Genomic DNA, 143,115 nt, shown 5'->3' with positions numbered 1-143,115 from the left:
CAAAGGGGAGGAGATGGAAGAGGAGAAAGAAGAGTAAGTGAGGAAGAAGTTCAAAAGATCCAACATGAATGGGCACAGACCCAAACCCTGAAAATGGGATGCTAGAATATATAAACCCCTTCCTACCTTTGGTCTTTTGTTCACATATAGAGGAGACACACAGGGGCTTGAATAAAGCATGTGTATACAGTATCTGTGTCCGGTACGTGGGCATTGTGTGTGTGTACACCTGCTGGTTGTAAAAACTATATTTTTCTCGAGTCAGTGTGTGAGTTTGATGGGACACATACTATACCATAGACCGTAAGGTATCAACTTAAAAAAAAAAAATCAAAGCACATTTTTATTTTGAAATACAAAACCTTATCTCAATTCCAGACTTCTTGCCAACAACATCTAGCAAGTCAGTATAAATTGGCAAAATACATGCAACAACCTATTTACTGGGACTTGCAATTCCAAAACAAGTTCCCATATAAAGCTAAGAAGACAATTAACAAACTGAAGTGAATGGGAAACCCAGATTACTATTTTCTCATTGTCCACTTATTGTCATGCCTTCCGGCTCTGTACACCAATTCATTCCTTTTTTCTATGCCAAATCTTTTGGCTCCGCAGCCCCCTGTTGTCCAACCATCTCACTGCTGGGTGACTATCTCCACTTCCTCCCAGACAAACCCATTATTAATAGAATTAATGTTGGATAAGAACAATATGTAAAGCTAAATTATCCATTAAGGACTTAATCTGTTGACAGATCACTTCACTATCAGACAACTTCCAACTGTATAGTATATATAACACATGTGCTTGTAGATGTTCTAAATCTAGTTATCTGTTCTGAAGTCCCAGTGCCCTCTTTTGTTTAGTACACTTTTTTAACGTTATGTTGATGTTCTGCTTTGTAAAGCATCATGTCTTGTTTACTTGCAAATACAAATAGCAATTTGGTCTTAGTATCAGGATATCAACATGGACCTAAACCTAAGAAATTACCTGAAGCTCTGCAGCATAACAGTTTTTGAACATGTAACTTTAAGACATGATAGCCAAGAGAAGAAGGTGTAAAGCATCTGGTTATTCAACATCTGCACATGTCTGGAGCCCTGTTTCCTAAAAGCCTTCTCAAGACTGAGGTGATCCCAACATATAGACTTAAAATGGAGCTACAATCAACATAGTCTCAGGTCTTTTTGGAACCACTGCACAAACCATTGACCAAGTTATATCTAAAACCCAAATGCTTATGGTCTTCATGACACCATTGGTCATAACTCTCCAGTTAAATTATTGGGGGCATATCTACCACATAGCTCCTCCCGCTTGAAGATCAGTTGACTGGGAGGGGTGGATTGTCCTCCCAGTCCACAGAGCATCTGGCTGAGGAACGACAGATGCTGACAGCTGGATTGACATCCAGCATATGTCCCTTTCTTTATTTCTGTTCCAATCGGACAATAGAGTGGAAGGGACGGGGGTGCTTTGTGTTGAGAAGGTAGACCTAATAGCTTGTGACTTTAGAAAAGAGCCCCCATTCTCCAGGAGAGCTTGGAGAGCAATTAGCCCGTCTCTGATCCTAGCCTGGGGAGTTATTATGAGCGGACTGAGCCCACAAAAAACACACTAAGATGTTTATTTTTTTCATTACCACATCATTACAATGATGATCTAAGATATTTTCCCAAATTTTGTTAAAAGGATGCATTTTATTTTTATGCATGCGTAGTCTTTTATATTTGGATTAATCACACAGATAACAAAGTTGCTTTGTTGTCTCCGTGCGCCGTTTTGCAGCGTGATGACGCCACGCGTAGATAATAGGAAGTAAGTTGAATTTACATCAAGTAAACGCTACACGGATAAACTGCTCACGTACATCGCAATTTTAAAGTCAGTATATACTATGTGAAGGAATACCATGGGGTGAAAGGATTTACAGACATAACTTAGTATAAGACGAGTTGGTTTGTAAGGACAGTTAACGCAGTCTCGTAATAAATGAGTTTGGCTAGAAGTCAGCTAAGCTAACTATTAGCATTCAGATCTATTCCCACTAACGTTAAACACTGACAACAGCTGAATAACCTGGCAAGCAGTCTCATCGTGTTTATCGTCCTGTAGCGATGTGAAACTTTTTTAATACTTCAAATATAAGATGTTACGAACAGGGCATGATTAAGCATCTTTCTAATATAACCTTAAAGTCATAACCGTTTCCAATGAATTCCCTGTGACTCCGTTTCTTTGTTTCTTCTCTGTAGAAATGGGTGTAAAAGGTCTTCAGTACTTTATGGACCGCTGCTGTCCAGAAGCCTGTGTGACTGTGAACCTGAGAGACATGGCCAGACAACATGTTGCCAAAAACCAGCAAGGTTGCACAACCACATATAACACTACCAGTTGAGTGCATGTCACTGTGCAACTAGTGTATGAAACAATACATTTTAATAGGAGCAGATAACAGTGTAGAGAGTCCTTTGACAGAGATGTTGTAATGTAATAATCAAAAGCACTTCAATATAACTCACAATATAATTGTTTATGGCACAATACCAGTGAAAGCATTTAAATGTTTGTCCAGTATTTCTAATTTTAAACCGATTTGTAGTTACATACACAACAATACCAACACTGCCGTTCACCTCAACATATTGCTAATAGTTTGAAAGATAACAGTAGTGCTAACAGGAATACAGAAAAAATGAAATCAGTGACAGCCAAGGCTAGCAGTCTGACTGGAAGCACTAAGGAGAACATGTTTTGTTTTGATGATCTAATAGATGTAGGCTTTGTAAACCAAAAGATTAATGAAGCAGGAAACTACACATGTCTTGACTACTACTGGGGAGGTGTCTTTTCATAGAGTGGGTTAACATGCAGGCCTGTTCTCTATTATGTTTCTGTTTTCACTCTGATTTAGACCCCACACTCGTTGTGGATGGTATGGCCTGCCTGCGCCACTGGTACTCATGTAAGGACTGGGTGTGTGGGGGGCAGTGGAGGGAATACATGGATGTGCTAAAGAGCTGGGTGGAGGCCTTCAACTCAGCAGGCATCAGACTTGTCTTCTTCTTTGATGGGGTTGTGGAAGAGCAGAAGAGACAGGAGTGGGTAAGTAAGGATACTCTGGGAACTTGTGGTGTTCAAATGTTTGAACTTGAATATGTTGAAAGTCAATCCACTACTGTGTTTAGAGTTCAGTGACACATTTTTTCCTGTAACACTAAAGTGTAAATGCTATTAATGTCACAGTCTTTAGAACATATAAACATGATTTACTGAACGTCTCCCGTATTGAGCTAAGTACTTGCAGAGCCTGGAGTTTACTCAACCGGTCATCTCTTCTGTCCACAGGTGAAGAGGAGACACAGAGTGAATGGGGAGGTTTCTAAAATGTTCCATTACCTGAAGGCACATGGAGAGCAGCCTGGTAAAGAGCTATTTTGTCTGCCTTCAGGTCTGGCATCATTCACACCCTTTGCTCTCAGGTCAGCATACAAATCAGATTATGATGCAGTAGCCCTCTTGTGCAAAATGTATACAAAATGTAATGTATGTCTCTGTCAGGTCATTGGGCCAGGAAGTGTTTTGCTCAGTGCGGGAGGCTGACTACGAGATTGCCAGCTATGCTCGTCAGCATGGCAGTATGGGAATTCTAGGACAGGATTCAGACTTTATCATATATGACAGGTTTGTTAAAATGATCATGTTGTTAATACTTTTGTACTTTGTTGGATTTTTTGCAGATATGTAGACTTGCACTACAGTACCTTCTGGTCAGTTAAAACCTTCTGATGAAATGGCTAACCACATCAGTACAAATCGATGTAGCTGTCTGGATTACATTTCACTGGAATTATACCTTGTACGATCTCATGTGATGAATAAACTGGATGTATTGATTGATTGATAGATTAATATATTCTATGGGAAATGTGGATAACATGCCTGATCTGAACATGTACTTTTATCTCTTAAAGTGCCCTCTACTTGTCTGTGGCAAAGCTGCGGATGGACAGCCTCACTACTGTCATGTACCACCGACAAAGGCTCTGCCAAACAATTGGATTGACTGTTACCCAGCTACCACTGCTGGCCTGTCTGCTTGGTAACGATGTGGTGTCACAGGAGCAGATGCAGCACATCAGGAACAACGCCATGGCAGCATACAGGTTTCTGGGGTTTTGCTTTTGGGTTTGCTCTCTTTTTGTATATGTTAAAATGTATACATTTTGAAATTTAATTTGTATTCTTATCCTCTTTGAGATAATTGTTAAATTTGTCATTGACTATATGTAATTATGGGAACACGAATATGGCATGCACTTATTCACACTTTTTTTTAATAAAAAGCACTCATCTTGTTAAAGTGAAGAAAAGGTCATTACATGACAACAATTTTATTGTGTCCCAGGATAAACAGTCCTGTACGTCACTCTGGTGCTCCTCAGGGGCAGATGGTGCTAGCTGTATCCCATTTTGTGAGCTCCTTGAGGGACAGAGAGGAGCAAGAGACTGGGCTTATCCCTCAGTCTCTGAATCTGTCAGCTCCTCAAAGAGAGCTACTAAAGAGGGGGGTTCACTCTTACTTACTCCCTGGACAAGAAGCTCTTCAGCAAGATGACATGTCTGCACTTCCCTCTGCCTCTGCCTTTGAGAAACATTTTAGTCCCCAAATATTAAAGGTATGTTCTGTACCTCATTCTGTTGTTTATGTTTTGAGAGTAACAAATTCCCTTTGGGCGTATTATGTTTTATTTTGTGGTATTCCCCAGGCGTGTAGAGAAAAGCATGTAGCAGCAGAAGGTTTCATGGTTTACAGTGTTGTGTTTGAGGGAGTCAATGAATGTAGCAACACTCTAGAGGACAAGGAGAACGCAGAGTTACTGCCTCAGGCCCTCGTCTACAAGCCCTGCAGACAACGCATCTATGGGCTCTTGCTTCTGCACGGGCATGATGGTAGGACAGTATACTTACTGGAGGTCATAAACACACACACACACACACACACACACACACACACACACACACACACACACACACCCACACCCACACCCACACACAGTCAGATCAGAAACAAAATATCTGATCATAAAGTCAGAAACAGACAAATGTAGGTCTGAAGGTAGACACCCACAAATTTGCAGAGAAGAGCCCATATTATGTCAATCATGTAGACTGTGCATATACACATGGACATACATTTACTGTACGCACACCTCAATCTATACTGAAGTTTAAAAATAAAGACAAGAATGTTTATACAAAAAACAAAAGTGCAAAGTCAATCCAAGTCTAACCTTAACTTTGCTTGTTTTCAGTCGGCAGTATTGACCTTCCAAGAATCAGGGAGTGGTTTGTCTACTCTGGAAACCCCCTTAAGGAACCTGACATGGTCAACCCTGTCCCACTTGGCTTCCCAGGTACTGTACCTTTTAGTTTATTCATATACTGGTCTCTGTATTCTTTGGCTCAGGTTACGACAAAAATCTGATTTAAATCTACAAACCCTGTTTCCAATGAAGTTGGGACGTTGTGTAAAATGTAAATAAATAAAGACGGAATCCTTTTCAACCTATTCAATTGAATACACTAAAAATACAAGATATTTAATGTTCAAACTGGTAAACTTTAATGTTTATTTCTCAAATATTTACTGATTTTGAATTTGATGCCTGCAACATGTTTCAGCAACCAGGATCAAGGGCTACAAAAAACTGGGAAAGTTGATCAATGCTCTAAAAACACCTGTTTAGAACTTTCCATCGGTGAAAAGGTTAATTGGGTAAAAGAAGCATTGCCAAAAGGCTCAGATTTTTACAAGCAAGGATGTGGCAAGGTTCACCCTTTTGTGAACAACTGCATGTGGAATTAGTCCAACAGTTTAAGAACAGTGTTTCTCAACATACAATTGCATGGAATTTAGGGATATCATCTACAGTCCAAGATCCACAGAAGCTGGAGAACTCTCTGCGTGTAAGCGGCTAGGCCAAAAACCAAACTTGAATGCCCTTGACCGTCGATCCCTCAGGTGGCACTGCATTAAAACTAACATCATTATGTAAAGGACGTTACCATGTGGGCTCAGGAACACTTCGGAAAACCATTGTTAGTTAAGACATACTAGACTGGCCTGCCTGCAGTCCCCATTTAAAATTTGGATTATAAAGCGCAAAATATGACAACAGAGACCCCGGACTGTTAAGCAACTGAAGTTGTACATTAACCAAGAGTGGAAATGAATTTAACCTATTGAGTGTTGTTAAAAGGAAAAGTGACGCAGTGGTAAACATGCCCCTACCCCACATATTTTTGCAACGGGTTGTACACATTATATTAAAAATGAGTTAATATTTGCAAAACAAAAAGTTTATGTTTGAACATTAAGTATATTGTCTTTGTAGTGCATTCAGTTGAATATAGGTTAAAAACCATTTGCAAATCTTTGTATTCTGTTTTCATTTCCGTTTTACACAACGTCCAAGTTTCATTGGAATTGAGGTTTGTAGTTACACCAGCGGATGCTAATTAAGAAGATGAGTAGATTTTTGGTTTGTATGTCATAGTTCTGTGTTGATTTTGTCTCACTTGAATGATAAACTGTGCCAGTCTATTGTACTTTAAGTTTACAAAGCTCCAAATCCTCTCACATTTCTTGTGACAAATGTCTTTGAGCATAGCCACACAGTATTTTTCTCTGTCTCAATGTGTAGGTGATCAGCCCAGTCTGGACTTCTTATGGTTCAGCACCAGTCCTGAAGTTTCTGCTCTTCGCCTGAAATCCTTCCTTTTAATTTTGGACTGCCAGGAGTACTCGGAGTTGTATGGGGCTATTGAAGACTCCCTTCTGGCTGCTCTCTGCTTGGTCACTTACATAGTCCTCCAGGTAGTGCTAACTCTTTCTTGTTTCTTTGAGTTAGTTAGTTTATTTAAGTTAGTTAGTCATTGGCTAGTAAGTTCAATGAGTTGAACAGAAAAAGGTGGAAACATTTTGTCTAGCTACATATAAACCTTTGAGAAAAGTACAAGCAGTTCAATGATTTAATTTTTGGGACTTATTTACACTCATATCTCATGAATCTTGTAAATGTATCAGCCTGTATTTATGTCAGCCAGTACAAGCATGACGAATTGAAAGTCCTTAATTTTATTTTTATCAAAAATACATGTTGATTGCCTCTGATCTTATACCAGTATGTATTCCAATACACCTTTCTCTTGAGTCGTGTTGGGTATGGGTACTTCACTGTGATTGATGTGACTGCTTAGCTTTTATTGAATAAGTTAAGCTGTTATATTTAGCAGATGAGCACAATGGCATCAGTGATAATAATGTAAGTGTATGGGTCGTAAAGATACACCTGGTGATTAATGTAAATAGAAAATGAAAGACCAAATGCATTTGGGGACATTTAAACACACAAATCAGCTTTTGATTTGGGTCTATAACATCAACAGCAATTATTCCGCTCTTTTGTCAACTTGGGATTTGTAGTTAAACATCACTTGTTGACAGTCTTTTTGTGTTGTTTTAAATGGCTTAATGGTTGCCACTATCACCCACTGGGTGCCCACTTTAGCCACAGACACTGGTTTCTGTAACCCCAGCTTTTGCGTCAACAACTGCTCTTACAACCACCCAGGGGCTTTGAATATCTTAGGAGCCATTTCTTATGGTTGTAAATCAAACAATAAACATAAGTGCAGTTTGTAATCCGGTTATAATGCCTTGTTTTTAATTTCAATTCCTCCAACACTGTGATCACTTTTCAAAGAGTGTGAAAAAACAGAGATTTGTCATTTCGGTTTGCATTGACGTCATCTGAGTAAGCTTAACACAAAAGAGGTCACATGATCACATTACCTGGATAAAGGTACATGCGTCATTTTGCAGAAGCTAAAACAAAAATTATAGAAATCTAGAATCATACGTTTTTCAACTTCATAACAAACAGATCTTCAAAAAATTATATCTCAAATGTTATCTTGAGTTTTATAGAAACTGCTTATAGTGGTCTGCTCACCCAACTTCTTTCTAACTTCTCACCTCCAGATTTTTTTTATTTTCAAACTTGTAGTCTTAAGCCCTAATCAAAATTGACATCAAGTGACATCACTTGAGGCAGTTATTTGGACTTCTTGCAGCTCCCTCTGGAGCCACAAAAGGGTTTAGATTTTACACATCCCCAATACCGGTAAAGTTAGACATGAGTTCCCCTTTAATGGCAAAAAAACATCTCTATTGGTATTTAATTTAAAAGCTGTAAAATGTCCTCTCCAACTGGACCCTAATGTCAAAATAGAAATGACTTTCACCCAGCAAGTTCATAACATCATTACAATTGAGCTGAGTTAAGTTACCAATAAAAAAAACAACACAGATCACTTTGCCATGAAGGAACTGTCTTGTTTTCTCAGTTTAATTTGAACTCCAAAGGACAACTGAAAAGCATGAAGTGTTGCCAGGGTCAAACATACGATCAGTGTAGTTTCAACAAACCAGCTAAATGAGGATGTTAACCCTACACCTTTGTAGGTTAGACCTATTTTCTACCAAATAATCTTACCTAACATAACTCAGACAGAAAGATGAACAGGCAGCCTTCCAGACAGATGCAGATTTTGGGAAAAGAGACAGACAGTTGGAGCAAATCCTTTAAATGAATGAAGGACCAATGGACAGACAGAAGAGCAGCTTGTTCGACGGCCCGTTAGAGTAGTCTGGCTGACAGACAACAGTAGCTGTTGTTGTCTGATCACTGCTGCATTCACATTCCCTCGTCACTCTTCCATTTAAATAGCTCCGGGGTTTGTTTGTTTTGTACACACAACTGGGCAGCCTTGCTCTGCATTCAGCATTGTTTCTTTCTCTGTTGAATTGTGGCACAGAGAGCAGACAAAACATACTGACCCATACAGAAGACACACTGGGATGTGATTGAATTGGCTAACCATATATTGTCTTCTGTGTGTGTGTGTTTGTGTGTTTTTTGTGTTTGTTTGTGTGTATGTTTTCAGGTACAAACATTGTCACAAGAGGACTTGGATGCTTACCTGAGTCAGGCTGTGTGTATGAGACTAAAATCCCCTCAGGAGCTTCAACAGATCAAGGTCAGCTACAAACACAAACGATCACATATTTTGTCTTCTGATTTTTACTCCCTTTGACCCATTGCACCCTAAAGTTGTTGAGTTTCATGCGGCAAGAAGACAATAGCCTCCGCAGTTGACAGTAAGAAGGCCTCTTGTTGCAAACACAGCTCAGAAAATGTTTCCAGTTATAGAAAGAGGAGAAAACACAAACTGCTGATTGTGTCTCCAGAAAGACAAACAAATAAACAAAACAAAGCACCCAAACAATTATGGTTGTGTTGCAGATAGTATTTTTGTATCATAGATTTTTACAAATCAGTTCACCGAGTTCAAAGTAAAAAAAAAAACACAAGTTTCAAGATTCCTTTTTTAAAATTGTAATATAAATGCAATAAATAATTTTTTTACAGACACAATCTGAACGCTGATGCTTTTTTGTGACATGCTGAAGACTTTTTTTTCCTTGTTATAGCTGATAATCAACTGTTAGGAAGTTCAGCTCTTCTTTATCCAGGAGACCAGACCAAATAACAGCTTCATTGTTTTTATCTTTTTAGGTTGCAGTATTTTAAATGATTACTGGTGCTATATTAAAGTACAAACAAATTAAAACTGCCTGTTGTAGATGTAGATGTAGGCTTAACATGTTACATCATCCTAATATTTTTCACAATTTTTACTAAATGCTTGATTTAATTGAAAACAGTAATTCATAGATTAATCAATAATGGTGATACTCAATTATTCAGTTCAGCCTCAGTCTTGACAGAAGTGTCACGGAAATCAGCGAGAAAGTATCATTACTTGTCTTCAGTGAGCTCGGTGGACATGACTTGTGAGCTCTAACAGATACGAGAATCCGAGAGTCGGCTATGCTTTCCCATTCTCTGGGAAAACGGCTGTCGCTCTTTGCTGCCTTGTTGTAGCCCCATTTATTTTTACTGCTTAATTACCATACTTATGTCAAGTAATTTGTATTTTTGCTGCTCGTCTGTTTTCTACACAATAATTAGGGCTGGGCGTTGATTTGAATATGCTGTCTGGGAGAAGTTCAGAGCCTCGTGATAGGGGTTAACTGAGTCACTAGTGTATGGAATAACTACACACACACTAGCTAAACATATGAATATACTTGCATAAACTCCCAGAGGTGGGTTAACACACAATCAATTTTTTCTATCTGTGTGTGTGTGTGTGTGTGTGTATGTGTGCGTGCGCGCAGAGTAACATGCTTCATTTAGCACATCACTGCACATGATCAAAACCAGCTTCTATATTTGTTTCCACGAATAAAACAAATAAATTAGAATAGCGCGCGTGTTCTACTGAGTGAAAATAAGTCACACCATTTGTATGTGTGTTCAGCGAAAGGGATTGTGGTTAGGTTTTGAGATGCGTTAGTTTCATTGCAACATTCCTCCCCATGGGATTTTGTGTGTGTGTATGCGTATGCGTGCGTGCGTGCGTGCATGTGCACGTGCGTGTGTGTGTGTGTGTGTGACAGAGAGAGTGTTGCTGCTGGCGACAGTCGCCTGTCTGTCCTGGCTGACGCTCACCACATGGAGCTATTTACACCAAGCACACTCCACCCCACTGGACACACACAAACACACACACACACCCGTTTCTGTCTTTGTTCTTATTTAATTCTACTTGATACTCTCGACCACTTTCTCTTTTTCTGTCTCTCTTCACGTTGCTCTTTATCTCTTTTTTTCTTCCTTTCTTTTTTGTGTTGGTGTGCTCCTTCAAGCTTTTGTGTCTCTGTGTTCAGTGATTCATTGTTTTCAGAAGGTGAAGCTGTGTTTGACTGGAAGCAGGTGGCAGGTGTGTGTGTGTGTGTGTGTGTGTGTGTGTGTGTGTGTGTGTGTGTGTGTGTGTGTGTGTGTGTGTGTGTGTGTGTGTGTGTGTGTGTGTGTGTGTGTGTGTGTGTGTGTGTGTGTGTGTGTGTGTGTGTGTGTGTGTGTGTGTGTGTGTGTGTGTGTGTGTGTGTGTGTGTGTGTGTGTGCGTGCGCGTGTGTGTGTGTCACAATCACTGTTATCAGTGTATCTGCTAGAGGACAGGTGAGAGCAGAAAGCACACACAGAGAACATCTGCCTCCTGTTATTGACTGCTGTTGTCACAGTTAACTCGTTCTCCGTTTCTGCAGCATTCTCTTCTTATTTTATTGTCCTCCAGTTTTGTCTTTCTTCTCGCTCTCTGGTGCTACCTTTTATGGTGTTTTTCAGCAAACAACATAACCTTCGTCCTGTTTTTTCTTTAATGGCTCAACTCAAACCAGCATAACAGTATCCATTGTTAAAAGAATATTTACACAAGCACTTATTTTGTAGAAACATAAAACATGTGAAGAAAATTTTTCTCTTATAATACATTTAGCCAGTTACTGCTTTTGAGACAACATTTAAAGAGTTCTTTATCCAAATGTGGGTTGAAAAGGATATTTTTCTGGCTTGCTGACTCACTATTTATATAATTATTTGTGGATTGGAACACTTTACTTGATACAACATAGGAACTTGTGGAACATTACATTAAGAAAAATATTGATCTAAAATGTTTTTACCATTTTCATATTTTCTCCTGTCTTTAGTCACAATATGAAGTGTAACTTTTCTTTTTTTTAAGTTTAAAGACTCATTCAAATGCCACATATACTGCATCATTTTACACACATATTAGTGGGGAACTTTGTTGCGGTGATCAAATCCAGGCAAAGAAGTTTTACTGTCAAATATAGAAACCCCTCTAGCCAATCAATTTCACCCAGCTATCTAGATAGCAAGGGATCTGAGTCTTTATTAATTGTTTGATTTATGTGTCATGATCAGATAAGGTTATGCAAATTGGGGTTGGGAAAAAACCAATTATTTTAGCAGCTGTGAGTTTGATCTTCAGATTCTGTTTTACAGATAGTGACACTAAGCATATTGAATAAACACATCGCTCTTTACAGCAAGACTGTTTAAATGATACTTTGCTACGCTATATGATGATATTTGAAGTGTTTTGATTGAAACTACAGTTGTTATGGAGGCCTCAACCTCCACTTTTTACCTTTTCCAATTAAAATCAGTTCAACGAGCTTTGTTGATGTGATTTTCATGACAAATATGTCAAGATATGTTCTTACACTTTAAGTTTTATTTGAAGTTAAGTATGACCTACTGGCAGCTCAAAAGAGAGTCACTGTCGCTGCAGTCATCGTTGTCTCATCTTTAAAGTAGATATTCCAAAGTATCGAGCCTCATGATGATGATATACTGTCGACCAACTGTAAAACCAAATTTGTTTTCCTCCTCCATTCTCAGCTGCCTTTCCTCTCCAGTCGTGCAGTGCAGCTGGGATCCCTCTACGTCCGAGGACTAAACCACCTGCTGGGTGCTAACTGTGCCAGTGGCTGCCCGCTGCCCAGTGCTGCCTTGATGCCTTGGCACAGCTTCGATGGACGACTGTTCCACTCAAAGTACCTGCTGGCACATAGCGGCACAGAGAAGACTGTGTTGCTGGACAGCGATGTAAGTGGAGACGGAAAAAGAGAAAGGTGTTTGTGTGTGTGTGTGTGTGTGTGTGTGTGTGTGTGTGTGTGTGTGTGTGTGTGTGTGTGTGTGTGTGTGTGTGTGTGTGTGTGTGTGTGTGTGTGTGTGTGTGTGTGTGTGTGTGTGTGTGTGGTGGGGGGGGGGATTTTGAGAAAAGGAAAAATATATAAAGTTGTATTCTGTTGCAAGTGCTTGTTTCTTTGTATGATTCTATTTTTACCATGTATGAACACTAAAAGCATGACTTTGAGACGTGTAATCTTATTGTCTGCCTTTCACTTCAGGCGTCCTGTTTGTCTCTGTTTCTCTGCCTGAGAGAGAAACTTACAGAAACCTGCAGGAAGCGAGGCAGAGTTCTGCAGTCCAGACCCTATGTGCCAGAACATAGGCATAAAACCACACCAGGTAAGCCATAAGGCTGATTCACATGTCTTTATCTATGGTCCTTATAGAGACCTGACTTTCACAGATTTTCAGTTCATGTGAACCCTTTCTTTTCACTTGCGACCGGTGTTGTTTGTGACGGATTGTCATCATCTTAGGGCAGGGCCATCAACAGCGCTGTTTGTCTAAGTTTTGTCTGTAAAGATGTAGCTGTACATATATGTTTATACAGTATAGAGCAGTAGCTCGGTCAACAGGGAGTTGAGTTGGGTTGAACCAGAGGGTCGGTGGTTCAAGTCCCCAAATGAACCAGTATGGTGGTGGACTGGTAGCTGGGGTGGAGCCAGTTCACCTCCTGCAAGACACCGAATCCCCAACTGCTGGGGGCGCCTTTCCCTAGGCAGCCCCCTCACTCTGACATCTCCATTCAGTGCATGTATACACATTGAGCATGTGTGTGTAATTTAGGCCTTTGTGTAATAACAATAGAGTGCAAATTATAATTCCCCCTGTGTATATATATATATAGTATACAATATTATTATTATTATTATTATACATTACATATTTATAAATGACACAGTAACCCACATACTTAATCAAAAACAAAAGAATAGTAACGATTAAAGTATGGCAAATCTGTCTTTAAATTTGCCAAATTTTGTACTGTTTCAAATTGATCTTTCATTAGGATCATTTCTATTTGAAATGATGAAGGAACTTGCAAATGACAAGGTAGTACAAAATGTAAACCGTACTTTGGTGTTTGTCATTTTTTACTCTGTACTTCAGCTCTTGGTTGAGATGCTGTGTATGTTCATAAGTTATCAAAGCCATAAGTGATGTTTTCTGCGTCCTTACTCTTACTCAACACTCACTCTGTCTGTGAATGTTGGTTCTGTGTTGTTTTGTTTAACATAATTATGTTGCTATTTTGGCAAGGACTCTTTGGAAAAAGGGTTTTTGATATTGTGCTCGTGACCATCCTGGTTAAATACAGGTCAGAGACGGAAAAACATTTTGACCTGAATTAAGAAATGTTTCTAGGGCACCCTGGTGGCCCCTGGTTAAGATGAGTTCCGTAAAACCAAAATGTCCTTGGTGTATTATCTGGCTATGGACCTGTGTGTCCCATGTCACATTGCTCTTTGTCTTCCCGTGTTTCTTTTGTATACTGTAAAACCTCCAATAAATTGGCAAAAATGCCCCCCAAAAAATATAATAGTAATGTTATGATATCTGTATTATTTTAAGTGGCCGTAGTAGTTCCGTATTTATGTTTTGGAGCTAGTCTTTTTTTCTAATCACTGTCCAAAGTAAGCACAACTTGTTGTTTTACAAAGTATGTAAAAACTGATGAAAATACTGGAGCCAAACAGAGAAGCAGCATTTTAATCTGACAGTTCATCTGTGGTTGTAGTTCTCTGGTGCCCCTCACCAAACCACATTACCCAGAGGGCCACGCTGTAACGAGCTCCATGTGTGCTGCGGCCTTAATGCATATACCTCCGTGTGTGTGTGCTCACGCACACGCACACATGCACGTTTGGATTCGAGACTTGCTTTGTCAGTGCACTACTAATAGTAGGTTTCTGTTTATAGGCTCAGAGAGCTCTATTTTAAGACACACAACAAGACTAACTGATTACAGACCTCTCTATTCTGTCTCTCCTCTCTCTGTGCTCCCCTTCCCCTCAGTCATTCCCCTCTAAGTCCTCTTCCTTTATTTGTCTTTACTTTTTTCTTCACCCTCTCTCTGTTTCTCTTCTTTGTTTCTTATTGTTCTCTTTCTGATGCTGTGTGCAGAGCCTTGACACTCTCTAAACGCCTTTCCAGCTCATTATACACAGATTTTTTAGACATATGTACCCTCTTACACCAGTACTATTTTGTTTTCTGTTAATGTGACCGGTGTGTGTTATGCCCCTCGCTGCAGTGTTAGGCTAAGTTGAGCTCCATGTTGGTACAAGACTTGTCCAGCTCAGTGGTCAATCTCAGAAGACAACTCAGCTGTAGCTCATAAAACGTGAACCCGTAGTTCTTTTTGCGACCGTTTCTCTGCCTGCCATGTTGGCGCAGAGTCTTCAAATTGCGCCGAACTGTCTGCGTTTTGCCCAAGTCAACCCTTGTGGGTCTCACAAGGATGTTTCTGGTTTTATAGATGGAAGGTTATACACTCTTTATACCTCAGTGTTTCATTTCTGCCAGACGCAGACACCAATCATTACTACAGAACTGTGGGGATACCGTGTGTGTGTGTGTGTGTGTGTGTGAGAGAGTGAGAGTAAGAATGTGTGTGCGTGAGAGTAGTGGTGGCGCTATGTGGTATCGTTGAGGGCTTGGTTTGGTTTTTGTTTGGAATCACGCCTGATGTTTAGTCTCCTCAGCAAATATCTCCTCTGCCCTCCTGCCTGTACAATCACACTCCAACAGTGAGCTGCTCTCCCGCGTCTCCTACGTTTATTTCTAAAACGACAAAAAGTCAATTAAAATAACTTCTGTTCAGATTGGATCCCATTTGTAGAGAGCATTTTACTTTGACTGAGAGAAGTGATGTACCTCTTTCCTCTAATCTATCCTGTGATAGTGTTAATTTAATGAAACTTCCTTTAAATCTCCTCTGACATAGGAAGAACATATAATCTCTTATTTTATTTGTCTCCCTATTTTGGTTTAATTTCAATTCCCAGTCTGAGAAACTAAAACCTTTCCAGAAGACATTCCAACCTCAGAAACAGACCTTAAAAAAAGTTTAGGTGCTTGTGGCCTGCCCTACACAAAGACTTCTGCATGGCATGCTTTCAAGTGCTTTTTTCTGTACTTTCACACTCCGTGAGTGGATCAACGGTAGGATGGCGGCCGGATTTGGCCTAGCAGGCTACAGCTCCATTTTGGAAAGGTCTAAAGTTGGACTTGGTATTTTTTTTCAAGCACTTTGTAATTGTCTTGAAATCTGCCACATCTGTCAAAGTTTCTCATGTGAAAAGTGTGTCACAAGCTTTCCTGAAAGAAAGAATAGTTTTAAATGGTAGCTAAACAGGATGTATAAAGAAATTTAACTTGTTGTGTCTGTTAATCGATTTTTTTAGCAGTAGTAGAGCAACAGACCATAAATACAAAACATATGTTTCATCTTATTTGGAGTTTTTTATTTGTTCGCTGACAGTTGACATTTACGAAAAGGAGATCTGTAGGCATTCAGTTTCATGAAACTTATTTTTCTCTGAATAATTCGGCTTTCAACACTGGCGGCGTTTGTCAGACTTGATGAGTGTTCATGTCCTTGATATGGCATTTGTGATTTTTGGGCTGTTCTGTGGGTAGATTTGAAATAATTGCGGACAGACTTTAAAGGGGTGTGTGTGTGTGTATGTGTGGGTGTTGATGCTTTTTGCACAAAAGTGGGGCATTTAACTTCAACAAAGTCAGACTTAACGTATTGGTTCCATTACTCTATGCCCACAACTTTACACAACTTTTTTATTTCCCTCTCCCCGCTCTCATCGGCATCAGTTATGGCTGCTCAGCACCTTGTCTATAACGAGGACATTTCATTTTTGTGATTGTTCAGGTGCCGCCGGAAGTTCCTCTGTAACAGCTGGATGTGTAAATAGGAAACAGTTTGCCATATCAACTTCAAATGAAATGGCATGTCAATGTTGTGTGCACATCTGCTGCCTTTAAGTTAAAAAAATGGTCGCTACAGGTTTAAGCACCAAACGATTCGGTTTAAGTATGTCTCTGTAACAGAACATTTTTTCAAGACTGAATAAGTTAAAGTTAAAAGTTTAACACCCAATAACTCAAGTAGCTGCTTCATCTGGGTGTTGTTTAATCAGATTTGACTGCCAGTGGCCAGTTTTGATCATGGCACAGAAATACCCAATACCAGACCTTTCTGTTAGAGCTTGTTGCACTTCAAACCAGTGAGACGATCACGGACAGAACACAACATACAGAAATGTCTTAGGTGAAATTACTGAAATTGTTATTATAGTTGATGTAGGTCTCATCGCTCATTGTAACAAAATACGTTTTCCTTTCCTTTATCAGTATTACATTTCTTACTTTTAGGTGGTGTTCAAAACTGGAGGGAAAGAGGAGAGATGACAGAAGACCATCGACATGGAGCAGGATGGAGGGAGAGAGGGGAGGCAAGGGGATACCCTAGAGAATCTGATAACACAGAGAGACTGTGGGAGAGAGGAGGAGGGATAAGAGGAGGACATTTCCGTCCTCATCCTCATCCAAACTGCCATGATGGAGGACCCCAGGACATGAGCCGTCCTCCAAATTGTTCCAGAGGTTCATCATACCGCAACAGAGGCAGATACCAGCTGTCTCCGAGGTAACACCAGTGTGGAACAAGATGTTCCTCTTCTCAAATGTTTCTTCGGTTCTTAGCTCTATATTGTCACATTTCATCCTGTCCTTTCAGATGGTCGCATCCTTCTGCACCAGGAACATAACTCTACCCCGGACAGAGAGGAGTGAAGAGAAGAGGAGGATTAAAGGAGTGGATTTAAGAAGATGGGAAAGACATGATAAAAAGAGCAAAGGAATCAAATTTCTCTGAACAAACTGATTAGTGAATTAACCGTCAGAAATGTTTGTCTAAAAGATGCAGTAAATTGAAAAATGGGGATTAAGACGAGGCAGAATGAAGAGATTAGGAGCACATCCTTTAAATTGCCAGTTTAACCCGAATTTGTCTTTTTGTGTCTCCCAAAATAATCCTATTGACATAATGGGTAGTAAAGACTTGAAAAGTCAATCGTTTTAAAGCCTCTCCTTCATCTCAGGGCAACTTACCTGTCTCACTGTTACAGAAAATGAACAGTACGCATGATCACTCACCAAACAAACACAGAAATGAGCAACTTCAAACATACACTGAGAAGTGGATTAATAGTTTATCCTCAAGCCTGTTATCACCTCTTATCTTTTGACAATAAAAGGACAAAGATCTTAAAAGCTGTGTGTGTCCAACTGCTTAATCCTTTAAAGGTTTTAACTACAAAAACAGTGATGCTGGTATCAAATATCGGCTGAAATAGGACATCAGTACAGCAGATTTATACATTTCTGTAAAGTGATACTAAGAACCGTTTGTGACATGACAAACAAAACATGAGGTAACTTGAGTTTGTACTTTTTTCATTCACAGAAGAATCTGAGTTGTCTGTAAGAGGTACCAACCTGTATGCTAAACTATTGTTTAACAGTTTAACATACATACAAACGTGTCTACCACTGTATAGCCTTTACAGTGATTTCCTGTAGCACCGTGATAAGTCGTAAAAAATCCATCAAAGGAAAAGGATGCAGAGAAGGTTCCACAGCCACAAAGGGCTCTCATTCCTGTGTGTGTGTGTGGGGGTGTGTGTAGAAGCAGAGCAGTAAAAAATTTGTGAGTATGATTTTCTCAACAAATAAGAGGAAATCAGATTGTTGATACAGTGATGGTGAGACTGTGTTATGCGTGACAGAGCTGAGAGTTACATCGGTTTCCCTCCTGTACTTTAATGATACACTTATTACACATGGCCAGATACAGGCTGCTACAAGCAATATGTCTTACATGGACTGAAGATACATGCTTATCATTATCACTCCGGTTTGATCCTAAAACAAATGAATGCCAACAATGATGGAGGACCGAAGACTTTTAAAAACCACATAGTACAAAGACAGTGTTTGTGATAGTAATCTTTTGTATTGTGTTACTGTGTTGTTATGTTTTTAGGGATATTTAATAGTTTTTTACAATTGTATGTAGAGACATGCAGTGAGGGCTAAAGCTATTGAAGGTTTGCACAGCTTGCCTAGATGTACCGTTGTGTGAGGCTTTGTTTCCCTGATTTTGTTAACAGAGATGGAGATTGCAAAGTTAACATGACCTATAGACTTACAATGAACCAAATTTGTAATTTAATGTGACGGCATTCAATTCACATTGAGTTGCTGAGGAAGAGTCACAGTAATGCTGCATATAGGCAGATAGTCAGAGCGTTGTGACATTTTCACACATGATGTGACATTTAAAACTGCCAGTGTATTTACAGGGTCAGTGCACGTGTGAAAGAGGCTGTTGATTCTTTCCTGAGGGTGACTTTTGAAAAGTTTAATCTTCATGCTGAAGTTTTGAAGGGTTTGAGGGACGAAGAAATTGAACAGCTCAGTGATTAATAGAGCTTTCAAAGTGGATGTGACCAAAGCGTCCATTCCATGTCTTTTCTCTCAGTCCAGACACAGCAGTAGAAAACACAGAGCGTGTGTGTGTGGTTTTAGGTTAGTAACTGTGGTGGGTAGAGTGGGTGTGGGTGTGTGCATGCATGAGGAGGGACAACAAGGGTGGGGCACGCAACATACATACTCAAGTCCAGTTGCCCCTTCTACATAATTAAAATAACGGCAGGAGTAATGCTCTCTATGTCTAAGGGGAATCAAAGGATGGAAGCTTAAAAAGAGAGGAAGAGGGGAGAAAACGAAGTGAATATGGAAATGAAGAAGTGTATATTAGAGAGGAGAAGTAAACATTGAGAAGAGGAAAACGAACAAGAGGAAACACACCAGAGGAGTGAGTGATGGAGAGGTGAAAGACTAAGAATAGAGACTGCACAAAACTACTACAGAAAACATGATGAGAGTGGAGAAAAGAGAGCAGATGAATTTGAGAACACAAGCAATCTGAGTCACTAGTCTTGCCTCAACCACAGGAAACCCTGTTGACTGCCTGACAGATCAGCTTCCTGTGTGTGTGTGTGTGTGTGTGTGTGTGTGTGTGTGTGTGTGTGTGTGTGTGTGTGTGTGGAGGAGGAGGTCTGGGTGTGGTCCCTCCAGCAGCAGGGAGACAAACAGTCAAACCCCCTTTCAAGGCCTCCTCCCTGGGATAGACTCAGGCCTCTTTCCTCTCCGGTGGCAGTCCCTCAACAGACTGTCTACTCTATTTTGTCTAACACGCTCTCTAACTTATCTAAACTTTCTGAGGCTTTCTTCCTGCCAAAGTCATCAAACTGTGCACCCAATTGTGTAACCCAGCTGGACCAAGGGGATTTGATTGAAACCCTTTGTGGTGTCCAGTGGTGGCTGCAATGGGTGGCAACTAAATGGATCCCATGTGGCCACAAAACCACATAAACAAACTTCACCTGAAGCAAAGATGCCCTTGTGGCGGAGTTACTCTTTCATAGTTCTACAAATTTACCTCTGGAAAGGTGTTAAATTACATTACATGTTTTTATCCAAATCAACTTACAAATGATATATATGTCAGAGGTTGCACGCCTCTGGAGCAACTAGGGGTTAAGTGTCTTGCCCAGGGACACTGGTTGATTGCAGTAGGAATTGAACCCTACTGTCTCCAGCACCAAAGGCATGTGTCATATTCACTGCACCATCACCACCCTGCATGGTTATATTGTAGTATTTATCAGAAGTGCAGTTGTGGAAGAAGGATTCAGATCCTGTACTCAAGTTAAAGTACTAATACAACACTGTAAAAGTACTCTATCACAATAAAAGTCCTGCATTGAAAATGTTCTGTGTAAAGTTAAATTACTTAAGTAAAGTATGTAAGTATCATCAGGAAAATGTAATTAAAGTATTAAAAGTAAAAAAAAAACTGGAAAAGTGTTTAATCAGCTAATCATTCAGTTGTACTTGTAGGCCTATTATTGTTGGGTAGATTCATTTACAATAAAACAACGTATTTTATAAACTACATGTGTTTTACAAAAACCTTAATTTGTAAATTTACTAGTAATTAAATCTGTCAGAAAAATGTAGTGGTGTAAAAAGTGCAATATTTCCCTCTGAAATGTAGCGGAGTAGAAGTAGAAATTTGCATGAAAAGAATCAAGTAAAGTATAAGTACCTCAAATTTTTACTTGAGTAAATGTACTTTGCTGTAGTTCCCCCAGCATTCCCCCACTGTAGAGGTGTTTATGATATTTTTCCGCTTCTATCTGATATTGTATAATGGCGTGCTTTGATTAAAGTCAAAGTCTTACCAACTTGCTTGATCCCCTGACTTCACTCATGAGGTTTACATATGTGGTTTTAAGTAAATGTCTCAACAACTATTGGATTTATTGCCATGAAATTTGGTTCAGGCATTTATGTTCCCCTCAGGAGGAATTGTAATAACTTAAGTTTTTCGTCTAAAGGCCAATTCATGGTTTCCAAATCTGTGTGGTTGTGGACTGTTTGCACTACAAGCGCACCGACTGGGCATGTGCTAGAAAAGTAAACTGGACGCTCGTTCTGCACACTGTACTGCCTTCCCCATCCTATGTCCTATCCCGGTCACACACACTGTTTTTAGACATTAATTTACAACCAAATAGGTGAAAAAAGTGACATTCAGTTGCAGACAGTTGCAACGGTTGTCGCTAAGTATGGTAAGGTGAATGATGCTCCCTTGTTTGTTCTAATTCTGAGAAGCATCCACTAACAGCAGTTTGGAAGAAAACGTGAGAGGAGACATCAATTTACCGCAACCACACCACTTGTTAACACACAGCAACCTGCCATCAAACCAGCTTGTTATACAGGGTAATTGTTGTTATTATTATATGGTGAGTAACATATGTTCTTGTAAGTTAACAAGTACCTTCAGATTAAAGTGTTGTTATGTAAAAACCTCCCAATTGGTGTTGTCTCGTTCTTAGATACAGGGTGAGCTGTGGGATTGTGTGTGTGTGTGTGTGTTTGTGTGTGCGTGCGTGCGTGCGTGCCTGTGTGCGCGTCAAAGAATCTTGGCGACAGAAATGGCTCTGTTATTTGTATCCTATTTTATTTTTTTGTCCATTTTACTGAGGCTCGCACCAAAGTGACACAGGCATCCAAAAATACACCGAGCCCTAGTGACCAAATATAACCCTTCTGTATTTACAACAGAGTCTATAAATATAAACTGCTTTCTGCTGAGGCCAAAACAGAAAGGGAACAACTCCCTGACTCTCTCTCTGTGTGTGTGTGTGTGTGTGTGTGTGTGTGTGTGTGTACGTGTGCGTGTGCATGAGAGAGAGAGAAGTAAAACTAGCACACTGTCTAATGTGGTGGAGTTGGACATAGAGAGAGGAATGGAAAATGAGAGAAAACTGAGCATACAACTGTGAATAGAGAGCAGATAACAAACTTCAATAACTTGTATCAACCTAAAATGTCTTGTTTCTCTTGTTTGATCTCTATTCTCTCCTCTCATATTAAACTAACAACCAAGTCTGAAGCTGAACGAAGGCTTACCTTTCAACACTTTGTTCATGAAAGGGTTTACAATCACTGCTGGCAATTTTTTTGTTTGCCGCTGTGGTGTCTGAGCAGTGCAATCATAAATTGTTAAGCAACTCCTCCCTGGGGTACACTTGGCCCTCTTTCCTCTCCAGTGACCAAAAACTCTTTCAACGTCCATATGGCATGTGAGTGTTTTATTGAACAAATTGTTTAACATTTTTGGAAAACACAATATTTTTCTCTTTTGAGAGGACTGACACCATACCACTCTTACATCCGTTCATTAAAGAAATACTTTGCCAATGTTCAACCGACATTGTATCGTATAATGTGCGATGTATAATGTGTTGGTAGTATGTGTAAATGAACCAAAAACATCACTTGGAGGTTTGCTGCTGGCATTAGGACCTGTTGCTTGAACTATAGACTGTACTTCCGCATACATAAAAAAAAACATATTCATTTTTTTATGCAAAGAGTCCGGTTTTGTGAAAAGACCCTCTCTCCTGCAATAAAAAACTTTTTTAGTAATGGAGCTGGAGTCAAGAGGCTTCAAGCTTAGCTCATCATAAAGTCTGGAAAAAGAGGAAAACACCTACACTCTGTCCAAAGTTAAACCCAATCTGCCTACCAGCACACTCATTTACACGTCATACCCTGTGTGTGATCCATACAAAAAGATGAGAGGGAGTTTTGTGCTTCAACTATACAAACAACAGCTGGCTGCAGTGACTTCATTGTTGTCACAGTGACGTTGCCGGGCAACCAGGAGAGACATCCACAGTAGTGCCAGGTTGATGATAAACTGCTGTTTGTCAAGAAACACTATGGCTGAGTGTATATCCCAACTTCTTGAACGTTACCTTTAAAATAGACATGAAATAAAAATACACTGTACTATGCTCACTGCAATAAACTGTTAGGGAAAAGTGCTCATTGCAGCTCAATATTTACATAAAATTAGTTTCCTTGTTAACGGGAATGGTGGAGCGTGTAAACAGGAAGCTGTTTCTCATAATTTAGTAAGCTGGTGTTGTGAGATTGATCAACCTGGTTGGATTTATGTAAAAAGAGTGATTTGGCCTCTAGAGACACAGCTGAGCACTAAACGAATTTGTTCCTTGGATGGACCATCTGTAATGAAATAAAAAACCTGCAGGGTAACCCTTTTTGTATGGGTCCGTGTTTTCCCAATCATTTCCTTGGAAGTTTCCTAGGAATGACTACACAAATTGACACAAACAATAATGAAAAACAGGAATTACCTTAAAACAAAATCTCAGTCTATATCGAGTAAATAATTCACTGTTTATTATTGCATTGTATTGCAAAAATCCTACCTGACCTTTATGCTTTAAGGTTTTTACTCAACAGCAAAAGACCAAGGTCTTCACCACCATGTCAACGTCAGCTCACAGAGCCAGTGTGTTCGGTTCCAGTGGTGAGTCGGAGATCTCTGTCCCACCTTCTTTCTTACTCTCCAATCAGCTCCCTCCCTTCTGTCTCTCATCCTTATTTATCTCTTTCCACTTCCACCCATCCCTCCCTTGCTCTTTTGCCTTTCCTGTATCTCCATCTCTCCCCTCCACAGCCCCCTCCTCCTCTTCTCTCTCTCTGTCTATCCTTGAATGAATGCTCTCTGACTAGTGGAACATATGCTGCTGGTTGTTCAATACCCTCCCTCTGAGCGGGGACGCATCCATGCTTGTGTATGTGTGTGTGTGTGTGTGTGTGTGTGTGTGTGTGTGTGTGTGTGTGTGTGTGTGTGTGTCTGTGTGTGCGTGTGTGTGTGTGTGCGTGTGTGTTCATTGAAACATATGCCTCCTGTTGCACATCGGCCATCTGTTCCTTGAATGGACTGATGGAGTGCTGCTGTAACCATGGCAATGGGCCATTCAGTCAAATAGCCTGTCGAACAACCCATGGCTATGTGTGTGTGTGTGTGTGAGTGTGTGTGTGTGTGGGTGTTTGTATGTGTTTATGTTTAGGAATTGACTGGCAGAGTGGAGGAATTCCCACATGTTGATGAAATGAGGTTGACCCTCCAAGACGACCTGCTCCTACATTATCCCATTTCTCCTTTGCTCTCCACATTCACAGTTTTTTATACTGTAGCTGCCTGAGGATATTGTTACCATGAGACCTACTAACCCAGCCAGACCATTTACACACTAGGAAGAAAATGTATTATACCTTAATCGACATAGATGGCTATGTAAGCAGCTTCCAAGGTTTCTAAAGGAGAGAGGTAAGGAGAAAAAAATACAACTGGGGGTAGCCTACTGGAATTGTTTTTTAGTTTTTGTCTGCGCAGTTGGTCTTTTCATGTGAAGAATGACTCCGGTGGCCCTTACAGAAAGGTTTTTGTTTAGTTTTAGACTGTTTTGTTTTTTTGCTTATGTTGGTATCAAAGAAGCTTGAGAAACATAATATCGTCGTTTTAGATACTAGAAAAGATTAAGAACAATATAAAGGATGTTGGAATTTAAGAACAGCAGCAGGGCAACATTGAAAATGAATACTGAGTTTCAACTGTCTAAAACCACTGGTCTATTAATCTGCACCCGTATGTCAGAGCATTCAGCAGCAACCCCACCCTCACACACACACACACACACACACACACACACACACACAGCTCCACCCAGTGAAGTGGTCTGCTGGCCATATGTCAGCCCATCTACTCAAAAAGACCTCTCCTGGGATCCCTCACTTCTGTGTGTGTGTGTGTGTGTGTGTGTGTGTGTGTGTGTGTGTGTGTGTGTGCGTGTGCGTGCGTGTGTGCGTGCGTGCGTGCACTCTCTAATGTGTAGCTCTCCTGTGACAAGGATTGAGTCTACCCCATAGGTTTACTTAAAATATTTGTAATTCATGTAACTAAGGTTAACACAAAACAAACAGTGTAGTGCAGGGAATAGTTCCGCAGTGAAAGCAGTGCATTGATGTGAGGGTGATGTGCTGTGGACATGTTAAAGGTGCAGGTGATGCAAGGTGGATGTTGGAACAGAGAGGCAGGAGGATATACATGGGCCAGTTCAAATAGCCCAGAAGCCCAGGTGAAAGACCACCATCCTATGTCCCTCTTTCTTCTCTTTGGTGGGGAAAGGTTGGCGGGTCTTGTGTGAGGTTTGTTGGATGTTTGTTGAATGCATTTGGATGAGATAATGTATGCTTATGTTTTATGTATGTTTACTGTGTGTTTATTGTTTTTATGTGAGCCACAGAAAGGAAAAACGGGAGGGAGGGAAACATAACAACACGTGCAGAGAAAAAACAGACACAAACAGGCACACACACACATACACACACATACACACACAGACAGACACAAGACAAGGGAAGAATCACACACACAAACTATTGAAAAGACTATAGCGTTGACCTTAAGGACTCAGCAATGTTGTGCCAAGCCTTCAAAGTCTTCCCCGGGGCTCCACCCACACGAGCAGTCGAGAGTTCCATATATGTGACATCCAAAAGAGACAGGATCCATGAACGAACAGATGAGTCATGAGGTGGCTTCCAACGGGTTGCAATCATCCTCTGAGCAGCTGTAAGTCCAGCAAACAGCACGTTTTTGAGCTTTAGAAAGCTGAAAGGCTGACAGGTAATTCATGATCAAAACATTGACGGTAATGGTTACAGTAACATTAATCAAGGTGAACATTTTGAATGCAATATAGTTCCTGAACTGACCAACAGGAGAGCGCCAGAACACATGAAGAAATGTACCTTGAGCTTTAAATGGACAGAAAGTGCATAAAGGGCTGTTAATTATTTTCGCATGGTGCATTTTCATGGGGGTGAGCTATGTCCTATGTGATGTCCTAAATTGTAGTGAATCTGCTGATGGTCTGGATTACGAGATACTTCTGGAATGCTAGACCAGACATCATGCCAGTCAAGATTGACACTGGCCTGGGCACTGTCCTGCCCAGATCCTCTCAATAGAAAGGTCAGCGCGGCAAGATATCACTAACAACTGATGAAGCCTGGAGACCATACCACAGTTTTTAGGCTGCACAGTAAATAACTTCCAAATAGGATGGATCGGCAACGGCCTCTGCCAGGGGACACCGTATGCCTTGAGTGCCGACCTTAACTATTGAATTGACAAAAAAACACCTTATTTACATTATTTGCCATTATATGTTTAAGGTTACAACCCAACAAGACAAAATGACATGTTCTGGAACATGTGCAAATTTGAAATAAAAAAGCCACCACAGCCTTAACTAACTAATCCCACTCATCTAATTAGTCTCAGCCATAGTCATCAGACAGATACTGGAGGTGGATACTTGAATGCAGTGATTCCACCAGAACCGAAAGGCAACCAGAAACTGGCCACCCTCTAGAAACCAGGGAAACACTCCCAAAATATTGTCCTCACCCACATTCTCCACCACAACACATCGGTTGGTCTCCTGTTGAGATCCACCTCAAAGGGAATGCTTGCTCCAACAAACTGAATCACATACCTTTAATCCTAAACATGGGGTTTGTAAACCACTAGGGGACTAACGCTGTTCCCTTTTATCATCCACAAAAACAAAGTTCACAAAAGTAACCAACTAAGACATCCTAAATAACAGTATAGTTTTGAAGACTTTTTTCTGGTGAAGCCTGACTATTTTCTGCTGAGTTTCAGAAAAACAGTAGACATGTCTTAATTTGAACCTGCTGCCCCAATGTCGGGCTCCTGATGCGTTTCCTGCAGGACAAAATTGACACTGATTTCTGAGGCAGTAAACTCAGAAACAGTAAAGACAGTAAATTTGAAACACAATTTGGGTTGTCATAATGGCATCTCTCTGTGTGTGTGTTTGTATGTGTGTGTGTGTGTGTGTGTGTGCGGTTATAGATAAATTAATGGAAACCCAGCAACTCTGGATACTAAAACCACACGATAGAAGAATGGATGGTACATACAGTACATCAGCTCAGTTGATAAAGATGATCAGCGTAATTCACGTTTAATATGTCAAGATCATGGTGGAATAATATGAAGCTCAGGTTCTGTACATCTTGATAGTTACAGGTTTTTTTTGTTTGTTTTTTAATGTCGGGAGACATTTTACAGACATACTTGAATAAAGGCGTAAAAACTGGGTGTCTAAAGACAGTAGAAGACATTTCAAGTTTACACTGACTGTTAACTTGAAATGTCTTCTACTGTCTTTACACACACAGTCAATGTGTAATACAGCATTGAGATACACACACAGGCATCCCTCTCTAATACAACAGTACGGGATTGACAGCAGCATCCTGGTTGTTTGGCAGCTGAGACTCATTCCATGTTGTGGTGTTTTGTGTTTGAGCCCAAATCATGATCTTGGTTTAATGTCAACCACCTAAATTCTTTCCCATTTTGTTGGTCTCTCACCACTGTCTGTTACATTTTCCATAAGCAATACTTTTGTTATAAGTATTATTTCTGATTTGTTTTATTTGACAATAGCCATGCCATGTATTGCTCATCTCAAGACAAGAGACCATTGTTTTCTGATTTATGACACTAAATACTTGGATAAAAGACTGAATTTACGGTGTCACACATCAGTAAAAAAAGGTGTTTAAAATCTAAGACATATTTATTTCTATCTTGGTTGACAGGTACAAAAAAACATGGAAGCAGACATGATAGACACGTGTATTTCTGTGTATGGGGTTAAATGTTTTACAAAAACAATTGAATCATAGAAAATATTCAGTGTTACTGACCACAGTATTGTCAACTAGTTATGGTTAGCCCAGACATCTCTCTGCATTCTGTAAATAAGCATGCAAACTACAGTGTGTAGCACATCTGGTTTTGAGCAGTTTAGCTACCACTTTCTGACTGTTGTTTATTTCTTTCTTTGTCTCTTCATGTGAGAAATCAGACTTACCACTTTCTTTCTTTTCTCCTCATCTCCTTTCCACTTTTAGTAAGCATACAGTATCTGTGTGGGGTTTTGTGGAATTTAGTGCAATTGTATTTTCCTGACAACTATGCAGAGATCCAGCCTTCCTTCCTAAGTCTTTACTTCTGCTTAGAACACACAGATTTAGTTAATTAAAGATGTATTTCTCCACTGAGTCAAGACAGGAATTTTGTCTGTGTACTGTATCTATCTGTCTGTTGGTATATTGTTGGTTTCACATCCATAACCCCCCCCCCCCCTAAGACACACACACACACACACACACACACACACACACACACACACATTTAGGTCAGCAGTCCTACCTGTGTTTACATTGTTTTTGTGAAATTCTTTAAACAGTGAGCCGATGTGCATGCAGTGTTTGTGCAGTGTGTGTGTGTGTGTGTGTGTGTGTGTGTGTGTGTGCATGTGTGTGCTTGTTTGTGTGTGTTGACAGTGACTGCTTCCATCTGCAGCTATTTTGTTTCACCCTAATGATCTAAAGAAAATCTATTGTTTTGTCTCTTACTGAGAGACAGTCATCTTCACAGATGTCTGTGGGGTTTTGCTATTGTGTAATCCACAAAATACAGCATGTAAGAATGTAAGAATATACCCAACCGTGATTTTTGACAATGGTTGATAAATAACTCAAATCTGTAACTTAGCATTTAACATTAAGTTCCTAATTTCCAAGTTTTTTCTATTGTTAGACAACTAGAGTCACATGTGCAAAACTCCAACTACCGTGTGCAAAGCAGCAGTAACACAGTTTTCAAAACTGTACACGCGTATGCAATGGCTTAACCACAACATACAAAACATTGTAGCTATACAGCACTTTGTTCAAATACCAACACACTGCTGTCAAAACTGTTAACCACACATTCAAAACAGAATAGATTTCAGTCTGGTAACTATCAAACACTGCTGCTTGCAATTTTAATGCAAAAATTCAACACAAAAATGAATGAGCCATCTCAGGGTAGCTTTACAGAATGTGTCACTGCCCAATGTGAGTCCAGTGAAGATGTGAGTTGCGCATGCGTCACTTTGCGACAAGTAGCCTACAAGATGCTAACAAGAGACTTCTGTAATGTCAAAGCAGTAAAAATGGACCTACTTAACAAAGTTTGTTCACTTCTGGCTACAAGTTAGCAATCAAACACATCAGAGGTTGTCAGTTGAATTGTGTTTGAGTTAACGTTAGCAATCAATAAATCATAGATGTAGTAGATAGAATTCCTTTTCCACACAAAATCAGCCCACATACGTCCTCTTTTACCGTATTTACTAGTGTAACATAGCAGAATCAGCTTTCCAAACAAGGAATGGGACTTTGGTTATTGTAATCCTTGCTGTCAAAGTACACTCACTTACTGTAACACATAAAGAATCATGTAAAAAAAAAAAAAAAAGATGGTCGTACGATTGAAAGAACCTCAACCCCTGAGTGTGTTTCCTAGATAGGAATCAGCTGTGATTGATCTATTTGCATAACTTCAATTAGCGGTTTCTCTCATTTACAGTAACAATGGCATACATATAAAATGCAGGGGATATATTTGTGTTTCAATTTACATTATGAACAGCTGATCACTATGTATTTAGCCTAAGATAGGTTTAGAACATTATGTTGTCTGTTCTGACAGCATTTGCAAATAAAAACCCCATTGTCTTGGTTGAGCTTGTTTCTAAAAGAAGTTCAGGCATTTTAAATTTTGTGTTAAAGCAACAAGAAATGTGTTAACTCTACAGCCACACAGACATTTGGTGGGCTAACTGTGTAAAGAATTCAAGACAGTTGTTAAAAGTATTGAAAACATTGAAAATATGTTGAAGCAAACTACTAATTTCCATTCCTTCTTGTTTACCTTACTTAAAAATTTGTATATCATGAAATATATATCTTTATAAAAATCTCTATTGAAACTATTGAGTAGTGTGAAGTCGCTCAAATTGATGAGAAAGTTAGTAATTTCTGTATTGGTGTTTGATGCTAGTGTTTTTACTCTCAGTGTGTTCTGAGTGGCAGTGTGTGTTATCTCAGTGAGGAGTGTTATTAGTGTTTGGTTCACTGAGCCTGTTTTGAGACATGTGTTAAGAGTTGTGTTGCTTGGAATGAGTTTTGCAGGTGATGTAAACTGTTTAATTCAGGTGACTGTTGGTAGCGCAGACTGTGGAGTTTTGCACATGTAGCTCTAGTTGTGCCCACTGTTGTTTAGCAATCGAATAAAACTGCGTCATTTTAATTACAATTAACTTATACCAGTATTATCAGCAAATGTGCTCAAGTAACAAACTGGAGAGCATATTTAGTGAAGAACAGGCTCTTTTGGCAGCAGCAGGCATCTGTTTTCAGCACAAAAGCTCTTACAACTCACTGAACGCTAACTGGTCCGCAACAAACAGCAGAACAACACAGTTAGCGACTAGCTGGTGAACACAGTGGAACATTTAGCAGCTAAAGAGACATATATTTCCCTCAGGAGTTGTTAAAGGCCACAATCTGAGTTAAAACAGAGTGAATATTGAACACATACTTGCAAGGTGGATGCAAATACGACTCCAAAGGAAGGATAATGTTGGTACGGATTAGCTGGATGTTTAATTAAAACTGATATTTTTCAAAAATTCACGAGACCCCCATCCACATTTGAATTGTGAGGGGTGAAAACTGGCTGTAATTCCGTTAGATTTTTTGGAGCTCTACAAGATCAGAGGAACAACACAAGGACACATGGATTTAGTTTTGCTGTGGATTCTCCCTTTAACTAGATCATCAGTTGCATGCTCGTGCTGTCCTAACCCCCCCCTCACCATGCCTGTTCCACTTCTCAATGCCATTCCTGTGTTAATGCATGAATCATGACACTTTAACTCTGCGCTTCTCTTTCTTCTTTTCCCTCTTTCTCATTCATATCATTCTTTCTCACTCTCTTCCTCTCTTCAACGGTTTAACCCTCCACAGATGACTTTGTGTTGGGACTTCCTCTGAAGTGCTGATGGATCACAAGCATGACGGCCAGGTTAACAAGCAGGCAGGTTTGGGAGGTGGGTAGGGGGTCATGGTCAAAGGTCAGGATGACAGGGAAATCCTCAATGCAGGGCCGCTCATCCTTCTGTAGGGTGATTATTTCAGAAATGTGCTTTGATCTGCAGCTTCTCAACAGAATGTCCTCTTCAACAGGTGACAAAGAACTGTTGTTCCATAATTCTGTTAACTTGTCATTGTTTTATCCATGGTGCTCTTTGCTACTTGGCTGTTCTCTCTGCTGTGATACTTTCTTAGGCATACAGTACAATATTTGCAACTATGATATGTGGTAGCATATGGCTGGTTTCCATCCTGTTTCTGACATTGTGAGCAACTTTCCTTTCTTATGTCTTATATATATTTCAAAGTAAGTTTAAAATGTGTCTGTTAATTATTTCAGAGAGAATCCATCATCTGTTAACAGTGCTGTCTTATGGCAGCGATTCAAGCCAGCAGTGTTGTGAAGTGAACACAGCGCTCAATGAAACAAGCCACAAAATATGGCAAGCATAATCCTAATTAGTCATCACAGTTGCCTCCGAAATCTACTTTGAAAATACATCGTTGAGACAAAATGGAAAAGCAGCAGTTTAACTGAGCTTTTAAAGTCTGTCACACCACAGTGGCGTCTTCCTCTGGGTAAATCACAAGGCACGGCTGTAAAGGCCTGGCTGGAAACACTTTGATCACAGTAAAAAAAATGAGGGAAACGAGAGAGGATGTCCACATTTTTTAGGTGAACCCAAGTTCTTACCAGGTCATCTTTTTCCAACTGGACACATGGGCAGCTTTAGAAGACAATGTTAATGCTGGTTTAAAAATAATAAATATTAAATTTGCACCTGGTTATAAAAATCGCCCTGAGTGATCCAATCACAAGTAGATAGCTCTAGTACGTTGGGCCATGTCTGGCATTAGAATGTGTCTCTACATGCCTCTTTAGCATGGATTGGGTCTCACTTGCCAGTTGTAAATGCAGTTCCATTATGTATAAAGTTCTGTTGTCACTCTCACATAAATTATATATAGAAACATGCAATGAAAAAGTGGTACATATAGTCTTTGTCTGCGCTGAAGGACGTACCTTTTTCTGCAGGACAGGGTTTTGTGTTTTTTGCTGCTAGTACAACACTCTATATGTTAGCTTTAAATTATTGCACCCATCCCAGGGAAAGAGACTTCCAACCACGGTGAGAGCAGATGCCACTTGTAAGTTACTCAAAATAAAAGGTAGACATGGTGATATACTAAAACTTCCATACAGTTATGGAAGAAATCACAAATTCAGCAAAACAACCCCACCTTCCAGGTGATGGTTAAGATTCAACTTGACGTCAACATGTGGACAAAGACAATAGAAGACAACATCAAATCCAAAATAAATGTTTTAATGTGGAAACATATCTCTAAGGTCTGATAACTACTCTCAACGTACCAAATCGTCTCCACAAACTCTCTCTCTCTAAGCCACACGCACGCACTCAAACACACACACACACACACACACACACACACACACACACCCACACACACACACACACATACTGTTTCTGTGTGGTTGGGGGTAACAGCACAGTAAAAAAGATGATAGCTCCTCAGCAGGTACATGTCACCTCATTGTGCTCTTTGATAAGAACAGACACTTCCCTTTAACACGGGACTGACAAACACACACACACTCGACCACGTTCTCTTCGTCCTGTCACACAGTTATCTTTTATGGCTCTGTCCAAATAAAGCTGGCAATTTGGAAAATGCATCATTTTAGTCTTCAGTCCACATTTAGCTGCTGTTTTTCAAACACAGAAGTAGAGCATTTCAAAAAGCTCTTTCTATTTACTCAACCTCTTTATGAAAACATTCATTTTGAATGTCACTATGGCCAACTCCCGTGTTTCTTGTCATTTACTTTATGTCAGAAATAGAAAGAAGAGGTGACAAACTTAGCAGTATAATACATACAATAGAAATGAAATAATAATAATAATAATATTAATAATACAATAAAGTGCAATAAAGGTTTCATCAATGAATGGAAACTAGTTGCTGCAGATCAGAAAATGTATGATGTAATCTGGAAAATGATAAGCATTAATACGTTATTTGGCTAAAACTCGCAAAGCTGCCAGTATGTTCCTTTAATCTGCAACATGGATTTCTAGTATGAGTGTCTGTGTGTATTAGGAGGTTAGTTACAGGATCATCTCCTATCGTCAATGAGGTGTGAACCTCAGACTTCTCACGTCCCCCAACCCCCCTTTACACCAGCCCAGGTGTCAAAGCCCCCACTGAGGTGGCACTTATCACTGGTCTGGGAAAGAGCTGCTTTGTGACAACACACACACGCAAAGACGCTCAGATACCACAGGATGACTTGGGATGGAAAATGTCTTTTCCATCACTAGATATTGAGGTCTGTGGATTATCAGTCTAGATAAGAATGATAAAATGACTGAGTTTCATTGACGTCGTAGAACCTCAGAAACCATGAGATGGCCAATTCTCTTTTAGATCTTACAACCCGCTTAATTAAACTTCCCATTCAAATATTTTGGCTCCACTACTACACACTACATTATCTGGCTCACTAGCTGGCTCAGTTGGTCTCAGATACTACCATCGACACACAGATTTATCTATGACTACCTGCCTGGTGTTTGTTTTTAGGCTCTGTATCTTGCACTGTTCTCCCTCCTCCTTTCCTCTGACGATAAATATGTCACTCTGCTGTGTGTGTGTGTGTGTGTGTGTGTGTGTGTGTAGCAGAGAAAGAGAGTGAGTTTGGGGAGACAATTTGGGACGTTGAGTCACCCACAGGTCAGATAACACAGCAGACAGACACACATAATTATTTAGAGCCCCAAACCATTCATTTATGTCATCTTTATGGCACGCCTAATAAATATAGGTCTAGTTCTGTTATTATAATCTCAATAGCAACTTTATTTTGAGTTGTACAGGTTCAATGTGCAACTAAATTTTTTCGCAAGAAATAGAGGACATACACATCATAAACATCTGTGGAGGACACTAGCCAAATGGTTGCAGTAATGACCTCATGACCAGAGGGTCAACGGTTCAAATTCCTGTACCGCCTGGTAGCAAAAGTGGCCGAAACACAACAACTGTCATCAAAACACTGTAGAACAAGTTACCCAACACTCAGTCACTGCAATGAGATCAATGGCAGACTGGTTTATACTGTAATTTGCAGATGCTAAAAACATGCTACGAAACTCTCTTTGTCTCTCCAGAGCACAGTCTGCTGAAAGGTGTCTTCTGTATCAAATTTTACAAAGTGATTATCACATTACAATTGTGAAAAACATCACAAACAGCTTACATATTGGAGATTTCTATAATGAGATTATAATTCTATAAAACCAAATTGGCTTGTTAACATGTAATCCCCGAATGTATATGTGTAACCATGTTAACTCGGTGTGCTGCCCATTAGTGTGCCCGACTGTTTTGTTTAGTCCCTGTGACTCCTTCTAGTTTGCACACATGTTAGCAAAATATGCATGATAGCTTGTTGCTGTGTGGAGACAACTTTTTCAAGTATTTTTAACTGGCAGGACAGCAGTATATATTTTTTGCTCTATGGTGTTTTAAGCCCCCATGCCCCCTTCCAGGCAGCTCTACGACAGCTGCCTTCAAGGCACCTAACCCTAACCACAATCATAACCATAACCATTGCCCAATCGACTTCAAGGCAGAGCTGCGATCATTGACTTCAAGGCACCTAACCCTAACCTTAACCCTAACCCTAACTAGTGCCTAATCCTTGTAAGAGATGTTGGGGGCAAAAACACAGATAAACATATTTTTCCCAAACTGGTATTTTATCCCAATACAAATTGTTTGTATTCACCTAACAAACGAAAACCATGCAGCTTTCAATTGCGGTTATTGGCTTTTCTGATGAGCTCGTAGAAGTGGAAAACTTTTGCTGCTGCAACGCATGAAGACAGATAAAGGCTCCGCTGCTCTCTTGTGGTTACTGTCTGCTGACAGGCAGTCTGTAACAATCACTGCAGGCGTAACATACTCTGGACTGCTGACAATGTTAAAGAATTAGTGGGATTAGTTGCCTGATATGCCAAAAGTCTCAGTCAAAATGGAAAAGCACTTTAGTGCAAATTGGTTTTTTATTTATTCATTTAGATTTTCCTTTGTCTGAAAGCCAGATTGGTGCGGCCTCTGTAGTTTCATTGTTTAACTCCTTTTGGAGAATGTTCCAAATTTTGTATTCTCCCCTGTGTCTTTCCACATTTTCCAATGAAGGTTTTGTGACCTTTTATTGCCGGGTTCTTAAACCTCCTCTGCACAATCATCATTCTATTTTATTTCTTATAAATCTTGCGAACCCAGCAGTTAAAGAGCTGTCATTTTGTAGAACATGGCAACACACTGTTGTTGACTGTTTGTCTTGAGTTGTGTCTCAGTCAGCAACAAGAAGGTTCTATGTTTATCTGAACAAATGGAATAAAACTGTTAACCATCACTTGTGCTGTCTATATAATTTGTGTTTTCTCCTTAAATTAAGGTGATTTGACTTTCTGGATCCCAATAATAACAGGTTGCCCCCTCATATGGACCCTGTGTAAGTAGTCTAGTCAGTTGTACTGTAATTGTCATTGTGACTGGGTGTGCCATCACTTGTAACATCCCTGTGATAATAGCTGATGTCCTCATAATTGGTGTTATCCATTGCGCTGTCCCTGTAATCTGTACTGTCTCACATGAGGACTTCCAGGTGACACTTAAACTGCCTCCAACAGAGAGGATGTTTGATCTGTCACAACTCTCCCTTGTGGCCTTCAGATGTAAATGAAATTTGATGTTGTGATGTTAGTATTCATCACACCTGCCTGGAGTCTTCATGTGATTACCATGTAAAACTATTTAAATTAGCCTTCATTTAAATTGTGGCCTTTGATAATTAAGCGTTATCCCAAACCAAAAGATCCAGACCTTAGTGTAAGGGACAGCATAAATATCTAAATACAAATAAGACTACACAAATAAACAACACAAATATAAATATACAGAAAATAAGCAATGACATCAAAACCATTTCATATATATTTTTCATGAGAGAGCGAGAGCCATTCTGGCTGATCCTAGTCATCCTTTGTGGGATCAATTTAGGCTGCTGCCATCCGGGCGCAGGTATAGTCTGCCACGATGCAGAACTAACAGACTTAAAAGGTCATTCATCCCGGCGGTTATTACCATGGTTAACAATACTCTGTAAATTTAATTTAATTTATGTACTGTGGTTGTGTTTATTGTTGTGGGTTGATAAAATATTGTTACTGCTGGCTGTAATTCAAATTGCCCCTTGGGGATAATAAAGTTACCTTGAACCTTGAACCATGGACAACAGCTTAAACATAGAGTAAACCAAGAAATTGCACACCAAATGATTTTATATGATGTTATGGCAAACAATTGGATTTTTCAAAAATATTTTCTTTATATAAACATGCACTTTAAAAGCCATCTACCACCTAAAAGGAATTAGGTTAATTATGAAGTTTATACCATAACCAGCACTTCTGACGTTTCCTTACCACTGGTATGTTTCAGTAGCAAAGATACAAATATTTTTAAACCTAAAAGCCCCACATAGCGAGGAAAATAAAATACTATAATCTCAAAACATTATGGACAATGACAACCCAACACACTTAGCCACATGATTTCTAGTCCCTTTAAAGTTTCTTCAAAGAAGAAGCCCTTTCAAATTATTTTTATATCTATGACAGTATTATGTGTCCTAAAAGCTACCCCAGATCTGGGTTTATAGAACTGTTCACTGAGTCAACACAGTAAAAATAAATCACTAAGTAGAGTAGAAAAGAAAAGAAAAGAACAAATACGCCATCTAGTGCAGGCAGGCAGGAAACACAGTGCACTCCGGATAAAAGCCAGTGCTAGACAATCCAGTGCCTGACAAATCAGGTTCCCGCACCACTGGAAGACATGGATTGACAGCTAACAAGCCATCACCTTCCGTTAGCATTCCATTAACCGCCACTCATTTTGACGTCACTTTGACAGTAAATAACTTTACATTTGAAGTGTTTAAAGACTCTTTTGGTCCATTATTTATTTCTAAAGAAACACGACAATGTATTAGAGGCTCCGTTACCTTATGCCTCACGTTATGGCCCCGTAGCAGACGTTTAAAAAAAAAAATAGGCTAACGACTCTGTCATTACCACGTGACTTGCTGTTTTATAGTAGTGGAATTACTGTAGAGTAGACCTACAAGATAAACTCGCAGGCAGTTTTGAATTACATTAGCTGCTTAGGTTTAATTACTAATGTTAACTAGCACTTTAGTAATAATTAGCGTGGGCCTATGTTATCTCCTAACAAATACCTACGCTGAGCATCTCACAGCGCAGAGACACAGCAATTCTTGTTTTTCTCCTTTATGAGGCCAAAAAAAATGGCTGGTAAAAAGTGACTGTGGCAGGTGGTGAAAAAAGTTCAGGCCTCATACGTAGGTGCAGGGCCTGAATTGATGCTGCGTTGAGAAGAGCCAGTTGAGGTGGCTCGGGGATTTGGTAAGGATCGAAAACAAGTCCCCCACATCTAAGGCATGTGTAATATCCACTGCACCATCACCACCACTTATTCTGCCATGAAATGAAATGCCGACCGGTTAGCATAGGACAAGTAGCTTAAATATGCAATAATTTATATCAAGAGTTCAGTTGCTTAAAAGTAGTAGCCTACTTTCAAGCTGTTTTCTGTGTGTGATTTGTATGCTTGGATTTTCAGTTGTATAGATAGACTACTTTATTGTCATTACACATGTACAGGTAGGCTACAAGGCAACAAAATACCGTTTGGAGAAATGCCTCCGGTAGGCATTTGAGGCTATATAAAGCCAACTGTGGCACTGTATCACCATGTTTGGTCCTTTAGGATAAATTGCAGGACCCCGATTTTCTTTTCTTTTTTGGGGGGGGGGGGGAGATTTGTGTGCAATCTGCAGTTGCTTTAATCATATGGAAGTTCTGTCTATTTCAATTTAATGTAAGACAATGTGATCAACGTAAAATATATATATTTTAATTTCTTGTATTCAATGATAGCCTGTCAAAAATGCGTAAATGGAAAAACTTTTATTTTGAATTAATGAATCTTTGCACTTCCTTCTGCCAGCTTGAACCTGGCGAGGGGAACGAACCTTAATCGTTGTCTGCCGACGAAAGGACTTCGCGATGAAGTAAATAAACAAAAAATAAAATGAATACTGTTGAGAAGAAGCTAGCGGACTTGATACGTGAACACCCGAATTTATATGACCAATCCCGGCGGGACTACAAAGACAATCTGAAGGGGCATTTGTCGTGGAGGGATATTGCAGACGACATGGGAAAGTCGGAGGAGGAGGTGAAATTGAAATGGAAAAATCTACGCGACAAGTTCTGTAAGGCGAAGAAGCGAATGGCCAAGAGGAGCTTCCCTCTGCTGACAAGCGACGAGAACCTGGTGGAGAGGCCCGTCCCGGTGCTGTACCACCAGCTAGCCTGGCTCAGCGCTTATGTCAAACCTAGAGTAGAAAGTGGCAAGGGAGAGACCGACGAGGTTCGTGTCTGTCATCCATTTAATAAAAAAAACTAAATTCAAGCATTTGTTTTGGTTTGTTAGTTTTTTACTTTGGCCCTCGAAAACGTAATCACCACCACTGCTAACAATAGGCTTTAATCATATTTACACTGTAATCTAATCTGTATATAATATGGATGTATACCTACACATCCCAAATGAAATAGGTTTTTGTACAAACTAATCGCAAGACAACATCCAGAGAGACCGACCGCACTGTTAGCTAGCGATATGACGCCTGCCTCTCAGAATATCTGGGCTAACCTTTCAAAATAAAAGCACATCGTGGAAAACCGTTAATCTTGAAGAATATTCTGATTTAAAAATTAAATAAATTCTTAAACAACTTCTCTTGATGGAGTACAACACTGTGTAAATTTAGTCATGATACAGGGCATGAACACAGTGTAAAAATATTTTACTGTAATAACTGTTTTTAGTTATTTATTTCCCCCCTTGATTATAATTTGGAGTATTGTCTGCAATTTGTATTCTTTTCTTTACATTGGCTATTTTTAAAATATTTGTAAATCTGTAAATTGATGACAGGCATTTCAGCTGTCTCTTATTTTAATGTTAGGGTTTCTTTCTTCTTTCTTCTTCTTTTACAAGCCCCTAGGGATTTTATTCCGTCCCACCTGTTCTTTTTTTAATTTGCTTTTTATTGTTATTGTATATTTCTTATTTTTATATTAACAAATAAAAGACATACAGAGATCAACAACCAATTTAGGTGGGATACAGCAAAAAAGTAAAATTTAACTGCAGTGTCATTGACTAATTTTGTGTATCAATGCAGAAGACAAAAATAGTAAGTAACCAATATTATTTTTGACTTAACAAAATAAAAAGGGGATGGATATCCGATTTTGAGGCTAAAAGAGATTCTGATTATTTTTTTTATTTTGTCCGATATTCTTTCTTTTAAATTAATCAGACAGGCCCTCCTGGATTGTATGAAATACAAAGTAATACAAAATCATATTTTTGTATTGAAATAGTTTGTTTTAACTGTAGACTTACAACAAAGTAGAAACCCAGTCAAACCCGGAAGTCTGTGTAGTTCCCAGTAGGAGGTATAGGTTGTATAAGGAACCTTTTTATCTGTATGGCTGTGATTGCCAAATACATTTGAAGCTTGTTATCAAAGATGTTGTCTGTGTTAACAAGTAATGCTGCTATTTGTTGTTGACATGCCACACAGGTAGCTGTAAGTGGCGAGGACGTGGAGAAAGAGCAAAATAAAGACGAGAAGGAGCAACAATGTACCATGCCTGTTGTTAGTACTAGCTTTTCTCTTGTGGAGTCCTGTCCAAACAATCATCAGGAGATGGGAGTGTCTCTTAAACGTAAAAGGCAAACCACTACAGAAACTGAGATAAGCTCTGCAGATGCCCTGACCAACCTCAGAGATGAAGATGAACTTTTCCTGCTCAGCCTTCTGCCTTCATTAAAGAGGCTTACCATTAAAAAAAGAATGGAGGTACGGATGAAATTCCAGCAAGTGCTTTATGCTGCAGAGTTTGAGGACTAAATGACTCCTAAAAGGCAATACAAATTGTATGACCAGTGATTTTGGAATAATTATGATTCTTCATTCAACCTATAAATATATTTTTTTAAATTATAACTTTAATATTTATTTTTGGATCACCACTGCTATTATAAATATCAATATTTAGATGTCTATAATTCAGTGTTGTGAGATTTGTCTATGTAACAGTATAACCCGACCGATATTAAGGCTGAAACCGATACAAATATTTGGTTATTTAAAAATTCAATATTCAGATATATCGGCCAATATATAAAAAAAAAAAAATTATCCAGTCATTATAAATGCCGATATTGTTAGTTGGGAAATGTCTAATATCGGCCCGCCGATAAATCGGTCAGCCCATTTTGTCCACACCCATTCATGTCATTTGGCCTTGCGCTAGGAAATGGTGTGCATGTGTTAACTTGGTAACTCAGAGTGATAAAAAATCTGAAAATTAGTTTCAACCCATTGCTGATAAACTTTTCTTTTGAAAATATCCGCAGACAGAACACACAAATGCTACAATTACACAATATTATTACCACTTACACAGATAAAACCTGTTAAACAGTACCAGCTCACTTCACTAATATATATATATATATATATATATATATATATATATATATATATATAACAAAATAAATTCCAGACATTTTGAAATAACTGCATATATAAATAGCTTTTTTATTTAACCTTGTAGCTACAAATGATGATAAAAGTTAGGAAAGAGTTGTCAGCGCTGCCTAATTCTCTTCAAATGATTTTTGTAGAGAAGACATATCTCTCTGACTGTACACAAATCGATATCCTTTCTCTTTCTGAAATAAGTCATTTCTACTGTATATTTTTTTACAAATAAATATTTTCTTGCTTTGGAAAAAAATGTTTTTAGCTTCTTGTTATTTTTCCGTGTTTATAGATATCAAAAAAGCACTCTGTTATTAAATATAAAGGTAGTGGCTGCTAAAATGTGTTGGTGTTTTACAATAGAGACAGTCTATAATCCAGATGCACACAAATGGTCACCCTATGTCCAACATTTTTAAAACAAATCATAACCTGCTAGTTTTTCAGTTTAGAAACAGACTTTTTTTTTAATTAGTACTGCAAACTTCAAATTAAGTATGATGGTACAGATTTTATTGTATTTATTTAATTTTTTATCATCTACCAAATTGTACAATACTCTCTTTTGTTTTTCATTTTGTTTATCAGTCTTTGTGTTGCTTTAGAGGAAAGCATTAGCAGAATAAGCATGATCTTATTTCCCTGAGAGTATATTCTAGCTACAGTGATTTTTTTATATTTCATTCTCTTAGCTCTTAGTCATTCACACACACACACACACACCAATTTATGGTCCGTCTCAACAAGGACCTCCCTTTCTGTTCAGGGATTGGTTGGTAACAGCAGTCTTGACCCTCCTCTATTGCAGAAAGCACTGTTCACCAAAATGTGTATGTTTTCATTCATATTTTCATGTGTCCCATTCATATGAGCAGTGTATTATGCTAATGTGTAGGTGGGGTGTATTTAGGAGTATAAATCAGTGCCCCTCTCTCTCTCTTCCTCACTGTATATATCCCTCTACAAGCCTGCTCTGGAATACCTCTTCCCTCTTTGCCTGTGTTACTTCCACACTCCACCCCCTCTCCCTGGCTTCCTGCTCTATTGTCATTGGGTGCTGTGTGGGGTGATGGTTGTGGTTTCTGTTGGTGATGTCTCCAGAGCTTGTTCCAGCTTACTGATTCAAACCTATAGAAGCTCATTTTTATTTAACAGCCTTGCTGCACCTCATGGTTTGATTACATTAGATAGATAGATAGATAGATAGATAGATAGATAGATAGATAGATAGTGTGTTTTGAGAGAATAAATAAAAAGAACATATTAAGAAGACAACCCTTCATCTGTTTATCACCATCTGAAGTGTCCATCATGGGACATCTAGGAGCCACTCACTGCTGCCTGTAGCTGCCACTACTGGCTTGGGATTGACACCCTGAAGCGTGGACTGTACATGCTAGTAAGTCGAGGAATCAAGTCCATCTTGAACAGACATTGCCTAACACTACATTACTGGACCAGAGCATAGACTTATCCTTTTTGGGACGAGACTACTGAGTGTTGACAAACTGCAGAAATAAGGATCACCTTTCTGCTTTCGACTGACTGAGGTGAGATGCAATAATCGCATTATAATATATGTACATGTCCATAAGGGATGATGGCGTGTAACATAAATATATTGTTGGTATAATTACAATGTCTCTTCTGCAATTGTAGGACAGTACACTCACTGTTTATTGTTTTCTTCAAAATGATATTAATAAATCACAGTATTAGAATCTATGAGCCTAGCACCACTCCAGCACTGCTGCAGATGAAAGGCTTGCTACTATGATGAAACAGCATCTCATCCTCCTATTGGTGGAAATGGGTACCACTATAGGCTATTGATTTGTTGGTCCGGCTGTCTGTCATGTGGAAGGGTATGTTCCTACAGTGATGAACATGGTCATATGGTACAAAAATACCACCCTGGAAGTAGTGTTTGTTAAGGTGTGGTTCGGGGATGATGGGAGAGGAGAGAGTGAAGACAGAGTCAAGGCGGAAAGTGAACGCAGGGTGGCAGGAGAGAGATGTAAAAATGAGAAACTGAAAAAGAGACTTGTGTAATTAAGATGTGCAAAATTAACCGCCATGCAGGCTGCATGCATGCAGATTATGAATGCAAGATTTTTGAATTAAATTGAATAAAATTTACTTAAAAAAAATGTAAGCCCAAATGCTAATAGCATAACACAGTTGTCGTCCCTATTGTTGATTTCTTACGTTTGACACTGTTAAAAGTACTCACAAAAAGGCAGAAAATCTATGAACAGCCTCACAAAAGCACATGCACACAAAAAAATTAAGAAGCTTACACATTTTATATGTGGTGAAACAGGGAGCAAACAGGGAGTAAGAAAACACCAGGGGATATAACGATACAGAGATATTGCATGTGAGGCAGAAAACAGGTGTAGTAGAATGAAACCAAAAAACAAATGGATATCAACCTCAAGGCAGCAGCGGCCTGAACTATAAATTCTCTGCAAATGCAGCCATTTAGAGAATTAACACAGGCAGTATAGAGTCAGCTGAGGGTGCAAAAGGCAAGTCATATGATCCCTGGTCAGCCCTCAGCTATTAGAGGAGAGAGAGAGTATGGCAAGCAGAGGAAGAAAGGCAGAACAAGAGGAAACAACAAAAAAGGGAAAGACACCAGTGGTCCTTGTAATGCAGTCTATTGTAGCCTCCATGCTACGACAGTTTCTCTTGCTGAGTGTTGTAATGGAGTTAACATTTGTCAGTTGGTGAGGTCGGAGACTTTTACCTCCCACTCTTACATCATGGTAAGGGGGAGGCCTTCATCATAAGCTACCACTAGAAGAAAAGGTAAAACCTCCTCCTTCTATATTCTGTTTTGTAATGTCAATTTTGGTTGTGACTATACCATTTTGGCATTAAATCAAGATTTACGAAGAGTTTAGCAGAATGTCTGAAGTAAGAACCTTTTGGGATATATTATTTATGACAGTGAAAGGTCTCATCCTGTGGTGTCTGTGTTTACAGTGTTTGTTTGAATCAGTGAGGATATATGGGAGGCAAAGATGCAACAAATCATTGAGTCTAATTGCACAAGAACATTTCGGGGCAATATAGTTGCCTGACAATCAGACTGAATAGCCATTTTGTTTTATCTTGTTCTTTAATTATGTTCTTGGAACCAGGCTTAAAATGCAAATTTGTAGCAATTCTTGTCCATCTCAAAAGGGTGTGCATTGTGCTCGGCCAGCGGCTACATACCACCAGTGCCCAGCCAGGGATGGGAACACAGTTGGGTTTTGCAATGTAAAGTTTGGAGTAATCCTTGTTTTGTGTAGGCTACACCAGACAGGAGCAATTATAACAAAAAACATTTTTTTATTCCCTGGATTTTTTTATGCACTCTTCTCTAATCTTCCTGCTTCTAAGATCTTATTCTGTCTCCACTGTTTTTCTCTAGGCTTTCTCTAGGCTCAGCAGAAGCCTAGCACATCCTGAGCCTGTGACCTAACTGTAAAACACCATATTTGAGGGTCATCTGGTTCCAGGAAATCAGAAAAATCCAAATAGACTTGAAGGTACTGCTGCAGCTTAACAGGAAACAGACCAGAGGGAGCCACTTCAGGACTCAGGGATCTGCTTGATTTACTATCCTCTTTGCTACAAGACAGTGGCCGAGGAGAGTACCATTCAACATGTACTCCCCTCAGAGTCTCCACCGCTGGGGCATCACTCATAGTGAGAGTATGGAGCGGTTAGCCTACAGCCAGGGTAGGTTATTTGTGTTATTTGAATTAATAACCCTATCTATTATATGCTGATAACTCCTGTCAACTCCTACTGCAATCTGATCTCATACAATGTACTGTAATGACTTGAACAACAGTTCAGTGTTCATGTCACTGCACTGAAACAAAGCATCTGTCCTGTCTGCAGTTTACTCTTGTCTATTGTAATACATTAAAGCAAAAAAAAAAAATCAAATTTAAATTGTTTTCACTCTGACCCTAACACTTAACTTAAGGTGTCCATAGGCCAAATATCAGTAAAAGTGAATTAAGAGCGAATATGATTAAATTAAGCATCATTCTAGCTCTGCCAGGGCACTGAAGTCCTACAGGTGATCATGATCAGCTGACTTTTACATTTTAATAAGTCCCTAACAAACCAAAACAGTAAGGCAGCTTTTATAGGCTGATTTGGTATAATCTTTAGTATAATCCACGACAAGATTTAAGGTTGTGAATTTTTCATGTGTTGCTAAGTTCTTGATACTAATAACATTTTCAAGCACTAACAATTTAAGGAAAACAAACTTAAACATTTCCTGGTTCCTGCTTTGACAAATGTGAATAATTGCTAGTTGTTTTGGTCCTCTATGATAGTAAACTGAATATCCTTGGGTTTTAGACTGCTGGCCAGACAAATCAACACTTTTAAAGATGTCAACTTGGCCTATGTGAAACATTTTTTAAATTTTATGACATTTTATAGAAGAAAATAATAAGCTGAATAATCAAGGAAATAATCAACAGATTGATTTTGATAACTGATGAGGGAAATAATAATTAGTTGCAGCCATGCATTTCATATAGCATGCTTGTTTTACTTAAAACCTTGAACAGGTTTTTAAACGCCAACTCAGCCTGACTTTCTTCATGTACTTCTTCCTTATCTTCACTGGTGCCTGTGTGGGTGTTATTGTTTCCACTGTTGTGCTTCTAAATTCTACTAAATTCTGTTTTGCATAGCTATTAAAGGAATTTCCTCTCTGGGTTCAACATACTACATTAAGATTAGGGCAGCAGCCAGGACGTTGGAAATACTAAGATCATCATGAGTCCAATTTCCCCCAGCAGAACCCCGCCCACATAAGAAATCATGGATAAGCCACCAATTAAACTGTGTAAATTTCTTTGAGAATTTAAAGAAATCACAAAATGCTAGTCATTAATGTAAATTTTTAATTATAGTATCTGTATTTGGTTTGTTTAAAACTAAAGATAAAGACATTTTGCCCAACATTTTGGGATTTTATGTAAAATGCAACATATGTAGCAGGTTTTTGCTACCAAGTTGAATGTTTTTACCCAAATTACCAAACACACAGTGGTGGAGGAAATATTCAGATCCTTTTCTTAGATGAAAGTTAATGAATATTAATAGGGAAATGTACTTAAAGTCTCAAGAGTAAAAGTAGCCTTTTTGTATTAAAAGTGGCAATGTGTAACTTTCAGTTTGTGTTGATTCTAGCGCCCACTTTGTACAACAGCAGTAGTGTTTTTACCACACCTGCTGTTGTAAAGGTCTTTTCTTTACAGTGCTTTGTTGCCCATTGCAGATTACTGAGTTAGCATTTCGGGGAGGTAGCCTATAGTTGCAATGAATACTTTGCTCAACCAGAAAATCATCCATTTACAATAAGAATGCGTTAGATGCATCGTTGCATTTCAAGTGTTGCAAATGGTAACTTAGCCTACTTTGCATGTATCGTAAGCTAAACCGGGTAACACTGTGTCTCGAGCCACAGCATTAAGAGTTTGTTTAAACATAGTAATAACTTATGTAGTGCATTTCATGAAACCCGAGGATGCTTTACACAAGTACAGAGATAGAAAATAGTAGACCAACACAAACAATAACTAAAAACTATAGCCGCAAGCGGCGATCTGCGGGTTCAAACCGTTTTTCTCAGTAGCAACTTCAAAGTAATTTCACACACGTGCTCCAACATTTTTATATAACATATACTGCAAGTTTTGTAATGAGTATACAAACTTTGTTTAAAAAGCTTACAACTGATTTGTCAAAAACATCTATTTTCAATTCAGTATTGTATTCAGTAATTCCAAGCTCAAACCTTGATGTGTGTCATTCCACGTCCAGTTATTGAGTTATTGAGTCATTATGTAAACATTTCCTGGAAGTTTTGTGTTGATTGGACAAACATTTAGTCACTAAAAGCATGATTTGCGATATATCACCTGCGGTTTGATTGCATTTATAGCGCCCCCTGGTGTTCAATTTGAATGAAACTTTCAGTGCGTAGTTCAGGTGCTTATGAGGACATACGCTGAGAGATTTGTGATGATAGGACAACGAATATGTGATTTATAGTGAAATGTGTGCAATGTCACTCACTTATCTTGCACTTGTAGCGTCGCCTAGTGGCATATGTATATTAAACTGTCTGGGTATATCTGGGGCACTTATCTGAACATACCCTGTGAGTTCTGTGAGAATTGGCTTATGTACATAGCCACGCCCCTTTTTAAGTTCATTGGTCAACACCTTGACAATTAATTAAGATGTGAATATGTTTTATACAACTTTTAATGAGCTTGATCCATTGATGATTCACTGAAAATTTGGGGGCAATCGGAATCTGTGTAGGAGGAGATCTCCAAAAGTTTTCTAGGCAGACCTTAATGGTCCTTGAGGGGACCATTTATCAAGACCATTAAGGTCTGCCTAGAAAACTTTCCAGTGGAGGCTAAGAGCAGACCGCTACGGTGAAACAGATCGTGCAGTGCCGTAAATCCTCGTTCATCATGATTATCATCTGCGCGTGCGCAAACATATTGCACATGCGGTAGGAGTTCATTAAAGTAAAACATTGATAAATGGCCTAAACCGCACTAATTTCAAACTTTCAATTAAAAATGGCGGACTTCCTGTTGGGTTTAGGGTGTGGCGCCACGATACTTTTATGTACGTCCTGTATGTATACCAAGTTTTGCGAGTCTACGTTAAATGTACTACAGGGGCTCAATTTTCTTAATTTTGTAGGGGGCGCTAGCAAGCCATTTTTGTGCGTCTATTCCCAAAACCCTTAAAATACGTAATTTTTCACCGGACTTGATGCGACCGCCAAATTTGGTGTGTTTTTGAATATGTTAAGCCCCTCAAAAAGGCAATTTGTATGCCGGAAGAATAATAATTCTTTCAGTTCCAATAGGGCCTTCGCCGCTGTCAGCGCTCGGGCCCTAATAATAGAAGACAAACATAGAAGTGCTCTACCGTTTCGCGGTTTGAACCCTAATAAATAAAAACTGGTGCTATATGGAAGGGGGGCGCAATTCATTTGCGGAACAACCACATCCCGCATTGTAAAGGTTATTCTATGAACGAAACAGACATTGAACATGCTGATTCTGGGACGTTTTTGAATCATTTACAATCCTGTAGTTGTCTCTATCTGTTGAAAGTCTCACTGAGACTGACTTGGTTTTGCCCGTTGTTTTTCAATTTCCCTTTTAGCTTTTAGATGTTCTTCATTTAATTTCCTTTTTTTCTGTGATGGTCCTAACCCAGAATCAGCCATACTTACAAAAGATAACTTCCAAAAATAAAAATCCAATACAATTAGGCTTATATGAAGAAATATGCTAACTTTTACCTGGCTTGATACAATAACACAGGCTTTTCCGGTGTAACGCCGAAATCCGTGACCCTTCAGAATGTGTGCTCTGTAGCGCGGTCTACCTGCCTTAAATCATTTTAGGACCTCGTGGGAAAAATCGACCAGGGCACAGACAATAATAAAAACGATATAAAAATAGTATTCTTTTCCCTGTTAGTCTTGTTTTCTGTAACTATAATTGTCAAAATAACTGACCGACCTTAGTGGGAGCTACAACTATTCAACGTTGGACTTTCTTTTTATTCACATTTCAAGCTAACACAGTCGACCACCAACCATGCTGCAACCGGAGCCATGCAGTTCTCACTTCCAGCAGCAGGGGGCGCCACGTCTACAACGCAGCAGCTACTGAAATCATTACGTAGCCTTTTGTGTGTCTTGTGAGCCTGTTGACACCGCCCCTCCGGAGGGTGCAGCGGGACTATCAGAAGCCAACTGTCGGTTAGGTGTGCTGGCTGTAAACAAAAATCTCCAACACCACGATGTACGGAATAGACTTGTATCCCAAGCAGCAGCTGTCCGCGCTGTCGCCGTCGTTGCCAACGTTCACCATGTAGACCGACGCCTACAGTTTACAGTCCGGAGGTAACGTTACGACGGTTCAGTGTTAATTCTAGCCAGACCTGTCATTGATTTGGCCACTGGTATCACATGTATTTATATGCTACGGTTGTCATAATGGTCGCCGAGTGAATTGTACATCAGAGCTAGTTTTTTGAACGGTTGGCAAACCGTATCAAATTGGCGGTTTTAGGAACGACCAGCACCAGCTATAATAATTTCAGAGGTACGTGAACATGACATCGCCCGCAGAGCACGACCTGAATCTGTCTGAAGCCGACAGCAGCAAGGAGAAAGTTCAGGTGTTTGGGATTTTAAGGCTGCAGGAGGAGAAATCTGGTGTTGGGGATAAAGCTAACAATAGCAGCACAATGAAAGGAGGAGCCGGTGGTAGTGGTGGTGGTGGAGACGGGCGATGGCAGGCTCCTATCTTCGCGCTGGCCAGGAAAGCATCCGAGACCATTTCAGGAAGCATTCACGTCCTGCCCAAAGTGTCGGAGCACAGGACGTCTCTGCCCGGGGACTGGACAGTGCAAGGTAGAGTATTTTCAGCATTAGGGGATGTGAGGCTTATGAAGGGAGTGTCTGGTTATAATAACAGTCTGAAGACCCGGTAACTGAGTTTTAGGGACACATTAGGAGATGTGACCTAATCTAACTGTGCTTATCAGTCTCTTTACACAAAACAGCCCTCATGTCAGCTGCTAATGGAGCACAGTTAATTGTTCCACCTGGTGTGCAGATGTATGACAAACCTAGCTGGTACATTTCCTCCTTTCACATTCATATCTTACATTACCTCATCATCACACACTGTGTGTGGCCAATTAATGTTTCTTAGATCAGTGCTGCTTTCAAGCTTTGATGGTACATCCTCATTCTTTAGTTAGCAGTGGTACTGTAGCTCTGCACAACTGAACTGCTCAAAGCATCACATGCTGCTCTGGTGCAAATGGAAACAATGTTCTGTCTTTTTTTTTTTTCTCGGGGGTTTTGTTGCCAATTTTTAGAGCATGCACTGTTTGTTGATTATCTGACTATATATTTCTGATACCTTGACAGTACTACAAGGTCTTTAACTTAGTAGAAAATGATTATTTTCTTCAACCAATTTATTTGCCTGTAAAATATCGATCACAATTTTCCAGTAATGGATATAAATATCTTTTTTGGTCTGACTCACAGTCCAAAACCCAAGCAATATATATATAAAACACAGAAATGCCGCAAATAATCATGTTTAGGAAGCTGGAACCATTTTTGCTTGACAAGTGAATTATACTATTAAATCAGTTCATTATAATTACTGCCTTATTATCTGTGGAGCGCATTTGTCGAGCACAATTTCTTCCTTTTTTCTCTGTCAGTGTGCTCATCAGCGAGTGTTTATGCCAGTAGTAGTAAGTCCCCACACACTCACAACTATATTTAGTTTCTAACACATTTCAGGTGTCCATACAGATGCGTATTTGAATTATGTATAAAAATAATTTGAAGCAACTAAACAGTCTTTTAAGGCATTTGGTGCAACAGGACTTCCTGATTGTTTCTTTTCTTTTAACCCGAACACTGGAAATTAATGTTGGGGAATGACCTTTTTAAGGACAATTTTAAATCTCCATAACTGCATTAAAACTTAAATCATCACTAAAACATCCAGACATGTTAGTGTTGTCGTTTCTTAATATCATTGATAGATTTTAGTAGAAGTCACATGGTGAGACAGGCAGGGTTATTGTTTTTTCCCCTCAGTATCCTCAGGGCTCACAGCTTAAGGGCACAAGTTTTGCTACTCCCAAGAAATCAGCTGTTGATTTGTCAGCGTCTCTGCCTCTGGGCCAACCTACTGGGGCCATTAAAGCTCTTTTACATTGCTAAGCAACATCTGTGCACTTTTTCACCTGACATTATTCTGTCCTGCTCTGGTGTTTGGCTACACATTAACCCAGAGGTCCATGTGTAGGGCATTTAAAAGCATTGCTCCATGGGAGGTTATAGTCTCAGATTTTGGAGCACTAACCTGATACTGAAATGCAAATGAAAATTCTGTTTAAATCAAAATTGTTTTACACTCTACAAATGTACCCAAATTAAACTCTATGTAGTATTCTGCTGGAGCTGCTCCCCACCGCGACCTGACATTGGATAAGCGGACAGAGATGGATGGATGGATGGATGGATGGATGGATGGATGGTTGGAGTATTCTTTTGATGAACAAATTATTACACATCACTAATTAAAATAATGTTATCAAGTCAACATCAGTTTCAGTCAACTTTAATTAGACATTGTGTGACCATCCTTTAAATCCTGATGGGAGTGTTTTAAGCATGTTTTAAGTTAAGTGTAACGCTAGTTTTTCTTAGCGTTAACTAAAAACTTGTTGTTATTACATGCAAGTACTTTAGGGGCATGGATAGAAAGAGCGTGGAGACAGCTTTGATTGTGTAACTTGGTCCACTCTTTAATGACACTCTCCAAGCGTAGGACAACTCAAGACTCATAACAAAACGTGCTTCATCATCTCATCATATCCCACCGCCAACCTAACTGTTACTGAACTACAGGCAGGGTACAACATGTTAGATAACTCCCTTGTTAACTCAAGTAACAGAATAAACTATGAAGCTACAATTAATGACAAAATGTGACTTGTTTTAGTAACCCTAAAAAAGGTCTGATGACTAAATAGTCACAAAATAAATCTCATCTTACATTCTTCCCTTTCTTCAGATGAAATGTCCCCATTTCAATAAATCTCATCTTCTATTAAGTTATGTGTGTGGCTTTTGTCCGGCAGCTGTGCGAGACCCCATGGCCATGGAGCGAGCCAACCTGCTGAACATGGCCAAGCTGAGTATTAAAGGGCTGATCGAGTCGGCTCTGAGCTTCGGACGAACTCTGGACTCTGACTACCCACCCCTTCAGCAGTTCTTCGTTGTCATGGAGCACTGCCTTAAACATGGCCTCAGAAGTAAGAAGAACCTCCCAACTTGCAATGCTGCTGCACAATAGTGTTTATGTTTGGCTCCCTCATAAAATATGTCTTTCTTAGATTTTCATAGCGTTTCATATAGAGCCCGACCGATAAAGAATTTTTAAGGCAGATACCGATACAAATATTTGGTTATTTAAAAAATCCGATATTCCGATATATCGGCCGATATATATATATATATATATATATATATTTTAAAAAAAGAATCCATAAACGCGTAACAAAACATAAACAGATTTCCTTAACATTAGTTATTTATGAGTTCTCACTAAAATAACATAACAAAAGAACAGAGGAACATTAAATATATTAAAGTTCTGATAAATAAAATGTATAAAAATACAAATTTAAGTCCTTTTGAACAGAAACAGAATAACAAAAAAATAATAATCAGAGTGTTGTCGACAGGGACGTTGCAGAGTGCTCTCTGGTGGACAAACTATGCAACACCAACACTCATAACATGGTTGACATTCCGTTTTTATTTTATTTTTAAAATTTTCATTTACCAGAATCATTTATTTGATCATTATAATGTCATTGTCATTATAAATGATTCTGATGAACGATATCAGCCATTATAAATGCCTATACTGATAGTTCAGGAAGTGCCTAATATCGGCCGATAATATCGGCCAGCCAATATATCGGTTGGGTTCTACTTTTATAGTCTCTTTCTATCTTGTGCACAGTGAAGAAGTCTTTTCTGGGCTTTAACAAGTCTCTGTGGGGTCCTCTGGAGCTGGTGGAGAAACTCTGTCCTGAAGCAGCCGAGATCTCCGCCTCTGTACGAGACCTGCCTGGACTTAAGTAAGGAGTACATTTCTGTATGCACACCTGTGCCTAACAACTTTACCTAACATCATGATAGAGGAACATGAGCCACAACACAACAACAAACATTGCGTATACCAGGAACAAGAGCATGTGATATGTGCCTAAGATGGGAAATACCTGAGTATGATTTACTTTTACTTCACCTTTCCTCTCCTTGCTGCCTCATTTTTCCCTATTTTACTATGTCTTTATTATTCTTTTGTCTATTTTTAACTGCTAGAGCCAGTATAGACACATTTTCCAAATTAAGTCAGACTTCTTGTTAAAATGACCAATTGAAGTAGTAATTGTACTGTCAGTTTTTGGCAATAGATCAGCAATGGTGTAGTAGTATATTTTCTGCCAGTGCCTTGCTTATTGTGCAATCAGCATTTTTGGTTTTCTCATTCATGCACATGATTTCCATGTCATGCTTTACTTTGCTATTCACTTTATCAGTCAATACATACCAGAGCTTCTAGCCTAAAATCAAGTCATATTCAGGTCTCGTCGGATCCAGCAAAATGGGGAACAGCTGTTGTTTTTGTGTTTCCTTTGGTGGTGCTGAGTCAGACTAATGGAGATGTGGCAGAAGAGCGTTTTTTGCAACACCATCTAAGACAATGCAAACCTTTTTTCTCTAGAATAATGTTACGCATTAAAAACACAATTTTACTCAGTGTGATGACATAGATGCAAAACATGGTTGTCTAGTCAGATTGAAGTCTTTAAAAGAGAAAAAAGTTAATAAGATGAGCCCATGTTAAATATAAACTGCAATAAACACAACACATAGAAGAACCTAATTAGATCCAAACAACAAAACAAGACAAAGCCAAAGATCAATGTAACAATGTCCAGCACCACGAGCCTTAGATCTTCAAAACTATATTCTAAGTGGTGTGTGTATGTGGTGTGTGTTTTTCCAGGACTCCATTAGGCAGGGCCAGAGCTTGGTTGCGTCTGGCTCTCATGCAAAAACGGCTGGCCGACTACCTAAGACTCCTCATCACCAGAAAAGACCTGCTCAGGTACACACACATGTACATACTGTATAGCAGTAAGTACATTTAATTTTAAATAACTAATATAACTACACACATTACATTCTAACTATTCTTGATTTAAAACACATTTAACAAAATATGTTTCAGATAATAACAAAATATGTTTGGCTACAATTTTTAATTAATTTATAATACTTATCAAATTATATTAAATTATTAACATATATTTAGCAATTAATGACATTTCTGTGCACAAATCCAGCAGTTCATATTGCTTTATTCCCTGAAAATAATTGGAATAAAAATTGACAGCTTGCCTTGTACTTACACCAAAGATATTTCACCTCCACAGTATTAACACTACATAGATAAAATGTTAAAATAAAGCTCCTCCCTTTTTGCTTTTTAGCAGATTTCCCTTAAGTGTTTGAGAATCTATTGTATCTTCCTCCACAGTGATTTCTATGAGAATTCAGCCCTGATGCTGGAGGAGGAGGGAGCCGTGATAGTGGGCCTGCTGGTGGGCCTGAATGTCATCGATGCTAACCTGTGTGTCAAAGGGGAGGACCTGGACTCTCAGGTAACCACTTCTCTGCGATAGTAGCCCCTTTCACACAGCCTGTTCAAGGCAGGATTTGTTGCACTGGTATCCCGCCCTGCTGTGTTGTATAAAACGTACGAACACACAATGGGGGGACAGAGATGTTCCGCTGTTAAGTTGGCAGCTGAGGTAGAGCTGAGTCAACGTCTGTGTAATAGGGACAGCCGGCATCGTCGGACTACACACACACACTCACACGCACGCACAAACTAGATGCTGTCTGTATTGTGTTACAGGATATTCCTCTTTTGCATCCCGAATTGCACACAATTGGGTGGCGTTATGCTGCCGTTCTTTGGGTCAGTGTTAAAATAGCAAAGACAGCACAATGGTGGATCTTGTTTACAGCATAATTGTGGAACATCTATGTTAAAGAGCTTAATATTTCTTAGTATGGGTCTAAAAAAAATTGATGACCAGCCTCAGCCGGTGTACAACTGGTATGCGGTCTACTCTTCTTTCTGTTCTCTTTAAAATTTGATCTAATTTTCTGCTTGCAGCATAATAAGTAGAAAATAAATGCTTGTCTTATGTCAACAAAAATAACGTAACTCCACTACCTGCGTATACAAGTTCATTGACGTGAACCAGTTCATCTTCAGTGACTCTTGTTTTGGAAAGCAGAAATGCAGACAAGAAATGTTTTGTCATGTTATCTTGTTATCAGGCAGATGGAAAGCAGACGCTGTGGTGTCACGTTTCCACTCCGCGAGTTGTGACTTTGTCCTGAGTGCAAACACCTTTTCTCACTAATGGATACACCCTGTTCAGATTGTGTTCGCCACACCTGACTGAACTTTGCTAATATACTTGTAACATGAAGTGATCTGGAATGGTTAGTTGTTGTTTTAGATCCTGTGTGTTTTCTGATCCCAAAGTGACCGAGTACCACACACAGATTGTACGTTCAATGGCAAGTGTAAATGAGGTCTGATTCCATTCCTGAAGCCAAGATGTTACAATTCATTCAAGATTGAAACGTATTTGGTTCCTACTTCCAAAGGCTGCAACTAACAATTTTGTTTTTATTACTGATTAATCAATAATTAGCCAATTACGTTTTTCAATCACTAGACAAATATTGAAACAATCACCAAGTGCAACTTCCTAGAGCCCAATACCCAAAGACATCAGTTTACAATTACATAATTGTTTCCATTAACTTCACTTAAATTAACTTAAATACATCTTTTAAAACAATTTTTAAACTATTTCTATCAAAATAGTTGCTTATTATTTATTTTTCTGTCGATTGACTAAGAATTTAGACTACTAGGTGTATGTTCCAGCTCTGCTAGCGCTAATAGTAAATGCATTGGATATTAACTCAATACTGTCACTTTTACACTAAGCATTTGTTTTTCCTGAGTGAGTTCTCATTAACCACACCATTGTAAACATCCTTAATTCTTGTGGATGTTCTGATGGCTTGCAAATACTTAAGGCATGACTCATCTCATCAAATCTCTGTCTATGCAATCATTTCTTTTCAGAATGTGCTTCCTTTTGAGTGACGCTAGTTTGTTTATTGTCTTATTTGAGGTTGGGGTGATCGACTTCTCCATGTACTTGAAGAATGACATTGATGATTACAGGAGTGAAGAAAGGTACAATCTTTTATTGTCTCTCTACTGTATTTAATATAAAGGGTCTCTTAGCCCCCCCCCCCCCCCCCCCCCCCCCCCCCCCCCCCCAAAAAAAGAAATGTGATGCAGAGCTCTTTTTCCTATCTGTTTCTGGACAGGAATAGTCAGATAGCATCCATCTTGGATCAGAAGAACTACGTTGAGGAACTGAACCGACAACTCAAGTAAGACAAATACAAGAAAAAAAGAATTGTGTTTTATTGTTAACAGTGTCTGCAGCGTAGCCCACCAAATTCTTGGAGATCATGATTTTACAAACTTCAAGGACATTCAAGGAAATTATGTGCACTGATTTGGACATGCAGTCATTCTACTTGATTTTTTCATATTTTGTTTTACATCTGTTGATTGTCTGATGTTTGACCATTGTTATAATACATGAATCAAAGGCAGAAGACAGATTACACGTTAAAATAGATCCAGCATTCAGTTAGTTTCAGTTGGAAGCAGTCTGGTTGTTTCAGAAGTGCAACTCTGTCCATCTGTTCCTACAGACAGACTCATTAAAGCACAAACTGTCAGTCACGCTTCCTCTTTTGTTTTTTCTTTTTTTCCTACAAACCCAGTATCTCATCTAAATTAAGATGGATTCATCTGCTGTCTTAAATGGAATTATAGGCTTTGTAACTCTTTTTTTCAAATTTTGCAGCTGTGAAAGAGCTAATTATAGGGCTAGTAAAGGTCAAAGTCAAGTCTGTCAGTCTGTGATGAGACACTTCAGTCCTCAAAACCTGTGAATGCCATTAAATCTAATAAACATGCTGACAACTCTCACAGGTCACAGTTGTTCTCTATTGCGCTGTATCTAATCAAAATAAGGAAAACCTCTGTTTAAGTTACACATTTTTACCCCATCAGTTCTTTTTTTTTTTTTAAGAATATTTTTGGGGCATTTTAGGCCTTTATTTTCCATAGGATAGAAGAAGACATGAAAGGAAAGAGAGAGGGGGGAATGACACACAGCAAAGGGCCACAGGTCAGAGTCAAACCTGTGGCCTCTCCGTTGAGGAGTAGACCTCTATATATGAGCCTACTCTACAAACTGAGCTAACCCAGCCACACCCCCTCAGTTCTGAATTGTAACACAACTACTACAATCCCATTCTGATTGTCTGAGAAAATGTTGGCACAATGAAATCAGTGATAATTAAAAATGATCAACGTTGATTATACTTTTTGTTTTGCGTGTCTGTTTCTATGTCTAGCTCCACAGTTCATGGTCTTCAGGGCAGAGTGGACTCTCTAGAAAAGTCCAACTCTAAACTCATAGAGGAGGTGAGACCCACACTCAAAATATCTGTGTATTAGATTTAAGCTAAAGGTAAATGTCAACACTTTAGCCTGCAGGTCTCTACATAATGACTGGATCTATCGGCTTTGTCCGTTACATGTAAAGTAATCTTAGAATCTCATATGATAATTTAGCCTAATAGGTTCTGATGAAATCATACTGTCAGTGTAAGCAATATTGTCAAACTGATCTTAACTAACTGCATTATTCTGTCTTACATGTCCACTTTTGTGTGTGTGCAGTTAGCCATAGCCAAGAACAACATCATCAAACTGCAGGAAGAAAATCAGCAGCTGAGGAGTGAAAACAGCGTTATTCTGATGAAGACACAACAACATTTAGAGGTACAGTCACACATGACCAAACCCAAAAATCATCGCTGTAATTAAACACAAGGATACTTGATTTTATTTTTGCTGCAGCCAAAATTGAAATAAAAACAGTAGTTCTAGCCCTAAACAACAACAACAATTATTACCAATTCTGACTGCAAATTGTTGCATGGTATGACTGACATGTTCATCCCATTGATGTTATTTATTTAGGTAACCCAAGGTGATGCGTCAGTGGAGAGAGATACATACAAACAGTCACGTCAGGGTTTGGATGAGATGTACAGCGAGGCCCAAAGGCAACTGAAGGAAGAGTGTCAGCTAAGACAGGTCAGACTCTGGCTGCTTGTGTGTGTGTCTGTAAAATATACAGCAAACAGCATAGTAACAGATTGTATATTATGTATGTGGTTAATGTTCAGGATGTGGAAACTGAGCTGTTAGTCCAGGTGTCGATGAAACAGGAAATGGAGATGGCAATGAAACTTCTGGAAAAAGATATTCATGAAAAACAGGTAAGCATACATTTTCCTTGTCTGTGTATCACTTCACTCTGTCTTCCCTTTTTCCCACTGATTGATTTATAAACAAGCCAAAAATCGAAAAATGTACACAGTAGGAAAAGACCTTAAAATAAAAGACATTTAATTGTATTCAATATTACTCAGAATGACTTACAATGAATACACTAATGCAAATTTAAAAAAAAAATCACAATACATGAAGATTAAACAATGTACAAAGAGACATGGGTTAACGTATGATTTGCATAATGGAATTTGTCAATGTTGAGATTTAATCAATGCAGACACTGGAAATTGATTAAAAAAAGTTCAACTAGTAATATCTGAGATATATATATATTCAGACTCAAATAGTGAAACAATGATCCGAGAATGACTTGGTTTCTCTCCAGATGGAATTTTATCACAATGAGAGAGAGCACATGATAACAAGCCTTTGGAGACACAAACAAAAAATCTAGCAACAGCCTGTAATTGCTCACATGGAGCAGTAACACCTTGCCAGCTTGTGTGCCCGTTTCTCTCTGGCAGCCCTGCCAGCGTCGGGCCTTTCACCATCAACATGTGAACTCCTCTCTATAAACACCACTAGTGGACATTTGTAACCAAGCTGCAACATATAGTAGGTGCCATGGCGGCAGCATCATCACCACAACTCTGTAAGGAGGCTGCGGGGATCATTAAAAACAACAGGTGATTCTGCTGTCAGACTGGAGAGTATGGTCAGCACCATCATTGTCGCAACAAGACCATGGGGCCCTTTGACATGGAAATATTTGTCATGCATCATGACACAAAGTTTTCCCTAAATATATTTACACATGAATATGATAGGGGGGGAATCACTAGAGGCTTCCCGATGCAATATCCTCACATTGTTATGTCACAATATGATACTATTGCAATTTTAAACATATTGCAATATATTGCAATGTATTACCTTTTTTCCAACTTCAAATTTTTCCCAATTTCAACTTATGTCCCAATAAGGAAACTTTGTCAACATCTGTTTTATCTAAAAAGATACATTTATCTGTTTGTTTGTCTCACTTCTGTTTTATTGCTGCAAAATAGAAATATCAAGCAGACAAACTGACCAACGCATACTTGGCCTCTGTGTATCAATATGGTATTGCCACAGAAAATATTGCGATACAATGCTTTATCAATCCCCCCCCCCCACCCCTAGAATATGACTAAGCTCCATAAATGTTCATCCATATTTTTTTTACTATGTATGTTTGTATGTATGTAGTCCTGAGTTTAATTTTGTACAGACCACCAATGAATAAATCATTTGAGAGGATGAATAGATACACACATACAAAAATGACTGAATAAAAGGATGAATAAAAATGTAAATGATAGAAGAGCACGCTAAATTATAGTAAAACTGCTGTAGGAAACTAGAAACAGTCATATAACGGCGTAACCTGGACACTCAATACAGGATCCTAACACAACTGAAGTCTTTTTTTTTTTTTTTTTCCATCAACAGGATACACTGATCGGACTAAGACATCAACTGGATGAAGTCAAAGTTATCAATGTAGAGATGTACCAGAAGATGCAGGTACAAACACACACTTCCTCACCTGGTTGTGCTTGTTCTTTAATCATACACAGCACACATACGGAAATTTTTACTATTGCTTATGATTCCATCTCATTTGTTAGTCGTCTGATGAGGAGATGAAGAAGAAGAACGATGTTATAACTCGTCTGGAGGAGAAGACCAATCAGATCACTGCCACCATGAAGCAGCTGGAGCAAAGGTAAGATACGCTGCAAGTAAAGGAAGAGCACGCCCTAATCAAAACAGGAAAATCACGTTGCCCCATGTGTAACCTCAATCCCTCTTTCAGTCTTCTCTGCTGTTCTGTTTAAACCTTTGAACTGCAGTCTTTCTTTGCTTTACCAAAACATCCATAATCCCACTTTAGAAAAGTAAGTTTGACGTCACTGAGACCCTTTTAACAGCTTTGACGCTTAACATTGAACTAAAATAAAATAAAGAATCACAAATAAACAACATGTTCCCAGTCCACAGCTGCCAAACTTATTTTTTTTCTAGACGTTTTTATTGATTACTAAAACGCTCATAGCATAGTTATAAATAGTTCTGTATGGTATCGTTTGATGCTACGTAGAAGAGAACTGGGGGAAAACGTGGGGAAATTGAGTCTGCTTCCTCATCACTGTTTCAGGGTTTCTTGCAGGCAATTGGTTAGGAGGTTGTAATCCTTGTCTCCTCCAAACTGTTTGTTTGTTTGTCTTCTGTGTGTCCTGCAAACACAAAATGTTCCTCAGTACAAAACCTTATAAAAGGAAGTGATATGATCAGGGTTTTACCTGACATTACGACATGTGATGGGATTGATAAGTCTTTGTCATTGGTTGAGCTGAGTCCCACTTTTGTGATGTAATTGGTTACTAGATGGCAGTCTAAACAACCATCAAATACATGGTCTTTGTTATGTGAAGTAGCTCCATTTTCTCTTTTCCCCGAAGATGAATAAGGTTGTTTTTTATAGGTGTATTAATAATAATAATAATAATAATACTTTTATGTTAGTGAAGGTGGTGTTAATATATACAGTATATTACACTAAAAAGTGCTTGCATGTTAAATTTAGTCAGCATAAACACACTGTCATAAGTTGAATCAAAATAGCACATCGCTGTCGTCCAAACATTTTGGCAAACAAGAAAAATGTCATGTTTTAAGTTTTATTTTGCGTTATCCAAGTTTTATTCTTTGTTTAAAAGTTACTTAAATTTGAGATACAAAGCTTTTACTTGCCCTAGAGATTCAATTTGATAAATCTTACTAAAGATGTTTCAATAATATGTATTAATACTAAATAAAAATGATAATTAATAATGTATTGAATCCTATTGTTTAGCCCATCGCCTGCTAATTTAACTGATTACAAGACAAGAAACATCAAGATTTGCCAAACTAGTTCCTTAAGGAAACCCTGCAGTCCTCTTGGTCTCTAATGCACCACATTGTACAATGCTCCTTAATTGCATCAGCCATCATGTGACCTGCTAGTTCATTGGGGCCTTATGATCCCTCCTCCCCTCATTAGTCTACTGGTCAACACGGTCCATCCAATGTTTTTTTGCTGCTCTAAAGGTGTATGGGCAGTATGCCGGCAAGACACAGTGTTATTGTTATTGTCAGTGGGAGTTCTGTGTTGTTGTAGGTGGAAATGTTAAAACAAAAGTTTAAAATGTCCTGACAGAGCCACCTTTTACAATTATTTACAGGCTAATTAGAGATAAACCTCCCCCTTAGAATTTAACATGGTGTCTACCTAAGAGACAGCAGGCCTACGTCCCTCATGTTGATTTGATGATTGTATAATTCTGTGCACACTGCACCTAAAACACTACACTTTTTGTCTGATCTAGTTCTATTCATCTATATGTCCACATTACCTTTCCGTGTTTCTCCTTCCCACCTTTTTTCATTACTCATACGCTTACTGTGGAGGAAAATAAATCAAGACTGAAGAAATCTGATGACAGTGGCAGTCTGAAATCAGATGTCTGTGTTTTAATGCCTTTTATTTACTCTTGCTGCTGTGCTTGTGATGTTAAAAGTCACTTAAAGTGTTTATTGTAACCGGGGCCACATAGAATACTGATGTATGACATCCTTTCTTCCTTCCTTTCTTACTTTCTTCCCTCCTTCTTTCCTCCCTTCTGTTTGTCTCTTTTAACCATCCATCCAATCATTCGTCCATGCGTTTTCCTCCCTTGAACCCACGTTTCACTTTTTTTCTTGATTTTATCCCTGGGCCTCTGTGCAGTGATAAGGATCTGCTAAGTCAGACCCGAACGCTTGCTATGTCATTTGTTAAGTGTGCCAGCACAGACACAGAGCACCAGTACAAGCTAGTCAAGGACATCTCCTTCTGAGGACAAACATGCACATGCAACGCACATGCAGACACACAATTGCTTATGACTGAATAAAAAAACAGATTTAACTTGTGTTTTTTTGCGCACAATATTCAGATGGTTTAAAGGCCTGAGAGCAGCCTGAGAATCAAGTGAAACTGGAACTCATGGTTTGGTCCTTTTAGTTACTGAAACCTCATTGTCACCGGCTGGAATTCATAGAGGCCAATGCAATTTTGTGTAGTTTAGTTAAATCTTCCTCTGACAACGTTGCTGGGTTTATGCTGAACTGGTTTCCTCTGAATGTCCCGGTCAGAGAACTGTCGGAATATTACATCAGTTATACTTTGAATTAATCATACACTACTTTATCTATTCACTCACATGCTCAGGCGTGTACACACTCACACATACAAATGCTACACATTCTCCCTGTCTCCAGTAGTCAGTTTAAATGCAGTAACACTGACAGTAAGACAGTTGGCTCTGAGATGTAATCATAGGGTGGTTGTTGTGTTTGTTGTTGTTGTTGTTGTTCACGTTGAGTTAGAATGAGTATAGTGGACATTCCCGCTCGTATCACAACTACTTTTTTTCTGATTAATGTAATTAATTTTGCCGTTAATAACTAAAATTGCACTAAGAATGTAAGATGGTGTTCTCCCTTCATATGTTTATGGGGAAATACCAAATTGGACAGCATTTGCCAAAAGTAAGACAAATATATTAAAATGAGGTGTCCTGATTAGCAAATTTGTATGCCGTCGAACCAGAAGCTGTCACTTTATACAGTATGACACTTTTCATATGTTCGCATATTCTGCTTCCTGTTGAGATGCAGAATAAAGTGATGTGACAAAATACATGCTCTCTGGATATCATTCGGTCTTTAAAGACACTTCCACCACTCTCCCAAAAAATGTAGAATGCCGTTCCCTCTATAAAGGAAAATAATGCTTTTCTGAACTCCCCTCTAATAAGTTCCGTTGGTTCTGCAGAGGTTGTTGACTAACTTGTGTTTCTGTGCTTGGCTGTCTTTTTTACCTTATTGCAGCTGAAACAGTTTAGCGCTAAAGCATGAGCAGAAACATGACAACTACCATACAACATAGACAGCTGTGTCTACAGCTGCCTGCATTTTAATCACAGTTAGTCAGTAGTGTTCACTACAGATGTTTAGTTGGACAGGAGTTTGCATGTGCAGCCTCATGCTTTTAATTTATTGCCAGTTTGCTCTGCATGAGTCGCACCTCCTGACCTGCTTCTGACTGGCTAGGATGACCCTCGCTGTTTCTGAATTCATTCCTTTCTTTATAATACACATGCAGTAGTTCACTCCATAGTTAGCAGTACATTAGAATTTCGGACACTAATGAACCATTGTCATTTTGCATCATCACTGACAGGTGACATTATAAAATGTAACAAATTGCATTGTGGGATTGTTAGTAGAATGTAGTCTGTATGCCATGGATGCTACTTTTTTCCTTCCATTGTTGGATTTTTTGAGGCCGCTATATAAAGGATAGTGTATTTCACACAATTTAAAAATAGCAGAGGGTAAATGAAGTGCACTCTGCCGTGAAAAGGATGATTTCCAACGCAGCCTTTCTTCTTCCTGCATAGATTTACCTAAACTGTTAAATTGTAAGGTTGAATCAAGTTTTGCAGATGTATACTGCTCAGTGGGACCAGCAGCTTCAGCTCAATTCTTGTACTTTGTTTCTGCAGAGCAGACTGAATTGAGCAGAGTGTAAAGTATTGTAGATACACAGTTGTAAACCTCTGGAGCTTCTCTCAAGGAAACATGAATATGTTGTTGTGTCTCGTATTGGCATATTTATTAACTTTTGTGATAGATCAGGAAGTAATCATTCTACCTATTCTAACTCCGTGTTCATAGTACTGTAACTCCTCTCAATTTGTAGATGAATAAACACTCAGTACAGCTGATTAAAACTCAAAACTACTGTCTTTTATCACCATGACCAATAAAGTTGGAAGTTTTGAAAGTGTTGGTTGTGGTTTGAGTTTTTGGCCACCTTCAGAGTGCTGTTAACGTGTAGACACAGGAGCATGTGCTTTTAATGCGTTATCCAACTCTAAATCTATGCTCTAAATCAACAGTTGCTGGGAGTCAGCTCATTGTGGAATCGTTCTCCTCATTGTCCAAGTGTCGGAGACATACAATTTATTAAAATCGTGAAATCGAAATCCCAAACCTGAAAACACGCACTAAAAGGTTCCTCCCTATGAAACATCGGGTGAAAAATAATAAAATTGGTATATTTTTTAGATTCCAAATGCTGTGAATATATAAGGTATCACTGAAAAAGAACACTGTCTGAGAGCATTAAGATAATGCATTTAGTTTAGTTCATTTAGTTGCTTCAAGGCCTTCTTTCATTGTTTCATCAAGCATTGTTATTTGGAGCCCTTTGTATTGTTTTCTGTACCCCTCATTACGACTCTGCATCCCTGGTTGCAGTCTTTCTGAGTTACCTCTCTGGTGCTGTAACAGAGAAAATTACGTCATCCTTCACCCCGACCTTCTTATTTTATCATCAACCATCCCTCCTTCATGGTTTCACCCAGAAACCTCAGACCCTAATCTCCCTCCTTACGCTCATCCTCCCTTCCGTCTTCCTCGTTTATTTACTCCCTCTTCCTCCATACCCCCCCCCCCACCCCCCACCCCCAGTTTTTTCTCTCCATGGTCCTGAGTGTGTCCCTGGTTATAATGGTGCAGATTACAGGAGGCAGAGAGACACCGCACCTCAGCCGAAGAGGGAACCAGACGCTTCAAGTTGGACTTTGCCAACAAGGCCGACAGCCTACAGCGGCAGATCGAACACAGAGAAAAGCAACTGTAAGCAAAACGCCTTTTTTATGTAACACTTTATATACCAGAACAAGCATACTTGAAATGTTTGAAATTATCAATGCTTAAAAACGTATGTCTCTAAGATAACGCAACGGGGAAATGACTATGTCTTTTCATCAAGAGTTTTTATGGCAGTTAGACTCATGCACACACGGTCATGAACACTTAATCTACAGAATCTCTGGTGCTCAGAGAGAAACAACATAGTCAACACAACATAAATAGTGTGGCATGGTAAGCCAGCTGTTGGTGATAAAGCTTTTCTTCCTTTAACTGGAACTGATCCCACTTAAAACAAACATTATACAAACCATACCAGTGTGCCCTAATATAATGTGTTAGTCATTATATCCCTATCCCTGTCTCGTTATCTTTATTCTTGTTATTGGTGTTATATATACCGGTTTGTGGTGCCCCTGTAGCCAGCAGCTGGAGATGGACCTGAAGATAGAGAGGGAGTGGAGGCAGACGTTACAAAATGATCTAGACAGAGAGAGAGATACGGTGGCTCATCTCAGCACAGAGGCACTGCAGATCAATGGACTAAAGAAGGTAAAAAGGAGAGAAAGAAATGTACCATTTATGTGATATTGTATTGTATTTTCTATTACACATGCATAACTTTGTTGGATTCAGCATTTGCAGAATATGATCTAATTTGTTCTGATGTACACCATGTCGTCCGTTGTTTTTGTGTGTTTTGTTTCCCCAGGAGTTCCATCGTCTCCAGGATGAAAACATTCAGCTGAAGACAATCTGTGAAGACCAAGAACAAGCTCTTGAGGAACTAGGCTCCAAACTGAGCGAGTATGTATGCTTTAGGCAAGGCAGCTTTATTTATATAGCACATTTCAGCAACAGGGCAATTCAAAGTGCTTTACACAAAAACAGTTTAAAAACAGTTAAAAAATAAAAACAGATAAAACACAGAAGAAAGAGTTATATTATAAAATAGTTAAAAATAAAATAATATTTTATGTCGGCCCCATAATCAAGCTGTCTTTACAGATAGTTAAATGTTCTAAGCCCAAGTGTAATGTCCTCAGTAAGATTTGAAAATCTTACGTCCTGTTGTGTCTTTTAGAGGAAAGAATATCCTTTAAAAAAATGTGTATTCTAATAGGAGTTCAGTTGTTGTTCATCATTAAAATTTCAGGTTTAAAAAAAAATGTAATCTTAAATTCTTGTCATCATAGAGGACCTTACCAGAGCTTTTCAGGTTTTAGCTAATTTACAGCAAATCCCACGTAATTTACATTCTTGTTAAGAAGTCAAGTTTACAGTTCTTTAGAAAGCCAAACAAGCTTTCTCGAATGAAGAAAAAATCCTGCTAATATTGTTTACTGTTTTTTAAATAATATATTTCTTTTTCTGTATTTCTTGTCATCAGATCCAAACTCAAGATTGAAGACATCAAAGAAGCCAACAAAGCTCTTCAGGTGAAGTAAATTAGCAGGACAAAATGTATTAAATCTAAACCCTCTCCATCACTAAGATGGTCAGTTAGAAAAGATATTAGTAAAAGAGCAGCGAGAAATCAGAGAAAAACTGGAAACAAATCTAGTCCTGCTGATTTGGAATTATAAGCTGTGTGGTAACATACATAAAGTAAAGTTAGGATAAAAGAGAGATTTACTGTGTTGTGTTGTTGCAGGGGGGTCAGGTTTGGTTAAAGGACAAAGAAGCCAGCCACTGCAAGCTGTGTGAGAAAGAGTTTTCCATCTCAAGACGAAAGGTCAGTGTACAAATGACCATAAATAGGAAATTGTGTGTGCTCCCACATCCAATCCAGACACAGCAAGGCCACTGGGAATCACCTGAGAGCCCCTGATATCTTTATATACAATCTACTCTGATATGTTGGTGAGGAAGCTGGTAATCCACATCCCTTTTGCATAAATAAATATCTATCAAGTTATATGGCAATTTGATCTAGAAAATGCAAATCCTGCAGAAAATGCTTATAAATGCTGAAAAGCTAACTGGATTGCTGGCATAATTGCCTAAGAAGAAGGTAAAGTAGTGATAATAGTTTGTATGAATTAGTATATTATGTACCATACTATAGTATTGTATAGTATATAATTAGTATGAATTTCATTGAAATGTTGAATAATAATGTTTTAAACAAAAGTGGAATATTAGGTATATAGTAGTAATATAGAGTTTTTTTGAAGAAAAGTCATATAGGTATGTCAAAAAAGTAATAAAAAATGTTATTGTATAGGTTTGTGGGACAAATTCATGAAAAAGACATAGTATATCAAAAACATCATACTATTGTATGTCCAAAAAGGCATACTGTAGTAAATAAAAATAAAGTAATAAAAAAGTTATAGTATAGTATGTCCAAAAGTTATGCTAGGCCTATAGCTCACTCAGTTAGTGTCCGTCCACTATCTCTATCTAATAAAGGGGGAAAAAAAAAAAAATTATATTAAAAAAAAATAATAGGTTATACTATACTAAGTCAAAAAAAATAATAATAAAAAAAGTCATAGTATAGTATGTCAAAAAGTTATACTAGGGGCGGCCTATAGCTCACTCAGTTAGTGTCTGTCCACTATCTCTATCTAATAAAGGGAAATAAAACCCCCAAATCATCTTTAAAAAAATTTAAATAATCAGTTATACTATAGTAAATCAAAAAAACTAATAAAAAAAGTTATAGTATAGTATGTCGAAATAAGTGATAAAAAGATCATAGTATAGTATGTCAAAAAAGCCATTCAAAAAGACCTGTAGTGTAATATGTGATAAAAATATAAAATTAGAATATGTATGTTAAAGAATTGTGTAGTATGTAGTGATGCTGTTTGGAGCGGCGTTAACCACTGAGCCACTGGGATACCGAATAGAATGTTGAAAACCGTCATAGCATAGTATGATGAAAAAAACCATCAAAGTCTAAATTGAAATAAAAAAAAAATCATAGTCAATGCCAAATATGTGATAAAAAGTTACACTATTGTAGGTACAAAAAAGTGAAAGTCAAAAAAAAAAAAGTAATAAAAATGTCAAAGTATAGTATGTCAAAAATCATCATAGTATAGTATGTCGAAAACAGTGATTAAAAAAAGTCATAGATAACTATGTTAAAAATAACAGTAACAATACTGTGAATGTTGCCATTCACTATTCCATCCATCAGATTTAGAAAAGGTTTTATTGCCACAATAAGTACACTTATGTGGAATGTTCCTTGGCAAAATGTGCATACACAAACACACAACAAACATATTAAACAAACAAATACAGAAAAAATCTCCATCATCATGTCACATGTAGGAGTTCCTATTTTTTCCTGCAGAAACAGCATTTCATATGAAAAAAACAAATAGCTTATAGTTAGTCTCAGCATTGACAGCATGACTGAAGAGACAACTTGTAGAAACTCAACAAAACATTTGGTCCTCTTAAAAGCTCATTTGCACCCATAAGCCCAACACAACAATGAATAGTTATTGTGGTTGTCTTTGTGTGTGTCTTCAGCACCACTGTAGGAACTGTGGGGAGATTTTCTGTAACAGCTGCTCTGACAATGAGCTCCCTCTGCCCGCCTCACCAAAACCAGTCCGAGTCTGTGACACCTGCCACGCCCTCCTCCTCCAGCGATGCTCCTTCAATCCAACGTGAACGGGCCACTGCTGTCTTGACTGCTTCAAACAATCAGAGATCCGAATCAGCAGCCTCCGGTCCTCTGTAAGAACCATCCCCCAACTTCTCTTGACACACAGGTGGCTGTTAGAAATGGACTGTGTGCAAAAACATTTAGAACATTTCATTTGCCTTCGTTTACAGGTTGAAATGGTCCCTCATAGATAAAATGAGGGGAATCTGCATCATTGTAACCCGTCTTTGTTTGACATCACTACTTTCTTTGCAGATGAGTTGTAGTATACATTAAAACCTCATGTGATCAGGAGGTAATTGCCCCCTTTAACATAGGTTGACATCAAAATCAAAGGAGTGAGAATCTTTGGTCCGCTTTAATATCAAACAATCACGATCTATCCTAAATATAGATCAGTTATACAGATTAAATAATTCACAGTACATTTAGATATTGTATTTTGACAGTCATGTAGGAGGACAGAGCTCTGCTATGAAAGGAGGAACCACTTTACCACAAACTGAAAGTGAAACTGCACTGACTGTGATGAGCACTGCTGCAGCTAAATGCAGATCCTTACCTTCAGTCTTATGTAGTAATGCATCATTATGATGTATGTATCAAGCATCAAACTGTATACATTAGGTGTATAGCCAAACAGATGATTATATAATTTATTCACACAGTATTGTGGCCCTGTAAGTCAGAGTGCAAAGCACCCTCTTTTGAGGTGGAGTGACATTAACACAAACATAAAGGCAACATTTACACAGGCACAAAAGACTAGGTCAGCGTGACGGTGTAACTTTACTTGATACCAAACTGTAATATAAACTGGATACATTTCTGTTTAGTGTGCTGTGAGAAGATCAGAAATGTTTTAGTTGCAGTTCTTACAAAGGAGCAACATGGGAATATATTTTGACCTTTCTACAAACTAGACTTGTTCCTCACGGGGCTGTGGCTTCCAAAGGAACTGAAAGCTGTTTTTTTTTTTTTTTACAATGTTGGCCCTGTTTGTGCCTTTGCAAATGCAGTGAATATTACTTATTTATGCTTCTCATGTTGCCAAATGAGCCCTATATTTCTAGAGAGGGTTTCTGTAGAGAAAATCTAAAATATTTCAAAGTAGCAACACTAGCCGAGCAAGCAGTCTAGATGAAAGACACATTCACTGTTTGTTTGAGACACTAATGCTGCGGATGCTGCTTTAAGGACCAAGAAGAGCAACAGATCTCTGGCGACAGATTGAAATCAGACCAGCTGGATCTTTAGTTGACGAACCACTGACAGCTAGCTTACAACCTGACCACTTCACGAACAGACTCAAGTGTTACACACTATTGACTCCATCGCCACAAATTATGTTTCAACACCTGCCAATCCTATATTACGTGTAATATAGATGAATTTCAGAGTATTTATATTTGATTTGTTTCTTGCACATTCATTTGTATTTTACCAAAGTCCAGGGAACTAGTTAAAGCCTTTCCCTGTTCACTTGAAGTGAGTTGTAATCTGTGCAGGTGGAAACGTTGTAGGAGGACCACACTTATGAGTACTGCTGCTCCATTCCTCAGAGGGAATGTTTGAAACTCTAAACCCTTTTTGTATTTGTGGTAAACTAATGCCGAGGACTGTAAAGTAGTCTTTAGACAAGGGTTCCACTGCACATTGTGGTTTTGTACCTAAACACGTTTACAACCTGTGATTTTTTTTAAGAACTGGTATTAGTATTCATTCCCATGAAGAGATAAAACAGGCCTGGGTTCATTTCATTAAGTGTTTTTAATGGTTTCACAAAAAAAATCTAGAATTTATCATATCATTAAGCAATATGGCACATATTTCTGAATTGCACCAAGGCCCAAACCCTTTGTGTACAGTGTCACTCTTATTAATCTCCCAGCTTTTAATGGGACTTGTACAGTGCTGATACCACTGTATGTACATACTGTAAACTGTATGCACAGATTCATAATCCGTGCTCCGTTTAATAAACGTGAGAAAAGTACAAAAGATATTCAGATTTAAACTTCTGGGGTCAATTACTCTGTAGCGAAATTATATTAAATCACAAATGATTTTGATCTTCCCTACCGTCTATAAACTACAACAGCAACACAAAAATAGCTATTCATTTAATGATTAAATAATATAGTGTCTCCAAACTTCCCTCGGTTTTTAAGGTGATTAAAGAAAACTTATTTATTTTATTAATTGAGGTAACCGGTTTGTATTCTGTGTACAGTTTAGTTTTTTTCTCAGCTGACCTTGAGCTTTCTAAATCCTGCCAGTTTAATATTAACTCTATTGCCAACAGTGTGTTGCCTTGACTGTGTCGCAGTTTCTGATTAAATCACGATACAATTGTTTGTACATGTTTACTGTCATTTTAATGTACATTATTGACATTTATTCTATGAACATTTACTCCTGTTGCACGGTTGGGTCTTTTTCCTGCGTTCCACTGAAATAATAATAATAATAATATATTTTATTTATAACGCACCTTTCATTCCAAGGAATCTCAAAGTGCTACACAGGAGAGTAATAATAAAAACAATCAGCACAAAAATGCCTTTCTGAATAAAAAAGTCTTCAGTTCAGCTTTGAAAATATCAAGGTTCCCTACTGCTCTCAGGTCACTCGGGAGCTGGTTCCAGAGCCGTGGTGCAGCTGAACAAAAAGCTCGGTCACCCATAGTACAAAGCCTTGTGGTGGGGACCTGAAGGAGCAATTGTCCTGTTGATCTGAGGGTGCGGGGGGAGGGTTTCAAGGTGATGAGTTCTTGTAGATATGGTGGTGCATGTCCAGTGATACATTTTTGTGTGAGCATGAGGATTTTGTAGTCGATCCGGAATGAAACAGGGAGCCAGTGCAATGAGTATAGAATGGGAGTTATGTGATCATGTTTTAAATCCACTAACTTGTTTCTCCATTACACACCTCATAAGCAGAGGATTCATTGATTAGATTTTTTAATTCAGATGTATTCACAACCTTAACTCAAACCTCTTCAAAAGTGATGCTAGAGTCAGGGAGAAAGAAATAATTAAATATAAAATTTATTAGGCAAAATGTACAACAGCTGCATAAGCCATCTTACAGCTCAAATATAGAGACTTTATTTCACTCCCACTCTTTGAGAGTGGAATATATGTTCAACTTAGTTTTAAATTCTGTAATGAACTGTGAAAACATTCATAAAAAACAATGGCTCACATTTGTCAAACTTTTAAAACCAGAAAAGCAGATCTGAAATCCAGTTTGAATTTATATATTTCAGCTGGGTGAAATTTTCTGCTGAAAATAAGTTTAAACCAGAATAAACAAAGAATTTGTAAACTTTTTTTTTTTTTTTAAATCAGAGTTTCTTACTTAGAGATTCTTGGAATGTTTTGACGTTGCTTCTCACTGCTCCACCTCCTAAAGAACATCATTCACCCCGGCCGTCATCCATTCCAAAGCAAAGTTTACATCAACTGATTAGATTCAAAGGGACCGTGCCCGGCCCCAGAATGATCCTTTTCTACTTATTAAACCCCTCAGCTGTTCATCTGTGTTCTCACTAACATCTCCTGCCAACAGTGAGATGTGAAACAAGACAAATTATAGTGCATCCCATTTATTGCTTTTCAAAACTTGCAAAAAATAAATAATTTGATGAAAATCTATTACTATAACCAATTGTTTTAAAAATGTAAGAAACAAGACATCCTCTATGTCCCATTAACCAAAATTTAACAACTACAACAGCTCTAAAATAATATTAACAATTTAAGTTCTTCATATCCTTTTAGGATTGGTATAACAATAGTGCCTTGTTGAGGTCATATCTGACCGGTTCTAGTATCTGAAACAAAGTTTTAGTACAAGCACCTTAAAAAGAACGGCTGTTACAAACCAAATGACTGATTTCAGATCAGCTCTTCTGCTCGGAAAAAGTAATTGAATGAATGTGGCCTAAAGAGACGCGAGACAAACGCCAGGATGGATTGGAAGCGTGGGATGACATCATCAGTATGAACCTCGCAGCCCGCTGCTCCGTGAGCCTCCGCCCCCTCCGGAGTTACCATAGTAACCGCCACCGCCACGACCTGAGATGGTTTTGAAAAGATAGATCAGTGTAAAAAAAATTAAGTTATTTCCTATGACTGTAATGACTCCAGCTATTTCCATCCACTTGTCAGTCGAATTATCAGAAGTTCGCTTAAAACAGTCATGCGAATAAAGCCACTGAAAGTTTGTTTTCATCCAACGACTGCAAAGCGAATCAAATCCTGTGCGTAATGTCAGCAAAGACGGGTAAGTGGACGAACAAGGAGACAAAAGACTTTTCAGATTTAATTAACAAGCGGCAAATAAGCACTATTACAACTTGTGCAATGTTAATCTTTTGTAGGTAGACGGTCCGAAAATGAATGGATAAAAACTTGACGCTGACATGTCTACGAAAGTGGAAATTTAAGGCATAAATGACCTAAAGCTTCTTCTTCATTTTACGGCAGGTTACAACCATAAAATTACCTAAAAAAGTAATCGCAATTCCTTATTTATTCTGCAAATAACATTTCCATCAGCATTTATCGCATAAGTTGTTTACCGATTAAGAAAAAAATCCAATGAGATCCAACGCACAAACCTTGGATGGATATTCATAAAATTCCATCAAATCTGACTGTTTCCATAAGGCTTTTTTTTTACTAAATATTACTTAATTCGCATAAAAACGTGTGGATGGAAACATGGCTAATGGGAGTTAAACAATTAAGATAAAAGAAATTAACACCCAAATTTTATTTATACGTTATTTATCATAATAAGGAAAACTCACCCATTTCAGCTGCTCCGCTAGCTGTTGAGTTAAGAAACAGCTCAATATAGCGATGCTCTGTGGAGGAAACATATATCCGTCATTCTTATTGAACAACTTGTGTTTCTTTTACTGTTTAATGTCAATTTAATTCACCTGCTTTATGTCCAAGTTTAAGTACAATTGGAAATATCTCAAATAATGTAATGAGAAGTACCAAGATTATATTTCATAATGCTCTTTAAAAAGATATTCTAACATTAAAACCACCTAAAACCCTGGCAGCTTGTTAATTTATGCTATTATTCTAGTTCTGCTGTAGCTATTAGCTGATCCTATTATGTAGCGTGAAAAAAGTCGTCAGAAGAACCAACAAAAGACAAGACAAAGAAGAAAACAGGAGGACATACGCATGTGGTTCTTGTCTTTAGACATGGCTGCCACAGCGTCTTCATGGGAGCGAAACTCCACATCAGCTTCTCCAGTCGACTTCCCGTTGGGAGCCACATCAACGTGGACCCTCAGGGGATTCAAAGGAGAGAAGAACTACACAAAGAAAGAAAGACAGATACATAGTTACATAAATGAGCAGGCAGACGCAGATAATGTCCAACTGTTCATGACTATCAACATTAAACATTCGTTTAAATGTAGTAGCTTATTGGGCTTCCTGACCAACACCTTTATACAGCATGAACCCAACATTAACAGAAAACAGCCTTACAGTTACGCGGCAGAAAATGTATGGGTGGATTCACCAATTCAAAATAATTGAGTGTTTTGATGAAAGACACTTGGATAAGCTTCCTAGCTGCTGCGGCTAGGGGTAGTGACAGTGTTTGCTACAGATCTGATCGAGCTGACTAAAACTTCACAAAAAACGATTGAACAGCCTCCTGTAGCACAATCCACTAACACCATAATACCACTTTGAGTGTACTACCTCTACAGACAGCCCACAATCTGATACAAAAACATTTTATAACTGCGTAAAGCAGTAAACAGAAAGAAAAGAAATCTATGACTTCTGTTAGTTTAATTTAAGGCTTTTGGGAGATTGATGCCCAGCATATTAAAATTCATTGAGAAATAATAAAATGATCTGGCATCTGTGTGTGTATGTGTGTGTGTGTGTGTGTGTTCCTACTTTAGCGATGTCTCCCTCTGTGGCACGAAAAGGTAAACCCCTCATATGGACAAAATGGCCGCTGTGGAGGCCTGAACCAATTTCGTTTTGACCACCGTAACCGTGGCCTCCTATCCCTGAGCCAAAACACATATGCATCCACAAATTACCAATCCAACCTTTATTGATACAAACTTTTCCTTTACTTAATAAGACAAATAACAGATTAGAAGAAAAACATACTGTGTTTGTTTAGTTTATTAATGTGTGAAGTATTTATATAACCTACTATAAGAGACTACAAACAAAGAAAGATCCAAATATGCTGCTTTACAAACAACAATCCTAATTCTATTGATTCACATAATCAATATAAAACTTAAAATAGTTTTTATTTTAGATTTGTGCCAAACTGTCATTCGTTTGAAATGCTGGAAGCCATTTAGCCTTTTGGCAGGGATGCCAAACTCTATAAATTGAGGCTTACAAACATGCACTGTATTTCTGAATGGCAGACTCTAGATGGTAAAACGTTTTTGGACTTTACCTCTTACTACCCTTTCTCCTCTCACTCGCTCATCAAACATGCCATTGCCAAAACAGTAGTTGTTGAAGCCATTGTAGCTGTCAAAGTCACCGTAACCTGGACACAAACATAACAATTGAAGCAGAACTTATTCTTTCATATCACCATTGGCTCCACAACACAGATGACAAAACCTAATAACAAGCTGACTGGATAATAAAACTTTGTTTTCTGCTGGCTTGGAAAAAGGAAATAATGATTAGTTAGCCCATTAGTCAACTCAAGTTATAATCACAATAAAAGGTTGTTAAAATAATTCAAAATTTGACGTGTCTGATCATCTACACTGACCAATTACACTTTTGCAGCCACAAATATTCCTTTATGCAGAACTCTGCTTACCTCCTCCTCCGTAGCCCCCTCCACTCCTCATGGTGTCAATCAGAGCCCCACCGCGGCCAGGACCTGGCCCAAAAAACCCTCCCCTGGGTGCCCCCATCATGGGTCTATCGTAGGGCCCCGGTCTCTGGCCTCCCATCCCCCGCCGGGGCAGCTCGTAGTAGGCTTTGATCTCATTGCGACTGCTCTTAAATATCTCTATATACCTGCAATATAAAAGGCGAATGGGGTGGATTGGGGCAGAGGAGAGGGTTAAGGCATAGAAATGGTTTAACTCAAGCCACATACATACATGCATACATATGATATACAGAGAGAAAAGATAAACACACAAAAAACAAATATTCTAAATAGTGGTCTAAGTAGTTTTTTACTTGGGGCTGAGTGTCTGAAGGACTGAACAACCTACCCAAAATCTGATTATTATTTGGGTTAAGGGCTGTGGTAAAGGATTTTCTAAGCTAACCTCCACTGGTTATTTACAGTAATGAAAATTCTTACAGGGCTTTTAGGTGTTGCATTGATCATTTTAATGATTAAGAAATGCTTTAATGGTAGCGGCTGCCTTTACTAACCATAATCCCCTCTTATACAGTAAATTATCTGCAAGATACAAGTATAAAATATTAATAATGTGTTAAAAAAATGATCCAGTGTACCAAAATATTGCTCTTATACAAATTAATAGAGCTCCCAGGTCTTAGATGACCAACAGCACTTCAGATTTAATCATTATTTAACATGTCACAATTGTTACAATACATTAACCCAATAAAACCCATCCCCTTATTTTCATAAACATGATCCACCCAATTAAATTACCGATGTTATTATTGTTTAAAATAATTATTCTAACACACCAACCCATGCTTATCATTCAACCATAACAGAACCCATACCATTAATACCATAATTACTCGAATATGACCACCCATTAAATACTGCAATAGAAGCCCAACCCAGTCCAGCCCGTCCCTTTCCCCTCTGTCCCACCTGTGCCCTATTCTTTCCTTGTGTTTCCCCAGAGCCTTTTCTGCTATCTCCTTTGAGGCAAACTGCACGAAGGCTTCCCCTGTGCTCCTCCCCTGGTAGTCCACTGGCAGAGTAATCCCATTTGGCACGATTCTCAACCCTTCAACCCAAGCACACATAAATACATAGGTCGGTAGGTAGACTGATAGATGTGTAAAATAGAAAGAACAACACCCACTCCATCACTGAAGCTTTTCAGGATAAATACATATCAGCTATAGTATCAGATGAGACTGCATTACAAAAGGGACCTCTGAATTAATGTATGAAAATGTAATTACACTAAGTGCCCAGCAAGGTCATTAAACAAATACTGGCCCGGAAACAGCTGCTATAAAATTAAAGTGGACACATACCAAAAATGTTCTTACACTTAACTGAATTTAGTTCAACATCATTAATTATTAGTGTTGATCCACACTGTTCCATAATCATTTTTAAGTGTTGATTATCTTAAATAAAAGGCTGCCAGTGAGCATGATCACAATACTGACGTCCTCTCACTAGCCCAGCCTATCTTTGAACCCTCTTTAGGAGGCAAGATATTAAGGTCATTTAAGATATGCATGTTAAATAAATTGTTAACTTTACACAAACATTGTATGAGACATACTAACAATTCATAGCAAAGACAAATTGGTAAACACAGTATGACTATACTACAAGAACAAACATGCATACATACATAAAGAACATAAGGCCTTTGGGCCATGACACAGACATGTTGACTGGCTATAATTAAACATTTGTCAAATTATTACCACTTTATAATATGAAGGAAATCCCAAATATGAAAAGATAGTGTTAAGTGTTGGCAAATCTGAAAATGTATTTTGAATGTTTTTGTGTACCTTTATGTCGTGGTGTGTAGTTTTGGTTTGATCAGAAAAGTGGAAAGCGCGGTTTAAAGTGCAGTTAGCAGTAGTTTGAATTTTATAATTTGATCGGTTTTCCTAATTCCATGGTACTCTTTAAAAATAAAAAAAGAGCTTGTAACATGTACACTTACAGTTGGTTGTGGTTCTACTTTTTCCACTTTTGTACAAATATGAACTAACCACCAGAATAATAATAAAGCGGCTATAATCAAATCAAAATTCTACACACTGTGGCTATCTACCTGGGTTTTTAGACTTGGAAAAATTTGAGAAACTGACAGACTTTTTCTTAGACTTTTAATTACAAATACTTCTTGGCAATATTTAATGAATCAGGGCTCCAGACTAACTTATGGTTCCACTGGTATGCCTTACTTTTTCATTTTGGTGCAGCACATCATTTCGGTGCACCCAAAATATTTCACAGCGCATTTTGCAACAGTAATACATTTTAAGAGTTATTAGATTATATCTAAAATGTTATTACTATATTTGTAATGTTATATATGTGCATAATGCTACCAGGTCAGATATTATGCAGTACCACATCTCAACTTAATGTGCGGCAGTTATAAATAAAGTGGTCTGAACATTTTGTGGGAATTCACATCATACCACTTTTGAGAGATAGTGATGATCTCTTTAATTCACTTCATCAGTTTTAATGTTAACATCCACAGGAGAATATGGCTTTAAAACAGGAATTGAGAAAATAAAAACAGAAATAGGCTATATATCACAGATTCCCTAGTTAAGGCACTTTAAATCTTGACTGAATCATATCCTATTATTCATATCTAAATAATAGCGATTTAAATTTGTAACTGCACTATCTGGGCACACTATTCTAATTTTTTCAAATCACACATGGAGCTGTTTGTCAGGCAATGTTTGACGGCGCTTATGCCCCTTCTCTGAACAGATACATATTAAAAAGAGATGGGTGAAAAGAATGCAGAGCTTTAAGTGGTTTTGTCTCATTTTACGGTCTTGCACTGCATGCTAAGATGGTCTTTTGCACAATTTCTAGTTGCACCCTTACACTGTGGTGTTTTACAGTCAGGAAAATTGCAAAACCACAGCGTGTCTGTAAAAACTATCCCTCAGATTATCATACATGGTTTAATAGCAGTATAATTCAATAATAATTACAGAAGTTTATGTACCTGAGAAGAACTGAACAATCTCCTCCTTGCTGCAGCCAAAGGGAAGGCCTCTAAGTCGCAACATGCAGCCGCTGCAGCTGTCATAATCAGCAGGGCCGCTACGCTTAAGTACCCAGTCCATCTCACTACGGTTCGACTTGAACACTGATTCAGACACACACACACACACACACACACACACACACACACACACACACACAAACACGTCAATGTCAAGATCTAAAAGGACTTTTAAACTTAGAAAATTAAATTTTTTCCTTAGTTTGGTTTAAACACACATATATATTTGTATGGGGAATTCAATATTTCAATATAGGTAAGCTAAGACACAAACGTTTGCATGCATGTTACACAGAGACAGAGTATGTCGCACTTAGACTGTTTTATCAGTAATGTCATATAATTCAGCAATTGTTCAAAGACAAAATCAACACAAGTAAACACCCACTGGTCCATTAGTCCGTTGTAATTTGGTTATTTTGCTTACCCTCTATGTATCGGTGTCCCATGTATTTACGGTCCTTGGCAAGGGCATTCTTGAAATCCTCAGACATTTTCAGCTCAATAAAAGCCTCTCCACTAGGACGTCCTTCTTTGGAGTAGGTAAAGCACACTCCGTTTACTTTCCCAACGATGTCGCAGTCTGTAAATAAATAACATTGATTGAGATTTCCTTAAAAGGATGCAAGCACAAACGTTTCCTGTCATAAAGAAAAAAAACATCAGAACAAAAGGGTACAACTAAATCCAATCTAATTGGAGCAATTTCGAGCCCACAGCTAAGGATCTAATAGTATACCATTATCTGATCCACTTGAGATCCTGACCGTTATATAATGGCTGGAGTTTTAACTCTGCTGCTACTATTTATTCATTATTACTGTTCACTATTATTATTATTATTAACTCCTTAATTATGTAAATACTGTATCATAAAAATGACTTTAACTATGTACATACCGTGCATATCCACACTTCTTATATATTTCTTTTATATTTCTACTCTGATATTTATATACTTCGTGCAACTGTAACACAGAATTTCCCTTCGGGGATGAATAAAGTATTTCTGATTAAGATGAGGTTGGGAAACCCATGTTGTTTTTGTGCATAACAAGACAGGTTGTAGGAGAGAGAAGACTCTTGGAAAGTCACATATAAAATGTCTATTGCATACAATAATAAAAAGTTCTGTAGCAGATTCAATTGCATAGCTGACCAAACAGGTTTTGCAGCGCACAAACCAAAATAGTTATGTTTATTGATCTAGATGTCAATCACTGTTCATGCCTCAAGCTGTAAAGATGTGTGTGTGTGTGTGTGTGTGTGTGTGTGTGTGTGTGTGTGTGTGTGTGTGTGTATTCTCACCAGAGAAAAAACTGGCAACCTCTTCCTGTGAGCAGGACCAGGGTAGTCCTCTGATCCGAACCACATAACCCTCTTCATTCAAAGACATCCTTACTGCCAAAAAGAGCAAAATATAGCAGCAACATTACATTACGGTGTCAACAATAATTGTATTACAATTATTATTATTGGCAAAGACCAGGTCACACAGTCATCACTAAATAATGCTGTGCTTCCAGTATGCCCTGACCTACTAACAATACTCAGTGTGTGTGGAGTCCCTGGGGAAAGGTCTAAATTAAGGACAGTACAGTATTATCAGTGCAGATTGCTTTAATAAATAAATGCGTTAAACAAACTGCTTCATAAATGCCTTTCTAGATTAAAGCCAGTTTTCCTTCTACTTGTATTAGTTCAGTGCATTATAACCAGAACAGAAGTATACTGTGAAATATTTGTATAACATTTACAGATATCCTCGGTGTAACGCATTGCACAACATCCTTTCTGCGGGAAGCTGGTGTGTTAAACAAGTTGATCTGTACAAAATTACACAGTTGCCAGAGGCGAAAATAGTGAACCCGGAATTATAAACAGTATGCAATAACAAGTCTATTATTTTAGCACTAACGTGCATGTTACTGTAGCTGTCACAACAGATAAACGAACGTTTAGTACTTCCTCCTTCCAACTTTCTCAAAGTATTGGTAAATCCGAGAGCCTTGCTAGCTAACGTAACGCTAACCACAGTTCAACTTACATAGACCTTTACAAACATATCATAACATGACGTTATTTATTATGTGGTAAAGTTAATTACTACTTTGAAGGTCGACACAGGATATTTTTCAGGCTGTATTTTGCGTTCTCAAGCGAATGATGGAAACGTTCCTCTGCTGTCAGGCTGACGTGCTAATGTTAGCTTGATAACACTAACGTTAGCAGCTAGCAAGCTGGTTTCACACCACCGCGAAGCAACCGCCTACCTGCAAGAACGTTTCCCACAAAATAAAGCGTTTTTAAAAAGTGGTTCCTGCCGCCCGGCGGTTACCGTCAGAAGTTCTGTACGGTGAAACTCTGGCTATGACAAGTATAGCAAAATATGAACGTGTTAACGTGGGCGGCAACCGCTTTAGCTAGCTATACCGCTGTCGTCGTGATCAAAACCGCTTTCCCTCTGCCGCGCTTGCCCTCATTCACATAACTGAAAACGGCGAGTTACAGCTAGCGAAGGGCTGGCGAGTTACAGCTAGCTAAGGGCTAGCGTCAACTGCTAGCTAAGGCTAACCGTTAACTGTAGGACACCGACAGCGGTCAAATGTACAGGGCAGGCTAGTTCAATTCCCAACGGCCGTACGCTGTCAGTGGTCATCAAAATACATTCCCAGAGAATATGTCAGACGTCAGTGACAAATGTCTGAAATCGATGAAATTCTCTCACGCTCGCCTCCCGTCCCTGGTCTCCTGCTCCTATCCCGAGCCTCAGGTGTTACTTGCACCAGCAAACACAATCAGGTACGTTGTCGCGAGACTTGGACACGTTAAAAGTTATAGTAAACATTATGAATATTATTATTTATTTTAATAATATTTAGATATGTTATAGGAGGACGGGTTATGTTATTTCTGAAAGCTTTATCAAGATTGCTTGTAAATAGTCGGTGTGCGTATAAACCCGGGGGAGTATTGAAATATATTTATTAAATCTGTTTATGCCCGTTCAGCAATACATTTTTGATACCTCTGGATACCTTGTTGCACTCAGGCAATCAGAACACTGTGTATGTTAAACAGTATATAGGCTATATAGCCTGCACGGTGAAAAACTAAGATCCTAAGAACATATAAAAAAGCATGAATCTGACATTGTAAGGTAATGTCAGTATCCTCCAAAAGATGTTTTCATCAAAAGGCACATTTCCTATATGACCGCAGTAAACAATTAAGTTTTACCAAGCCGTGTGAGCTTAGTACGGAAATCATTTAGCCTCATAACATATCTTTTTTAATAATGTGTTGGCCAGCCGTAGAAAAATATCGCCCTTCTCACCCGCATGTAAAAACGAAACGCTTTTAATTGTCACGTTTTTTTTGTTGTTGATTGCACATTCATAGAAAACACACCATAACAAATGTATTTCACATGGAAAGAGAGAGTGTGTGTTGGAGAGGTCAGACATCAGTGGGAAACCTTTAGGCCCCTAGAAATTAAATTACAATTTTAAAAAAATAGGACATAAAATACCTTATATCGAGCAGAAAGTATAGTTCTCTTAATACATCCATGGTCTATTAGCATACGTTATGCCGTAAAACGTTTAAATATGAGCATGCGCAACTCACATGTGAACTCGACTCACATCGGGTAGGCTACCTCATAATATATCCATGGTAGTGACAGCTACGCAAATAACGAACTCGTTTCCGAGTTCCGACACTAGACAAAGCGTAAACACTACATCATGCAGCTGAAACATAGGTCGGAAATCTGGCAACCAGAGGTGACCCTGAGGGGCGTCTGCTGGAACCAAACAGACGTGGTGTAAAGTCCATCAACTGCAGCGGATTGACTGTGCAAAACCCTAACGCTACCGTCCTCATTGTGACTGTATTAGTTTCCATTTTCACATTTCGTCTAATCATAATGGAGATTCCAGTATTTACTTTAGACGCCTTCACCAATTTACCTTTCAAGGGAAACCCTGCGGCTATTTGTCCACTTATGCATGTGAGTAAAACACATTTGAAATTGTGTAGGCTATTTTGTTCATTCAAGGATCACGAGTGCTCCTTGTAACACTGATCTGGACATTTTCAGTCAGAAAAGTTCACGAGTTTTATTTGTTCATAATAACTTACATAATTATACAATTTTTTAAATATAGTATAGTATTTATCTATCCGTGTTTGTGCATTTCTCAGACTCACAACTAAATATTTCTATTATGCGTTTTAAAAGGAACTGAGTGATTATTTGTACCAGAGGATAGCAGCAGAGATGAACCTGTCAGAAACCGCTTTCATCACCAGGATCAATCCCTCTGACAATTTTACCACAGGTAATATCAGATCATATATTACCATTACATCATTTATTATTGAGCATAGCTATCAGTTTCTTGTTAGACTCATTCAACAGAAATGCACCAAGTTAATTTCATGGTAACGTGCTCCTTCCAACTCGCTTGATAATATGATGTAAAAAATATGCTAAATGGGCACAACTTAGCTACAGTACATACTTCTCAAACAAAACTCATGGAATAAAAAAAGAACAAACAATTTTACCTTCACAGGAAAGTGCAGAGTAGCAAGTAGCAAGTGTGGACAAACCTCGCTTCACTATTTAGGATCTGTTGAAAATTCCAGGCGCACTGATGAGAAACAAACAGATTAATGAATTAAATTGATATCACTGACTTAAGCAGTTGGTTTGATAAAGTCCTAATATACATGTTAATCATTGCAGAAAATGATACGGCGGTAAGGAACAAGGGTAGAATGACAAGTCAGACATTGTTTAAGACATTTTGGTTGCAGAGAAAAATACACAGCTGTAAACCTCTGTACGCGTTACTGAGCTCATTTTTCTTCTTTGTGTTCGATAAAAAACACCTGTCCTCAGCAGTCTGACAGGCAACAACACACTGCTAAGACTTGCATTGTTGGGAATGGGAAGAACAATGCAGCGAGCGGTCAGTTAAAAATGCAGCATGTACTTTTTCACAACTGGTACAACTGTACAGAAAGGACTGTCAGTTTCATTTACGCACTGCTTAAGAATTTCTTGAATGAATGTGCATTTTTCCACTAAAGTAACCATATATAACCACAGTAGAACTCCATTAGGTCTCTGACTTTCAGAAGAAATTTACATCATACTATATATGCACCTCAAGTAGATTTGTTTTTAGATTTAATTTCTCAGAGTGATATTGTTTTCACAGACAGCACCCGGAAACATTCAGCTATACAAATCTTCATGTATACATTCCTTGATTCAATACAATAAATTAATTGGTGGATATGTACAAACTTTCCTTTATAGGGTGACATTTTGCTAAATTTTAAGCAAGTCGTTTTTCCCCCCCTCAATGTTTTAGATAATTTGCTGTGTTAAATGGTAGACTCTATGGATGATTATGTGTAGACTTCATGTTAAAGTTCTACGTGTGTTAACGCACCTTTCTGACAATGTGATTTAAAGGATCAAGGTTCCGACTTCGATGGTTTACACCAACTAATGAAGTGAATCTCTGTGGTCATGCCACTCTGGCCTCTGCAGCAGTGCTGTTCAAACATAAGCGTAAGTTACAAAACAAAAACAGACATAAACATCATATTAAGGTTATTTCCATTTAAAATCGAGTGAATGCTTTGGCTTGCTTTGGAACTAAAGAAAAGACAAACACAGAACTCCCTAAAGTTTAACTGGGAGGCATGTTGAAATACTTTTGTAATGATTTACCTGACAATAACAAAGATGACCATATTGTAACACTCTTCCACGTAAATACACAGTGCAGCTAAATACAATAAAGGGTTACTGTTAGCCAACAAACCCACATCTGTCAGTAAACCAAGTTCATCAAGCTAGCCTGTGAGCATAATGTTCTATGTATATATTCACGTTAGAGAACGAGAATCCCAAACTGGTGTTTGAGACCAGGAGTGGCGATCTGGCTGTCACCCAGCAGGGGGAAGGGTACATCATGGACTTTCCTCTCAACCCCCCAACTCAGGAGGTACAGTATGTAATCAGATAAACACACAAGGATAATATTACAATAACAGGTTCAATTATGTCTCAAAAAACATGAAAAATTGTTATGTGAATCCCAGAAGCTGCAAGAATCCTACAACAATGTAACATACAGCTGTAGTTGTAGTAGCAGAACTCGACCATCCTGGATCAGCATTGCAAGGTTTTCCAAAAGAAAGTTGTTTAGTAACTTCGCAAAGTATTTGAAAAGACAACCCAGTGCTAGTCTAACAGTTTGTTTTCAACAATTTGTTTTTCAGGATGCCAATGACTTCAGAGACATCATCAAGGTCAGTAAGACACCAGGTTTTACAGTACACTCCTGCTTCCCTGTTGATATGTGTAGTAGTGTGCCAGTGTGACTGATGATTAACTGTGTCTCTGCATGTCGGATACAGGCAGCGGTTGGAAACCACCCGATCCAGGATGTTTATCTGAGCTCCAACACGAAGAAACTGCTGGTTCGACTGGCTGACAGCTGTGACAGGTTACAATCAACACATACATATGCACACGCACACAATCAGTATAATAGTTATTCATCTTCACAATTGGGCAGTGTGTAAAATCTCTCTAGGTTTGTTTGTGACCCTACTTATGTTCTGCATGCATCTTTTCTGCAGGTCAGTGCTAACCAGTCTGAAAGTTGACCCTGTTGCTCTTCAGAGCAGTGAGATGAGTGGAAGAGTTAAAGGAGTAATCATCACCATGAAAGGTAACAGGAGCTAAACAGTGATTTCCTTTGGTTACACCAGGGGAATATTGTTGGACAGTTTTATGACTTGTTGGGCCAGACCACATCCAGTAATTTAAAGTCTACAGTGGTCTCAAAGTCAAAACATGTAAAGCCTTTTAAGAAATAAGTAACAGTTTGTTGTATAAATCGCAATGCTATACCCTTTATTAGTTAAACTTATTAGTGTGTCTATATGTTGCATTTAAATGCCGATTGGAGGTTTTTGACCAATAGCCAACATATGACATGTTGTCCTTTGTCTGCCAATAGGATCCCCAGACTGCCAGCCAGGATATGACTTCTACTCTAGATTCTTTGCTCCATGGAATGGCATCCCTGAGGATCCCGTCACTGGTAGACTACTTCTACTAGCCCTACTTACGCAGACAGACAGTTGTTTTTGGGTTACAGTGTGTAATATTATGTTGCAAAAAGTACTTTCTGATAACTAAGTAATCCTACACATTTGTATTCAAGCAGCAAGTACTGGCACCCACGCAGTATAGTTGGTAAGTGTTCAATGTGTCTTGTGAAATCAAAATTTTGTATGCCTTCTGCGTCCCTGCAGGTTCTGCTCACACCGTGCTGGGTAGCTACTGGTCTAAGAAGCTGGGAAAGAAGAAAATGCTAGGTAATTGATTTAATCAACTCCACATTAACATTTGATGTGATCAGCAACTTCTCAAACTCTAAACCAGTGCAATTTGTACAGTTTTTTACAAACAATGTGTCATTAACTTGATAACTGGTGTAGTTTTCCAACTATAACCGGTCCATTACTACTGAACCATACTGACACTCTTATTCTCCCCTGTGTGTGCTTTTGTAGCTTACCAGTGCTCCAGTCGAGGCGGGGAGCTAGAACTAGAAGTGAGAGACGACGGGAGAATCAACATATATGGAGAGGCCGTCACTGTGCTGCAAGGAACAATCACACTATAGCCACATGCTAACTAAGATGATGATTTGCTATTTGGGGATGATAGGACAGTCGTAACGTACCTGCACAGAGAAGCAGACAGAGGCTTTGTACCACATGATAACACGCAAAAAAACTAAATGGTTTAAATAAAAAGCTAAACTGATATTGTCCAGACTGGTCAATCTAACATTGAAAGATAACTCAGCATGCTAACACGCTACAGGATGGAAAGAACATCTCAGGCTTTGATAGTATTTGTATTATTTATTCACAAACGGACGCGAAAAATCACAAAAAAATTAAAAACTAAATACAGAGAGAAGACATGAATAATTACTGGTTGTGTTGGAAGTCAAACAGATCAAAGGTGGAATCACCGTTAGCTTGGTGAGGTTATATAACCTGCTCTAATCACAGTAACGAAAAACTAAATCAGTTAAATGATCACAGTTCAATAAGTCTGGTTTCCTACAAATTCCTAGAGTTTAACTAGTTCTCATAATACCAAGTAGTTTCCTTTGTAAGCATTCTGTCTCCGTAAAGCTTGAGGTTTGTTCATATTCTGTTGTATGCAAAGGAATTGACTCAAATACTTGGTTTTATTGTTGGTTGAGCTTTTTGTACCGACATTATAACTATGTATATACCAGTATGTTGTTTCCATTTCTTTACTCTTGTAGGCCAGTGTAGTCCATTCACAGATTAAAACAAAGCACTGTCAATGCCATATTACTCATCAAGTATGTTTAAAGTTCAGTGATGTATAGTTGATCCACAAAATAAGAGATTACAGTACACAATTCAGCCGGCATCTCATCCTTTATACAATATGTACTTGAGGTTCAAGCTGAAAAAAATACTGATTTAGTAATTTAGGACTACAAATAATTCTGGTTATTTTAATATTGTGTTGTAGAATCACTTTTCGGTTTTTAGTCCAAGATTTGTTGTTGCAGTTCAGTTGACTGATAGATATTTCTGAGCTTATCTGACTGTTGCAGCTTAGTGACATGAATTTTAAATAACTCTGTATGATCTCCATATTCACATAGGAATGACTTTGTGTGTGTGTGTGAGAATGCTTAGAGAAAGTACCAACAGTCTAGTCTAAAATATTGTCAGTGTATCAATAGAGTCGTAGTTGAGGTTTGACACACAGTGCCATAATCCAGCAGCTGAGCTTGTTGTGTCTCCTCAAAATGCTTCCTCAGGTGTCATTCCTAGTGTGTTCATTAGTGTAATCTGTATTTCCAGTTACACTCTCTCCTAAAGTAGGGCTATAACATTAGACAAGCATTGGCTCACTGCGGCGCGCTTCAGAGAATTAATAGGGGAAACGATGAAATGGATATTTGCAGTTATTTTTATCATATAATATTTTTTAATAAAATTGCCAATTAAATTAGTTTAGGGGAACGCTGTTCCAAGTTTCTTGGATACTTTTAGTGGATTTTCTTTTCCAAAGATTGACAGAACAGCAATGACTAGGTTTTAAAATAGTTGTCAACTGATCACAGCCTCCATATCATTCAGTGTGTTTGCAGATTGGCATTCAATCTTTGCCTTATTGAGGTGATCCACAGCCACTGGCTGCTCCACTCTGACTGAAAACTCCACCATGGCTTCAAAGACTTCTATCAAAGGGACATGCTTGGTAAGGCCTCGTGGGCAGCTGGCGGGAGCTGGATAATGTGAAGTAAGGGCTCAGGAAAAAAAGCTTTTTTTAGAAACTCATAGAAATACATCACATACATAAAAACAACAAAAAATGAATGGAAGCAATCTTGTAGCCTTAACAACTTGCTGTTGAAAACACTTCAAATTTCCATAAAATGTAAAGCTCAACTCTGGTGTACAGAAATGTTTACCAACACCAGGTTTTGCAACAAATGACTAGCATTAATGCTAACGGTACTCCCTTCAAAGAGTAATGTAGGATGTAATTGAAGGATATCATGTTCTCTTGCTGGAGATGGTTGAGCAGTTTCTCCACAGGAGCGAAGCGTCGGAGCGTTGTGGTGGAGCCCACCATCAGCAGCTTGTGTTTAGCCCTGGTAATGGCTACGTTCAGCCGACGCCAGTCCTTCAACAGCTCTCCCAACTACGAAAAGACAAACAGCAGAGAATCAGGTCAGGTTCCCATTCACCTGATTTGCATGTTGACCAACGCAAAGATTGAGACACAGAGTAGAGCAAATGAAAGGGAGATTGTAATGGAGAAACACTTACGTTTCCTTCGTCTGTAGTGCTCCTCACAAAAGAAAAAATGATCAGACTTTTGTCCCGTCCTTGGTATCTGTCCACTGTATTCACCTCCACACCGGTGAAAGCAGAGGACTGCAGCAGAGCAGAGATACTCTTTAACTGCTGTCTGTAGGGGGCGATAACACCTATATCACTGGGCTTACACCCTGCCTGAAGAAAAGAAAATAAGCTGGTGTTAACACAACACAACTATCTGTGCTTTTCCCCCCCACTTTCATTCACTGTAAAAGACAAACTAACTCGGCATTAACTTAGAATTAAGCCAGGACTTAAAAAACAAACATTTTCTTTTTTGCCATATTTACTTGAGGATCAATTGGGCAACTGATGTACCTTTATCAACAGTGAAAGGATCCTGTGTATGAGAGCAGCCTCTGTGTGATTGCTTACGCCCCCCTGCTCCACAGACTCTAGTGCTGGCACCTAAAGGAAACAGTGGAGAGAAACAAGATGTTGACCAGCACATCTCCATTGTCTTACTCACAACATCAATTTCTTCAACAGTGGAAGCAGTTGACTTAATTCCTTGACCTTTTGACCTACCAGAAAAGCAGACCTAATAAAGCCTGTATCAATCATCAACTCTAAAAATGTGGCTAGTAAAACATTTTAAAAAAAAACTTCAAACTTTAACATTAACTCAAAACTGACTACAAGAATGTTAGAATAATGTGACAGAACTAAACTGAAGTTAACCAGCGCCTTCATTGAGAATATACATTTTCCATTCAAATATCAACATCTTCTCTCTTGACTCAGTTCTACCTCAACACAGCACATCCAAAACTACTGCTTGACGTGCATTGTATATTTTACCAACCATGGAACAATCTAGGAAGCAAACAGGGTTGCTGGGCAACAATGTGGACTGTATCCAAGCCAGGTCGTGCTGTGGATGAGTCTTAGAGTAGGAACTAAGCTCTGACTGGACAGAGACCAGAAAGGGCAGGGTGAGCAGGGCTGTGGCTATCCTCTCTGATCCACACTCCAGCCGGCCCTCATACATCAGGGAGTTACTGAGAGACATTATCTGCCTAAAAACAGAGCACACACACTGTTGATTATAGAGTTTAAATCTTTTGTTTGTCCTTGTAATTGCCATGTGAATAGAATAAGTTCTCTCTGCAAAGCTAAAGCAAGACAGTGCAGAAATAATTGTTTCTCTTTAAGATTGAAAACTAATTTAGATTTTAATCACTACAGATAATGTTTGTGCACAAGATTGTGCCATCATATTGTTAGCAGTTAAGAGTGAAAATGCCATTTGAGCTCATAATAAAAACAAGGCAAAATTACTGAAGCATACAGTGTTGTCTGTATGTACGTGTAGGTGTACCTATTCATCCGGTACTGTACATTGAGTTGAACCACTGCTTCACTATGGAGCTCTAATCGCTTAAATAGACTCTCGTCCATCCCAAGTGACCTGAAAAAAGAAAGAAATTGATAACGGATATTTCTGTTGACATTGTCTTTACTTTGCATTGATTACCAAACTAACCCAGTCACATTCCCTACATACCGAAACTTGACCTTCACCATTACTTATTGTGAAAATAAGTCCTGCCCTGTTTCACCCTCATGAAGACAAATAACTACAATAAATGTACCCGAGGCTATAGTCCCCCCCGTCCCCCCCCCCCACACACACGTTAGGGCCTCTGATGCAATTTTTACCTTGCCTCCTGATTTTGTACAATTGGTGGCAGCTGTTGGTGATCTCCAACCAGGACAAACCTCTTGGCATATAAAAGGGGTCCAAGACAGATAGGCTGGCTGATCTGTGAAGCTTCATCTACGATGCAGAAATCAAATCGGCGACGTGTGAAAATGGGATGCTTGATGCCCATACAGGTGGTTGCCACTACCAGCTAGATGGAGAGAGAGAATTAGTCCTGAATGGTAACATATTTACTCATTTTATAAGGTACAATATCAACATGACACAACATCAACACGTGACAATTACGACAAAGTAACTCTTCACCTCCTTGTTATAAAGCTGCTCCAACTCTGACAGACTATGAACTCCCTTCGTCCTCGCACTTTCCTCTGTGTAAGGCAGGATGTCTGGATGAACCTGAAGTGGGAGGCAGAAAACAAGAGGAAAAAAATCAGAGCAATCCAGAGATGACACAAGACTTTTGAGTTTTTAGAATGTACATTTTTTGGATGAATGGCTGATTTAAAAAAAAAGGAAAAAAGAAATTACAGATTAATGCACCCCCAATACTACTATTTTGACATATTACTGTGCAACTTTAATTAAATTGAATGATGATTTGTGATTTAATGCAAATGACCACATTACAGTTAATATAAACATTTTGTAGATAAACTGTTATACAACAAATCTGGGAAGTGCAGACTTATTTTATTTACTGTAGTTCACACTGAATAGCAGAAGTCAAAATATAGCGCACCTTCTGCCCCTGCCCAAGACGCAAAAACCCAACCCTGAAGCGCTTTAGCTTCAGCAGGATGTTGTCAACAGCAGAGTGGGTGTAGCTGGTGAGCAACACACTGAACCCACATGCGTGAAGGATGCGAACCTGAAAGAAAAAGTGAGGGTAAGACCAAGAGCAAGAAGGAAAAAGTACGGTGGAGAGTGCCACATGAGAGTAGTAAGGTTGGGGGGGTAATAAAGAAGATATAGAGGGGGTTTTCTGATTCAGGCAAGGTGAAGTTGATTGGTTACGGTTAGGAGTTTACCAGGGTGCAGATGGTCGTGGTTTTGCCTGTGCCTGGCATCCCAACAATCAGTGTGTAGTCTTTGGATAACAACACCTTCTTCATGGCTTGCTTCTGTGGTTTGTTGAGACCTACATACATACATACACGCGCACGCACACAAATGAAATGAAACTTTAACTCCGGCAACTGAGCAACATCTCTGGGGAAGTGCATATCATGTCTTCCAATTTTAAGATGCTTATCTATTGCATTGTCCCCACACAATTGAATGGACAAAAGAAAGTAAGTGAGACAGGCAAAGTAGAAGAACAGAGCAGAGTAACTTTGTCACCTTTGAGGATGTTGGCCACAGTGTCCTTAGCCTCTCTTGGCAGAACAGAACTGAGGTTGGAAATAAACTCTGGAGGACGAAGGTCAACAACCAGCTCCCTCAGACGATCACTGCGGACAAAATACAATCTGTGGGACTTTTGTTTTAACTGTAACCTGGTTAATTCTTAGGGATATGTTGGTTTTGCCATTAAACACATACATACATTGCAGTCATAACTTTGCATTATTGCATTTTATTTTACTGTACCAACCTGTCCTGACAGTTTTCCATCAGCCTGGAGAGATTGGTGAGGTGAGTGCTGAGGCCCACCACACCTTCATCACTGTCCAATCGAAACAACACACCACCGAACTTAGACAGGTCTCTATAAAACACATTAAAACAACAAAACAGGTGTAAATCTTGTTAGTGACTTCAACCGAGCAGCTAGTGAAAGAGAAGTCCAAACAATTAAGTCCTATAGTCGTCCTTACTTTAGCCGGCAGGTATATGTATGTTCCTTCTCACCTGTCCAGAGTGCAGCTGACTGATGTCCGGCTGACCTCACACAGGTATCCTGTTGCCAAACCAACCAGGCGACCTTCCTGGTCACTAACAACAATGCGATCCCCGCTGGCCAAACCACTGCTGGCTAAACCACTGCTGGCTAAACCCTTCTGTGTCACCACACTTCTTCGCTGGAAACGATGGAGAAAAACCCCTTCAGACTGCACGGTCACTGGGCCACTGAGCTGCGCATTACCCACACAGCTCCCATTCTTCTCACTAGAATCACAGTTCAGGGTAAGCAAATACTGTGCATTAAGTGTTTTGTAAAGTATAAAGAGTTTTATAAACAAGTTTTTGTATTCAGTATTGGATTTTACTTTGCTGGGAGTGTAGATTTGAGAGACCAGCTTTTTACCTCTCCTCAGCTGTCTGAAGCCACACACGCTTTCGGCCATTCTTGGTCTCCATGCTGGCAGCCTCTAGGCAGCAGAGCAGCAGCCAATGGGAAAAATAGCTTAGATGTGGTGGGATCAGGTGACCTGTCTCCTGCTCTAGGAAGTCACGAACAACTTCCTCACAGACATCTGCAGAGCTATCATTGACCACCCTGAAGGAAGGGTGAGGACAAGTGTTAAAAAAGAGAAAGAGAGGGGGGGATTAAGGGAGGAAGTGGTGAAAAGAATCCCACAGTGATCTTAACGAGACCATTTAACTCCCAATTAACCTCACCATCTCAATACTAGATGTTTGTATCAACTGGCATAGGCTCACTTTAAGATAAGTTTAATAAAAATGATAATGCTTGACATTTCCGTGGCTGCAAAATGAGTTTATAAAATGTACCTTTCATATAAAGCACAGTTTCTCTTCTGAGGACAATACTGGCAGGTTTGTCTGTCAGTCACAATTTCAGGAAGTCTAGACAAATGGCTCCGCTTCGCCTCTTTCTCCACACAGTTGTGAATGTGATGAACCAAGGTGTTCCTCAGCTTCAGCAGCTCTGAGATAAAGAGTTTAGTTATGTAGGACATGCTGCTGTAAAAGAGTGCAAGACGACAAGGCTCTTCTTTTTTGGTTTTATTGTACCATGGTGCTGTGGTTCAAGCACACACAATTTAGTTAAAAGGGGACTCTGTGCGTAAAAAAATGAATATTACATTTTTATAGGATTATACAATTATATAAGTAAGAGTAAGAGTAATTTCCCCGTTTGGGGTTAATAATGTCCATCTATCTACCTATAAAAATATTTTGATACAATTGTTCAAAACTGGTGTTGAGCCTATTTGTTAAGCCCAGGTGGGTATGCTGTACCTCTGCGGTCCATGTGGCTGGCCACTACCGGGTGCAGGTTGCCAGTCTTGAGGTAAAGCAGGAAGCCAGCTTCAGAATTGTATCTCTCCAAGCTCATCAGAGTGTAAAGAATCACCTACACACAGAAAAACAAATGGTATATGGACATCTTGCAACCACAGATGGGTGAGTCAGTGTAAACCTGCCTTCCAACCTAACCACACCAGTCTACGAGTGTCTGTCTGCCCACCAACCTGACTGCGATGCTCTATGGAGTTTGACTCCTTCCCAGTTTTCAGCTCCAGGGGGACAGTCCTCTCTTCCGGGGTATTGGGACTAACGCTTCGCGGTCTTTGGATTCGAACCTGCGCCGTCACATCGATTTTCCCCTTCAGACCAAATCTTGGCGACCACACATTCTCTTCTATATCTGCCAGCTCTGCTACCGTGACAACAGTTGTCGAGTCCTGACACCTGCTCGAAGCTGTGCCGTTGCTGGGGGTAAGGTCATTGAGACAGAGAGACATGTAAACAGCTCTTTAAAGTGAAAAAAACCTTATTCCCACTGGTTTTGGTTAACTACATTTTTGATACACTGATTTATGCAAGACATGGACACAAAACGAGTTGACTCTGACAGAGCTAACCAAGTTCTGTTAGCACATCTTTTGCTTTGTGTGTACATACAGTTTAAGGCTGATGGCTTTTGGTTTTGGGGAGCTGAGGTATTCCTTTGCCCAATGTTCCAGTGAGGGCAGATAGTCATGCAGTTCCTGCTTCATCTCTTCCTGGCTTACACCCAAACTGTACCTAGAGACAAATTTGCAAAAACACAAACATACATGAAGAATCCAGGTGTGAAAAACGTCATCACATGTATTTCTTTGGGGGGCTGTTCCACCTTTTTTGACAGGACAGTTAGGTGAGAAAGGGGGGGATAGAGAGAGAGAGAGAGAGAGAGAGAGAGAGAGAGAGAGAGAGAGAGGACATGCAGAAAATCGTCACAGGTCAGATTCGAACCCTGAACCTCTGCGTTGAGGCATAAACCTTAACTCTCAGCACATGTGCGCCTGCTCTACCACTGCTACAACCTGGCTAAAAAAACATCATCCCATGCAAAACATCAAATTAAACGTGCGTCTCTGCTGTTTATTTCGTGATTCAAGTGCTCGGTTAACAACTGCAAATAGTATCATTACAAACATGAAAGTGCCTGCAGCACCCCGTAGGGTATAATCTAACCACTTACATGTCTCCCAGGTACTGAGGACTGCACAGGGCTTGGTTAGCCAGCTTAGACAGTGTCTCCAGAGAAAAATCTTTGACTTTAGCTGCTCTCTGGAAGACTTCATGGACCATGGTGCCATTTAGCATTTGCTTGGAGCCACCGTCAAAACTCTGCATCATGGCACACAGAAAAACAGGAAAGTGTGAAGAGTATAGTATTGTATTATTGTGTATGTAAGTCTACTGTCGACTTCCAGATCCAATAAGAAATTTAGGAAACATACACAATAATCAAACATAGAAAACTGAACAAGGAATTGTATTAGTAAAGCCTTTCACCTTGAACATGTCTCCGAGTACTGCACGCCTCATGCAGCGAATGGAGTTAGAGATGCTGGTACCTGAGATAAGGCTATCAGGGAGTAAAACCAGAAAGCCCTGCTCCCTGTCCACTACCCAGGATCCAGCATCAGAGCGGCCCTCTAGATGCACCACATCCCCATGACGAACAGGCGTCATCTCCCTGGAAATACCCAAGGAATGATCATTTTATACACATAAAAACTCAGAAACGCACATAATGAAGACTGTACATATTGTAGATGGAAAGTCAGTGCTACTCCAAGCTGGATCTAAGCATTGTGGGGAAAAAGTCGCTGAGCATTCTGATGAAAATAAAGAAGTGAATTACAGAAGACCCAAACACAAGGAGTTACCATCCATCTTTCAGCAGACAGGTCTCAGTTGGATGTAGAGATCTGGAGCACGAGATGGTGAGTGTTTTGTGGCCGGGCCTCTCCTCCACATCTACAACCCAGTAGCGGTTGTTTAGGCCTCCAGAAAGGATCACATGGTCTGGCACCTTACTATACAGACAGAGAATACATATATTATGCATACTTTTTTTTCTTCTTCAATCCGCTGCCTTTCCGCCATGCATCATTTCTAAACATCTTAATGAATTTAAACACCTGGAAGAATAAACATACAGATCTTTAGGTCATTGGCAACTTTCCAGTCACAAACTTACTTCAACGCGAGGCTTCTATCAGCTAACAAAGGGATGAACTGACACAGTGAGATGAAACCCTTTCAGCATCTTATTGGTCACCAAGTCAAGTGCTTTAAGCCAGATACTGTATACTCCCTATGTGTCACATGCTCTTACTTCTACGTTTAGCAAATATATCTTCACCTAACCACAGCAACATTATCCAAGCCAGCGCGTTTATCCGATTCTTACCGTTTTTTTGGGGATTTGTTCTCTAAGACAAGACCCGCATTATGATCCATCTCCTCAGCAAACCAGCTCTCGTCAAACCTCTCATCCACTGATGACATTCCTGTATTTTCTTTTGTGTGAAAAAGAAACACAAAAAGTAAACACGTTAGCAGCGGGAAAAAAACAAAACAACTACTTGTTACTACTACAAAGACCTGGATGTGAATTACAGCTGCATGTATACTGTATTAATAGATTATGGATATTATATTACATACTGTATATATTTTATAATATACAGTCATCTGGATTTTTTTATTGTTGCGTAATAGCTAAAAATGTGTCTTTTCGTAGTCTTGAATGCTGCATTCCATGTTTTTAACCAAATCTCATCACACAGATACTAAAGAAAAACACTGAAGAATGTAAGCAGGGTTCAGAGAATTCTGCAACATGTCTGTTTTGTTCTTCATGGACAGAAATATTATATCAACAACACACAGTTTATACAAAATACAAAACATGTAGGTGGCAATCAAAATACCAACTATGTGTACCTCCAGCTTGCCCCTGGTCCAATGATGTCACATTGTCTCCATCTCCATTTGATGATGTCATTGCTGTTCTTGTAGCTCCTAATCTGATAACGTCATTCTCTCCCCCATTTGCACTTCTCTGTGTTGTAGGTGTGATAGCTTGAACACTTGGCTTGTGCATGTGAGCAGTAAGAGTGTGGGTATCCTTATCCAGACAAGTGTGTGGGTTTCCATTGGCTTTGGCCCCTGTTGCTTTCTGCTCTGTTATCACAGTAAAACCTGAATCTTCCTCCTCTTCATCGCTCCCTTTCTTATGTCCTCTCTGTTCCCCAAAAGAGTTTTTGATTTCATTAAAGACCACTTCAGTCTCTCTGGTGTGACCCTCTGACCTCTCAGACTGGTCACTGGAGAAATGAGGCGTCTTTAAAGGGCCAATCAAAGGCCTTGTTACTTTCAGGTTGCTACCTGTAGGGCTGAGCCCAGTTCTATGTGCCGGTGGCTTGGCATTTCTTGGTCTCTTGGCCTTGAGAGACTCTTGAGGAGGGCTGATTAATCTTTTTACAGAGCCAGGACATCCTTCTTCCCTCTTGGTTTTCTTTCCCTCCTCAGTCATAAGCCTCCGTGCACTCTGCCTTTTGGAACGGGGACTCCGACAGATGGGAGACAATTGGCCGAGCTGGTCCAGGCTCACCACCTCTCTGCTGGGCTGGGGGCTCCGTCTATCTGGATTTCTGGAGGAAGAAGATGAAGCAAGCCTGATCTGACTGTTTGGGGTCTCAGGCACAGAGAAGAGAAGATCTGGTGAGGAGGGCAGGAGGTTTTCGAGCTCCCCAAGGATACTCCTCTTTAAGGGGGAATGGGGTCCAATTGTCGAGGATTCACCATCTATGACTGGAAGTTCAGTCCTGGCTAGTGCAGTGCCAATGACAGGCAATTTTGTGGAAGATGACAAGTCCTAAAAGCAACACAGGCACATGAGTCACATATGACTTTAAAATGATCAGTGGTTCATTGCTTATGAAAGTCAGCAAGAAATGCAATAGTGCATTACAGGAGATTAGAAAAAGAAGCTAAATTAAAATCTGACAAAGTTCAAAAGAGAGAAAAGCAGGGGGAATAATAGAAAACAATATATATAAGATAAAATACATTTATACAAGTGTGTTAAATAAACAAAATGAGCAAGAATGTAACTTCCTTGGAAAAAGCATCTTAAAGAGGCGTGCTATGAGTTCAAGAAGAATGAAGTAATTGCTGGAAAACCAAACAGAGACGTTTGATGTAGTAGAAAACACATTTATGTTACATTAATTGTCTGAAATTTTTTAAACCTAATGTGGTCATGTATGTAATCTTTTCCTGCTCTTCAAGGCTGTATTATAGTAATGTACAGTACAGAAACTCTACAAAAATATGATTTCAATCTAAGGCTCCACAGATGAAACAGGGAAGAAAATCAACTAATCGTTAACCAAACTTTCTGTACCAGCAATGTGTGCAGGTTGTTAATAAAAAAAGTATCCTTTTGTGTGCCTCAGACTTTTTCTTCCCATTTTAGCCAAGTAACTTGTTTTATTCTAGTATTGTATTGTAGTTTAAAATTATGGTATCATGACAACCTTATTAAATAATAATATCAAGATGAGGTTGTGAAAGTCCTGTCAAGCCTTGAAGAAAAAAAAGACAAAAGAGAAGGCAGCAAAGAGAGAGACAACTAACTAAACAAAACTAAATACAATATACCTTGGTGTGGTTTTGAGAGGAAAAAAAGGACAAGATGTTCTTCTGGCCCCCTGGTGCCTGACAGAAAGCACAAAGCAAACATTTAACAGCATTTTACTGTTTTGTATGTTGTCCAGCAAATCAATCCTCTTTTTCTCAAATGGAAGCACGTTTAACCTTTTCAGACACTCAGTATCCTCACCCACAAACACTTCACATCCAGTCATCAACAACCACGTGATAAACTCCCGGTAACAGCAATAACTCAATGTTAATTTAGACACTAAAGATTGGCAAGACAGGCCTAAAAAGTTAACTACATACGTATCTTGTATGACATTTAAAAAGTCAGATGTGTAAACCGTAAAACTTCACGCTGTTTGTATATGAATAAGATACTTTTGTTTCAGATAACCTACATTTTTGACCAGAAAAAGATGGCTGCACTAGAGGGATCAACAGAAATCAATCAAACCAGACAGCGACACAGCTGAGCCAATAAGAGACTGCGAACATAAAAAACGGAGACAGTTTCTACATATAACCGTCGTACTACAGGCTGGTTCGGTTCTAATCCTCCTTATGTTCTTGTCACAGAAAAAACGCCAGCTTCTGAACTTACCTTGGGTTTATTCCGTTTGCTTCGGATCATGTCGACTCTGATAAAACCACAGGCAGGTGTATGTATTTATGTGCGTTTCTTCCCGACAGCCAGCTTGTCTTCCAGAGGTAGATGAGCTATGTATCTTTGTCGCTAACAGACCAACGGCATTGTCAACAGAAGGCTCACCGCACCGACATCAGCCATCCGAAGAGAGCTTATTTTGCTTTGAACGACATTTTTTATCTTCACAACCAGGAGGTTATTAACTAACGTTACCCTAACATCCTTAACTAACGTTACTTTGCCGTGGTAACTACCGGACTGGCTCAGTGTTTGTCTTCTTGGTTGGTGTTTCCGATTTCTTTCGAGATGTTTAAAAGTCTGGGGCGCCAAAGTTCCAGCTTCGCGCAAAGGAAATGACATCAAGGGAACTTCCGCTAAGACTTTTTTCTCTCTCCAACAGCAACAAAACAAAATAAAAAAATAAAAACTCAGCAGGATTAAACTATAACGTTAAGTGGTAAAAAGTTGTACAGTTAGCCGTGGCACTTATAGTTTCTTTATTCTATGTGGAACAATATGTACACTACCGGTCAAAAGTTTGGGGTCACTTACAAATTTCCATTTCACTCCATTATAGACAGGATTCCAGCTGATCTGGGTGGGTGGCTTTATCTTTAATGCAATATCTACATTTCCCATTATCAGCAACCATTCATCCAACGTTCCAAAGGCACATTTTGTTTACTAATCTGATATTATTTTAAAAAACTAACTAAGAAAACATTAAACAACCTTTTTGCAATTATGTAAGCACATAATGTAATCTGGAAAATGCTGCCCTGGTTAAAAAAAACAAGGCAACTGATCTCAGCTGGGATTCTGTCTATAATGGAGTCCAATGGAAATTTGTGAGTGACCCCAAACTTTTGACCGGTTAGTGTACATCTATTTTTTTATGGCCAAATAAGTCGTATCAGTGACATTGAGCATGCCGATGAAGGTGTGAATGGTTTGAGGGGTTGCTAATAGCTACAGAAAAAACAAGTAACCCACTGGTAAGAGGATAAGAATAACTTATATTTAAAAAAAAAAAAAAATTCCTCTCTACCTCTTGTTGGAGAAAGAATGTTTTTTGAGAAATAATGTTTTTTAGGGATAGGTTTAGAATAATTTTAGAAGCTATTTGTCAATTGGAAAAAGCAGTCATTAAATATTACTCCAACAAAGCTACTAAACATGTTTTGTATTAGACTGAAAAATATGATGATGCAGTATTATGCCTTTTATACCTTTATGATAGTCTGTGTTTTCAATGCCGATTCATCAGTGCACCTTAAGGTGGCCTCTATTTCTAAAATTAGAGGGTACATCTGATGATGATGATGATGATGATATACTACATATTTAAAGAGCTATTGTTTTGATACTGATGAAACCATCTCAGGTACCACCCAAAACCAAAAACAGGCGGTATCCTCCTGGAGGGCTGAACCACCACTTTGTGTTTATTGGCAACACAGCTGAACTCCCAAGGGTCCTGTGGCCCTTAACTATGTCCGTAAATGCATTCTGCACCATAATAGAGCTTCTGACCTCAAATTTGCCACACCGATTAGCACTCTCCTACAGTCATCATGTCAATATTGCATCTTTGAAGCATGATATCAAAAATATTTTGTAACCGAGTCTACCTAGTTTTTTAAATTTCTGACACTCAACCTATTTTATCCAGTCTTCCTTTAACTAAGAGCTTACTTGCCCTTTAAGTGCATACTTTCCTTTACAGCCTGTAAAATATTGCACAATCAGTTTGGCCAGTGATTACACAGTATATAAAACCTAAAGTGAGACTCACCAAGTTGTTTTTTTTCCTTTAGGTTTTACAAAATAGCAACTATTTACTATCACATCAGTTAATATATCCAGAAATGAGCAGAGTATACAAAAAAGAGAATAAACCAAACATGCAGTACTTAAACAGCCACACACAGAGAAATTAACACTAGTATTGTAGCAGAGGAGTAGGCCTAATGCTACTACAGCATGATAAGCAATAGGTGGTTATTGCTTCTTCATAACAGTATGTGTTGTGCCGTTAAGAATCAAAATGCAGTGTTTACTTACAGTATTTTGTCAGGCAAGTTGCCGTTAACGTGAACACGTCTGAGGTCGTTGTTTTATGTTAGAAAAGAAAATAAAAATTGTAACCCGCCTGATGTGAGTAGGCTGGCCTTTTCCTGGAAAAGTTACAAACGCACCCACACCCATCTGATAAAACTATGTGCACAACAGAAGAACCTTTATCAGGCTGAGTAATAGTTCTCATATGCACCCATTAAATATGTATTCATTGCCACAAAGGGTAAGTTTCGAGTGTCATGCTTAGGTTCAAAGTGCAAGCATTGAGAAACCTAAAAAGTTTTGTGTTACTCATTTTATAGGATTTGTTGACAATAACGAAAATATTTTATTCATGAATAATAGAAAGGGCATCACTGGAGAAACAATACAAATAGAATGACTCGTGATTATTTTTGAGGACATACTAATGCCCCCTTGCTTTATTTAATGTCACCTGTTGAAACATACACTTTTACAACTTGCTGAGTATGATACAGCAAAACTATATAGCAACACCTCATAGAAAAAATGGGTTTTACAAAAAGTGTGTATACATTGGAATACCTAGGAATTTTTCAAATAAATAACAGAGCAAATATAATAATTTCTGCAGTCTAGAGATTCTCTGCATGAGTCTTCATATGAATAATTAAATGGGAGCGCCGAATGAATTTTTTCCCACAAGCAGTGCAACTATATGGCCTATCCCCTGAATGAGTCTTCTTGTGGCGGGTTAAATTAGACTGCGCACTGAATTTCATATTACATACGATACAAATGTATGGCTTCTCACCAGTGTGAATTATTGTGTGCTTAATCAGATCCGCTTTCTCTCTAAAACTTTTTCCACAGTCAGTACAGATGTGAGGCTTTTCTCCCGTGTGGATTCGAATGTGGGCGTTCATGTTTCCAACTTGTGTGAACCCTCTGCCACAGAAACTACACGTGTGCGGTTTCTGTCCGGAGTGAGAGTTCATGTGAGTCTGCAGATATGAGCGCTGGATGAAGCCTTTACCGCAAACACCGCATCTGTAAGGTTTTTCTCCTGTGTGTGTCTTCATGTGGCGAGTCAGAATGGATTTAATTCTAAAATTCTTGTTGCACATGCTGCAGGTGTACGGCCTGTCTGCTGTCTCATCAGCTTGCTTTTGTTTCTTCCTGTTTACAGCTGAGGGAAATCCTCCACTGTCTCTCCATTCATAGTCACTAACTTCACTCATCTGACAGTCACTGGTTGGCGCTGATGCGCCACAGCCTTCTTCATCAGGGTCTGCTTTCAACTGTTTACATGAGCTGCTGGGAAAATTGTTGTCTTTGTTTTCTGCTTCTTGGTTTCGATGTGGGAACTGTTTTCCATCGCCATCATTCCTTTGCACATAAATTATATTGAACATAGCATCTTTGGTATCAACCTCTTCTTGCTGCTTTTCCCCTGCCTGAGTGGTCCACAGTTCCTCAACCTGCTCTTCTTTAATCTGCGGGGGCTCCTGGTCATCACAGTGATACTGCTCTGAGGGAGCGTCCTCTTCCTGGACAAAGAGCTGCAGGGGGGCTGCACAGTATCACACATGAGAAAAGAAATGTGAGCCTTTGTTTCATCAAATATTTTGATTTGCAAATATTTAGCAGAGCAAGACAAGGCAGGCAGAAAATGAAAATGTGTCCCGGCATATACAAATTTCAGAATTTTGCATGGTTATGTTATGATGGGTAGTCTGCTCATGAAAAGATGGCAACAGCATGTGACTTACTATATAGCCACCATTAACTATGAATAAACAACATAGCATCACATTCAAAATATTGTGTACTACTAACCTCATTTAGGCACGTATTATGAGGCATATTATGGATTTAGGACAGAATCACACATAGGTAAGGACATATGATAGGACTGTAATCTTACAGTAATAGTTAACAACTATCTCTAATTTGATTATAGATAGCAAATACACTTTTGTTTGCCTTTTCAAATCCATCCATCCCTCTTTCTTCTTCAAACTGTTTGACAGGACAGAGGTGGAAGTGAGGTGAAAAGGCTTTGGGATCCCTGTCCTGTTGCCTTTAGTCCCTACCAAGGTACCAACAAAACCCATTGAGTGGCCCATATTGCCATTGACAGCCATTTTGCATCCCCCTCCTCCCTTTAGGGATGCAACATGGCGCTACTTGCTGTCTCTTAACAAGTATTTAGGGAGTGGCCCAGCTGATCCCAGTACATCTTAACAAACGCTATTTTTCTGATTTAACAGGAGTAAAGACCTCCCAATGTCAGCGCTGCTCAGAGGCTGAAGTTAACCTGCCGTCAACGTAACTTACCTTTCCACCCAGCCAGTCTTCTTTGTTGTTGGTCGAACTCCTGTTTTGAACGAAAAACTATCTCCTCATAGTCTTTAATAGTTGTTTCAAAGATGATGAATATGTCCTCAGCGGCGGCTTTCAGTCGCTCATGTACCAAAGCTTTTAGTTTCTCTGTTTTGAACATTTCCGCTGATGACAGAAGACTACCACCAGTCTGTCTGATGGATCCTCCTCCCGGGCTGGGCTGACTGTAGACGGGCTGCTCACTGCGTGGCCACATATCGCGAGAGAAAAAAGCAATCTCACAGACGATTCCTTAAACAATTTGTATTAGCCAGACTCACTCCCCATCTTCTGTTTTTGGAATTATACGGGTTGAAAATAAAGCTGATGAAGCACTGGACGAAGATGGACTTCACATGTAGGCCTATTTTCGTAAATAAGGTTGACAATTAGGCTATTTCTATTATAACACCTTCATTTGTAACTAATAGAGTGGACAAATTGATGTGCTTTATGCAGTAGGAAAGTAGTAGACAGTGAAGTGGACATTGTTTTTACACTAACATTTGCTAAACATGCCCGAGGAAACTGCATGTAAAGATAACAATTCAAACAATCCAAACACTTGGGGGGAAATAACATAATTAACGGACATGGCAACACAGGTGGCTGACAAAAGGCACACAATAGACCCAGTCCAAGATAGAGCTTTGCTGCCATCAACTGGTCACGGAACACCAGGGGCCAGTTGTTGAATTTTGCACTGGACTTGTGTACCGTTGCAACAGTCCTACAGTAGAAAAGGTAGACATAGGCTACCAATTAAGCTATTCTGTATTTATTCAATTTTTCATTCATCAGCATATACATTTTAAAGAAATAATCATCAGAGATGAGCCTGTCAAAAATAATTTCTGGTCTCTCCTCAGATGAATGAGAACCCTGAACATTCTTTATTTTGTTAACTATTGGACTTTTAGCCTTTTCTTCTTTTTTTAAGACGTTTAAAAAATATCCACATTGTATTTGTTAATGTATATTTGTTTTTTATTTGTTGTGGCTCAGATAAAAGAATATATGAATGGAAGTGGATGTTTATGTTATTTTTGTGTTTCGTCTAAATATAAGAAACATTTGAAGTGACCCCATGTTGGCTCTTCTACCTGTTCTTTACATAGCTGGTAGCCCACATTGTGCTATGTTGTCCCAATTAGAGCACTGGTAGTCTGCATTTGGTAATCTTGAAAACTGTATATCTGGATCAGGGTGATCCAGTCCAATGTTGCTTTGAAAAACCGGCATAAAAGTACGACGGATAACCTGATCCTGTATAGAAAAAAAAGGGATTTTCCAAATCCGGATCATTTTTAAATGTTTTGAAAAACTGGCCCCTGGGGTAACATTTGTAAGCCATTTATTTTAACAGTGGTATTCGTTAGTTCATATAAGGTTATGTTGATTCTCACGTTGCAGTTTGATGTGAAAAGTTTAAAAGACAAAAAAAGGAATACATTAACTGTTTGGATTAACAGTTTTATTTTGTAAAATCACCTACCTACACCTAGAGGAAATGACTACTTGGAAATGCCTCATGGCCTGCCTTGGCCGGAATAAAACAGATTTGCAGTTGCTGACCAGGAGATGGCAGCAGATATCTATGGTGCTAGATTTGTTTCTTTCTTCCTTGAGAATTATTTATTCATTTTCATTTTATCATTGGTACGTATCACATCATATTTTATTTTATTTATTTTATTTACATACTGTTTTGTTTACTATTTTCTTATCTGTTAGCTTGTTCCTTTGGTTCCCACTCAGGCATTTGAAAAATAGAAGAGATACCATTCATGGTAGTGTTAGTTTAGACCTGAGGATTAAAGTCCTCTGTTTCAGTGTGTGGTCAGACAATAACATACCAGTGGGTGGCCCCACACACACGCACACACACGCACACACACACAAATCCTGTAAACTTTACAGGATGTGTAAACTTATGTGCGTCCATCCACAGCAAAATAGAGTTTTGGCATCTGGTCTGTGTCCTCAGCTGCTACTCAAATGGAAAAAATAGAAGAGTAAAATGAAGCTTTTAAAGTGGATATGAGGTGCTGTCCTTGTGTTTACACTTTACTGTGAACTGGTATAAACACATGCAAAAGAGTTTTCAGACAGACTAAAAATGAAGAAGATAGTACTTCAGTGTTCCATCATCTTTTAGCTAATGTATGTAAACTTTTGGGAAATAGAAATGAATACAAACTATGAAAATTAGTGTTGTCTATATGGCTTTAGGACAGAGACCCTGTTTCAAACAAAAATAAAATAGGTCTACTAAAACAAAAACTCTGTAATACCACCACAACCAATTCACTGTGATGTAACATGTAAATTCAAGTTATCAGAGCAATTTTAGTATTTACATGACCTCTCTGTCACCCTGTAGGTTCAGCTGTCAATCAAACATGCAGAGCAGTAACATAAGGATTTTATTTACTTTCATGCTTCATAACCAGTTGATCCTATTGTTGTTAACACAAGCAAGAACACATGCTTGTCATCGTCTCTCTGCACTTTAGTATCTGGGATACTACATGCTACATACTAAGGACTGGTTTATCAGATTTCTTTCAGTTCAGTAGTTTGATTACAGATCAGAGCTTCCCTTAAAATATTCTGCCAATGATAGCATCTGACACCCTTCCAATCCACAGTATTACTCCAAAAAAGACACAAGTCTATGCATTTTACCAACAGTTTTTTACAAGTAAAACTAAAAAGCAAAAAAACAGCAGATGGTCCTTTTTTAAATAATCTTTATGTTCTAAATATCAACTGATCTAATTTATATAGTTATATTATTCATTTCCAACTGCACAACAGTATGCAATAGAGATTAGTTTATAGTACAGTGTATGATGTAATACACAACATGTCAGTTACAAATAACTGCTTGGATGAGTTGACTCAACTGGCAATACTGAGAGTGACTTGGCAACAACAATAGAACAAGATAATGGCGTAACATGGACGTCATAGAAACAAACACTAATGATCAGATTGTTGTCTGGCTTCGTCTCAAATGATCCAAATTAGCCCAATTATTTAATGAAGATTTAAAAGAAATGGTCATGGTCTTTTCCAAGGCTTTAATAAAAAACACCCACACTGTAGAGAGTCATATCTATTTGCCTTTTGGAGTGTCATACAAAGAGAACGAAATGTGACAAGAAAAAACAAGATCATAGCTTGACACAATCAAATTATAATTTTGATTCTAACTTGTGTTGTACTTTTAAAACAGACTCTGTCTTCTCTTTTTCAACTTTATTTTGCCAGTACTGTTGGAAATATCAACAACATAGACTACGTTCACTTCACATCATCATTGAACTTTTATGTTTCAGTAACATAAATCAGGATAATTTCCAGAACATTTGTCAAATGACATTAAAAGAAAATTACAGTGATTTCCCTGCAGAATCCTAAGCACATCTCTATTGTAGGAAATTATTAAATTATAAAATAATATTTTATCGGTTGCAACACTTGCAGCTTGCAGAAGTTACAGTGCTAATGTAGAGTTTGACTCTACTCTTCATCCAGTGTCCACATCTGAGTTTGACTTGACCCCTGTTCTGCATTGGAAATCTATTGATGCATTTGCTGAGCTGTCAGGTCACTGCTGGTTAAAGTCTATCTATCTTGTCATTATCTTGTCAAATAATGGGAGCAGCTGGATGAGTTTCATCAAGTCAATTCAACTTTATTGTCAATTCTGCAATATGTGCCAGACATACAGAGCAATTGTAACAAAAAGGACATGGACAACAAGTATGATAGAAAAGATGAGAAATACTGTATATGTATATATATACAGTATATATATTGTTGTTACAAGCTCTGGATGTTTCCCTGCCCCACCACCCCTTCTTCTAGATAATTAAAGAAAGAAAAGTGAGAAAGGGACAGAGGACAGATTAGTCTTTGGTAGAGTCATTAGTAACATACATTTAACAAAGCACCGGAATGGCTGACTATATTGACCTTACCATCTTGTCCTAAATATTAATGATCGTGCTATTTAATTTGCACAGTCACGTGTCGCTTATTAAGCACTCAATCCAGTCTTTCATCGACTAAATAGCACGTCTCTCCTCATATTCAGCTTGCAGCTTAATAACATTAATTATGGCTCTTTTCGATTCAAGTGTTCAAGTGTGTGACAGTGAGCCAGCATGCATAGTACCAGGACCCTGAAACTGAAGCAGCTACATGAAATTCAACCATCGGTTTTTATTATTATTATTAATACTTGTGCTTTTACTATCAAATGTGGTATGTGAAAAAGGTCTATGGTGTACTAGAAGGTGTATGTAAAATGTCCAATATATTCAGTCTAAGTATATGAGGAAGTGGCCTTCATATCACCTCAGGATAAGACCAAGTTTAATTAACTTCACATTTAAACACAGGTGAAAGCACCTTGCTTACGCAGATTTAAGGGTGATCACCCAGAAATACAATGATGGAATGAAAACAGGCTCAGTGCAGAGCAGAGTCAGGGACCCTGCTGCGGTCTGGCACCTATTCAGCTGTGTGTTTGTGTGTGTGAGCGCATGTTGGTATGTAAGGCAGAGGGTAGAAATTAAATATGAATAATGAGTTAATTAGAATGTCATCGCAGAGGCCTATATTATACAAGGATTAGAAATACTATTTAAACACACACAACTCAGCACACACATACAGCATGGCAACACACCACACAAGGGATATTCAGACACCACACCACACACTTTCATGCTCAGGCAGGACTGCCTACAGTCAGATATCGTGTTTAGACTGGACTCTGCTGGTTCGGGTTGGCAACATGTCAGATTCTCACACTGCAGTTCAGCCTTTACACGTTCAAGTTTATTTTCTATTATGGAATTATTGTCACTTGGGTGCATACGTTGCATGAACTTGAGTTACTCTACACTAGGTAGCTTTGCAAAACAAAGATCAAAAGATGTGTCTACCACTCATCCATTACTATGAGCTACCTCCAATTCTCTGCTTGCTCGCTAACTAGTTTTCCTGAGCTATGGCGCATGTTCTGGTCAGGTTGGTTGGAGGTGTGTCTTGTGAAGTCAACAGCTGATAGGTTTTTTATATTTATAATATAATGTAATTGACAAATGTTGCAGTTTTCAGTCAATTATCAACAAGATGGATTAGGACAATGTGAACATGTGTTTCCCCCAACAAATTTATGGTTTTCACATGACATTTCTGTGGAGCATGCATTTGGCTGGTATTTATGTTACTTTAAAGGAATGACTCGGAGTCCTTTGTACATGCTCTCCTGTTGGCTGTCCTTTTTTAATCTTTTTTGTGGAGCTTTCTGGTAAAGTCGATGTATCATGGTTTGACCTTTGTTGCTACTTTGTATTGCAGAAAAAAGGCTAAAAGAGGAAATACACTGGTAATTATTCTATTTTTCTTTTGAGGACATAAGTTACAGTGAAGCAAAAAAGTATTTGATCCCATGCTGATTTTGTACATTTACCCACTGACAAAGGAATGATCCCTGTATAATTGTAATGGTAGATTTATTTGAACAGTGAGAGACAGAATAAGTTGGCCACCAGGTTTGTACACATCTAAGGAGAGATTTTGTCCCACTCCTCTTTGCTGATCTTCTCCAAGTCATTAAGGTTTCCAGGCTGACGTTTGGCAACCCTAACTTTCAGCTCCCTCCACAGATCTTCTATGGGATTAAGGTCTGGAGACTGGCTAGGCCACTCCAGGACCTTAATGTGCTTCTTCTTGAGCCACTCCTTTGTTGCCTTGACCGTGTGTTTTGACTCATTGTCATGCTGGTATACCCATCCACGACCCATTTTCAATGCCCTGGCTGAGGGAAGGAAGTTCTCACCCAAAATTTGACGGTACGTGGCCTCTTCCATCGTCCCTTTGATGCAGTGAAGTTGTCCTGTCCCCTTAGCAGAAAACAACCCCAAAGCATAATGTTTCCACCTTCATGTTTAATGGTGGGGATAGTGTTCTTGGGGTCATAGGCAGCATTTCTCCTCCTCCAAACACAGCAAGTTGAGTTGATGCCAAAGAGCTCCATTTTGGTCTCATCTCTCCACAACACTTTCACCCAGTTGTCCTCTGAATCATTCAGATGTTCATTGGCAAACTTCAGACGGGCATGTGTATGTGCTTTCTTGAGCAGGGGGACCTTGCGGGCACTGCAGGATTTCAGTCCTTCATGGCGTGGTGTGTTACCAATTGTTTTCTTGGTGCCTATGGTCCCAGCTGCTTTGAGATCATTGATCATTGAGATCTCAGCTCGATACCTGTATAAAAGACACCCGGGAGCCAGAAATCTTTCTGATTGAGAGGGGGTCAAATACTTATTTCCCTCATTAAAATGCAAATCAAATGATAACATTTTTGACATGCGTTTTTCTGGATTTTCTTGTCATTCTGTCTCTCATTGTTCAAATAAATTTACCATTAAAATTATGGACTGATCATTTCTGTGTCAGTGGGCAAACGTAAAAAATCAGCAGGGGATCAAATACTTTTCCCTCACTACACATACCGTTTTGGTATGACTTCAGAGACAACAATTTTGCCTTTGCAGTCATGTCAATCCTATATTTCTCCTTAACTATGTTACACCAGTGAGATGGTGTGTGAGAGATTTTTAGATCAACTTGTAAATTAAAAAGTAGCAGAAGTCAAAGAAGCAACTGGAGTACTTGAGCGGGCGTAGGAGGCATTAACTATGGTGGCCCAGAAGTACAAAGCACATAAACATTTCCTAAAACAAATGGATAAACCAAATAATTATGACAAGTTACTGCAGTACTGCAGGTGTTAAAGAGTTTGATTGACTATCAAACATTTGTATAACATGAACATACACGGTGTAATGAATCCCCCATTCAACTGCTCTTTAAATCTCACTTTTTCAATGTCATGTCTTTTTTATTTATAGATCAATTTTTCAAAGATAATAGATCACTTAAACTGTTTTTCTCTTGTATATCTACAGACCTATAGGCACAATTATTCTACATCTTCCTGCCATCAGAAGTGCTTCCTTTCTAGGATAACTCTGCTGGTGGAGAATGTTGGCTAAAAGTGCACTTTTAGGTCTCAAACAAGATAAAGCCAGCTAAAAATATCTGATGGTGTTACGACCAGGCTCGTTGTAAGATTGGACGTAACATAAAAAGGAAGAATTTGGAGGAACCAAGGCAAAAAGGGAGAAAAGGTCATGGTATAAGAAGGGATTTTTAATTAACACGTAAAGGAATGTTTTGTGTGTCAAACACAAAAAGAGATGAGTGCTGCCTATATAAACAAAGTAATTTCTAAACACATCCAAAGGAGCAAAGCACCCATTAGTTTACCAAATTACCAGATTACAAATGTTGTAGGGACTGCCTGGTAGCACAATAGACTCTAACAAACTCTTAACAACAGCTCTTAATAATTGTTAAATAGACAGACAGCAAAGCTGACTGAGCTCTACTCTCAGCTGCCTGGACTGATGAATCCAGGAGCTTTTTAAACTCCAGCTGGGTTGATTGCAGGCAGGTGATTGGAAGGATCCACACAGACCGCACCAATCAACACCAATGGACTGGAAGATAGGAAGTGGGCAGAGCCATCATCACACGGGCCAATCCGCTCTGGGCAACCACACATCTGATGGTAATACCTATAAATACTCTTTCAGCTCACAGTGATCAGTATTCATTCTGTTTGTAAATTTGTGGCATGAACCATAAACTTACATTCTGTTTTGTGAAATGTGGTTTTCTTTCTTGCTTGGTCCACCACTTCAGGCCAGACTGAAAAATCTCAACAAATATTGGATGGATCACCATGCTATTTTGTACAGGCAAATGGTGCCCAGAGGATGAAGCCATATGACTTTAGTGGTCCCCCCTGACTTTTCCTCTAGTGCTACCATGAGGTTCACATTTTTAGCTTTAGAATAAAATACCGCCACAACTATGACACGGATTGTGATGAAGTTTGGTGCACACATTAATTGTGCATAATAAGTCTTTCAGATTCTGTCCATGCTTCAGTTTGCACCCAAACAGAGTAAAAACCGTTTGTCACCTAGGGCCCAGTATCATAAAAAAATATTTGGGGACCAGAAAACTGCCTAAATCAAGACCTAAAAAACATTTATTCCTAAAGATTTTAGTTTCCTAACTGCATGACCTTTAATTACTGTGTGTTCCCAGGAGAAACAGAGACAATGTACAGACTTTACAGATTGGAGACTAGACAAGCGTCAACTGCATAAAAGCAGCCATTTGCTTATGTGGGAAATTATAATTTGTTTCATATCATCTGGATGATTACATCTTTGATTACATCTTTCTTGTGCTGTTGTGGTTCACACAAAGGATGTTGTATTTGTTGTTGCTTTTCAGACTCATTCTATTTCTGTTGTTAGTTTATTGAGTGTTGTCATCAGTGTTAAAGACCGATTACCAGACAAAAATGAGTCTCACGTAATATTGGTTGTCATGGTGTGGTCATTTGATTGATCCATTCAAAACAATGTGTCTGCTTGGTCTGCTCCGATTAATACAAATCTAATTTCTATGCGGTCACAGTGAAAGGAGTATATGAATGTGGAGTATGGCCACTATAGACATGGTTCTAATGTGGTATGTACATATGCATATGGTGATCTGATCTTTGAGAAACAAGTATAGCATCATGAGCCAATTACAGTTCCACTCTGTAGGTCTGTGAAAAGCCACATGGTTCTAAAGACACAATTCTCCATTGACGTTCCTGTCGCTGTCCACACTAAATAATTAGCTTTGCTTGTCATGTGGCGCCCAGCTAAATGTTAGCACCAGCGCAGACGCCGGGCCATCTATCAGACTAATAAATGCATGACCAGCACCCTCCATGCATTGTTGGACACAGTGACACATTGTCAGTGTTTGTGTGTTTGTGTGTGTCTACAAAGTTGGAAAAGGGAATATTGTGAATGGTGAATTGCTGTGTGACAGAACCATTAGTCTTGAACAGGTTTTCTCTTACCAGTTCAATTTTGTCCTTGATTAAATTAATTAGAAAAAGAGCTAGTGTTCCTCATTTGCTCTCTTCTCAGGCACAAGATAATAACAAACAACCCATTATCTATGTAATGTATTTTAAAGCAGTTAAATGGAATTTAAATACGCAAATGACTTGTCTCAGATTTAAGGAGGGGTTGGTTTTGTTGGTAGGCAGGGAACCAAATGCAGTGTCTTTGGTAAAAGTTTAATTTACATTTGTGAAGAGAAAACTATATTCATGTCATTTTTTCAGTGAGTAATATTGCACATCATGCATTTGAATAGGTTTTGCTGTTTACTCATGACAATAAATGGTTGCCAAATTGTGTTTTTGTTATTGCATTAAATTATGATTGTAACACATTTACACGCTAAAAAACAACAAACATTCAACTAAAGCTGTAACCGTCATTATTTTGCAGTTAAACATCATATTGCAGTTGCTGAAATGTGAAGTTACTGAGTGTTTTTGCTCATTTCATATGTCCTGAAACTACTGAGCTTGTTCTTATTTTCGTAAAATATGTGTCAAATCTGGTGCATAGTGCTTCACTTCCACTTGACTGACTCCGACGTCAATTGAGAGTATTGGCATATTCAACCAGAGCATGTTTTAACAATTTTGTAGTTGTGCTTGGACCAATAACTTTATAAGTTAGGCTAGGGTTAGGGCTAGGGTTAAGTGTTCAGTTTAAGAGAATTAGATAAAATCAGTTACTCAACTATGGACTAATAGGACAATGCAAGATCTGGCTGCAACTTACACTAAAAAAACTACTTTTTACTCAGGAAGGTGCACAAGATGAAAGACAACATCTTACTGAGAAGAACTGCATTTGTAGCTTAAAGCCAGTAAGACATGCCAGGAAACTTAAAGCGTAACTCTCACCAAAATGCAACCTATGGTCTTTTTGTAAATGTATCCTGAATTAAAACCTGAATAAAAGCAGTTCCATGTGTCCTCTTCTGAACCTCACAGTCATAGGACATAGCACACCCCCAACTCTCCTCTGCTGTCTGTACATCCGTCTGCTCATGTGGTTCAGAGTGAACAGCTGAAGAGGGGAAATGAAAGTCAAAGGATAGACAGCTTGAAAATGAGTCAGGCAGAGATGACCAATGGACACACATCTCAACTCAAAGCTTCTCACAGGAAAGACTGAAAGGGACAAAAAACTGTCAGCAAGGTCAGCAACGGACAGTCCATACGGCAGTGAATGCAGAGGCGTGTGTAATCTCTCTCTCACTCACACGCACACGCACATGCACACACACAGCTACATTTACAGGTGAATCTTGTGACTTCTGTGACAACATTGCCTGCACATGACACACTGTATGTCATATGGCCGTTTATTTGGACATCTGATGCAAGATGTACCTTATGATGTGCTCAATTCACTCAGACACATGGTACAGCCAATCTACAACATAAGCACAATGCCTACCAATATATAGTATAGTTGTGACATCACAACCATGTTGACCTGACCGCTTGTTTAAAGGCACAGTTTCTGAATACGGGCCGTTTGCATTTCTCTGTGGTTTGGGTGTTTTGACACTTTCACAGTATTTATCTGGTCCCTCAACCTGCTTTATAAGAAAAAAAGACATGGAAATCTTACTTTTCTCAGTCTGAGACTGGGAGTATTTTTAATTTAAAAAAAATTCTCTGGTTGTAGAGAGAATGAGAGCAATGAAAAAGGAACCAAACAAGTTATTTTAACTTGAACTTTTAGCGTTGGTAAAGCAGAGCAACAACACCACTCTTATCAGACCATTCACAACTTGCGTCCTTGTTGGTGATGTTGGAAAATGATTTCCTCCTCACTGGTGGAGGTAGGAGTAAAATATTAATAGGTGCCATCCAGCAGGAAGTCCACAAAGCAGCAGGAGTAACGGGAAGAAAGAAAATTCAACTGATAAACACTAAACCACTCTGTCTCAGATAATGCCTGTGTATGAAAAGAAAATGTTTTGTATGGCAATTTTTCTAAAGAATCTAATTGAAGCACAATCCTTCCTTATTCAAGAGAAATTTTAAATCAGCAATTTACGGGTAATTTGTTTCACATTTTTAAAACATTTAGACCAAATTTATGCTTGGATCTTGCAAAATTTCATACTTTTACATGAAATATTTAGACAGTGCCTGTAACTCAGGGTGAAGCCTGCTCTGGAAAGTACACAGTGTAATACTGTATAGTCCATAAATTATTTAACAGCCCCCCCAATCCCCGTTTACAGGAAGATCTGTTCAGTGCTACAGTCAACTCAAAGATAAACAACAGAACAGTATTAACACATTTTATTTTCTACCCCAAACAGGAAAAACAACTTGACAACATACTTCCTTCAATAAATGTGGTGTGTGCAAATCAGTGAACTGAAAATGCATTAAACAATTAAAAAACAATGATGCAATTCCCAGTAAGGCCACAGACGTACTGAATGTATGCACCTGTATATAGCACATGACGAACTATGTGCATACAGTAGATGGCTTACACAAAGGTGATGAATGTCCTAGCAAATATGAAACTATTAAGACAACTTTGGATATACAACTGGCTTATTTGTTTAAAGTGACAATATTGGCACTCTCAGTGCTGTTTGACCAGCATGAAGCTGTCCTATGTTACTGTATGTTGAACCTGACCTGTTACCTGTTGATTACAGCTTTTCTGAAACTCTGGTACTATTCTCACTAGTACCAGGTAATATTTCACTACCTTAAGTACAATTAAACCAACAGATTATCAAAAAGTACCTATTTTTTTCTTTATTTTACAACTCAAGTCCATCTGGCATTGACTGTGTACAAAAAACATCTAGAAAGCCCACTTTTACATTTAAATACATTTTAGTCACACAAAGTACATGCTAAACTTTGGATAGTATTTTTTTCTTGTTAAAATACGTTTTACAGACACTATGGTCGTTATTCATTACCGATAGTCAATGAAACTTTTGTCTTATATACTGTGTGTATGGTTGTTTTGTTGCCTATTATAGTCCAAGAAAAACTTGAAAATTACCACTCTTTGGTGTGAGATTCTTATGTGACCTTGATGGGATTTCAACCCACAACCTATTGTTGTTTAATTTGATGAAAAAAGTACAGTTACATTTTTGCCTTCTGTAATGTGAACACAGTGAAGCCAACAGATCACCTTTAGCACTAAAGGGTAATTTAGATCTTACATTTAGTCTTGGACTAAGTGTTACAATAACTTAACTGAAAGAATTGCACTATGATATGTTTAGGTGACTTATGAAATGTACTCGTATTTCACCAGAGACTTGACAATTAGTTGCTTTGAATGCAAGATTTAATGATTTACAAGAACGATCAGTTTGGAGTTTTGTAATTAGAGTTTTGAACGACTGCACCATGCTATTGATAAAGGTACCATGGTTCTTTTAAAGAAAACTAAAATTAATAGAGATGCCTCAAAAAGTCAGCAAATTTGATTTATGAATGCAGCAGTAGGTAGCACATGTTAAGTAAACCATCAAACCCGTTGTTACTGCTGTCGCTTCTATGTCACCCGGATCATTGGTCTGATTAGTTGAAGGACTTTCCAATTGCGTACAGAGTCATTTGAACTATGCCCGTTGGTCATGCCTCTTGTGCAGAGAAAATACAGCAGACTCCCCAGACCAAGGCTCAATCTCAAATCTATTGAGCTTGGATCTGGTTTGATGATAGCCAAACTAATTATACACATCCAAAAGTCAAGTATAGCTTAAACAAGAAAAGACTCTAATCGAGGCTTCACAAAACAAATTCAGGTGAAGGAAAACGCAACATGTTAGCAAGGTAAAAATCAAATAATTCTTTTCTGGAGCAAAAGGAACATAAGTTGAATTAATTTATTCAGCATTATTAAATATCTGACACTGATTTGTGAGCATACTAGTGAGGATAAAGTCCTTACAATCTTTATTTGACCCTCCGTTGCCAACAAAGCCAATGTGGAAACCTTGGTAAGTCCTGTTGAATAGAATATTGAGAGTAAAAAGAACAAATTCGAAAGGCTTGAAAACATGTTTTGGAAGTGATGTAAGTACAGTATATACTAATATCATAAATGAAGTCACAAAAAGACACAAAGGGGCCAAGTTCTGTGTGAACTAGCTAGACTATCTTTCCAATCTGAGTTTTCTGTTGCATAACTAAAACAACTTTAAAACAAACACGTTCCACCAAAACAAGTTCCTTCTGAGACTATTTTGCAGCGGCCCATGACTTTGCTCCAGTGCTTAGCACCGCCTATGACAATTGTGATTGGTTTAAAAACATGCAAAGAAACCAAAGCACATTTTCCTTCCAGCCCCGAATGCTAAGTGGAGTAGCCACACTCTCTGGCAAAGCGAGACTATGGCAGTGGCACTCACAGCATTGGTTTTCATCTTTTAAATTGACATTAAACTGATCATCTGAAGCAGACTCTGTGTCGGGTCAGCTTTTTAATTTTCTTATTATACTAGTAAGTTGACTGAAGATGATCAGGACTAGTGTTTGGAGAGTATAAGTTAAGGCAATGATGAAGAAAATGTGAGCAATACAAACATCCCAAAAGTTCAGTGAGCACTTGTGGTCATAAGTGGATGTGCAGGGTACTGTATAAAAAGACTTATTCTACAGTCTCAAACCTCAAGTCTTTATACAAATAAGGCAAACATGTCCTGTTTCCGATGACAGAAATGGTGTCTTAGCCTACATTAGCTTGCATTGGAGATTTTGTAAATGGTAGTTGTTGGATAGGACCTTCTATACCAGTGGGTGTATAAAGGAGCCAAGCAATTCTTTAATTTGTAGAAAAAACTAAAAGGTATAAAAAGTAAGAAAGAGGTCAGTGCTGTAAATTGTGGTTGTGTATTTGAAATAAATGTCATAATATAAAATCAGAAGCAAAGGTGGTTCAATTGGTTTCTGAGTTTATCCCTGAGACACTTTGGGCACAATGCAGTTACCACCACAGTGAGCCCTGCAAACATTTTTGTGTTGTATATGTGTAGTACGTTTACAGTTAAACTGTACTGACACTTGAATATCAAACTCTTAATAATCTGGTTGCTGAATAATTCCTTCTTTCCAAAAACAACAAACAAACATGAAAAAACATCAACACATTTTACATGTAGTAAACCTGCAGTTTAAAGGATCCCACAGTGGCAAAAGCATATCTGGATTGCCTGAAGTGATTCAACCATCTGTGGGAGTTGGATGGAGTGTGTTGGATGAAGTCCTTTGCGGCTTTTTGTTTTTTGCTTCATCAGTCGATCTCTGGCATGCACCTAAACCATTTGCCCATTTGGCCTTGCTTCTTGATTTCTCTTTCATCAGCGCTTGAGTCCAGTAGGTCCATGTGGTGACCGTACTCACTGATGGCGTCTTCAACGCGAGTGATGTACAGCCAGCTGACTATCACACCGAAGAACTGGAGACAAAATGAGAGAGAGAAGCTATGTATAGGAAAGGAGGTCACCATGGGAGCTTCACACAAGTCTCCTCGTTTTCCTCACTTGCATCTTTTCTTTGTGTCTTAATCCCTCCCATGTAAAACATGAGAAAGAGACAAAGGAGAAGAATTGCTTTTAGAGGAATTAGATGTCAGCAATGTCAGTTAGTGACCACAAAGGCAGAGCTCATCACGCGTCTGTCAGCAGGTGTTTTACTGCTAAAGGACAAAAGACTTGGGTTCTCCCCGACTATAATATTATCCATTAATGAAAGACCAAATTTGGAAAGAAAAATCTTGGATGATTTATGAAAGCTTTTTTTTACGCTTAAATAATCAGACCTACCAATAACACAGACCCAACAAAATACTGAACTATAAGGTGAATCGGAACTCAAGTAAAATCTAAAAGTGTTGGGGATGTTGAACCTGAGTTGAATTTTTATTTTGGTTTGAATCAAACACCAACAGACCAGTGGTGTGGTCTACGTGTTACGCAAAAATAGATGCAGTATACCCACTAAGAAAGCTCCAGGATTTCCATATACCCACTTAAAATGCCCAATGACATGCAACAACATACTTTCCATTATATTTCTGCTATATTTTGAAATGCCATCTGTGTTTTTCTTTTTCACAATAAAAGGTATTTCCACCGTAAATTAGTGGGGGAGGACCCTCCCCACTTTGGTATGCCCCCCTAACCCAAAGAGGCAGAGTCTGGCATGCGCGCGCGCGCACACACACACACACACACACACACACACACACACACACACACACACACACACACACACACACACACACACACACACACACACACACACACACACACACACACACACACACACACACACACACACACACACACACACACGTTACTTCCAAAATGTAATATTATAGATTACTAGTTACTGCCATTTTTGAGTGAAAAACATCTCAAGGGTTTGCTTTATTTTGAATCACTGCACTAATATTTAGTTGTACAACCAATATTTCTGAGAACTGTCACACCAAAAATAATCGATGGGATTGAAGTCGGGGGATTGGGCTGGCCACTCCACAACATCAACCTTGTTCATTGGGAACCAAGACTTTGCTCACTTACGCGTGTGTTTTCGTCCACTGTCTTGTTGAAAGACCCATTTTAAAAGGCATTTCCTCTTCACCTTAAAGCAACATGACCTCTTCAAGTATTGTGATGTAACACAATGAAACTGATCTAGGATCCTTGGTGTGCGATAAATAGGCCCAAAACCCCAGTGTTAGAAACATCACCTAACATGATGGGAGTATGGGAGTGAGTGTGTGTGTGTGTGTGTGTGTGTGCGTGTGTGTGTACCTGAGGTAGAAGGATCCCTAATAGCAGTCCAGCCATAATCTTATAGTTGTCCATCAGCCAGATGAAGAAAGCATCAGTGCAGCCTCTGATATGGATGGCGTCAATCAAGTCCAAACGCTGCGTACAGAAACAGCTCGTTACTGTAGCATAAGTTTTCAGTTAGAGTGGTTACAGTCAAGGAATTGGTTACTTAGTTATTTTACTAGTTTAGTGAATTATCTAACACCAGTAGCATATCATTCAGAGCCGTTTTAGCTCCGTGAAAGCTTGTACACGTATTTGCAGCTAATCAGTGTCGCCTGCACCGATTCAGGTCATTTTTTTTTTTCAATCAAAAGTAAAAAACATAAAAATTGTCCAGAATTCTCCTTTAAAATATAATAGTTTGGTTGTTATTCTCATCTGGCAATTAAAAATGCACTTAATATTTACAGCTGACATTATAGGAGGGGAGCGGGAACTGAATGAGAAATCAGTCTTTTCTTGATTCAGTCATGTCAGACAATGAGGCCTTACCGTTTTTTTCAACACCTTGTACCCACACATAGTGTTTGCCAATTCATTAGGCTGGAGGAGAGAAAGCAGAGTGAAGATATAATGTTAAGAGGTAGAATAGTATGTGGCAGAAGCCTGTGAACAGCTTTCAGCCTCTAAAGGAATCAATAGCAGACAGAAGAGGCATGGTTAACATGGCGAAAACGTCAAATGCACTGCAAGGGAAAGCATACAATGACACACATAACTGCCTCTCCCCATGCACACACACAGATGACAGTCCTGAACCACAAGACTGCTGAAGAAACCAAAGAAACGCGTGTGTGTGAGTGACATTGACCACAATACTGTTGACTGTTGATAGCTCAGCTGTAATGTGTGCCTTATGACTTTGAGTTTGTGGTTTTCCCATATTGAAAATATTTAAATGTATTCATAAATTCAAATTAGATGACACAAACTGCCAACCTCCTGTGGCCATCTTGCAGAGGAAGAGGAGAAGGGAGTAAAAGCAGGAATGGTCCCTATTTAAAGTCATTGTACATATTTTATTGGCTTTATTAATCAAATTTGTTTTAGAATTTGTAATACATTACAAGAGTATTATGAGTAACTCCCAATTCCACATTGTCACCATTTTTGACTGACACGTCAAAGGTGACTTCACTGACAAGTGACTGAATGTACTATAGTGTTCTATGATATATCATAATGTAACTAAAATGGCAAAATCTGGAATCAGTGTCCAGTTTTGAGTTTGACTTCAGGCGCTGTTCTCTCCTTCATACATTTCAAGGTGGAAAAAAACTTGCAACTCTTACGCCTGAGAAAAAACACAATGCTTGATAAAGTGGAGTTAGTGGTTGCTTTGTGTTAACTTGAACTTACCGGCCTGCCATTACAACAACAATTTATATAATATTTATAATATTATAAAGTAGAAAACAGCATTGATGTGAACCTAAATATGGATATCATATATGATCTAAATATGGATGAAATTACATGAGCCGTTAAGATTGGTTACACAATCGATGGACAAGAAAGACACTTTTATCTATCTTACATTTGCAAGAACATTTTAAAGTGCAGGGAAATGGCAAAATTACTTGCAATTCCATAATTTCCAGCTTAATATTGTACTTTGTTATATATTATAATGTATTCCTATAGATTTTCAAGAAAGACGTTCTGTCTCTGGCTGTTATGGGAACTTGGAGCTACAAACTTCCAAGACCGTAGTATTATAAATAAATCTCTAAATATTTTGTTTGTTAGCCAAGAAGAGCTTGTTACAAAAGGTAATAGTCACCTATCATGTGTTGTCTCTTGCACACGTAGTGGTTTTATATGTACGTCAAATTAAATTTACTCATTTATAATCCATCTGTGAACCACAATATCTCTATTATGAGAACAATATAATTACATGATGAGATGATAAACCAAAGTAGCAGTGGCTCCTGCTATAGCAGGACATCTTTTAACTGAGAATCAATCAATTATTAGTTCATTATTCTATAACTTGTGCACTGAAAATACTACAGTAACAGTGTCACATTGGTAGACTTTATCTACAGTCAACAGTAGTGAGCTGAGTGAATTTTGTTTGTTCACGTTTCATGTAAACTCCGGGGAGTGTAGTTGTATTAATTAAAAGGAAGCACATTGTTTTGTGTGGGAGGAAATTGCCTGTAAGTGAGTCTGGCTTGGCAAAGGTGTTATCACCATCATAAGGATAATGAGATATATTTTAAATGCAACTCCACATTATTACAGCTATTCCTATAATGACATACAAACTGAACCAAGTGTTCATGGCTTCACAGACACATTATAAAAGAAATAGAGCCAGGAACAATGAAAAAGCTGTAATAGAACAGGTAACAATCCTAGCTGCTGTAATGTAATGCAGTGTTGTAGTAGTGATACTACTTAAAAAGGGAAATAGTTATACCTACCTTAGTAGTAATGCAGCAGGTATAAGGGACACCGCAGGCCAACGGACCAGGGGCAGAGCAGTTGTGGTACATGTTGACTGACCAGTCTGAATACTCTTGACCTCCACAACACTTAAACTGCATGAAAGATGGAGTAGAAGAAACATGTGCCGAAATTGGAAGGAGGAGAAAAGTCAAAAAGACGATTTGGAAGAAGATGAAAGAAAAAATTTAATGAAAATAGGAGATGAATGGAGGAAGGGATGAGGGAAAGATAGAAAGAAATAAACAACTTGATAAACAACAATGAACAACATGTTTATGCTGTGCTGGCATAATGGCAGTAACATTTTAGGATGAAATGAGCTATAACTAACAATTTGCTTATAATTATGAATCTGTTTTATGTTGGTGTCTAGTGTACAAGTGGTGGTAGGGCTGGACGATATGATTAAAATCAATAATATGATAACATAATATAGTACAATATTATAATCTCTGAAACAAATACATGTGGCAAATCAATCCTAAACTAACATGACAAGTGATTGAAATCCTAATTTGGAAAACAGAAACAAAAATACATCCAAAGTACAGTTTTACAAATTACACAACTGGACAGAGACAGCTGTCAATCAGTGAGGCCAGAGTCAGGAAGAGGGCAGCTAAGATTGCTGCTGATCAGTCCCACTCAGCAAGTGACATTTTTAGGCTGCTTCCCTTCGGGGAGAAGACACAGTGCGATGAGGACAAGGACCTCACGCCACCTCAAGAGCTTTTTCCAAGAGCCATTTCCCTCCTAAATATCTGATCCACTGCCCCCTCCCCACACTATTTTATCTTTGGACTATTTTATGTATTTAATTGTTTTAAGGATGCTTCATGCAGCTATACACATATACTGTTTGTTTGTTGAGCTTCTGTGTTACGGATTGCCATGTCAAATTCCTGTGTCTGCAGATGCATTTGGCAAATAATTTGATTCTGATGCAAATCAACAAATTAAGATCATTGCAATTCAATGGAGCTAAAGCTCCATTTGTCCTTTCACTCACATCAGAAATGAATTATTATTACTTTTTTTTTTTTTTAATCATATTTGCATACATTTTTCAACCGAAAGGCCTCTCTTCTAATATCCTACAATCTCAGCCAGTGTCTGAAAGCGGCAGCCTCGCAGACTGAAGTGCTTGCCCCTTATACAATAACACTTTTAAAACAAATTTGTACTTGCCCAAAATAGTGTGACACCAGCAAAGTGTTTTTTATTGCCCTCTATTTCAGCCATTACTGACAAATATTATTACTTCACAGGAAAAAAGAACCAGCTTTGATAAGCTATCTAAAGGACGATTATAACTGGTTTTGGCCGAGAGCTGTTGGGTCACATTGACTAAACCTTCAAACAACTTTTGTTATCAGAGTTTAACTTAGTGTTGCATGGTTTGAATGCTGTTCAGGTGACCACCCTGCAGAATGTAAATGTTCATTAAATAACCATTAAAATATACGCAAAAAACTTTTTTTCATAGCAGCAGAAGCACAGGTGTAACAAATAGCATTAATAGATACAGCTGTTATTAAGGTTATAAGTTATACTTGGGTTTGACAGGTCAAAATGTGTGAAAAGACTATTCATAGAATATATATGACAACCATCACAGACCAAGTGGTTTGAATATTTTAATTTAAAAAAATCCACTGCTCCAATTGATGGCACTCAAAATAAAGTACAATCCTGTTATGTGCCGATTCAGTTTCTATTAGATTTATATTTCCACTACGGAGACAAGGGCTCCACAGCTGCCTTGGAGAGTAAACACTGTCAGAAAAACCCCAAAGCCGCACTATAAGCTCTGCTTTGTAGTCATTTACTGAGACAGATATTTTATTGGGAGGCAGAAGGTGAGTCAGGAAGAAAGTAAGAGAGAAAGAGAGAGAGCAAATAGGACAAAGGGTCAAAAAGAAAGAGAGGACGAGACGCATAAATGAATAAGTAAAAAGCTGCTCTCTGCCAGGCCCTGTGATTAGTATGCTGACATGATGCCAGTGGGCCACGGAGTTACTCCCTTTCTCGTTGGCATGACTCCACAGAGCGCCGTTTATCCAGCACCGGGTCAGGTGCGAAACGGGGGTTACAGGAAGGCAAAGCAATTATGATCTGATTATAATGTCAGCAAGTGTTGATTATAAGTCCGGCAATATTACAATTCACACACACAGAGTTATGGGTTTATTGCAGTAGGAGCCACTGTACAGCATGATTCAATCCTAGAGTCCTGCAGTAAATCCTATCTTTGAGAAGATTTATGTCGACTTCAATCCAGTGGCCTTTGTATCCTCACGGGAGAAACGTGAAGGACCAATCTCTCAAAACACATCAACACCAATGAGACTGTAGGAGATGAGGGAAGAGACTGAAGAGACTGTCCATGTCACTTTCAGATTTATGACTAGATTACACAACAATTTGTTCACTAAAAGTATATTAAAATATAACACTAATCAAATGTCATGCTTTTTCCTTCATCTTTGTCTGTGTCTGTCTGGCTCTGCTGGGGTCACAGATTACAATTTTCTCTTATTTTCTTTCATTTTTCCCTGTGGTTTCCTATTGTCTTTTTACTGTTGATTTCTTCAGAGAGGACTGGGACAGTCCACAGAGTCAGTTGTGTCTCTGAGTATGAAGGAGTGACTGATTTTGTTGCCAACTGCCTAACTGACTGACAACCGGCTGTTCACTGGCAGACTGGCAGAGTGACTAACTTAGTGGCTAATTGGCCAGCTGACTGCTTAAAGTGTTGGTTTTAAGACAGAAGGTCACCCATCATGTGTTCCCTGCCTTCATTATTACATGGAGACGCTCTGTCTCAACATCATTGCATGATTCAAGGTTACCATAAAAAAAGCAATCATCATTTACTGCCATTCTACATCAAACTCTTTTATATTGGTAAGAAACACTGGGCTTGCACTGGACTGAGAGCTGCATACCGGAACCTCAACTCCGTCTTTCCGAGTTGCTGATTTCTGTAGCTGAATCTCTCTGTAGTTATGTTGGGAGCTTTTTTCCTTTAAAACCCACTCAGGCCAAAAGAAACCCCAAAACAAAAAGCTTACTGAAGTTATCTAATCTATCTTAAAGCGTAAATCTTACCAGAATGCCACCTAGGGTTTTTTGTGAATGTACCCGAGCCACTTTTAAGATTTACCGTTTTTTTGTTTTCGGTGAAATGGCCTTTGAACGGAAGCGCTAGGGGCACAAATATCAAAATCACTATTTTTAAAAAACAAAGAAGGCTCTACACAACATGAAACGTAACAGGGAGGGGAGTTAAGATGGAAAGCTCCTAAAGCTTAGTTCCATATAAATGCATGGATAATTTGTTGTTTTGTCGTTAGTGAAAAATAATATTGACCTTGTAGTTGAAAAGGAGCCTCACTGGCGAGGTCAGTGACTCGAGTCGGTTTGGTGTGTTCCGTGTCGTGGTCTGGAGGGGCTGTCGGCGTGACTAGAGCCTTTCAAAATCGGACAAAAATCTTTTTAATTGACCTTTGTCGACCTGAAATGAAGACGGATTCAGCAACTGCATGGACTATTTCTCGCTTAAAATGTTGATGAAAATGTTTTGTTGTTGTAACATGTTTCGGTGAAGTATTTTAGTACAATATGAGATCAAATTCTGCTGCATAACAAGCGGCCATGCCAGTCTTTGAATTTCCGGAGAAACCAGACCCATGTGACGCATTTGTCCAATCAGCTGCCGGTTTTCATTTTTGGGGGCCAATACACATAAGCGCCGCCTGCTGTTATGGAGACATATCATGTCTTGTCACTTTGGTGTGTTCCAAGGCACTTTTTTGACCAACTCAGGGAGAATGATCAGTCCAACTGACTTTTCTGCCGAGGGTCGGCCGTGTGGTTGGTGTGTCAGGAGCTTTAAAAGTGGCGCTTCCGTTCTTATTATGCACTTAAACTAAAGTTTGACTTGGGTACATTCACAAAAAGACCTTAAGCTGCATTTTGGCGAGAGTTACATTTTAAATGGAAAAGGTAGATTTTAGACAATTCTGACCTTTTTTTTAAACTAGTAAACCACTAAAAATCGTGTCAGAGACAGGCTCAAACTAGACAGTGCATGCCCAGCTTAACAGTCTAGGTTGTTTCAACACATAACTTGTTCACAGATTTGATGAACGCCAAAAATTGTATTTGTTGTTTGATTTTGACAATTGTTGATTATCAGTTTCAGCTTGCATCCTTTTCTTGTTGGTGGCAACCAAGGCATTCAAGTTATGTTATGGCCTGCAGTCCCCAACCGACACACAACAAAGGGATTTTTTCCCATCATTTAGTCACAACCAAGAGAAGATGTGTCACCATTTACTCAAAATAAACACACAACCATGGCCACATTCAAGCCATTGTCCTCACAACTGTAGATAAATCCACAAAGCCCATTTACATTTGGAAACAGCCTCAATCCCTGCTAAGGTTTTCTGATTGTTTCTTTGTCCAAGTCCTCCAAAAACACACTTAAATCTCTTGACCTAGGACACTTGAGCCGAAAAATATACTTTGGAAGAAGCTTTATGCCACTGCTACTAAATAGCTTTCTTCCATTACTGAGGCACTGTTTGTTGTTATCAGAGCAAGCAGATCAGAGAGCCAGCGAGTTAAGATCTTAAAAAAAATAAAAATAAATCCATCACAGGATAAACATTAAAAAAACTGCGGCCAAGGCAAGCTGGCATTCTTTTGTTTATAGTGATAATGAAGTGGAAATGATAATACAAAGTTTGCCAAAGCTGATGGTAATGTCGACTGGAAAGCATGGAAAAATAAATATTGCAAAGTGATTTTTGGATTTACCGGTAAATTTGTCAAAAACGGCTCATGAGTGTTTTGTTTTTTTTATCCCTCCAGCAAGAACAACTATTGCTGGCAGCACCAATCGACACAGATGGCACAGTCTCTCTAAACTAAGGATCATTTTGTTGGCATTTCAATGATTGAAATATCATTCAATCTACTACAGTCTTCAATCAACTAGTACTGGTGCTGGTCACTCTGCACAATCCTACATAGAATGTAGCCTGCAGACTGACAGATCGTTGTTTATTTCTCTTCTGTTAAGTAGTGGTTTGGTGCAGCCTGCTTCTTCCTTTTAATGTGTGATCAGTCTGCTGGCACCAGACACTGCATTACCTTGCGCTCAATAAAAAGCTGATAATTAGATCTTAAGCTTCAGGCTGTGTGTGCGGCAGCATGATGCATTCTGGGAGCAGGTGCAGTGTGATGGCTCTGCACAGTTCTCTGATTATTCTGGACACAACTTGCTGTGATCAACCAAGTCACTTCAAATCCTGACTCGATCCATGGAAAGCTGAACAAGTGTGTTGTGTGTGTACTGCATTGCAGTATGAATTCTTCGAAAAGCTCATAGGGACCTTTCAATCCAGTCATGTGTTCAACTGGAAGGTTCAAATGGCAGAAAACAAAAAGTGACATACTGTGAGCTTACCTTCTTCTGTACAAAGTCCATGATATTTTTGAAGTCTAGGTCATCATAGTAGTTCACTATGCCTTTTTTGATGTTCTTGTTCACTAACACCAATGTCTGTAAGGGAGAGAAAACAGAAAAAGTTGAAACACGTTGTGTGTGTTAATGGGATAAAGGATGTCTTGTTACCACATGTATGTTTTTTCCACAACACAGCTGATCTACAATCAGTGTGTTAGACATTTAGCTCTGTGGAGGAAATGCTCAGATTCGTCAAGGTGACAAGTCCACTGAACTGGAATGTTAAAATGTGACAGTTTGAAAGCTCACATCTGTCAGTCACAATCTGGTACAGCAGGGTCTCATAAGGTTAATGCATTAGTCTGTCCGGAAACTAGAATAAATAGTTGCAAATTGGAAATCCACTAAGTACGTTCATGGAGAGCCTTTCATTTAGGGAACCAATTATTTTTTTCCACTAATTCACTCAACTATTTGCTCGGGATACATTAGTCTTATTTATACTTCATTAGAGTTGGGGGCAACGAATAATTGGGATTTTTACCCCATTCAGGCCTGTCAATGTTCTGTCATTTCTCTATTTTAACCACAGTTAATAAAGATTCGAATTGGATCCTCTCATGAGAGTCACAGGAATTAAAAAGGGATTGAGCCTTTAATTATATTTCTTTTCTTCCTCGAACAAATCAGGTCTTTGCAGTGAATCTGTAGGGGAGGACCGTCGCATTTAAACCACATTATAATGAGCAGATTCATAGACATGGAGTCTACTGAAGCGTTTTCCTTTGAGACAGAAAACACTGGACCATTATTAAAGAACCCACTATAGGCTCACTAATTATAAAATGCACTGCCATATCTTTTTCATCTCAATGTAAATGAGACAACAGAAAAATAAAAGATGTGACACTGAATAGATACATAGAACATAGAAGCTCAGTTTTATTGTATTTTCCATTAACACACTGAAATCATTATTTTGATAATTAAGATTCTCTTTTGAATAACAGGCATTTCACACTGAAAAGCACCACACAATATTAGTGAAAAAAGTTATTCTAAGACAGGCCATTATTATGTTTAAATGTAAAAGTCATGTAAATGAGATTGAACGCATACGAGGAAAAGAGACAGACAGACTCAAGCTTTTCCCCCAAAGAGACAAAATAAGATATTCATAAATGACGGTTTTCATGACTGGCATCTCAGAAGTTATAATCAGACCCATTAGGTGCTTTAATAATGGCTCATTGTCACATTAGCACAATCTCATTTATCAAAGTGGGATTTTGCACACTTTTCTGCACTAATTCCAGCTACACAGCAGGCACATATCTGATAAGAAAGTTTAGCAGCAACCATGATGATGAAGGGAACAGTGTCTCTCCTATTTGTTTGGATGCAAATTTAAAGCAGTTATCTTTGTTAGGATAATGAAAAGAAATAATTACCTGATCTCAGTCCTATAGAGAGTCTACTAAAGGTCAGCCTATTATAGGCACAGTTAGTAATTATCATGTGCTTACCAACTTTGATTAATGTTTATAGCAGCTGATGATGATTAACATATACTGAAAGGATAATTTGAGAATTTTGGTCAAAACATTTAAAGTGTATGACAGGAGTCCATAACACTGTTTGCTTTGTATAAAAGTAAAATTACTACATCCCTTACCCCATTAAAAAAATAGGTAATTATTTGGGGTCTCAAGGTCACGTTAAAGTCTTTTTTTTCCCAAATGTTCATAATCGCACCGTGAGAAAGCTTCTCGTACAGTCACCACTGCATAAAAAAACCCAATCATTTTGTGTTCAAAATTCTGTTTTTAAATTAGATCAAAAACTGAAGACAGAAATAATAATAGTTAAAACAATAGGAGAAACAAAAAAGATTCTTGAAAAGGTTTAGGAGAGAGATATTTGACGTGAGTGGGAAGAAAGATACAGAAACACAAATGCAGGTCAGAAAAACAGAATGTTTCATCTGCATAATGATATCATTCAAATGATAATTCCATCTTCTATTTGAACAGATCAATTCTGATTATACTGTTGGTTCATAATTTGTCTAAAATATGCCATTTGGTGCCAGGCAGTTTGGAGAAAAACTGAATTATGACATATATTTACTTTCACTTACTCCATCCCATGAAATCATGCTGTTTTCCACTAAGTGTAACGTAATGTAGGTGGTCATGGTTTATTTATTCATACTACCTTGTGCAGTTAAAAAAGACATGCAGGGCTGAGAGAGCAGAGCTGAGACCAACCAAGAACCAAACTAAACAATTCATTTTTCTTTGTTTGTAATATTTCCTCACATTAAATAGTATGTCAACATCATGGTAATGGTGCATAAGGCTTTGGTTGTTAAGTGTGTGTTTCTAACAGTCAGGTTATTGCACAACACCTTGGGCAGCTCACCTTATTGTGAAACATCAGCGCCACTATTCCTCCCAGCAGCTCCAGGATCAGACACACAGTCAGGCTGTACATGAACTTTGACCGAACACACAACAGAGAAGAAGAGCCATTATACAATTACACATTATTCACTTCAAATTTCAATATTTAGCTTTCAAATATATTAATATTATAAATAAATAAATATAAAAAATCTGGGTTTCTGCCACTGCCTCAAAACTATATCTCTTAACAGTTTGGATGCATGCCATGTTTTTACATAGAAGCAAAGTTAGCTTGTGGTAAGAGTTAAGTCCTTCCACTGCTGGCTTTTCTCAATAGAACCGCGACAAGGCAACACCTCAGGCACCAATGTCTGCAGTCTACATTTCTAAATACTGTATACTGCATTCTATATGACGTCTTGTGTCACAAATTTTTAAATGCTCCTAATTCTGCTGTGTTCTTAATTTTAAGGTCATAACATGTCACTTGTTTTTCTGCAGCCCACAACAACTGTAGTCATTATGTTCCTGTATTTGCAGAACTGTCCATCTTCATGTCATCATCTGAAGAACTGAGCGTTAATGCCAAGTCCTTCTGAGACACAACAGACAAGCCCTGTGATATATGTATGTGTGTTTATCTTTTTCCACAGGTGTTTTAAATTAAGTTAAATATTACCAATGCTTTATGGATAAGAAAATTAACAGCATTGTTCTGAAAGTGTGTCATTCGAAAAACTAAAACAAAGAAGAAATACAACATTTACAGACATATTCTAAGCATTCCAGCAGCCACTTTGTTGTTTTAAAAAAGATACATTACATAGCTCTCAGCACACCACTCACCACTTTCAGTAGGGTGAGATTATCCCTCAGAGATCCCAAGACTCCAATGAGCGAAACCACAAACATAAGGATTCCCAGAATTATCAAGATGACAGCTGGGGCCAAAAACACTCCATCCAGTGTCTTGAAGCGTTGTCTCTCCACCTCAGCATAGATACCAATGGCCAGGATAAAGCCGCCTATCAACTGGAAACAATGTAGAAGGATGGGTAAATCATCTTGCTTGAACTTGATGGGAAACAAGCAGGTGTCTGAATTCCTACAATTTCAGCAGCTTTAAAATATGACTAAAAAAAAAGAAAAGCCGAAGCTTCATGATTTCCTCAATTAGATGTCACGTTCACAGCCACCACTCAGTTGGGGAAATGAAAGGTTAAGTGTAAAGGAATCATCAGCATGGGAGCGTAATGGGGTCATCAGGTTTTTAACATCTATCAAATGTACAAATGTGATCAAAAAGATGTCAACACTGATGTTTATACTATTTTGTTTGTAGATTCCCATTCAAACTACTCATGTTTTTAGCCATGTGGTTGTAAGATTGGCAATGATGCCAGTTGGTCCATCACCTCGATTTAGAGTCTGAACTGAGGGGGTGGATTTACTGAGTGTCATTCCCAATGTTTGGGACATTTCAGTCTTAACTTCAGACTGAAATATTGTAAACATTATTAGATAGACTGCCATGAAATTGTATACAGACATTCAAAATAAATAAACTAGTGACTAGTGATCAGCTGTACTTTGAGTTTTGCGCTAATAAGCAAATGTTAGCCAACACATTGAACTAAGCTTGTGAGCATGATAAACATTCCATCTGCTTAGCATCAGCATTTTAGCATTGTCATTGTGAGCATGTTAGTGTGCTGACTTAAGCATTTAGCTTCTGTGCCCAAATGCAGCCTCACAGAGTGGCTAGCTTGACTGTAGACTCTTGGTTAATATCAGTGGACCAAGTCTAACTATCAAAAAGTGACCTTCCTAAGCATTGGCCTGTCCGTAGGACTCTCTAGTCTCGAGAGTATAAAACTTCTGCTTATGACACCATACAGCCTGATAAGATTGTAATTATTATCTTCCTTTTTTTCACCAGACCGGAGTGGACTGCGGTAACAGATGATTCAGTGTTGTTTAAAAGCACTGTAGTTTGCAATACAATGAAGTTACTGGGAACAATCAGTGCCACTTGTCTGGGTACACTACCTTCAAACAATCTTTGTGATTTTAATCTTTTCGTTTCGGATTTCATCGTATCCATCCATTTATTAAAAGAGAATTATGTTAATCATGGTTTCCTATCATCAACAGTTCAGAAACTTCACAGGGTCTCCGTATGAACAGGATGGAACATCATCATCATCATCATCATTATCAAAACACTATCAGTTGTCAATAATCACTTTAGCAATATCCCAACAGGTAGTTACTGCCTTTTCTTCTGTGCTCAAATGGAATAGCAATTTCTTTTTTCAACAAAACTAGAAATAATAATATAGAGGTTTTGAGAAAAGGTCAAACAAACTTCAATTAAATGGGGATACATATAATTTGAAAAACTAAGAGGAATGTTTTGAAAACTGAGATATTACACAATCTATAATGATGGTGTCATGATGATGTTTAAATAGCAGTGCACCGCGATCAACTGCCTAATTTGGTTTTATTCAAGAGACATAAAAGTAGTCTCAACAAGTACTGTATAGCTGCTAATGGATGTTAATTGCAGGCTTTACTATCAAACATATGTAAACAGGTCAGCCACAAGTGACTGAACATTAAGGTCTAACTTTGATAAGAGTGCTGGTTTGTTTTAATAAGCCTTGGCTGCATGGTGAGATATTCAGTTTGAGCCCGCAACCAAAAACTTAAAAAAACGGAGACCATCTAAACCACAACCGAGCAGCAACATACCACTCTTTACTAGCTGAAGGATATATCACATCAGCGCTCATTTACATAGAAATTAAAATAGTTAATTTGATCCTTCCTCAAAAGGTCAGTTTAATTATATTATAGTAAATCATTTCATTTCATTTAAGGACCACCATCTGGCAAATGAAATAGTTTCACATTGACATTCATACAGACCAGAGCTCACTGCACAATGACGGAGAAACAACTGATTAAAACAAAAGCGTGATTCTTCTCTCATAATTTGCAAACTATCCAGTCCAATGTATTGTGCTTTCCTTTCCCCCTCTTAGTGTCACATTAACATACATCAAAGCTGCATCTGCACTCTGCATTGAATTAACACCTGGAAGCAACTAATTATGCAATCTGTGACAGCAACTGTCACTAGGGTGAAGAAAAAGGGTCCATTCACCCAAATTACAAAGAAAACAAAAACTTATGTCCCCTTGAAAATTTGGCTGCCAACCAAAAACAATAGGTGTTCTTAATGTGTGGTGCTCAATGCCCCAGTTACTCAGGATAATCAAAACACCCTAAAGTGAACAGTTTTTATTAGAATAACTTTTACTAAAGACAGAATGAATAGCCTGAAAGAGCTTTGTTGACTCATTTCAATAACTGATAAAACACTACATCCATCAGCATCACAGCAGTTAACGGTGACACGCAGTCTGCTGAAATGCATGGACAAATTGTTTATGAATTATAAACAGGCCTTGAACTAATACACTCTAGTCTCTTGATATGTTGCTTTATTGTGCATGGTTGAAGATGACTGTGCTACTATTCCTATTCTTGATTGAGGGCAAAAAGATAAATTCTGGTGAAGGAGATTGCAGCAGCTCTTTCTTCTCCCTGTTCATGTATACTGTGAATTGAAGTAGCAAATGAACACAACCAATACATGACAACAAAGTTAAATGACCAAGCGTGTCCCTGAAATGAGCTCCAGGCGAATCTAAAATTAAAAAGGCCATTTAGACTGATTCAATTTCAGCCAAATGGCACAAGAGCAAAGGATGGACTGTAATGTGATTAGGTAGCTGAAGCAGTATCTGGCCAAAAACCAATGGCATGTAATGACTTCAATGTTTTTTTTATTCATGTATCCAGGGAGGGTCAGGAGAGTCTAAAAATAACAACATTTACCTTTCAGGTTATGTACAATGAAACATCTATATATACACATGGAAGCTGCTAAACACAATATACTAACGCACATGAAACGATGGAAAAGACACTTGCTATAAACAAAAACTTTATGCAAGGAATTGATGAGATCAAATAGGCTCTACCCAGGCACCACCCCGCTCTATGGTGTTTTTTTTTGCCTCCAACGTAGTCTTCCAGGCAGCTAACCCTAACCTTAAATATAACCATTGCTGCGCTGCCTGGAAGGAGATGTTGGGGGGGAAAAAACACCTAACACTCACCACCCCTCTCCTCAACCAAACAGAGTATTTCCAGTAAGTAAGAATGTGTATGACATGGAGAATCTCTTGTTGTATGCTACATGTCTATAAGGGATTTAATGTGTGGAAATTGTTAGACAATGGCAGTTATGGCATTAGTGGTCAGATTGGTTGTAAACAAGCAGACAGTTTTGCAGGCATATGATTATCTAAACCAGTTTATTTGAAGGTAAACCATAATGAGGTTATCAACAAGACTAACTTGTTTTTAGCCAAATGTTGACACAAAGACAATGCTCCTTATGTTTAGCAGGTTCAATGTTTACCATCTTAGTTTAATGTGTCTATATTTGCTAATTAACACAAAACACAAGGAACTATGCAATAGAATAAATCTGAGTTGTCTTTGTATTACAGACCAGCAGTCATTCAAAGGGCAAACTGTTAAAAGGTGGAGTTAACCTTTTTAATTCAGTCTCTGAGGCGCACGCACGCGCACACACACACACACACACACACACACACACACACACACACACACACACACACACACACACACACACACACACACACACACACACACACACACACACACACACACACACACACACACACACACACACACACACACACACACACACACACACACACACACACACACACACACACACACACACACACACACACACACAGACACAGTTTGGTGTACAGCAGTCAAAACATTTCATGCTGACACGTTTGTTGCCAATTGCTGTCTGCCTGCCCATGATTTATCTTCAGTCTTTCCAAAGTAAGATAGACATGTCAGTGAAAAAGAGAGGAAGGAAAGAAAGGGAGTGTTTTTACATTAGTAGTCATCTGTTGAGTACTGAGGGTTGAAGCACTGTTTATATCCACCAATATGTCTTTTCCTTACATGTCTCTGCTTGCTGTCTGTTATGGTATCTCCCTGCTTGCTGGTCGCATGACCACCCTCTACTAACTTTTTCAGTCAAGAGGAGAGAGGGGGGCACTCACTCACAATTTCTTTGTAAAGATGATCATGAGTGAATGAATATTTGATTTGTTTGACATTTGTTCAAGTACAAAAGGAAAGTTCTGTACAGAGTAAACAAATTTTACTTTAAATAGCTGAGATTATATAATAACACGGGCAGTTCTCTGTTTATCAGCATGTACTTAGCTGCAGATCACTTAGTGACAATATCAGGGCATTAGTCTTAGGTTAAGTGGTGTAACCGGTTTCACTCTGCTAAAACAACTTCACAGTGCCATAAGTGTGCTTGACTTATTCCTTTGAGGGCAAACAGTGCAGTGCTAAAACACAGATGAAACTTTGAAACCATGCAAGCTACAAGCTGCAGGCATGGAACAAAAAAATGCGCTTATACAAGGACTCACTGCAGGATTGCGTCCTCAGGGCATTAGTAAGTCTGCTGCTGTCCAACTTCACACAAACTAATCGAAAGAGTAATCAACTTTGATTTGATGATACCTATTGTTTAACAGATTTACAAGATATTCACACTGTAAGGAACATTCAAAAGCCACAATTTTTAGCCACACTATTGGCATGGCTCCATGGATGCAATGTCGATCTGTCTGATGGTCAGTCCTTTACTGGTTTGGTTTGATCCAGACTGAAATAGCTAAACCATAACGGACCTCTCTAAGCATCGACTTGTCTGTGAGACTCTAGAGCTTGAGAGTATAAAACTTCTGCTACTCACACCATATAGCCTAATAAGACACAACTTTGGTGTGAGTTTACACAAAAAAATAATAGAGGGCCTTGTTGATGCATGTACACATGTTAAACCATACAGCAATCTTCTTTTCTTCTTGTTAAGCAGTTAGATTGTACATATTTGTTTATTAGGGCCGTTATATTACCCTATGACGGCGCAAAACAGATAGTTGTTTGTCACTCCAGTGTACATTTTCTAATCCGCTCCAAAAGTGTTATGCTTGATTAGAGACCAGGCCTAAGATAATTTGTAAGTCAATAATGAGTTGTAGTCATAGCGCCACTTACTGGCAACAGGAAGTTGCCACGATTTTGCTGAAATTTACAAGATGTTGTTTAAACCGGCTATAAAGTAACATGATGTAAACATAGTGTGTTTTCTCTATTGCCAGATATTGGACAAAGTAAGTGGTGCAGATTTGAAATATGTAATTTCCAACGCTATGCACTGCACGGGGGGGGGGGGGGGGGGGGGGGGGGGGGGGGGGGATTCATTTTAAACCTTGCGTGCAGTGTCTGATGGTCATGGAAATACATGGCCGCGTCGACTGAGAGCCGCTGGCACCCCCGACGTGCACAGAGTGCAATCAATGCTGGCAGCTTTAATTTATGTAATTACTTTACCGTTATTGTTAATTTATTTTTAACATGTTTATGTATGCACCATCTATCAAGGTAAATTCCTTGTAAGTGTTACTTTGCTATAAATCTTTTTCTGATTTGGATTTATAGGACACCAATGTGTCTTGGACTTTGGACTATTCTTATGACATTTAAAGCTTGTGATTTTTACATGAAGCACACAGGGACATTTTTACTTGACAGAAATATAATGCCGGTAAAGGGTGCTAGAATAAAGAAGACTCAATTTCTAATGATTCCCTCACACACACAACAGTTCAGTTCAGTCCAGTCAATAAGGCACAAAGTCAGAAATTACAGTGCATTTACAGTGCAAATGGTCAAAAGGTCCGCGTCAAACTAGGAAGTCCTAAAATGTGCATGTGTTTTAGTGTATATCAGTATGAGCCATCAAGTGTGCTCCGTCAACCCTTACTCAGTAGATACAATTTAAGAAAGCACATAAACTCATAAAGTAGACTGAGGGGAAATAAACCCACAGTAACAACAAGTTGGGATAAAAGTTGTGTCTTCAAATTTTACATTAATCGTTAAACAATTTATGACAAATTACAGCTTGTAATCATAACTGCTGACAAAATGCTTTTATAGCACTCCAAACCTTGAATCCCATGGAACAATGCTCTGCATGCCAAAATGCACTGCATTATGTCACTAAACTCTCTTATAACAAGATCTCAGAATAACTTTCAGAGGCAGTAGACCTTTGGAATAATCACCTTACATGCTTTGGTTATTGCTTTTTAGTTTGCTTTTGTTTTTGTTTTAGTCTACATACAGTATATAGTAACGCTGGATTAGATTAAGTCATTGTCCTTGGACAACTTATTTTCCACAGTGAGCAGGAAATAACTGCTCTACATTGTTCCTCCAACCTAACTATTTCGCTTGGCTGTTTGCAGCATCAGCAGCTAGTTTACAGCACACTAACATCCTGTCCTGTGGGACACTGAATCAGTGTGAACAACATGTCTTTTTAAAAGAAAAAGAGAGTTTAGTACAAATCTGAAAGCAACACTGTAGAAGCCAATTACACTCTTACAGCTTCCTTTTTAAGTAGTTTGAAAGATCAGTTGATTTATGAGAAAGCAAAGGTCTGAGGTTGGAAACATGCCACTGGAACGTGTATGGGCGACACACGTGTACCACTAAAACATTACCAGAGAGCATGGCCACTGCTGCCAAAAAAGCTGCCTGTTGTATCAGCTTTGGTTGTTTCCATCACTAATTGCAAGACTGGGAACAACATGCAGTCAGTAAAAAATATATTTAAATTACTCCCACACACCTGATTTATGAAATATTATGGCAAAAAACAGTTGGGGCTGATTTTAATAAAAACAGCACTGATTGTAATGCTATGTGTGTGAACATCTGCTACTGTCAACAATTTATTTATTGCAAGTTTTTTTTTTCTCTGCCTCCCCATTCCACTTTCTTTCTCCATGAGTAAATGTCTTGCAGAAGAAAGAACGAAGTGGTTTTCTTTGTACAGTAAGTGTTATGTCATTCTGTCTGCATAAATAAACAATCTATCATGTTGTCTTTGGAGTGGGAGCAGCTGCAGAGTTGGGCTATGTCGCACAAAAACCTTTATTCTTTAAAAAATTCTGACACATTATATGCGTCAGTGATCCTCAGTTTTATTTCAGACCGCAACACAAAACCTCTGCTGTACTTCAGAATTCTCTGGGAATTGTAGCTTGTGTGAACACTACCGTACTGCTTGATCAATAAAAAAGCTAAGCTACTCAGTGATTGAATGACTTGTTTTGTTTTTGCTACCAATAAGCTGTGTGATTCAGAAAACAGCTACCCTGTTGGAAAATAGTTAAACTGGTAATACTACTTTTCAACACTTCTTGCAACACAAGATGGATTTAGCGCCGTGATGGCGTCTGCAAAGGTTGCTAATTTTTGATACTTTTTAACTTGCCAGAAGGTGTCAGAGTGACAACTACTAAGTGATACCAGTTCAACAGGTTGGTATGTATTCAAACCGGCTTAGCCTTAAATAACGGTCCAGACTGATGAAATCGGAAATCTACCCATCTCTATTTCAGATGCAAATTAAAAAATAAAGCCAGACTTTTGGTCACTCAACCTTCATTTAGGCAATATCTACTCTTGCAACTCTTGCTCTTTAAACCAATATCAATGGCCTTGGACAAGGCTAACCGCTGGACGCAGGTACGGTGCCTTTGCAAACTCAGACAGAAACTTGTTTTGGTGGAACATGTGCATGAATTGAAACATTGTCGATATAGACTAAAAGACCTGATCAACCTAAATCAGTTGATGGGTGTCTTTCAACTGCTGTTATTTCATTTTATATTAAAAAAAGAAATTGTTTTCATAAATTTATCAAAACACCATTAAAGGGGCGCTATGCAGTTTTGGAAATTTCTTTGCATTTTGCTCACAGGTTTCTTTATAAAGCTTCCCCTACAGCTTTGGAATACATATTTGGCAGCTCCTATGTTTACTTGTGTTTGACTCCTCGCTCGGTCAGTCTGCCGTTTCCGCTTTCTCTGTTCCTCTGACAATGCTTTCCTAGCTCCCTGCCATCACGATAGTGTGAAAAAGTCCATCGCTACCTTGTTAGCCAGTTCCTGGGTGTATGCGTGCAGTGCAGTGAAGCAATTCCTTACATTGCAAGACCTGATAGCACGCGATACTTCCTGACGCTTTGGCTGGCGGCCCAAAGTTGCAAAGATGTTTTTTTGTCACAGGCGCTAGAGGGAAGCGAGACGACCACCATTCAACTAAAAAAAAGTCATATAATCATTCCAATGACTCCAAAGCTGTTCATTTAGGGTAAGTTAAGCTGAAAAAACTGCATACGTAGTTCCCCTTTAAACTACTGCTGTAGTAGCATACACTATTCTGGAGTACTCAATCACTTTATTTGTCACATGAAATCATATAGAAAATAATATGTTTGCATGTAGGCCTACAGTATTCTCCCACTATGTTCTGAGATTACAGTACAGAACTACCACATGATTTAAGAAGAATCTCACCAGGAGCAAGGAGCCATTCACTTGCTATGCCGTCACCTTTCTATTTTCTTTCCTCCCTTTTCGTCATTACCCAACTTATTTATGTATTTATTCATTGCCTTTGCTCGGAAAAAGCCCGACACTGGCTGACAGATTAAAACACACATACACCATATGCGAGTGTAACTGCACTTAGATTCAATCACAGTTATTGTATTGTTATTTTTGACTAAATATTCAAGACTCATGTGTTAATGTTCCGTTATAAATATCTGAAAACTTTGTTGAATATGCCTGAAATACTAACTTGATTAAATGTTGCACACAATAATAAGTAAGTAAGGTTGGGTACTTGTTGGTACCGGAACAACAGGCTACTAATTACTGGACCTCTGTCATTTAGCTTTCTCACAGTCACTGAATAATTTGTTGCTGATCTGTCATCTAGTGGCCCACAAATGACTCATGTCTGACCACAGTAGGACACAACAAACTGTTCACAGACAGCCTATGATATCCCAGAAAAAAAACCTGATTATACTGTTCCTCTTTCTTTTTTTCTCTTTATCGGCTCTCTCGTTGGGTTTTCCCAGTACGGATCAGGTAGGTAAGGGCAGGCTAAAGGTGGACAGATGAGGGTGTGGCCACATTACAGCAGACAGACGATCATCGAAGTAGAACATTACTCGACAGCCACCTGTCGCTTAAAAACTGTAGCTCACAAACTGAACGCTGCAATTTGAAAAGGGATTCCAGTCATTTTCTCGCAATAGTCATATTTCTTTCTGTGGACCCCAACTGAAAAACTCACACACTCACACACGCACGCGGACACGCGCGCGCGCAAACACACACACACACACACACCGTGATATCTGTGCAAACACAGCGCGCTCCTCTTTAACAAAACGATAATACTCACCCACCAGATGATGGCATAACTGAACAGGATTAATTTGAGGAAAATGTAGGAGCATTGATGACAGTATCGGATATCGTCGTTGTTGGACATCGTGCCTGACTGTGGACAGTTGACTCCTGCCGCTCCCTGCGCTGTTGACTACAAACTTCCGCATTTGTTATCGTCACCATACCTGGGAGCGCACGCGGAGGGATGTATGGATGAGAGATGGGCGAATGCTGTGAATGATAACGAATGGGGTGTTTTACGCAATTGAAACGTTTTATGTTAAATTAGATTTTCGAATGGTTGATGTGTTAGATGATTTAGCCTTTTTTTCTTCTTCTTTTAACAGTTTTTCAACCGCCGAATCAATTGATGGGAATTATGGGCAAATCGCACTTCCTCCTCTTTTCCTTCATTTAAAAAATTAAAAGTAGACTGCATTTAGGTTACCAGTGGTGTTCGATACTGCAATATTTGGTATTGATCCGAGTAGTACAGGGAAATATCGCCTATACCGATATGATAATACTTTTTAATGATTAAAATGCATGACTTCTCGTGACCTTTAGCCCAAGTGTTTTTGTGATTTTACATTTGGATTAGTCTTTTTATAAATTAAAACACAGGACATAATTTCCATATGCTGTATACATTTTTTGTGTTCCCACTGTATTTTACTCGTTTGCCTGGTGCTGCTGAGTCACGTGTTGGTACAACGTCAAATCACAAGAAAAGGGAGGAGGAGCTAAGTGTCCAAGCCCAGGCTGTGACGGGAGCCGGACTTAAGAGCAGCGGCACTTACACAGACAGAAAGGCGCCGCTCTGATGAAACCGCAGTAGTGCACGCTGGAGAGAAACTGAAACTAAAGTATCGATGTCAGCACACTGGTATTGATAAAAAAAAAAAAAAAAAAACACTGGTATTGATCAATATCAATACGAATGGATTTAGGAATTGGTAAAAGAACAGCGAATAATAAGCATGCTTTACATCAACGCTGCCCTTTTTGCACATAGATACAAAATGTTTTTCTTTATGCAGACAAATACCAACTGTTGCCAAGGAGTATACATGAGACGCCTATAACCTATATCAAGTGTAAAAATGCAACACAATTCTTCTCTGCTTTAATAAGCATTTGGTCTAATAAACTGCAATTTATGGATTACACAGTAAATCAAAACCATAGACTGTAAAATTAGTGGAGGAAGCATCCGGGCCTGAAAAGTTGATCGAACAAGTTCCTTTAACCTTTCTTAAAAATAACCCTACTTCTAGCGCAGCACAATTGGAACCATAACCAACACAAGTTTGGCTGCTTTATCCTCCCCAGCTCCATCCTCTCGTCAAAAATCTTCACATCTGGTTGAAAAAAAAACAAGATGGGGACGCCCGTAATGACAAACTCCAGGCTTTAAATTTTCCACAAACCAATGGCGGACTTCACAGAAACTACATCCAGTATTTTTACATATAGTCAAAACATGTAACTTTGTCCCCCTAATGGTGAAACACAGCAAAGACCATAAAGACTACTATGTTGTGTCAGGGGCTGGATCATCTCAACGAGGTTGTCCTTAAATCCATCTGACCTGGATGAAATCTGGAGTATTGAATGTCCTATCTCTGCCTTTGTTTGATGTCTCAATGCAGTTTTGTCAAAGTCTCATACACTGACCTCCACACGCAACTTAAAGTTGTGCCTATTTACTTGCTAAAACAACCAACTAAAGAATTAGAGACTACACAATACAGACATTGCACCAAAACATACATGCAATCTAACTTTGTTATCTACAATTTACCATAAAAAAATTGTTTTTGGGAAGATTTTAAATGATAAGGCTGTCCTCAAGCTAATGATTATACAGCTGTGTGGAACAAATTTTAAAATGTAGTACCATAATACAACAAAACAGCAGGCAGCCATCTCTGGGCAGTCTGTGGCCAACTATCGGCCTAGGTGTTTGCAGTGCGTCCGGCTGGCGCCGTTGGCTCTGGTCGACCCTTGTCAGCAGCCGATAAAGTCTGTTGAGTTAGTAAGAGGGAGATGTCTGAGTGGTTGAAGCAAAGCAAACCTGAGCAGTTTGAGGTTTCATCAGACATATTCTTAATTTTTATTCTGAGAATATCACCAGACAGTTTACTGACTAGTTAGCAGTGCAAAAGGTTCATACCTGTCAGCGGTTAGATGTAGACTTTGAGGTATCACTTAGTTATTATTGTGTGCAACATTTAAAAGAAGACTTAAGGAAGTGTGAGTCAATGTAGCCATCTCTCTTTTTTGTGCTATTGCAGGGTAAACAGGTTGTGTTTCATCCCCTCCTCATTGGTGTTATAGGCCCTGGATAGTAATTACTGTTATTTCGTGCTTAAGGCTTTAGAGTCACTCATGAGACTGCACATGTTATGTACACTTACACTAGCTTGATAACAACTTCATTTCCTGTCTTTACCCTTCAACATGCCCTTCACCAGGCCCTGCTGGCCAGTAAGGTTCTAATGAACATGTGAAAGTACCCACATGCAGTGCATACTGTACACACACAACAGAAAAAAGACAGAATAAGTTAAGCTGAAGTCAGCAGGCTCTATCTTTTCTTTTCTGTGCAAACGCATGCAAACAGAGAGTAGGTTTCCCCCGAGAAACATCGGAGAGTCACACATGCAGGAGGGAGAAGAGACACAAAAGAGTGAGTGTGAGGTGTGAGGAATGACAGACAACAAAGGGGGTAGTTACTGTCGGGTAGAATAAAAGCAACAATAAGCCCAAGAAAAGATATAATAGTAAGACAGAGAGTCATAGAAACCATTAAATATTGAAAGCATAAAGCTAGACTACCTGCTGTGTGTAGGGAAACACAAATAAAGTCAGAGCAATGAACAAACATCCCCACTGTACTTATAGAAATGTGAACACTCTGTACAAATGAATGTCCTTTGTGGCACCTTGTGGTAACAAATGACCAAGTCAAAAGTACATATTTAGATCCTATATCTCTTTCTAAACACACATTCATTGAAACAGTTCATGTGTTTGAAGATATACCAGGACAATGCCAAGACTTTGACCTATATTGACCCTGTGTATTTTTACAGGTACGCAAAGGTTAATGCTTTAATCTAAGTTCACATTTTTAAACCAGCAGCATATAAACATGACTCGTACAATCTCTTTAAGTGTTGTGTTTCAGAATGCTCTAACAATAGGATGGAGGTACGAAAACAACATTAAGCACAACCTCAAAAAGATCCACATCATCATCATT

General features: G+C 38.8%; 8 protein-coding genes across 20 annotated transcripts; 4 read left to right on the top strand and 4 right to left on the bottom strand.

The window, feature by feature from the left end:
- Positions 1-1,784: 1,784 nt before the first annotated feature.
- Positions 1,785-17,993, top strand: fam120b (family with sequence similarity 120B). 4 transcript variants are annotated; one of them, XM_034874309.1, is made up of 15 exons: positions 1,785-1,890; positions 2,262-2,372; positions 2,921-3,111; positions 3,355-3,488; positions 3,568-3,690; positions 3,981-4,172; positions 4,415-4,685; positions 4,776-4,959; positions 5,322-5,423; positions 6,714-6,886; positions 9,019-9,111; positions 12,406-12,612; positions 12,918-13,038; positions 17,092-17,365; positions 17,456-17,993. In XM_034874309.1, exons 2-15 carry the CDS (start codon positions 2,264-2,266, stop codon positions 17,484-17,486), a joined length of 2,205 nt encoding a protein of 734 aa, XP_034730200.1. In that variant the 5' UTR covers positions 1,785-1,890; positions 2,262-2,263; the 3' UTR covers positions 17,487-17,993. The 4 variants fall into 4 exon arrangements, with proteins under 4 accessions (XP_034730200.1, XP_034730191.1, XP_034730209.1 ...); XM_034874300.1 differs by having other exon boundaries at positions 2,262-2,399; XM_034874318.1 differs by lacking the exon at positions 1,785-1,890 and having other exon boundaries at positions 2,324-2,410.
- A 20,389-nt stretch (positions 17,994-38,382) lies between these two features.
- On the top strand, positions 38,383-40,975 carry LOC117948572 (transcription factor Adf-1-like). Its single transcript, XM_034878272.1, has 2 exons — positions 38,383-38,814; positions 40,040-40,975. The coding sequence occupies exons 1-2, from the start codon at positions 38,473-38,475 to the stop codon at positions 40,367-40,369; spliced, it is 672 nt and encodes a 223-aa protein (XP_034734163.1). The 5' UTR covers positions 38,383-38,472; the 3' UTR covers positions 40,370-40,975.
- A 1,304-nt stretch (positions 40,976-42,279) lies between these two features.
- rufy2 (RUN and FYVE domain containing 2) lies at positions 42,280-70,378 on the top strand. 4 transcript variants are annotated; one of them, XM_034871530.1, is made up of 20 exons: positions 42,280-42,555; positions 44,430-44,740; positions 51,755-51,928; positions 52,645-52,762; positions 53,698-53,799; positions 54,232-54,355; positions 55,919-55,983; positions 56,121-56,186; positions 57,228-57,297; positions 57,556-57,657; positions 57,859-57,975; positions 58,068-58,160; positions 59,668-59,742; positions 59,847-59,944; positions 64,831-64,950; positions 65,388-65,517; positions 65,678-65,772; positions 66,356-66,404; positions 66,620-66,700; positions 68,458-70,378. In XM_034871530.1, the coding sequence occupies exons 2-20, from the start codon at positions 44,665-44,667 to the stop codon at positions 68,599-68,601; spliced, it is 1,899 nt and encodes a 632-aa protein (XP_034727421.1). In that variant the 5' UTR covers positions 42,280-42,555; positions 44,430-44,664; the 3' UTR covers positions 68,602-70,378. The 4 variants fall into 4 exon arrangements, with proteins under 4 accessions (XP_034727421.1, XP_034727413.1, XP_034727404.1 ...); XM_034871522.1 differs by lacking the exon at positions 42,280-42,555 and adding an exon at positions 43,580-43,819; XM_034871513.1 differs by lacking the exons at positions 42,280-42,555; positions 44,430-44,740 and adding an exon at positions 48,733-49,490.
- Positions 70,379-71,942: 1,564 nt separating this feature from the next.
- hnrnph3 (heterogeneous nuclear ribonucleoprotein H3 (2H9)) lies at positions 71,943-81,400 on the bottom strand. Of its 4 annotated transcripts, none has more exons than XM_034871557.1 (11): positions 81,310-81,400; positions 79,890-79,982; positions 79,009-79,164; positions 78,522-78,665; positions 76,439-76,577; positions 75,452-75,651; positions 75,068-75,163; positions 74,542-74,657; positions 73,805-73,940; positions 73,416-73,472; positions 71,943-72,678 (listed from the first exon to the last, which is right to left on the bottom strand). In XM_034871557.1, the coding sequence occupies exons 2-11, from the start codon at positions 79,975-79,977 to the stop codon at positions 72,599-72,601; spliced, it is 1,212 nt and encodes a 403-aa protein (XP_034727448.1). In that variant the 5' UTR covers positions 79,978-79,982; positions 81,310-81,400; the 3' UTR covers positions 71,943-72,598. The 4 variants fall into 4 exon arrangements, with proteins under 4 accessions (XP_034727448.1, XP_034727465.1, XP_034727475.1 ...); XM_034871574.1 differs by having other exon boundaries at positions 81,316-81,396; XM_034871584.1 differs by lacking the exon at positions 81,310-81,400 and adding an exon at positions 81,157-81,175.
- An 853-nt stretch (positions 81,401-82,253) lies between these two features.
- LOC117944645 (phenazine biosynthesis-like domain-containing protein 1) lies at positions 82,254-86,453 on the top strand. Its single transcript, XM_034871653.1, has 10 exons — positions 82,254-82,596; positions 82,828-82,927; positions 84,076-84,174; positions 84,504-84,613; positions 84,891-84,920; positions 85,029-85,117; positions 85,254-85,345; positions 85,637-85,720; positions 85,935-85,997; positions 86,196-86,453. Exons 1-10 carry the CDS (start codon positions 82,513-82,515, stop codon positions 86,306-86,308), a joined length of 864 nt encoding a protein of 287 aa, XP_034727544.1. The 5' UTR covers positions 82,254-82,512; the 3' UTR covers positions 86,309-86,453.
- Positions 86,454-87,312: 859 nt separating this feature from the next.
- Positions 87,313-99,103, bottom strand: dna2 (DNA replication helicase/nuclease 2). Of its 2 annotated transcripts, none has more exons than XM_034871432.1 (25): positions 98,693-99,103; positions 98,092-98,148; positions 96,370-97,303; positions 95,834-95,942; positions 95,307-95,456; positions 94,930-95,113; positions 94,613-94,761; positions 94,051-94,173; positions 93,618-93,858; positions 93,385-93,499; positions 92,914-93,070; positions 92,486-92,677; positions 92,089-92,346; positions 91,832-91,945; positions 91,579-91,688; positions 91,266-91,375; positions 90,977-91,105; positions 90,541-90,633; positions 90,231-90,424; positions 89,890-89,979; positions 89,374-89,587; positions 88,887-88,976; positions 88,518-88,703; positions 88,243-88,389; positions 87,313-87,979 (listed from the first exon to the last, which is right to left on the bottom strand). In XM_034871432.1, the coding sequence occupies exons 1-25, from the start codon at positions 98,720-98,722 to the stop codon at positions 87,926-87,928; spliced, it is 4,230 nt and encodes a 1,409-aa protein (XP_034727323.1). In that variant the 5' UTR covers positions 98,723-99,103; the 3' UTR covers positions 87,313-87,925. The 2 variants fall into 2 exon arrangements, with proteins under 2 accessions (XP_034727323.1, XP_034727332.1); XM_034871441.1 differs by having other exon boundaries at positions 95,834-95,933.
- Positions 99,104-101,201: 2,098 nt separating this feature from the next.
- Positions 101,202-103,443, bottom strand: LOC117944619 (zinc finger protein OZF-like). 2 transcript variants are annotated; one of them, XM_034871608.1, is made up of 3 exons: positions 103,118-103,443; positions 102,156-102,350; positions 101,202-102,104 (listed from the first exon to the last, which is right to left on the bottom strand). In XM_034871608.1, the coding sequence occupies exons 1-3, from the start codon at positions 103,377-103,379 to the stop codon at positions 101,413-101,415; spliced, it is 1,149 nt and encodes a 382-aa protein (XP_034727499.1). In that variant the 5' UTR covers positions 103,380-103,443; the 3' UTR covers positions 101,202-101,412. The 2 variants fall into 2 exon arrangements, with proteins under 2 accessions (XP_034727499.1, XP_034727488.1); XM_034871597.1 differs by having other exon boundaries at positions 101,202-102,350; positions 103,118-103,442.
- A 13,210-nt stretch (positions 103,444-116,653) lies between these two features.
- On the bottom strand, positions 116,654-140,138 carry tspan15 (tetraspanin 15). Of its 2 annotated transcripts, none has more exons than XM_034871640.1 (8): positions 139,861-140,138; positions 130,222-130,407; positions 129,392-129,466; positions 126,968-127,063; positions 121,464-121,580; positions 119,524-119,574; positions 119,008-119,124; positions 116,654-117,644 (listed from the first exon to the last, which is right to left on the bottom strand). In XM_034871640.1, the coding sequence occupies exons 1-8, from the start codon at positions 139,948-139,950 to the stop codon at positions 117,480-117,482; spliced, it is 897 nt and encodes a 298-aa protein (XP_034727531.1). In that variant the 5' UTR covers positions 139,951-140,138; the 3' UTR covers positions 116,654-117,479. The 2 variants fall into 2 exon arrangements, with proteins under 2 accessions (XP_034727531.1, XP_034727523.1); XM_034871632.1 differs by having other exon boundaries at positions 139,865-140,034.
- Positions 140,139-143,115: the final 2,977 nt, after the last annotated feature.

The sequence above is a fragment of the Etheostoma cragini genome, chromosome 1 (assembly GCF_013103735.1).
Source record: "Etheostoma cragini isolate CJK2018 chromosome 1, CSU_Ecrag_1.0, whole genome shotgun sequence".
In the NCBI taxonomy this organism is placed as follows: domain Eukaryota; kingdom Metazoa; phylum Chordata; class Actinopteri; order Perciformes; family Percidae; genus Etheostoma; species Etheostoma cragini.
Note: the sequence above shows the minus strand (reverse complement) of the source record. Positions and strands in the feature narration are given on the sequence as shown.

What these genes read in the sequence shown, in the direction of transcription:
- fam120b (XM_034874300.1), top strand. Translation starts at nt 2,264, where the DNA reads ATGGGTGTAAAAGGTCTTCAGTACTTTATGGACCGCTGCTGTCCAGAA. An exon ending in TTAGTCCCCAAATATTAAAG is followed by an intron (nt 4,686 to 4,775) that starts GTATGTTCTGTA and finishes GGTATTCCCCAG; the next exon opens with GCGTGTAGAGAAAAGCATGT. An exon ending in TAGGCATAAAACCACACCAG is followed by an intron (nt 13,039 to 17,091) that starts GTAAGCCATAAG and finishes TCTTACTTTTAG; the next exon opens with GTGGTGTTCAAAACTGGAGG.
- LOC117948572 (XM_034878272.1), top strand. Translation starts at nt 38,473, where the DNA reads ATGAATACTGTTGAGAAGAAGCTAGCGGACTTGATACGTGAACACCCG. An exon ending in GCAAGGGAGAGACCGACGAG is followed by an intron (nt 38,815 to 40,039) that starts GTTCGTGTCTGT and finishes CATGCCACACAG; the next exon opens with GTAGCTGTAAGTGGCGAGGA.
- rufy2 (XM_034871513.1), top strand. Translation starts at nt 49,190, where the DNA reads ATGACATCGCCCGCAGAGCACGACCTGAATCTGTCTGAAGCCGACAGC. An exon ending in ACTCTAAACTCATAGAGGAG is followed by an intron (nt 57,298 to 57,555) that starts GTGAGACCCACA and finishes GTGTGTGTGCAG; the next exon opens with TTAGCCATAGCCAAGAACAA. An exon ending in AAGATATTCATGAAAAACAG is followed by an intron (nt 58,161 to 59,667) that starts GTAAGCATACAT and finishes TTCCATCAACAG; the next exon opens with GATACACTGATCGGACTAAG.
- hnrnph3 (XM_034871557.1), bottom strand. Translation starts at nt 79,977, where the DNA reads ATGTCTTTGAATGAAGAGGGTTATGTGGTTCGGATCAGAGGACTACCC. An exon ending in TGGAGGGGGCTACGGAGGAG is followed by an intron (nt 75,164 to 75,451) that starts GAGGTAAGCAGA and finishes GTTTGTGTCCAG; the next exon opens with GTTACGGTGACTTTGACAGC. An exon ending in AGGAGAAAGGGTAGTAAGAG is followed by an intron (nt 74,658 to 75,067) that starts GTAAAGTCCAAA and finishes GTTTTGGCTCAG; the next exon opens with GGATAGGAGGCCACGGTTAC.
- LOC117944645 (XM_034871653.1), top strand. Translation starts at nt 82,513, where the DNA reads ATGGAGATTCCAGTATTTACTTTAGACGCCTTCACCAATTTACCTTTC. An exon ending in TCAACCCCCCAACTCAGGAG is followed by an intron (nt 84,614 to 84,890) that starts GTACAGTATGTA and finishes TTTGTTTTTCAG; the next exon opens with GATGCCAATGACTTCAGAGA. An exon ending in GGGAAAGAAGAAAATGCTAG is followed by an intron (nt 85,998 to 86,195) that starts GTAATTGATTTA and finishes GTGCTTTTGTAG; the next exon opens with CTTACCAGTGCTCCAGTCGA.
- dna2 (XM_034871432.1), bottom strand. Translation starts at nt 98,722, where the DNA reads ATGATCCGAAGCAAACGGAATAAACCCAAG. An exon ending in CTTCAGACAGCTGAGGAGAG is followed by an intron (nt 92,347 to 92,485) that starts GTAAAAAGCTGG and finishes CTGTGATTCTAG; the next exon opens with TGAGAAGAATGGGAGCTGTG. An exon ending in AGCAGCTTTATAACAAGGAG is followed by an intron (nt 90,425 to 90,540) that starts GTGAAGAGTTAC and finishes CTCTCCATCTAG; the next exon opens with CTGGTAGTGGCAACCACCTG.
- LOC117944619 (XM_034871597.1), bottom strand. Translation starts at nt 103,379, where the DNA reads ATGTGGCCACGCAGTGAGCAGCCCGTCTACAGTCAGCCCAGCCCGGGA. An exon ending in AAGACTGGCTGGGTGGAAAG is followed by an intron (nt 102,351 to 103,117) that starts GTAAGTTACGTT and finishes GATACTGTGCAG; the next exon opens with CCCCCCTGCAGCTCTTTGTC.
- tspan15 (XM_034871632.1), bottom strand. Translation starts at nt 140,014, where the DNA reads ATGCGGAAGTTTGTAGTCAACAGCGCAGGGAGCGGCAGGAGTCAACTG. An exon ending in ACAAGGTGTTGAAAAAAACG is followed by an intron (nt 119,125 to 119,523) that starts GTAAGGCCTCAT and finishes TTCTGTACGCAG; the next exon opens with CGTTTGGACTTGATTGACGC. An exon ending in TAGGGATCCTTCTACCTCAG is followed by an intron (nt 117,645 to 119,007) that starts GTACACACACAC and finishes TTTTGTCTCCAG; the next exon opens with TTCTTCGGTGTGATAGTCAG.